Source organism: Mirounga leonina, unplaced genomic scaffold, assembly GCF_011800145.1.
Source record: "Mirounga leonina isolate KUSES-001 unplaced genomic scaffold, KU_Mleo_1.0 Mir_94, whole genome shotgun sequence".
Taxonomy (NCBI): domain Eukaryota; kingdom Metazoa; phylum Chordata; class Mammalia; order Carnivora; family Phocidae; genus Mirounga; species Mirounga leonina.
In genome coordinates, this window is record NW_023270855.1 from 53,289,724 (window position 1) to 53,402,316 (window position 112,593).

General features: G+C 53.3%; 3 protein-coding genes, 1 non-coding gene and 1 pseudogene across 5 annotated transcripts in view; 3 read left to right on the plus strand and 2 right to left on the minus strand.

Moving 5' to 3' along the window:
* Window positions 1–7,800: 7,800 nt before the first annotated feature.
* ELAVL1 (ELAV like RNA binding protein 1) lies at window positions 7,801–47,775 on the minus strand. Of its 2 annotated transcripts, XM_034998336.1 has the most exons (6): window positions 47,687–47,775; window positions 35,744–35,932; window positions 25,509–25,612; window positions 19,706–19,859; window positions 14,720–14,945; window positions 7,801–11,971 (listed from the first exon to the last, which is right to left on the minus strand). In XM_034998336.1, the coding sequence occupies exons 2-6, from the start codon at window positions 35,913–35,915 to the stop codon at window positions 11,647–11,649; spliced, it is 981 nt and encodes a 326-aa protein (XP_034854227.1). In that variant the 5' UTR covers window positions 35,916–35,932; window positions 47,687–47,775; the 3' UTR covers window positions 7,801–11,646. The 2 variants fall into 2 exon arrangements, with proteins under 2 accessions (XP_034854227.1, XP_034854228.1); XM_034998337.1 differs by lacking the exons at window positions 19,706–19,859; window positions 25,509–25,612; window positions 35,744–35,932; window positions 47,687–47,775 and adding an exon at window positions 15,558–19,671.
* A 205-nt stretch (window positions 47,776–47,980) lies between these two features.
* On the plus strand, window positions 47,981–84,217 carry CCL25 (C-C motif chemokine ligand 25). Its single transcript, XM_034996628.1, has 7 exons — window positions 47,981–48,161; window positions 51,061–51,230; window positions 80,817–80,915; window positions 82,746–82,863; window positions 82,972–83,096; window positions 83,427–83,544; window positions 83,832–84,217. Exons 1-6 carry the CDS (start codon window positions 48,022–48,024, stop codon window positions 83,537–83,539), a joined length of 765 nt encoding a protein of 254 aa, XP_034852519.1. The 5' UTR covers window positions 47,981–48,021; the 3' UTR covers window positions 83,540–83,544; window positions 83,832–84,217.
* LOC118006108 lies at window positions 51,767–51,873 on the plus strand. The gene has a single exon (XR_004677944.1). It is a non-coding gene; the product is annotated as a U6 spliceosomal RNA (small nuclear RNA).
* On the plus strand, window positions 63,740–66,957 carry LOC118005427 (annotated as a pseudogene).
* A 2,034-nt stretch (window positions 84,218–86,251) lies between the features above and the next one.
* The window catches only part of FBN3 (fibrillin 3), a 53,678-nt gene continuing 27,336 nt past the window's right edge, over window positions 86,252–112,593 (minus strand). Inside the window, exons 37-62 of the mRNA XM_034997579.1 lie at window positions 108,548–108,673; window positions 108,014–108,163; window positions 105,738–105,809; window positions 103,069–103,194; window positions 102,668–102,793; window positions 102,219–102,344; window positions 101,718–101,834; window positions 100,096–100,224; window positions 99,455–99,574; window positions 98,593–98,718; window positions 97,623–97,775; window positions 97,413–97,478; window positions 97,085–97,210; window positions 96,631–96,750; window positions 96,385–96,507; window positions 95,549–95,683; window positions 95,271–95,396; window positions 94,424–94,630; window positions 93,383–93,508; window positions 92,771–92,893; window positions 92,476–92,592; window positions 89,968–90,096; window positions 89,759–89,878; window positions 88,159–88,393; window positions 87,443–87,593; window positions 86,252–86,647 (exon numbers count right to left, since the gene is read on the minus strand). Coding sequence (XP_034853470.1) covers window positions 86,309–86,647; window positions 87,443–87,593; window positions 88,159–88,393; window positions 89,759–89,878; window positions 89,968–90,096; window positions 92,476–92,592; window positions 92,771–92,893; window positions 93,383–93,508; window positions 94,424–94,630; window positions 95,271–95,396; window positions 95,549–95,683; window positions 96,385–96,507; window positions 96,631–96,750; window positions 97,085–97,210; window positions 97,413–97,478; window positions 97,623–97,775; window positions 98,593–98,718; window positions 99,455–99,574; window positions 100,096–100,224; window positions 101,718–101,834; window positions 102,219–102,344; window positions 102,668–102,793; window positions 103,069–103,194; window positions 105,738–105,809; window positions 108,014–108,163; window positions 108,548–108,673 — 3,614 coding nt within the window. The 3' untranslated portion in view covers window positions 86,252–86,308. The remainder of the gene's footprint in view (window positions 86,648–87,442; window positions 87,594–88,158; window positions 88,394–89,758; window positions 89,879–89,967; window positions 90,097–92,475; window positions 92,593–92,770; window positions 92,894–93,382; window positions 93,509–94,423; window positions 94,631–95,270; window positions 95,397–95,548; window positions 95,684–96,384; window positions 96,508–96,630; window positions 96,751–97,084; window positions 97,211–97,412; window positions 97,479–97,622; window positions 97,776–98,592; window positions 98,719–99,454; window positions 99,575–100,095; window positions 100,225–101,717; window positions 101,835–102,218; window positions 102,345–102,667; window positions 102,794–103,068; window positions 103,195–105,737; window positions 105,810–108,013; window positions 108,164–108,547; window positions 108,674–112,593) is intronic.

The following is a 112,593-nucleotide window of genomic DNA, read 5'->3' on the forward strand; positions in this document are numbered from 1 at the left end:
GCTCAGGTCATGATCCCAGGGTCCTGGGATCGAGCCCCGCATCGGGCTCCCTGCTCCGTGGGAAGCCTGCTTCTCCCTCTCCCGCTCCCCCTGCTTGTGTTCCCTCTCTCGCTGTGTCTCTCTCTGTCAAATAAATAAATAAATAAAAATCTTAAAAAAAAAAAATTTCCAATCCGGGGGCGCAGTCAGTTGAGCGTCCAACTCTTGGGTTTCAGCTCAGGTTGTGATCTCAGGGTTGTGAGATCAAACCTCACGTTGGGCTCCATGCTCAGTACGGAGTCTGCTTGGGGATCCTCTCTCTCAAATAAGTAAATCTTTATAATTTCCAATCTGTTGTGAAGCAATACGTGGTTCCCCACCAATTCGTATGTTGCAGTCCTAACCCTCAGCACACCTCTGAATGTGACCTGATCGGGAAACAGGTTCATTGCCAGTATGATTAGTGAAGATGACGTCATCCTGGAGGAGGGTGGCCCCATGTCCAATACGACTTCGTCCCTTTAAAAGGGAAATTTGGACACAGGTACGCACACAGGGAGACCCGTGTGAAGAAGAAGGCAGAGATCCTGGTGAGGCTACCTACCAGAAGCCAGGGAACACCAGAGATGGCCAGCAAGCACCAGACGCCAGAGAGAGGCCTGGAATGGAGTCTCCCTCACCCTCAGAAGAAACCAACCTGCTCGCACATCCATCTCTGACTTCTGGCCTCCTGAACTGTGATATGATAAGTTCTGGTTTTTTAAGCCACCCTTGCAAACGAATACCTACATCTCCTGACTCCGTTTCCATGGGAACGGACCCATTTGGAGACTTAAAGGTTGACACCATCTGGGCTGAGCACCCATGGTGAGTCAGCTGGTCTCACTCATTCGCGTCAAATTCTTGGCAGTTGAAACACCGAAGATGATTTTTGTCTTTTGATTGAGGTGAAATACACATAACAAAATTCACCCTTTTAAAGTGAGCTGAATCAGTGGCATTTAGTGCATAAATGTTGTGCAACCACCATACTCTGTAGTTCTAGAACATTTCCATCACCCTAAAAGGGAATCCTGTCCCCATGAAGCAGCTGCTCCTAGTCCCTCCTCCCTCAGTCCCTGACAATGACTAATTTACTTTCTATGGATTTACCTGTTCTGGACATTTCTTTTTTTTTTTTTTTTTAAAGATTTTATTTATTTATTTGACAGAGACAGCGAGAGCAGGAACACAAGCAGGGGGAGTGGGAGAGGGAGAAGCAGGCCTCCCGCCGAGCAGGGAGCATGATGTGGGACTCGATCCCAGGACCCCGGGATCATGACCTGAGCCGAAGGCAGTCGCTTAACCAACTGAGCCACCCAGGCGCCCCTGGACATTTCTTATCAATGGAATCAGACAACATGTGACTTTTTTTTTTTTTTAAGATTTTATTTATTTGAGAGACAGAGAGAGAGAAAACACAAGATGGGGGGAGGGGAGAGGCAGAGGGAGAAGCCGACTCCCTGCTGAGCAGGAAGCCCGGTGCTGGGCTGGATCCCAGGACCCCGGGATCATGACATGAACCGAAAGCAGACGCTTAACCGACTGAGCCACCCAGGCGCCCCAATATTCGACCTTTTGTGTCTTGGCTTCTTTCACTCAGCACGTTTTCTAGGTTCATCCGAGTAGGAGCATGTCAGAGCTTCACTCCTTTTTATGGCTGAGTCCTATGCTGCTGTATGGATGGGCCACCATTTGCTTATCCGCTCACCCACGGACCAGCCTCTCTCAGGTGTTTTACACAGTGAGGATGCGCGGATTGAATGCAAGAGTGGCTGGAAGGTCAGAGGCCGTAGGGGAAGAGGCACAGTGGCCCATGCTGGCGGGGCCAGGAGCCAGTGGGGAGCGTGGGTGAGGAGGGACGTGGGTGGTGATGGGGGGAGGGAAGCAAGCTTCCACCGGAGGGGGCGAGCACATGCGGAGGAGAGCGCAGCTTGGGCTGCTGGTAGGGGAGGGGACAGACCCACGAAGCTGGGAGCAATCCCAGACATACCGCTCAGAAGGAACTGGCTCCTTCACCAGCAGAAGGAGCTGTGCTGGCTGTGGGCTTCCCGCCTCCGGGGGCTCAGGGCCAGGGCTGACCTGCTCCCCGACTTCAGGCGGCCTGCGGAGCCAGAGGCCCTCAGGGTGGGCTGGGAGCCCAGGAGGGGCAGTCCACCAGACCAACACCCAGACCACGGGAGGTCCTTGGATCCCATCAATGCCCACCTTGCTTCTTTTGGCACTGAGTACTGTCCACCAGCAAACCCACTGTGGATTTTCACAGGCACTGGCCGGGACTGGGTACATCCAGCTGCGGTCAACACCAGCGGGGGGTGGGGGGAGCGGGTTCCTCCCCACGTGGGCACCAAGGGCAAGGGAGTGTTGGCCGCACGGGGAGGCCTGTGGGCTGCATGCGGCAGGTGGTGCGAGACGCAGCTGAGCGGGCGGCTTTGGGGAGCGAGTGACCCTCGGCAGACCCACACAGCCCCGTGCTCGGTGTCATGCTCTGCTGTTGCCATTTTAACGTTCTCAGTACATTTTTAAAACTTTATTTTTAATTGTGGTAAAATACGTATGACATAAGATTTACCATTGTAACCACTGTTAAGCGTCCAGTTAGGTGACATTAAGCGCATTCACACTGTCGTGCAGCCACCCCACCCTCCATCTCCAGAACTTTCCATCTCCCCACACGGAGACTCTGTCCCAATGAAGCACAGACTCCGCACCCGCTGCCCAGCCCCGGCTCCCACCCTGTCCTCTCTGTCTCTGTGGACGGGACTCCTCTGGGGACCTCCTGGGAGTGGGGTCCTATGGGACTGTGTCCTTCTATGTCTGGCTCCTCTCACTGAGCAGTGTCCTCAGGGTCCGTCCACGTCATGGCAGGTGTCAGGATGTCCTTTCTTTTTAAGGCTGAATATATTCCAATGTACGGACATTTTTATCTGAAATATTTTCTTCTAAGTAAACTCTGCACCCAACGTGGGGCTTGAACTCATGACCCCGAGAGATCAAGAGTCGCATGCTCCATTGACTGAGCCAGCCAGGCGCCCCTTATCTGAAATTTTTGAACAAAGCGCATTTTCATTCTGCACCAGGCTTCACAAATTATGTAGCCTGTCCTGCTGGCCACCGTCACATGAAATCCAGCAGAAGAAATCCTTCTAGGCAGCAGCTTGTTTAGTCTCCTCCCCGAAACTCACAAAGGGGAACTCAGCGCCGGGGCACACGATGAAACCCCAATGCACTGCTTTGGGGGCGCACAGAGAAGACCTGGTGACAAACCTTTGAGGGGGCCAGGTATGGGTTGAATTGTGTCCCCTGAAAAATACATGTTGGTGTGCTAACCTGGAGGACCTCAGCATGTGACCTTAGAGACAGGGTCTTCACGGAGGTGATCAAGTTGAAAGTTAAGGTCAATAGGGTGGGTCCTGACCCAATGGACTGAGGTCATAGAAAGGGGCAGTTTGGACAGATGGACACACACAGAGGGGAGAGGATGTGAAGGCACAGGGAGATGGCCATGTGACTGGGGTGACACGTCTATAAGCCCCGTAATGTTCCCCTTCCTTTGAGACTCACGCCAGACTGCAGGATGTCACCAGGGGTGGCTGGGAGGGCCCTGACCTCTCCTTCCCTCTGCCCCATGCCTCCACCGTCCTCACCAACAAGCTGCCACACCTTTCAGTCTGATTCCTGGCTTTTTAGGGATATAACCTGCGTTGGGCAGGGGGGATTAAATGGGCCCAAACAGGAGGGAAGGAGAGGGAAGAAAAGGGGGTGCTTTACACACAATCTCTTTAAAATCAAAACATTTAAGACTGCATCTTCATGTGGTTGAAGGGTTTAAAAATAACTTGCCAAACACTGACATTTTTTTTTTCTGGGGTCACAAAAGCAGATAAGTGGAATGTTTTAAGATTTTTAAAAAATTACCAGGGGGGAAAAAAAAAATCAAAGCCTTCTGACAAAGCAGATTTAAGGTTTGTGCTTCTGTGCTTCTGTTGGCTTGGGCCCCTGATGCCTCCACGGCTGGCGTCTTCCACCTCTGATCAGGTCTCTCCGGACGGCCTCATCTTCCACCAGTGGTCCACGCAGGACTCCGATCCCTCCACCTTGGACACATCCCTTTCTAAGAGTCCCTTTATTTGGTCACTTCTGCTTTTCACCTGGAACTGCTGCGGTGCGATCCATTTGTCCCTGTGAGTGCACATGCCACGGATGCCCTGTGAAAACCCTTGCGATGGACCTGCCCGCTCCCAGCCCTCGGCGGAGAGGCGGACGCGCTCAGCAGGGGAGGGACGGAGGCACCAGTCGCCCCTTCACTGCGGGGGTGGCCTCGGCCCTTGAGGCCTCCACCGCCTGCCTCAGCCCAGCTTGCTGAGGAGGCCTGTGAACCTCGAAGAGACAGACACACCGCGCTGCAGCGCCCCCCTCCCCCCTGGGGAAAGGCAGCGTGCACACCTACACCTGCCTTCGGAGCGTCTGCCCCAGAGCCTCTAGTTCGAGCATGTGCGACTCTCCTCGGGAGTCCCGTGGGCCTGGGTTAGGCACCCTGGCCTTCTGAGGGGCCCCTGTGGGAAGTTTCCAGTTGCCACGAGTTGTGTGTGTCAAAATGGACCAAGACTGTCCCCACCACGCCGTCCACATCTGGTGACGATCCACACAGCGGTTTCCTCGGGACGCGGCAATTTTATTTACGTGGATGAAGGAGAATGCTTGCATTCACTCGTAGAGAAAAACTGGCTTTAGCTGAGACAGCGTGTCCTCCCACCCTGGATTCCAGAGTCTTTCCTGTGAGGCCCCTGGTGGTTTCCGGAGCTCCAGGCCCTGCACAGACTGTTTCTGGGACCTCATTCTCACAAAACTAAGGAGCCGGCCAAACCTAGGATGCTCTATACCAAATTGGTTTAAAAAAAAACAAACAAACACTGGAAGACATCTCTTCTCTAACCGGCCGGCTAAGCTTTGGTCATATCATCTGTAAAATGGGTACATGAACAACACTCAAGAGTAACACCTCCCTCACAGGGATGTGCCCATAAAGGGCAGTAAGTACTCTGTAAAGTGAATAGCAAGACTCGTGACCAACAGGAGCTACAACTGCCCGCCCGCCACCACCTTCTAGCAACAAAACCGGTCCCTGCTCAGCCAGCTCCCACTCAGATGCCACTCCCCCAAGGGCCCTCCCCTGCGGCCGCACCCGCCCGGCTCTCGGATCACCCGCACCGGCTGGGGGTCTTCTGGCTGCTTCTTTCTGACCTCTGCCAGGCCCTAGCACGTGGAGGAAAGCAAGGTGTGCACTTGGGATAAATGCTCCCAGGCCAGCTTTACCTGTGCTGCAGGACTGCCCTATGGTTTCCCAAAGCTGGTGGGGTGGAAAGCCTGGGGCTCTGCCACTGGTCAGGGGCTCAAAGCCCCGGGCCACCAGCAGCTGTCCTGCTCTGAGTGGGCTCCAGGCCAACGGCAGAGGTAAGGGGTCAGTTCACGGTGCCCCCATAGCCCCCACCCTCATGTCGCAACTCGGATCTTATTATTAAACACAAACCGCAGTTTCCCAGACAACAGTGGTGTCTGTGATTTTCTCCCTTCTCTTCTGGAAATCCTTTCAAATTGTGCCAAGATATTACTGAGGTTAAACAAAAAAACCACAAAATCCAAAGACAAAGGGATGCAGGCATTAGGCCCTTGCAAACGTAACCTTGAACGGAAGAACGAAAGCAGCTCAAGAGGAGACCATCTGGTGGCAAGAGAATCCCGCCCCCCCTTGCACACGGGGCTCAGCCTCTCGGGGCTCCACGGTCTGGGGTGAGGGGGAATGTGGGGCGAAGGGGGCTGGGAGGCTCCGCTGAGGCACACTTCCGGCATCACTGGGGGCGCTCATGAGAAACGCAGACTCTCTGGTCCCCCAGACCTGCTGACGCCGAGAGTCTGCTTCTAAACGAGGCTCCTGGAGGAGGTGGACCCACGCTCTGGTCCAGGAAGCCCTGCTGTCCAACACATGGAGGAGGACTGACACCCAGATCCCTTTTCTCCTTGGTGCCTGGGACTGCTGGCACACAAGAGGCTGCCCAGGGCCCCCGGCTGGAGGTCCCGAGCCTGCCCCTGGGTCAGAGCACCCGAGGGACACCCGAGGAGCCCCCCCTTGCTGGAGTGCCACCCTGCTTCCCCAGCTGGTACCAGACCGTACTTCTACAAGGGAACCCGTGGGGCGTTTAGCCACATCTGGCAAAGAGGGAGATGGGTGGCTGTTATGGACCCCCATTTCACAGAGGGGAAACTGAGGCCCAGAGAGTCACTGGTTTGCCTGCACTGCACACTGGGGAGTGGGCGGAACCAGGACTCGAACCGAAGACTCTGACCCTAAGACCCCTGTGCTCCATTGTGCCCCCAGTGAGTCAGAACTCACTCTCATCACCGAAGGAGATTAGCATCAGAAGATACTCAGAACGGCCACAGGGCTCAGGTGTGGGGAGCAGATGGCGAGGCAACACCCAGGGACAACGCAGGAAGCCCACAAACCTCTGAGAGAAGAGAAGCGAGGCCTCTGGGTCTCCCTGGGGAGGGGGCTGGCTTGTGAGGACGTCCAGATGAGGGGTGCATCTGGGCAGAGGCAGTGGGTCACAGAGCATGTCCTGGTGCCTTCCCCTCTCCACTCTGGGGTTGGGCTGTCCCAGGGCTCTGTGGCCTGGCACACAGGGGACAGCTTGGCAGAAGGCAGCTGCTTACCTAGGCAGGAGAAAGTCACCTGCAGTCCTGGCCGGCGCTGTACTCTCAGCTTGGCTGCTTACAATTACACACCATCACCCCTACACCACCACATCTCAATGAGCCCACTTCATTTATTACCAAAATATCACAGAATTCCAGTCATAGTTAACATACAGCATTTAACACAAACCTGATCCCTGTGGAAAGATCTAAGTATTTGGACAATCGAGTCATTTGGAACCGTAAGTAACACCCCAAACCGATATCACTTCGTACTCCAAAAATACGCTTTGAGAGCTTTGGAAACTGAATTAAAATGTCTACACAGCTATGAACAATTGTTTAATAAAACTTTTTCATGTTTCCATTACATGTAAATATATCAATTTGGCATCTCTATAAAAACTCTGAAAATGGTGCAAAAGTTTCATTCTCTTTGAGAAAGCCATTGACAAAAAATATTCACACTTCACTAAAATTTTGAAAAATGGTCTTCTTTCAAAGCTTCTTTATTAATCTGAAATCTTCTGGATTATCAAAATCTAGGTTTGCTTTTTCCTCCTAAAACACTAAAGAACATTTATTCACAAGGATAAAAAGGCAAATGGGGAGATGGAAAACTGAGAAGGGCTTTTTTTTTTTCCCTGAAAATAATAAAAAAGAGCTAGTTACATAAGCATCCTCAAAAGAACACAATGGGATTCATTTTATTGTTGACTTTTGGACAGCAGTGTCATACTTTATTGAAAACAAACCCATGTAAAAACAAAGTTAAAATGAAAAATGGTACCTGAAAAATAAATTATTTTATATAAAACAAATCAATAACTTAAAACACACTAATATACAAAACGTCTACCCATCTACTGTACAGCACGGGAACCAGCTGGTCAAGCGCCCCGCCCCCCAGAGCAAGTCACTGGAAACGGAACAGTACATGGTAAAGAGGTGGCCCCAACCAACGGACAAGCCTTCTCTCCTGGTGGAATGCAAGAGTCCTCTCAAAGCCGCTGCTCAAGCCGTCGGTTAACCTAAACTTAGGTCCCTGCGGTGATGTACAAATAATTTTTTTCTTTTTTTTTTAACGACCAAGCGGAAATCTGAAAACTAGGTCACCAAAAGGCTGTGGGAAAATGTACGATACAATCATTAGAAGTCAGAGGCAAATCAAAAGGTTTGGAAGTGTGAACCCTGCTGGAGGTCTGGGATTCAGGTTCTACCGCTATCGTCAGCAGGGGTCAATCATCAATGCCACTCAACAGAAAGCACTTGGGACTTCAGTTGGGGGCCGGGCCTGGGAATCTGATGGACAGCGGGAGGTGCTTCCTGAGGAGCTGCCTCAGGTCCCAGAGGTGCCATAGGTCCTGGGAAGGTGGCAGGGATTTCAAGGGGAGGGCTTGGGGAGGGGGGTGGCTGGGGAACACAGACCTTTGGCAGCTTATTCTTACTCTCTCTTACCCAACCCAGGAAGGCTGCAAAAAGCACAGAGAAATAAAATCAGGCTGAATCAGATGTGAAATGGAACAGCTGGGTGACGTTAACTTTGATTTTCAAGGCCGACAGCAGACTTGGGGTCGGTCAACGGCCCTAGTTTGGAGGCAAACCAGGGCGAGTTATTGCCAGTAACCTTCGGATTCACCTACTTGTCTGATCCAGCAGGGCCGCCGCCCCCCCCCCCGCCCCCCTGCCAGCTGCCAGCTCAGAAAGCACCAGCTCCCTCCAGCAGCACAGGTCAGACCCTGGACGCTGGGTCTCCAACACGAACACCAAGTGCAGACTCTCAGAGGTTAAGGCAGCTGCCCTTGGCAAGGGAAGGACTCACCTTCAGGGAACAAAGAAGGTGGAGCCCACCCAGCACCATCTGCCTACAGGCCAGGAAAGCCCGTCTCGCAGCTACTCTGGCAAGATGGTGGCGGGCTGGGGTGGGGGTGGGGATCCCAGTCACAGGACGTGCGACTAGAGGCACAGCCAGCGCAGAAAACCACAGCTTGGCATAGTACAATGAAAAACTAAAGAAGGGCAGAGCCAAGGCGTGAAAAGTGAATAATAATTCAACTGGAACCAGGTTCACAAATTTGGAGTTTCTTAGCAAACAACTATCAGGGGATGTTAGGCAGGCCAAGAGAAAATCCAGTCAAAGCCTCTTTGGTATTTATGTACCAAACCAAACTTTTGATAAATTAACATTATCTACTCTTTAATTCTTTTTTTTCATCAAAATTCCCAAATAAAAAGGAGAGCACTCATTTTGTGAAATACAAATATGATCGACCTATGTAAAAAACTTTTATAAAACAGTTTTCTTTTGGATTGTGACTTTTAAAAAATGGGATCTTCCTTTTTGCGAACAAGCCTGGAGAAGAGATAATGAACTTGTTGGACACAGGACCAGCACCTGGTACATCCCTGGGAGCGCCAGTTGCTTTTCAGGGTTAAGTAACACGTCAAAAGCGAAAGCCTTCCACACACTTGCAAATTCACACTCCCAAAGCAACGCGCTGGGGTTTTAGCCAGAAAGGCTGTTCAGAGTGGAGCCCGTGTAAAAGGAGGATTTTACTGAACTGAGAAACCTCAGGCAACTCTCGAAGGCTCATCTCCTCCTCTGTGCCAGCATCAGTGATCAATGTGGTTCGGATAACCGGGCGGGGAGGGAAGGAGCGGCGGTGCTGGCTCCCAGCCCGTCATTTCACGGTTTTTGCTTCCGACAGAATTCAAGTAAGACATGGAACGCTAGTGAGGGCAGGCAGGAATGTGTGTCAAGGAAGAGACCTAATGGGAATCCATCTTCACTGAGGAGACACCGGCCCAAGGCTAGCACAACCTGAAAGGCATATTCTTCCAGGGGAACGTCCTGGTCTGCGGTGAAGAGCGCTCTGGGGCAGACAGAGCAGGGGGGCCCCTCTCCTGTGTCAAATCCAGGCTGACGGGCCTTGGCTCTGGGCTCCAGGAGGAGGCACGCAAGCGGGCTTTGACTTAGGATCTGGAAACTTCCGCTGGAGGAGGGGGTGGGGGTTCCTCCATGGCATGTGGCCAACTCACGAGAAGGCCTCAAGGTATGAACTTGGCCCCTTCGGTGGGAAAACAACATGACAACATCTCAAGTTGGGGAGGATAATGCAAGCAGTTGGCAGCCCCTCGACTGCCAGAGGGAAACGGGGCTGGGACAGGCAGCCTCAGACGGTCCGGGGGGCGTCTCAGAACACTGACCTGCTCTGGAGAAGGCTGTGCCCAATTTTTTTTCCACTTAAATAAATAAATAAATAGGTAGGTAGATAAATAGATAAATAATACCACAATTCCATGATATCGATCAACTAAAACTGCCTATTGTTATGTGTTTTAGTCTTATGTCAAGGCGTAAAAACTGCTGGTACTAAGTTCTCCTATTTTTGATTCTCTCTAAACGCTAGATATTTATAAAAGTCAGATCACACTCCTGAGGAGTTGCCCGGAGGTCTGGCCCTGCTACTTCTCAAGCTCTCTCTCTCTCTCTCAGACTCTCCCTACTGGCTCCCCCGTTTTAAAAACGCCATCTGTGACTGCACACTCCTACGTCACAGACCTGTAAATGCTTTGTCTCGAGGCAAGTCTTTGTTTCTTAAGATCTTTTATAAATCCTCCCTGAATGCTGGCCGTCTGGACCTTACCTAGCCAAAAAGAAAGAAAAGGTAAAATAAAAAACAAAACAAAATTTGAGCAAAACAAAATCAAATTTAATGGTCTTAAATGCAAAAGTAAAAACAAACAAAAAACACAAAAAAGCAAAAGAAAATTAACAGAACAGAACAACCCAGAATGTCAAGGCAGTTATGAAGAGAACTTGGGAGGGTTAATCTTTAAAACTACAAATCAAAGGTTTTTTTTTTTGTTTTTTTTTTTTGTTTTTTTTTTTTGTTGTTGTTAATAGATAACTGGCAAGAAGTAAGTACTTTTCTGCTGAGTGTTCATACGAAAGCAAAGTTTCAAAACAAAATCCGACTAAAATAGGAACAAGTCTAGCGCTCACGAGAAGGGATGCGAGAAATACAATGCTCAAATGTTTCCGTGTTCTTAAAATATAGAGCGATCTTAGGCATTCGAGCTGTGTGAACTGCTCTGGGAAAAGTGGAGAAATGATTGGGAACACCAGCGCCCGGTGTGCGGGGCACCGTGCATGCAACGTGTGCACAGAAATTCGGGATGTCAGAGGATCAGCAGCACGTCTTCAGGCGCGCCTGGAGTTAGGTCTGACTCTGGAATCTACTGGAGTTTCCCTGAAACTCTTTGGTCCGTTCCCACTGGCGCCTGGGCTTGCGAAACCTGTGCGTGTCCTTCTCTGGAGGGCCCGGCGCGGCCCGGCGTGCGGCCCCCCTCCCCGGTGGCGGCCCCCCCCCATCGGATGGCACCGCTGCAGAGCCCCGGGGCTGAGTGAGCAGGAGTGGCAATGGCACCTGCTGGGGAAAGCAATTTCCTGTCAACCAAAGCAGAAATCGCTTAAAATGTTGAAGCGGTTGAGAAAACGCACACTCAGCATCTGTCTAACATCTTTAGTTTGAAAACTAAAACTAAAAAGTTTTTTTTTTTTTTTTTTTTATATCCAGTTTGTGGAGACACCGAATGAAACGAGTGTTAGACAGTCTTAGAAGTTAAAGCATGCTTCAGGTTCACCACCGTCCCGAGGGACTGGTTAGTCAATGCAGTCTACTTAGATTTCTGTTTAATATATATTTTAAAGGAAATAACTTAAGAAACTTAAATTGGTCTAACATTGTGGGATTTCAAACATTTGAACATGTCGGTTGCATCCCAGAGTATAAAAACCTTTTCACTTCTCATTTAGACTAAGACAAACACTTGTGAAAATTGGCGCAAAATGAGTTGTACACTAACAAAAAAGTTTCAACTTCTTCACTCTTAATTATCTATTCCGTACAAAAAAAAAAAAGCATGAGCGAGTTATTTGTGGGACTTATTGGTTTTGAAGGAAACCTGTAAGATTTTGTCCCCCAGGCGGTAGCCGTTCAGACTTGCTATGGCCATGGCGGCTTCTTCATAGTTTGTCATGGTCACAAAGCCAAAGCCTTTGCACTTGTTGGTGTTGAAGTCGCGAATCACTTTCACATTGGTGACTGCCCCAAAGGGGCCAAACATCTGCCAGAGGATCCCCTCATCGGCGTCCTGCCCGAGGTTGTAGATGAAGATGCACCAGCCCGAAGACGCGTTGCCCGGGACATTGACACCAGAAAGCCCACTCATGTGATCTACACCCATAGGGGAGAACCTAGCAAACAGAGAGCACAGCATGCAGGTCAAGGTCATGCAGGCTGGTGTGCCGATGCAGGGGTGGGGGCATGGCTCGGGCAAGGCTGGCACACCCCCATCGGTCACAAACAGGAATTCAATGGGGGGGGGGGCGGCTGCTCCCTGCTCTGCAGAGAGTTGACCCTGAGGAGAGACACTTGTCGCCTGCAGAGGGGCAGAGCTTCAACCAACTTCCCTCGGAGTGATGGCCTGTTGGTGACCAGCTGCTCCCTTCAGCCCTTCTATCGCTGGGGGGAGGGGGGTCCTGTTTAGTCATTCCTGGGCTTCCCACATTTAAAGGATGGAAGCTTCTCCACGTCCTCCTAGGTGTTGTTACACCCTCAGATCTCCCTAGAGGAAACTCACTCTTCACACCCTATGTCTCTGTATGTGTGTACGTGTTTGGCCGGTGGCGGGGGGGGGGGGGGGGGGGGTTTTTTTTTTTTTCTCCCCCCCCCCCCCAAACATCGTACCCTCCCCTCATCTTGATTGCCCCTGTCAGAGGGGTCCCAGGTGAGCACACCCCTGCGAAGGGCCAATGCAGGGCACCGGGAATTCCTTCCCATGGCTCCAGGCCACCTTCCGCTGCCGGCTCACAGCATGCCAGAAGGGCCGGGGGCCGAAGTGATGGCCGTGAACTGCAAGTCCACCAAGCCTACCAAAAATGTGGGACCCTTTCCAAAACAATGCTTTCAGTTGCATAAAAAATAAGCCTTCTACAAACGTGTGGCCATTGCAACAGAATTAAGGGAGATGACAAAGTTGTTGCTGAAGGCACATGGCCCTCTAAAGGTTTCAGAAAAATGGATTTGGGTCAGTTTAAGAATATCTGAGTGTGATACAGCATCCGTGGGGCCAAGAAGCATGACCTGCTCTAAAATAAAATCGGGCTTTGAGCTGTGGTGCTGACCCAGGGGTGAGCAGGTGCCTTCAAGAGCCATTCAACAGATTCATTCTTTTGACAGACATGAGACAAGAGTGACCAGTTCCCCAGGTGCAGCCTGCTTATCCAGAGATTCTTTTCAATGAGGGTTTGGAAGAATCAAGACATGACTGGCTGTGGCTTTGAATGTACAAAAGTCTTGTAAACAGCCTGCACCGGGATGCCTGAGTTGGTTAAATGACTCAGCTGGCTTGTTAGTGGACTTGACTCTGTCTGGAACAGTGATCACAATGTCACTGAAGTGGGGGTGAGAAAAAGCACCCTTGTATCTTTGTGACAGTAAGCCAAGCTAGTTTTCAATTAAAACTGGAAAGAGGACCTCGTCCCCTGCCCCAGTTTTGTGGGAAATCAAACATGAGCCCGAGTTATGACAGTTAACCTGAATCTTCATGTACCTGTTGTACTGAAAGTAACCTGACGCCTCATTCCTATTAATTAGCATTAGTTGGTTTTTCTCCAGCTCATTGGAGTTGGTTTCTTTCATCCTGACCACCATGAAACCCACCTTCCCATTCTTTTCTCTGATGGTACAAAGGAGAGCTGAACCTTCCTTTATTTGGGAGGCTTCCTGCTGTGAGAAGACCTGGCTGCAAACTCTCTCCCCGGCTGGGCCTCTCTTCCTCTTACTGAGTCCGCCTTCTGGTTGCAGGTCTTCCCTCCCACCTCCCCGGCCACCCATGCTGCCCTCCGGCTCTTCTCACTGTGAACCACTCTGGTTGTCGAGACCCCTTTTCCTGCCCGGCCAGCATTTCTGGCTGCTCTAGTCCTCTTTCTTTGCTGTTCCTTGTTCCTGTGACCAAAGCCCCTCCCCGCCCTTCCCTGGCTGGCTGGTTACTGGGAACCCGCTGCATGCGGCTGTCCATGCATCCCACCTGATCAGCAGTGACACAGACTGTGTTCGCTGACCTTCAAAAATGGATTGAGCTCACTTCCGCCCCAAGACACTGCCCCTCCCTTTGTCCTTAAACCAGAAAAGCCAACGAGGGAAGGCCAGCTTTGGAACCTGAGCCGAGTTGAGAACTCTGCATTACTACGTGCTGAAAATAGTGCCTCCCCAAATGGCCTCTGCGCCGACGAGCAGGGTTTTACCCAACCTCACCGCTTAAAACAAAGATGGGAAACCTGCGCAGTCATAGAGAAAAAGGCCCCTAACCTACCTGAGATAAACCCTCATGCCACTGCTATAGGTTTCGACAAAAACAAAACCAAGGGCCCGTCCATCGGGACTGCCGCTACTTATGAGACGGGACATCCCGACTTGGGAGCCCAAGCTGCGGACTCTCATTGTCTGTTCTACAAGATCCTGGCAACTGGAGTCATTTTCAGTCTGGAAAGATGAAGCAATGTCGGAAAACCGTTTGCTTCCCGGACGGGGCTTTTAATCAGAAGCCATGTGATATTTGGAGATGCAAACAAACCCATGGGGAGGTGGAGGAGCAAGGGCTCCCTGCACGCTGGGGAGCGCGACAGCTCTCACCTCTGCACGCCTGAGGCTGCGTCTTCCCGCTTTTACACTCACAGCCCCGCTCAGGTCACCAGACGCCACCAGGCGCCGTACCCTGGAGTGCTGTGCACTCTCCCCTCCCCGGGGCTGGCTGGAGACCGAACCACCTTTCTGGTTCCACTTCTGACGAGACTCGGATGGAAACAAACCATCCTTTCCCACAGATACCTTCTGATGGAGGTGGGGGCCCGGAGACACGCAGTGACTCCGACCAGCCTCACGGGCCCAGTGGGCCTCGGGGAGCAGAGCTGGGCTGGTGAGAGCGCCGCCTCCCGACCCACCTGAATCTCTGCGCCTGGTGGTGAACGGGGCCTCCGAACCGTCTGGCGGGCGAGTGGTACAGCTGGGAGAGCAGCGCCACGTTTTTGTTCTGGTTGGGGTTAGCTGCAAACTTCACTGTAATGGGCTCGGAGGAACCTGGGGGTTTATGACCATTGAAACTGGTAATTGCCTCTTCTGCCTCCGACCGTTTGTCAAACCGGATAAACGCAACCCCTCTGGACAAACCTTTTTAACAAACCAACAGAAACGGAGTTAGGGGGGGAAAGCAACGATTTTTAAAACTGAAAAGCAAAAGTCAAGTCAGTCAGTCTGCTGCGCTTCAAGTCGGATGCTCCCTTCATGAGGCAAACAAAAATTAAACCTATATACGGAAATGAATGAATGAATTTAAAAAAACACTGACCGATAAAAGATTAACGCTTCAGAATTCCTCCTGAGCTGCAGCAGCAGCTACAGTCTCTGCCGAACGATATCCTGCGGACAGATCTCCCAAAGAGACACTCAAACCTCTTTCTCAAAACCATGTGGGAAGAGACGCCACCCGCCATCGCTCCTTCCACGCCAGGTGCCCATGGAAGTGCAGGTGAGCGGCCGGGCCGAGAAGCAGGGCAGGCGGGCGACGAGGTCGGGGCTGAGGGGGCCCTCCCTGCACTCCGCGCTCCCCTGCCCCCCACCCCACCTGTCCTGCCAGCAGGTCCCGGGAGTGGCCGCTGTGGACAAGGAGTGATGGTGGGTCCTTTGCAGGCTGTCTCCTTCCCCGTCATCCCCAGAGGGCACGGAGTCCTAGTAAACAAGCCTCACCCGGCAGCCCTTTGCTCCTGCCCTCACCTCACTCACCTTTTGGGTGCTGCATTCTAAGGTCCCTGCCTCGGGCCCACTCCACAACTGTCCTGCTCCTGCATGGGAAGGCCCAGGGCCCCCTGTCCCGGCCTCCAGCTGCCTCGGGGAGGCACTGCCTCTTGCTACCTAGACCGAGCCAGCCGAAGTCAAGCCTTGGGGCCCTGATGTAACCCAATCTCTCGACAGAGCAAGAATGTGGACCGGGACCAGGCTGCCTGAGATCCAAGGCGCAACTGCTAAAGGCGGTGTCTGGTCTGGAATGAGTGTTAGACCTAGCAAACCGGGCAGAAGGGGGCTCAGCCATGCTCCACCCTGACCCGTCTACATTCTAGGCCTGGGAGGGATGAGAACTGTCCCCTGCAGAACTTGACAAACGGGGTGGGGTTGGGGTGAGGGAATGTGGAGCTGTAGAAGAGGACCGGCTCCTTCTCTGGGGAGAAGAAAAAGGGGGTCGAGTGTGAAGGTCAAAGCGCAGTGGAGAGGGGACAGCCAAGGGCCAGTCAGAGTGAGATGCCATGGCAGGAGTCATGGATGTGTACTGGGGTGGAAGTGGGGGGTGGGGGGAGGGACTGTGGTAGATAGCCCTATCCCAGACACTCATCTCGACTGCCAGTCACAGCCTGTCTGAAGTCACATTTTCTTCTCCAGACAAAGGCCTTCAGCATGCAGTGAATGACAATTATTAAAAAGCAGGACAGCCCAGGCCACCAGCTACGTGAGCACACCAGATGTCCCCCAGGCAGCTCCCACTTCCCGCACCTTTCCTCACCCCTTCCCACAGAGTCCCACCAACTGCCCCACAATGGGCACAGGGTGAGGGTCTCCCCACTGGCCCAAAGGCCACAGAGGGGCACAGAGAGACTCAGACATGCCAGGGGGATGCCGAAGTGACAAGTGTCACTGAGAGGCACAGTTGCCCACTCTGGGCTTAGAATCCCATGCCTGTCTTGGATGCACCACTTCGGCCCCATTCGAGCAACCAGACAGCAGCCAGGGACCCTCGGGCCAAGGATTCTTTGTTTACAACTGTAACATACCGTGGACCCTCCACAGGGAGTCTGAAAGCACATACCCCAGCTCTTCCAACTGGGAAACTCCCCCTCCTGGCGGCCCCCCAGCACAGCAGCCCGGGAGACCACACAGCTGCTCCTAGGGGCCTCAAGGCTGCCTCCACCTTGGCTCCATGACTGTTGAAATATAAATTTAAAATTCACACAGCCAGAAACACTGAATTAGTGAGAACAGACCCGGCAATTCACACGTGTACCAAGAAAATTCTAGAGTCTGAGCTCATTTTCCAATTTCAGTTCAGAAGGAGCACCTAAAACCACACACTCAACATACACTGTTTTTATTGGCTGAACAGCATGAACGGCAGCTTTGACAGACGGACGCCTGGATGGAGATTCACCCTGAGGCAAACGTAACCGACAGCCGTAGCTGGCTGGCTCCTGCAGAAAGCCGCCTTCAGGGAGCCGGTTCCGTTCTACAGACAAGGACCTTGCCATCAAGCAGAGAGCGAGTGTGTATGCCGTGGCGGTTTCCCTGTTCGGTTTTGTAAAATGACTTTCAAATGGAAACTGCCCAAGTGAAATGAAGAGAACCCAGGAAAGAGAGAGTTAGCGAAAGGGAAAACACGTTCACTAAATGATCTGATGAACATACACCTTTTGAAGGGGGCCCTGTGGTGGTTTTTTTCCTCTAGTGTTTTCAGAATCAAGAGCAGATATCAATGAATGGCACGATTTCCAGATGAGTAAACTATAAAGTTCACAATTAAACTGGGTAAGAAGGCAAAGAAAATTTAAAAATTAAGTTCTGTCAACAAGGAAGGTTAAGCTTTCTCAAGAGAGCTGCCCCCTGCCTTCCACGCTACAAGGCCCATCACCTGGAGGCCAACTGGACACGCAAACCTGCCAACCATGCTGGTCTCTGCTCCGGCCCCTCGGGGCTCCCTGGGTGCCGGCAGAGAAGCCCCGCTGGGTGGCCCCCTCTGGAGTAGAGGAGGGAATGGAAACCTACAGTCCTGGGGGCTCACCTTTCTAACTCTCCAATTCAACAGCCTGGGCTAGGGCAGGACTGTGCACAGGGGCTCCCTCCCCCCCACCCTTCGCAAGGACTGTGAAGACAGTCCCCTCCTCTGAAGCGGCAGAGGCTGGTGGGATGCCTGCGAGAGAGTGAAGCTCCCGTGGATGCCACACTGAATTCACAGCCGAGCCTGGAGCCCTCCAATCCTGAGGTGCCCCCCTCCAAGAGACAGCAGTCTTACAGAGGGAAAGGAGACAAAATGGCCCACAAATGGCTGAGGGGAACTGTCTGCAGAAGTGACCTCTCTCAGGGTGGCAGGAGCCCCTGGGGAAAGCCAGGTGGCCGGGGCAGGGGTGTTCTTGGAGAGAGCCAGCTCCACTCAGTCATGCTGGGCTGGACAGAGACGAGCAGAGGCAAAGCAGGACGTGTGGCATGAGGAAAAGGAGGGCCATGGAAGCAGAACGTGGGCCAGCACGGTCATGCCATCCGGGTCCCCAGGCAGCCCACACAGGTGGGCCTGGGGATAAACACGTGCACAGACCAGCCGACTGGATTGTTCTCTCTCAACTGGCACTTGAAGGTAAAAGGGGAGCTTTAGGGACCACAGGAAACTGTCCTGGTGCAGATCAGGGGGGCTTGATACCGAGTAAATGGGATCCTTACCCCACCCCATCCCACCCCTACCCCACGGCAAAGGTGCAGAATAGAGGCCGTGGTGTGGTCCTAGTTCCTCCAGCATAGCCTGGCGTCAGAGCAGGTGTCTGCACCAGGCACAGGGCTACCCAGAGCTCCTGTGAAATGCCAGCGAGCTGCACGTGTGGACCACACTCCAGAAGGCCCTCCTCCCCCTCTGGTCCTGGGACCCGAGCTGTCCACTCCTCTCCAGGACAGGCCTTAGCCTAGCACTACAGCCAGGCAGCAGGGCCAGCATATGAGGAGCTAAGCTTCCACAGAGGGGGTGGAGGAAGGGAGGGCAGGTGGCCAGGCCACCTACCCCAAAGCACAGCTCAGGGGGACACAGGAAAATGTGTGCACACCTCCACCCCCACCTGTCACAGGCCAGGAAGGCCCAGCCCACCTGCTCTCTGGGATCTCCTGGGGGTGCTGCTGGTCTCTTAGAAGGGAGGTCACCTCGGAATTAGGACTTCCTGTGACCAAACTACCCAGGGTTTGCTTTAATACCACAGCCAAGGGGGTGGTGAACACACTGTGTTGGAAGAACATGAAAATCAACCGCAGAGATTTCCAATGGCTTTGTTGAGCTCCACGAGCAAAAATCTTCCTTGCCAGTGTGTCAGCAGGTTCCCACTCGTGGTGGGAATAGAACCAAGGGTCTTAAAGCAGGTGCGGCCCAAGCTCACCGCTCCCCACACAGCGCCACGCACAGGGCTGGGCAGTGGACGGGACGTCCCGACTCCAGTCCCTAGGCCGCACGGTGAGGACCGGCACCAGTCTCCTGCACAGGGCTGCTCCCCGGGGGCGGGGGCGTCCTCAGCTCAGCTGTGCCTCACTGCTTCCAGCAAAGCCCAGAGCCCACGCTGCTAAGCTCCTGGGCTGAAACGACCTAAGAGGGGCTGGTGAAGTGGCCAGGATCGTCAGGGAGGGGAATTACTGCCTTGAGCTCTCTGAGCTTTGAATGTGCTACCCAAGGCGGGGGAGGGCGGGGGGGAATGGGCATCCAAATCATGGAGACTGGAGACCGGCTCCTCAGAAAGAGCCACCCTGTGGCTCAGTGAAAAGTGGGAACTCTGGATCGTGAGTGAAGACTGTCCCACACTGCACACCATGTGCCTGCAAGAAGAGCAGCAGTGAATGATTGACTGGTGGCCTTTCCAACCCATTCACAAGCCAGGCCGGGACATTTGGGTGCTTGAAGGAAGGGGCCAGGATCACTTGGTATTTTCACCATAACATGCTGGCCTAACACAGGGGCGGTTTTACTACCATTTTTACCTCCCCAGCCTCGTAAAACAAAAGCCAAGGTCTTCTCATTTGGATTCTGTCCTCCCCAGGGGAATAACTATGGCCCCGAAACTCAAGCAGCAGCCTGTCTTCCTGGAAACTCTGGCCCCCGCCGAGAGGAGACCCGCAGCCCGCATCCGGGCCACCCACTGTACCTGTGGTCTGATCCACAAGGACCCGGGAGTTGATGATTCGCCCAAACCGAGAGAACATGTCCTCCACATCCTTCTGGGTCATGGTCCGCGGGAGCCCACTGATGTACAGGTTCGCGTCTTTGATGACCTCTGAGCTCGGGCGAGCATACGACACCTTGAAGATAAAACCACTTTCTGGGGTTAGGGCAGGTGTGCGGCCAAAGCATCGGGTGGTGGGGTTAACTTTTCAGGCAAGAAAAAGCCACCCTTCTGGTGAGAAACCATGCCAACACTCATTACCTGTGGCGGTACGTGCGAGCAGGCTCACCTGGGCCGAGCAGCGGGCCGGATGGACACCCCCTAGCATCTTCTCGCCTAGATTTTACACTCCACGGGGAGGCAGACATATTCCAAGTTCTCAAAGCCAAGAGACTGAGGGCCCACAGCTGGCGGCAGACAGGGCCACCACTCAACCCAGCTGTCTCTCCTACCGGGGCCGCACCCTCTCTGACAGTGAGCAGCCTGGGGACAGGACCCAGTGCTGCCTGCGAGGAGCCTTCGAAGGGCAGTGGCTCTAGAGCTGGGCGCCACCGGAAGGGCGCCACCCACCTACCCGCAGGCCAACTTGCCACCGGAGCCCAGAGGCGACCCAGGGCTGCTGGGGGAGCCTGCAGTCCAACACTCGAGTGTTCGATATTAAATGACTCCATGGGTCTTCGTTTTGTAAAACTGAAGAAAGCCTGCAAGGAACTTCGGCAGCGGCTTCGATAAAGTGGTCTGTGTGTGTCCTGGAGCGGGAAGGCTTCAGGGGCCAGCGGCCAGGCAGGCCTTCATGCTTTCCCAGGTCAGGGCCACCGCCATGGCTGGCCAGGAGGAGGGATGGGACTGAGGCCACACCCCTGCTGGGAAGGAGCAGGGCCCCTCTGTCTGCAAAGGAGAGGCCTGGAGAGAAGGGCCTTGATCACACCTGAGTGTCAGGACCAAGTCTGAACGAGTTAGGAGGCTGGGAAATGAGGAAGCTGGGAAGGGGGCTCTGGAAGGGTGGGGGACTTGGACCTATGCCAAATAATGTGCTGAGTCAGGTCACAAAGCTGAGAGGACACGGAGCCTGAAACCATAACCCAGGAGCAGACACAACCTTTCAGGTGTCACTGGGCAGCACGAGGCACAGGTGTGTTCTCACCACAACGCTCAGGCCTGCCAGGAGAGGCACAGGTGTGGTTCCTCGGGCCGAGCACACACGTACCCCTTCCTTCATGTGCTGCTGACCCCGAACCCACGTCATGCCCTAAGAGGGGACGACAGACACAGCCTTTGCCAGCAGAGCAGAAAGCAGTCGAGCAGGCAATAGAGAAGGAAAGAGAAGTCGTGTGTGTGGTCAGAGCCCAGCTTCCCTGCCCAGAGGCGCCAAGGATCATGGAGGCTGGACGTCAGACGAGAATGGAACAGAAGTGGCCCTGACTAGAAGGATGCCCCAGGGCACCAGGTCCCGTCAGGGGCTGGTGGCCTCCAAGCAAGTAGTGCTGCACAAGCTGCACATTTCCTGGAAGCTTCCCTGTGCTGTGTCCAGGCCCGAGGCACCTTGGTTAGGTCTACAGTACAGGAACGCTGTGGTCACTCAGTGATGCATCCAAGGCCTGGGGCAGACGTGGCATTGTCCCCTGAGACAGAGGCCACCCTGGCCTGCAGGGACTCCCCAGCACCCTTCCCCACTGAGGCGGTGGCTGGCCAGTTCACTGGAGCTTGGTCACACTCCTCGACTTCCAAAGAATGGTGTGTCAACGCTCTCTCACACATCTGGGCCTAAACTCTCTGGGTCTGCAACAACCAGCCTGCAGAACCCACCCCCATTCAAACCCTTGCCAGATGGCTGTCCCATTTTACCAAAGGCCCCAGGCAGTGGCGTTGTTTCGGGCAGGAGGGCTAAAAGGGGAAGGCAGGCCTGCCAGGACTCTGGCTGTTCTGTGCTGGGTCCACAGGGAGCGCTTCCCAGAACTGTCTGGTCAGGCCAGAGATTTGCCTGGATGGGGCTGCATCTGGGCTCTGCCCCTGGCTTTTAATGAAGGACACAGTGGCAAAGAGCACCTCCAAACCAAGACCCTGGCCCCGGTGAAGCGGCGCAGAGGTTGGTACGGACTATGATCGTCCCCTGATGAAGTCCCAGAGGGAAGATGCCTTTGACGGCCAAACGCGCTTCGACTCCTTTCAACAACAGGTTCTTCAGGGCCCATGGCAACCACCGTAGCTTTCCTTCTCTTCAACCACTATCAAGTTCAGAGTCAGGTCAGCATCCAAGGAGACTGCACCAGAACACCTAGCACCCAGTAAGCTCCATGACACAAGGTCCAGAACCTCTTTCCTCAGCTCTCGGCATCACCGGCTCCTTCGCCCCACGCAGGTCTTTTCCTGTCACGTTCTCCAGAAACCTTCCTATGAAAGGCTGAACACATTCATATGTCGCAGTGCTAACCCCCAGCACTGCAGAATGTGACCTTATTGGGAAAGAGGGTCGTTGCAGATGTCATTCATGAAGATGAGGTCACACCAGAGCAGGGTGGGCCTCAAACCCAATAACTGCGTCCTCAGCAAAAAGGGGGAGACTGGCCAGAGACGCACACAGGCTCAATGCCATGTGAAGATGAAGGCAGACGTCCGGGTGAGGCTTCCCTGAGCCCAGAAGCGCCAGAGACGGCCAGCGACCCCCAAGCCAGGGGAGCACCCAGGATGGATTCTCCCTCACGGCCCAGGAAGGAACCAATCTGCCCACACCTTGATCTCGGACTTACGGCCTCCAGAACCGTGAGAACAAATTTCAGTTGTTTGACACTCCCCAACCACACAAACACCATTTGTGGTGCTTTGTGGTGGCAGCCCTGAGAAACTCCACTTCCCCGACCACCTGATTGGCCATGGAGCCCCTCCGCCCACAAGCAGTGCCCAGCCCCCCTCCCCTGGGGAAGTTTCTCCACTGCATGCATCTTGATCTGACATACTCTACCTCTTACTTATTTAACCGTGTAGCACACTTGATGAGGGCAAAACTTTTGTGTTTGCTGTGGTATCACCAGCACCTAGAACAGATGCAGGTGGACAGCAAGCAGGCAGCAAGCCACCGCTGAACGAGGGGACAAAAGCAGTTGCTGTTACTACTACTAATGCCTGCCTGCCTGCACCGCCGTCTCCCCGGCTCTGTTCACAGCTAGTCAAAGCATACCGTTCTGGTTCCCGGTGTTTATCTCCCACGCTGAGCCGGGGAAGCGGTGTGGCAGTGGGGTGTCAAGCGCCCAGAGCCACAGCACCTGTTTCCAACCCTGGCTTTGCCCCTCTCTACCTCTGGACCATGGGAGACCTGTCACTACTCGAAGCATCAGCTTCTTCAAGCCTAAATTGGGGATCATCTCTCCCAGGCTGTGGTGAGGAAAATGGAGACAAGGTTCGGAAGGACCTGGCCCACTGTAAGCCCTCGACAGGTGTTGGCCAGGAAATGACACAGGACTGGCGCCTATGCCCCACTCAGCCTGTCGCCTCCGCACACGCCCCCTCACCGGGGTTGCCCATGCTGTTGTTACAGGGCACAGGGACAGGGAGACTCCTCACTCCCTACTCGGATCAACGAATGACATTAGAACCAAAGGGGACAGAGCGAATGCTGGTGAGGTCCAGGCACAGCCAGGTGAGCTGTGGGGTGCGGGACCTCAGAGCCTGGGGGGCAGACGAGCCTTTGGAAAGGTCCTGCCTTCGTGGTGAGAAATGGGGCTTCAACCTTGGGGATAACCTGCAGTTGCCACAACGTGCCAGCCACTGAGTCTCCTCCAGCGTGGCCACCCTTGCCTTCTGCCCCACCACAAGAGGCATACTTTGGCCCCTGCAGACACCTCTGCCAAGGATCCCCCCGTGTCCCCACCCTGGCCCTCCCTACCCCTAACTCCTCATCCCCCAGATCTCAACTCTGACTTTCTTGAGGGAACCTCTCTGGTGCTCCCTACGTTGGGAGAAGGCCATCCCAGGTACGATCAGATAGTGGTCTCAGAATTAACATCTGTGTTAACAAGTGGGCTATCTGAGGGCAGCCGTGGGCCATGGGACCCAGCACCAGGCAGAGGACGTGGCCCCTAGAACATACTTGTTGTATAACGATGAATTTTCTGCATCTATTTGAATAACTGTCTGCTCTCCTGGCATCTGCAAACATTTTCTAAATGCAGAAGATAATTCCTAACAGACTGAGAGCTTTAGGCTGAGAATAAACAACCTGGAGCTGGTGGAGAGGAACCAGTAACCTGACATGTGGAAAGGCCGTAATATGTGGTTTCCTTCACCAGCCCCCACAGGGGAAGGCCCCTCTCGGAGTCTGAGCTAGCCACAGAGATATGTGGGCTGCGCTGCTGTCCTCAGGGAGCACACAATAGGGTCTATGTGCACACAGGCCTGGGAAGTCTGCTGAGGAGTGTTTCCGTGGGTCTGGGGATGATTAAACCACTGAGCAATCCATATCATGAACAGTTCAACAGCAGACACGGAACAGCGCCCTCAACAGCCAGACTGTAAGACTTCCCTAGCAGATGGGAATACGGGCTCCCAGGGCCACCCCGAAGTGTGACTTGGGAGGCCCAAGCTGCAACCCTGGGAACCTTTATTATACAAGCACCCCACATGGTTCTGATGCCCAGGGGAGCTTGGGAAGCCCAGCCATGGTAGAGGTCCCAAGAGGGACCTTTGTGGGCACCCACATGAATCAGAGTGATGGGAGATGGGGTGGGAGGATCTGGCAGGTCCACCAAAGGCTGAGAGAGGGCAGTCTCAGTCCAAGTGGCTTCCTGTCGAGGGAGACCATGCAGGCAGGCACGGTGCCTGCCAAGCTGCTGCAGGAAGCTAGGTCAAGGGACCAGCCTGGGGCAATGGGAGGACACGTATTCTAAAGGAGGGCTCAGTAGGGAGTAAAGGTCAGGAACACAAAAAGTTAGTCCCAGATTGGGTCTGGAGCTGCCCAGGATCACAGAAGCCTGCAAACAGACACTTGGGGATGGGGATGGGGAGGAGGCAGGGCTTGGGACTGAGAAAAGGAGGGGGTGGTAAGTGAGAGCAGGCTGAGAAGAACACGAAGCCATCCTGTGAGGCCTGGAGGACTTGCCAACTCGTCCCAGGAAGCTGCCACAGCCCTTGAATTGGGAGTGACTGTGGTGGCATTCAGCCTGAGCCACCCCCCCCCGCCCGATCCCCCCAGCCAGCTGCGCTGCCCAGCTCCTTGCTTCGCTCAAGCCACTGGTCAACATGAAGCCACCCCACAGAACGTCCCCCAGCCCTCTACCTCTGCCACGCGTGACTTTCAGATCTTTGGGTTATGATCTGAACATGTGTGTGCACGTGCATGTATACACACACAGGCCCCGCCATGAAGGCAGAGAACTCATCTATTCTCTGACACCCAGCAGGGGCTCCATAAACACCTGCCGGACGGATGAGTGACCCGGCCGTGATGGGGCAGGGAGGGCAAGGCTGCACAAACACTTGCTCGGCACGAGGATGGCACACCCTGGGCCCGGGAGGGGACTGCCCTCATGTAAGTGCCCTTCCTGGTGACCGTCCCTTTGCTCGTAGAGCTGAGGTGGCTGAGAGGAACCAGCACGGTCCAGGGCGGTCCCTGCCCAACACGCGTCTGACAGGCACTGCTTCAGCTCCATCAGATGCTCCCAAAGCACCAGGGCTCTGAGGAGTGGTCCCCTCAAGAGTGATGATGAAGTAAGGGGGAGACCCCTCAGCCGGGTGAGGTAAGGGGAGGTCACTCACCCAGGCCAGGGCCAAGGTGGCGATGGCAGCTCTTTACCTTAATGGTTTTTGACTGGAGCCGCAGGCCATTCAGGGTGTTGATCGCTCTCTCCGCATCCTTGGCAGTCACGTAGTTCACAAAGCCGTAGCCCAAGCTGTGCCCTGTGTGGGAGAACACGTGCACAATGGTCAACCGGCTGAGAGCCAGGGACGGTGAACAGGACGATGACCAACTGGGCTCAGGAGGACGAGGTCGCAAAAAGCCATGGCCTCTGGGAAGTGGGCTCAGACACCGGTGGTCAGGATCTATACTGGTTTTTTGTTACACCTTTTGGCAAACTTTTAAATTTTCTACAATGAACAAATGTTACCTTTGTTAATTTCTTTTTTTTTTTTTTAAGGGGCTGTTTTTTTTCATTTTTTTTAAAAAAGGTTTTATTTGACAGAGAGAGACATAGTGAGAAAGGGAACACAAGCAGGGGGAGTGGGAGAGGGAGAAGCAGGCTTCCTGCTGAGCAGGGAGCCCGATGTGGGACTCGATCCCAGGACCCTGGGATCATGACCTGAGCCGAAGGCAGACGCTCAACGACTGAGCCACCCAGGCGCCCCTAAAAAAAGGGGCTGTTTAAAAAGAAACACCATGTGGGGTGCTTGGATGGCTTAGTCAGTTAAGCGTCCAACTCTTGATTTCAACTCAGGTCATGATCTCGGGGTCGTGAGATTGAGCCCCACGTCAAGCCCTACTTTGGGCTCCATGCTCAGCACGGAGTCTGCGTGGGATTCTCTCCCTTTCCCTCTCGTTCCCCCTCTGCTTCTGTGCACGCACTCTCTCTCAAATAAAGAAAGTCTTTAAAAAACAAGGAAGAAACACTGTGTTGCTAATGGCACCCTGCAGACACCATCACCAAAGCAACGACGACGATCAGTCCCACCATCTGCCGGCTGAGACGGGGCTCCAAGGGCAAGGGGAGGGCAGCCACAGCTGGTCCAGACAGGCAGGCGGGAGGGCCGAACGGTGGCTGGCTGGCTGCATCCAGCTGTTTCTCCACCACTTGAGCCCCAGAGTGGGAAGGCTTGCTGGGCTCTGGTGCCACCCAGTGTTGGGTCCCTCACTTTCCCAAACCTACAACTCAACTACCAAGCAGACGACAGGGAGCTCGGGGAGAAGCTGGAGCGGAGCGAAGTCCCAGGCCAGCCAAGCGCCTGCCTTCACAGCCCCGGTCAAGCCTCTGGGGCTCCCCCTGGCAGCAGCAGCTGAAGTCTGGGGCGGGGGGGTGCGGCACAGGTTACTATAAAGACATCCAGGGTTACAGGTAGGTGTCCCCACCTCTCCTTGGTGATACATTCAAGTGATGAGAGTGACCACCAACAGCATGCCACGAGAGGGACTCAGACTAAGAGGGGAGGGGAGGTGGGTTCCCAGGAGGCCCAGAGAGAAGCAAAGGCTGAGGGGCCGAGCAGAAGGAGCTTTGTCCTTTCACTACAGGAGGGGCAGGAGGAGGCCCAGAGAAGAGAACCAACATGCCCACCCTTACCCATCCACGTGCCATGCTAGGGGGCAGCCACTGAGTGCTGGGCACTGCTCTGGGCACAGAGATAGAGCAGTGAGCTTCGCTCCATTCCTCTGGTTGCTGGAGGGTGACAACAGGCAGGTAAAAAACACCAGGCCTTCAGCCACATGAGGCAGAGGTCCCTGGGTGCCAGATGAACCCAGGCCCTCTGGTAAATAATGAGATACGGAACCCAGCAGAGTCTAACCCAGTTTTGCACTTTCTTGAAACAAAAACAAAAACAACCCCCTTTATTTTTTTAGATTTAAAGTTACAAAGATAATAGAATTCCCATAGACCCTACACCCCATTTCCCCTGTTGGTAACATCTTACACCAGAATGGGACATTTGTTACAATTCAGGAACCAGGACTGATACGTTGCTAGTTAACCACAGTCCACCCTTGATTCAGATTGCCTTAGTTTTCCCGCAAGGGCCCTTTCTGTCCCAGGAGGCCATCCAGGATCCCACAGGATATGTAGTCGTCACATCTCCTTAGGCTGCTCTTGGCTGGGACAGCTTCTCGGACTTTCCTTGTTTTTGATGACCTTGAGAGTTTCAAGGAGGACTGGTCAGGAATTTTGTAGAATCTCCTGCAGCTTGGGTTCGTCAGATGTTTTTCCATGATAAGGCTGGGGTGTTGGGTTTTGTGAGGAAGAGCCCAGAGTAAAGTGCCCTCCTGATCCTATGGGGATGTGTGTGCTGTCACCCTGACTTACACTGCTAATGCTGGCCTGGATCCCCTGGCCGAGGCCGTGGGTTTGCCAGGTTTCTCCACTGTCAGGTCACCCCTCCCCCCAAACTGTAGGCTCTGGAAGGAAGTCAGTGCACAGCCCATACCAAAGGAGTGCCTTGTGGAGATATACGCTCCCTCCTTCAGGGCAGAGTAGCTACACAAACTATCTGCAGTTCTGCATGGGCCACTTTTTTTTTTAAAGAAACAAAACCCAAACCTGACCCTCCACACCCAAATTTCTTCTTCTTCTTCTTTTTAAAGCTTTTATTTATTATTTGAAAGAAAGAGAGCAAATACATGACAGCAAGCAGGGGGCACGGAGAGGGACAAGCAGACTCCGTACTAAGCTCGGAGCCCAACGCAGGGCTCGATCTCAGGACCCTGAGATCATGACCTGAGCTGGAATCAAGAGTCGGATGCTTAACCGACTAAGCCACCCAGGCGCCCCCACACCCAAACTTCTAATGAAACTCCACAGGTCTGAGAGACTTCGCTCCTATACCGTGGGCAGTGAGGACCCCAGAGCAGCAGGGCTGGGGGGCCGGGGCCCATCTGGCAGGAGAGTCAGACTCAGAAGTTCAGAAAAGAGGGCAATGACTACAGTCGGCTCCAGGCTGGGAACTTTAGGGCCCTTGCTAACGGTCCAGACTACAAATGTTAAAGCTGAGAATGCAGAAGGTCCATGGTATGGATTCCTAACCAAACTACAGGCTTGCTGGGATTTTTACTCCCAAACACCTGCTCTCCAATCCCACTCTGCCCATCTGTCACTGTGCCCAGGCCAGGAAGCCCGTTGGCCCGGCCCCCAGAGGGACTCCTCTGCCTCTTTGGTCAACACACGCTCAGGTCTTCTTGTCTTTCTGCTCTTCCTGCAAGGCCAATCCCAGTCCTGGACCACCTGTCACCTTTGCCAGCTGCGCAGATGGCCTAAGCCCTGCCAGGGAACACCAGACGCTGATGAAGATGCGTGCCCAGGCCGCACTCCTGTGTCTCAGCTTCAGCTGGCTCCTGGCGGCATGTAAACATGGGTCCTACCCAGCCCCACTTCCTGATTCCTCACCTCCCCGGTGCTCGGTGGCCCTGGCCGGGCTCCCAGGGTGGTCGCTGCAGATTTCCAGCACTGCCCTCACCGAGGCCACAACTGTCAGGTGCTGCCCCACAGACAGGTGCCTCCTCCTCCAGGATGTGATGACAATGCCAGGTTTTCTTTCTCCCCAATGGTCCCTCCTCAAGCTCCTAGTCTTCTACCCATCCCATCGAGATGGCCCCCAAGGTTCCACCTTTGGCTCCTGTCTCAGTCATACATTCTTCCTGGGTGGCCTCCTCAACCACCATGTGCCCGCACCTGCCAATGTCACCCAGGAAGTCACATGCCCCCAGATGGCCACTGCCTCCTTTCCCAGGTTTGCTCCCCCTCCGGTTCTCATCAATGAGTCGACAAGTATTAACTGAGCACCTACCATGTGTCAGGCCCCATGCCAGGCTGACCAGGGGGTTCGATGATGATCATGAAGGACAGTCTGTGCCTCAATGAATGTCACATTCCAGTGGGCAAGTTGGATGACAAAGCAGTAAGAAACCAATGAACAAAACCGCTGCCCAGGTGCAATGAGGACAATCTCTGCTGTGGTGTGAGAGGGACTGATGGACAGGCCCATGGTCGACAGAGCGGTCAGGAGTGCCCTGTGAGGAGCTGATGACTGCAGCAAGACCTTGGGATGGCTGGGGCAAGCAGTCCAGACAGAAGAGCAAGTGCCAAGTCTGGGAGGCAGAGGAGACTTTGGTGTGTTCCAGGAAATGAAAGGTGGCCAGAGCAGCTGAATGAAACGAGCTGGGGAATGGCCCAGAAGTGGCTGCTGGGTGGAGTGGGGCCAGGCCGCCAGGCCCGGGAGGTAGGCCAGGTGTGGATGCACAGGCTGGGGCAGCTGAAGCAAGACCCACCAAGAGGACCCGCAGATAAGCCGCTGCAGGAGGGAGCTCGGAGGAGGCCAAGTTTCCCCAGGTGCCAGGGAGTAGCTCCGCACCATCGTGCCCAGGCCAGGCCTTCTGGGGCCTAGAGCTGCATGGGGTAGGATCTCTGCACACCCTGTTCTGGGGCTGTCCCTGTCCTCTCGGAGTCTATTCAACCCTCTGTGGTGGGCAACTGCATGCAGTGGGAGGGCAGGCAGCTGAGGAACAAAGGGGAGCCCCTGGTTTGCACCCACCACATGAGGCCATAGGTGAAAAGTGCCTAACACAGGGCCAAGTCCCTGCCTCCACCCAGCTGCTCGCCACAAACCAATCGTGCTCAACTCTGGCTGCTTGCTAGAATCACCAGGGTAGCTTCTAAAAACGATCACAGCCAGATCATAATCTGAACCAATGACATGGGCATGGGGGTGGGGGTGGGGTAGGAGTGGAGGTGGTTTCAGTAGTTTAAAGCTCCCCAGCGACTCCCGTGAGGAGTTGAGAGCTGCAGCTGGAAGTCAATGAGGAGAGTGGGGCTCTCCAGTCATGCAGAAACCTATTGGTCCTGCTCAGAGCAGGGGCCTGGGGGAAGGCCCTCACTTCCCAAAGCAGCCCCCAAGATAGAGTCTCTCTATAAGCCATGCAGGGTAATGACACAGCTCCCCAGGGCCCGCCTCAGCCTGAGGACCCAAGATGTCAGGCAGGCGTACTTCCAATCTCCTTACAGATGATTCTCCTGTCCCCTAGAGGTAGTGAGCCTGCTAGAATCAATGCCATGAAGGCAGATCAGGTGCGGCCCCCCTCTCATTCAGAGCAATGGAAGATGAGCCCTGCCAGAGGAAGGTCTGAGGTCTGGTGGGGGGACAGGGGTGCTCAGGGGCTGTGCTCAGGCCAGGTATGGATGCTGCACAGGCTGCTGGGCCTTAAGGAAGGCAGGGCCTGCCTCGAGTCAGTGCTGGCAGCTGAGGGCAACCAGAAGCCCAGGATGGGAGATCTGGTGGAGAGGGGAGGGGGAGGGAGATTGGGGGCGGGGGGTGGGGGTGGTGGAGAACAGCCAGGGATGAAGCATGAATAAACTCTGGGTCTAAGGCCGAGGGACGCCCTAGAGGCCAGCGCTGCCCCCAGCTCTCGCTCGGCCCCAAGCTCTTGCTGCCCCCCAGCTCACGGGGCCCCCAGATCTCGCTCCTCACCCTGCAGGTAGAGCTCTGCATCTCTGACTTGCTCCTGCACCAGCACAGTAACCTCCGGGACGGTTAAATCACAGACGTGCGGACACCCTGGACTGGCTGACTCAGGGGGCCTGGGACGTGTGTTTCTCCGGGGGGCCGGGTGCTGCTGCGCATCGGCGGCCAGCACCCCGAGAGCCGCTGCCTGGAGAATATCAAGACTGCCTTCATGCGAAGCGCCCTCTGTGTCCTGCCCAGTGCCTCACAACCACTGCTCTTCCAGTTCCAAACACTGCTCTCTCTCTAGACAAAGTCAAAACCAAGAGATGATACCCTGACATCTCCTATTACATTCACCGACCCGAGCAGCCAGACACAACGTCTCTCAATTGACCCAGGACGGGCGGCTGGGGGAGGGGAGCACCCCGTGGACGAGGCCTCCCCTGCAGCGTCAGAGGGTAGGGAGAGTCAAATTCTTCCTTTAAATGTCTGTGGGGGCTCAAGGGATGATTTCACGGGGGAGACAGGCTGGGTCTTAGGTGGGGGGTGTGTGTGAATGAATTAATGAGACAATAAATAAGACACAGCAAATGCCCCCAAAAGAAAGAAAATGGGCAAAGGACAAGAAGGGTATTTTATAAAAGAAGAGTACGAACAACCAGTAAAGATATAAAACCAGATGAACGTCATTAAAAAGTGAATGACTACCCTAATAGGATGTCATTTTTTACTTAGGTTGGGCAAGGTGAGAAACCCCCCTAGCCTAGGGGATGGCAGGGAAGGGAAGAACGAGTATAAATTGGCGATCGGGTTCAAGACGGTACACACTCTCCCATCTATTGGCTCACCTCCAGGAAGACCTCCAATAGAACTCAGTGATGAGTGAAGACTTGCACCACGATTATTTCTCTCAGTGGGGTTTGTAAATATGGAATATGGTTCCAGCCTGCTGTAAACTCAGAACCTCCATACAACAGGATCCTGTGCTAACTGTTCTGGTGAGGGAGCTATGCTCAGCAACAGAAAAACATTCACAGGTACAGGAAGCAAAGGTTCTTGCACAGCTTGGGTGGTGCGAGCCCATTTTTCTAAAAGCACATGGTTGCTTATGACCACAAATATGGAAAGAAACAAGTATGGAAGGACATGAACCACAAAGCCAACATGATTTTGGGTAATTTAAACTCTCCTTCCTTCTTGCTTCATGTTGTTGTTGTTTTTCTAGAAGGAACCAAGGTGATTCAAGTTAAGAAAAAAGTGGTCAGGCTGGCTTGGTGTGGAAGGGCTTTCCCGCAGAGGGAACAGTATTTGCAAAATCACAAGACTCTAAGAGCCAGGGCATGTCTGGGAAATGATAAGCAGCTCAGTTGGGCCCGAGAGGAGGGTGAGTGGAGAGCACAGTGGCTGGGGAGGAGGAGGACAGGTCCCCAGGAGACTTGGGAGCTGCAGGCAGGGTTGTGGGCTTTATCCTGACCAGAGGTGCATGGCAATGAGCCAGAAGCCGAGTGAATGGGCTGGAGGCTGGCTGCTGGGCCATATGGCATCTGCAGAGGACCGGACACCAGGCCAGAAAGCAGGGCAGGGCTGTACAGTAGGGCTAGCTAGGAATTGTGGCCAGAACAGGCAGCAACAAATGCATATCCCCAACCCAGGGGCTGGGGCCTGACAGCCAGAAACACTCTGAATCTTGAGGCCAGCACGTCAAATATTCCCGGCATACTAGCCACCATCCATTCCTCATTCTTCCTGTCACCTGTGCCTGGCCAATGAGTGACAGGGTCACATGTAGAATGTTTAGATTCCTTTGCCACAGTGAAGAGAACCGTCTGGAGGAAACATGGGTGGCTGTTTAAGAGGCCAGAATGCCAGTGCAGACAGAAGACAATGCGGCCTCATCTAGATCTGTGGCAGGGAGTGGGGCGGCAGGGGGATTGGAGGAAAAGGGACGGAAGCATCCAGAAGGATGAGTGCCAGGGACACACATCAAAGGTCATGCTTAGATTTCTGATAGGAGTCACTGAGTGAACACTGGTGTCACCTGTTAAGATGCAGATGATGGGAAAAGGTCAGTTTGGAAAACGCAAAAGTTGAGGGGCTGAGGGGTGGAGGGGCCTGAAGCTCAGGAGAGCTTTCTCGTTGAAACACAGGCAGTAGACTGAGGGTATAGTGAAGCTGTGGAGGGGCATCCGCTCTCCCCAGGGCAGGCTTAGGAAGAAGCAGCTTGGGAATAACCCTAAGGACCGTCTAAGGTACTGGCCGGGAAGGAGCTGTAAGAGGCAAAGCAAGGCCTGAGGTGGAAGAAAGCCAGGTAGGTGGTTCATGGAAGCCAAGGGGGAGGGGAAGCTTCCAGAAGGAAGAGAAGACAGTCAGTTGACGGCTCTGTGAATGGGAGGGGAGGGAGGACGACAGCTAGAGCAGCGGTTCTCACGGGGGAGGATACTGGGGACACCTGGCAACATCTAGGGACATTTTTTTAGTTGTTACGACTTGGAAGATGCCACCGGCATATAGCAAGTGGAAGGGATGCCGCTCCACATTCCACCACGCACAAGATGCACCCCCTCCAAGAATTATCCAGTTCTAAATGTCAAGGGGGTTCAAGGAGAGACACTCTGAACTAGAGGAAGTCAGGAAACATTAGCAAGGATTCTTTTAGAGAACAGCCACTGTAGCATGTCTGAATGCTGGCAAGGCGATCCCGAAGAGACCTGGGCAAGCAGGCACTTGCCTAGACTGAGGTTCCCAGGATGCAGAGAAGGGCAGGGATGGAGCAGAGGGGGAGATGGCTGTTATTTTCACTGCGAGGTGGGAGGCAATCACCGGCCGAGAGTGAAGGGTGCAGACGGGGTTGCTGTGGGGGCCGGGGATGCCTGCGTTGTGGGCTGAGCTCGGCTGGGAACTGGCTTCAACAGGGCACCTGTCTGCCTGGAGGCAAGACTCTCTCCAGGGTGGGCATCCTCAGCCCAGCCAGGAGGAAGCAGCTGGGCAAACGTATCCATGCCTGGGGTTTCACCAGAGCAGCCTAACAGAGGACAGAGGAGCAGTGCAGCCGGTGAGGTTTTTGCACACCAGTGGCAGGAGGAGAGAGGTAGGAATGCAGTCAGCTTCTTGTGAAGGTACGTTCTTTCAATTTAAGGAGCTACTAGCAAGACACGGAGCTCAGATCTGAGCCTGGGAGCACATCCTCCACAACTCTTGGTACGCTATACTTATCTCACCGAAAGAGGAGGAAAAGTTTATCTCTGAACTGAAATAATTTCCAAATTACACTTTCCTGCTTTTACCTCATTCCCGAAACCAGTTCTCTCTGGACTGATCTCACCAAATCTAGGTGTTCCTATTATCATAGCTCACATTCCTTTGAAAACCACAACAAATGAATAGACAAAGAAGTCAGGTACCATGAGAATGCTGGCAAAATCGGACTGCAATGCTCAGGAATATCCACAGGGCTAAAAATTCCCTTCCATGAGAACATAAAAGGAGAAAGGCAAGATTTGTTAGTAGCATAGAAGAATTTTAAAATGCTTCTGAACAAGGACTCTCTTATGCAGATGGTCTTCTGAAACAGGAGAAAGATAATAGCTTCTAAAACATTGTAACACTGTTCAATTTGTGTATTATCTATAATCCCTATTTAGAGGTTTATTAAATCACAGACTCAGAATTGGAAGAGTCCTTAAAAGACTTTTGAAGTCCGTGCCCCCTCTGATGAACTAATTCCCTATAAAGCAGTCAGCCAGCCTCGACAGGACCCATCCCAGAGACAGGCATCTTCAGGTTCCTGGCAAAAGCTGAGAGTTGATGAAGTAAGACGATGGGTACATGGGGTTCAATATATTACTCTACTTTTATGTAGATCAGAATACAAGATAGCTTATTTCCATAATAAAGTTTTTTTTTTTTTTTTCCCAACTTTTAAGTTAGTTTTCAGTGTAGAGAATCATAGTCTCACAACCCAGGGTGGCAGCCAGAGCCCTCCTGGGGGGGGGGGGGGTTCCAGCCCATTCCTCAGCTCACCAGAGTAGAGCAGAGAGGAAGAAGGATGAAGGAAAAGGATGGGGGTGGGGAGAAGAAGGGAAGAAAGAAAGGGAGGAAGAGGTGGAAGGAGGCGGCGGAGGAGGATGAGGGCAGCTCCCTAAAACAATGTTCCTCCCTGGGGAGAAAAGGAAGGAAGTGCTTCATAGCACCTGATCTTTCCATGTTTTCCTCCTTAAAACCATGTTCTCGGGTTGGAGGCTGCTCGGTAAGGACGGCCTTCCCAGGTGTCTGCAAATCCTTATGAGGTTGTAGGATATAGGAGCCACCATCCCCACTTATGTCTGGGGTCGCATGTGGAGGCAGTGGGGGAACAGGGCTCTCAGCCAGCATCCAACCCTACAGCCTGCCTGTTGATCCGTGGCCCTGCTCTAGCCCCCCAAGAGTGCAAACTCAGTGTGTTTCAGATGTTCCAGCTGATGGCGTGATAGCAAACAGCACAGCTCAGAGCCAATGAAGGGCTGCCCGCGGGGATACTCCGTGTTCTGCCATAGGCCTGACCCGGCACGGGGACCCGGGAAGGCAGGGAAGGGCCTGCCTGGGCCAGAGTCCCCTCCACTCATGGGACCGAGCCAGGCCAGGCTGTCATTCATGTTCTATGGTCTCTTCCAGCTCTCAGCGCCATTCCCATTTCCGGTGTCCCATCTTCCCTCCCCTCTCACCATCTCACTCTGTACATGCTCTTACGACGAGCTTTTCCTTTTTTGGGAACCAAAGTCCAATCTGCCACCAGGGCAGTGGCAAAATACAGTCTGAGATAACAACGAAACTTGACAACCATCACTGCGGGCAAAGAAGCCAGTGCTCAGTGGGACGGCCCCAAGTCCCCCTTACAAACCCTCTCGCTTTCTTTACCTGCTACTTTATCCCGAATGAGTTTTGCAGATTCGACTTCACCGATACTGCTGAACAGACTCCGCAACTCATCCTGGGTCATGTTCTGAGGGAGGTAGTTGACAATTAAATTCGTTCTCCCGATATCATCCCTGCAGTCTTCGGCCATGTGGTCTTCATAACCATTAGACATCGTATTTTTTAAAAAATCTGCGGGGGAGGGGGGAGAAAAATCAAGTAAATTCCAAATGTCCATATTGCAGAATATTAAGGCAAAACGCATTACTGGCACTTGGGGTTTTTTCTTTTCAACACTACAATTTCAACTTCCGTACACATAAAAACCTGCTCATGAATGTTTATGGCGACTTTATTCATAACTGCTCTGAGACCGGAAGCAACCAGCATGCCCTTCAGTCGGTGAATGAAGAAACAAATTCCAATTGTCTGCGGCCTTCACACAACAGAGTGTTATTCCGTGACAGGAAGAGATGAGCTATGAAGCCGGAGACTTGGGGAGGCCTTAAATGCACACTACTAAGTCTGAAAGGCCACCCAATTATAGGACATCGTGGAAAAGACGAAACTCTAGAGCCAGTAAGAAGACCAGTGGTTGTCAGGGCTAGGAAGGGAGGGAGGGAGGGAGGGGCAAGAGGAGCACAGAGAGGGCGCCTGGGTGGCTCAGTTGGTTGAGCAGCTGCCTTCGGCTCAGGTCGTGATCCTGGAGTCCCAGGATCGATTAAAAAAAAAAAAAAAAAGAAAGAAAAAAAAAAAAGAGGAGCACAGAGGATTTTTAGGGCGGTGAAACTATCTGCGTGATCCTGGCACGGTGGACGCAGGTTATTACACATTTGGGCAAACCCACGGAATGTACAACACAAAGACTGAACCCGAAGGCCAACTATGCGCTTGAGCTGATACTATCAATATTGCCTCATGGATTCTAGCAAAATACCACACCGACACAAGATGTCACTAGGAGGGAAGACTTCGTGTTGGGAGGAGGCGGACATTTGGAAACCCGCTCTGTACTTTCTTTGCAGCCTTTCTGCAAACCTAAAACTGCTCTAAAACACACCCATGTCTACTTACTGGGGGGCTTCAAAAACCCTACAAACAGGGGCGCCTGGTTGGCTCAGTCAGCGGAGCGTGCAACTCTTGAGTTCAGGTAGGCCCCCTGCTGGGTGTGGAGCTTACCTGAAAAAACAAACACAACACCTACAAACAATTCCAGCACCACAATTCAAGCTCCCATGGAAAGTGTGCGGGTGGGCTCAAGAGCTTTCCGAAGATTCCTGATCACCTTCTCCCATCTCTGCGTGCACTCCTGGTGCAGCTGGGTACTGCGGAGCATGTGATGTGCACCTGAGCACCCCGACTCAGGCGCCCCGCCTCTGTTCTCAAGCAGGGAGACAACGGTTCCCTGCATCCCTTTATTCCAAAGGCCACAGCACTGAGCTGGTAAAGAGGTTAGGGTTTCTCTACCAGCTGGAGGAACATGCTCTTCAAAGCTTGCAAGCTTTGGAATGCCCTCAGCCGCCTGCAGAAGTCTTCGCTCTCAGTGACAAACATCATGGTACAGCGATAGCTTCAGAGAAGAATCCGGATCAACGCGGCCGAGAGCATCAGGACGGCTCTCCTGAAAGCACAACTCGCGCGGGGCTTGCTCACAAGTAATGTCGCGCGCGGCTGCCTCATCTAAGATGTCCCATGTCCCTGCCTCTAAATATGCAGGCACTCACCCCCATGGGGCTGAAGTGTCATTACCAGAAAGAGGCCCTGTGGCCCACCAGCCAGGAGGTCTCGGGGGTAGCCCACCCCTTTCTCCGCATCCCTTCTGCCCAGCCCTGCCTTTATCCTTGAAGACCCAGTGCCCACTGTCAGGAGCACTCAGCCTTCTTTAAAAATAGCCTTGCCAGAGGTTATATAAAAACCTGAACACCGCTCCCACCTCCCCCCTGAGTCAGCACTGAGAGAGGACTTAGGTGTGGGTTTTTTTTCTCCCCCCCTTGCTGGAAACAGGTGGGACTTCTCTATCTTTCCACCTCCTGATTTGCTTCAGACCATACACAACATGCAAAGTTATTGTACTCTCCCAGCATTTCTTTTATTTATTTGAAAATGTTCTATGCTCCCTGTTCTTTATAAAATAGGTCAGCATAGCCATAAAAGAAAAGACTGGAAAGTCAGACTTCCTAAGATTAAGAAGTTCTGTATGGCGAAAGGCACTATACACAGACAAGCAGCAGACTTGGGAGAAAATGCTCGCTACCTATTACATTATTTAAGCCAGTAGTTCTCAACGTGGGTGACTCGGCCCTCCAGGGGACACTGGGCCGTGTCTGGAGACATTTCTGGTTACCACAACTGTGGGTGGTGGTGTGCCACTGGAACCTAGTAGGTAGAGGCCAGCGGAGCTGTGAAACATCCCACAAGGCCCAGGCTGGCCCCCACAACCAAGAATTGTCCAGCCCCAAATGTCAACACTCCCAATGCTTGGACCACGTGATTCAGTGTCTACAAACTCATCAGAAAGAAGACACATCCCTGGGGGCGCCTGGGTGGCTCAGTCGTTAAGCATCTGCCTTCGGCTCAGGTCATGATCCCAGGGTCCTGGGATCAAGCCCCGCATCGGGCTCTCTGCTCAGCGGGAAGCCTGCTTCTCCCTCTCCCACTCCCCCTGCTTGTGCTCTCTCTCTTGCTGTGTCTCTCTCTGTCAAATAAATAAATAAAATCTTTAAAAAAAAAAAAAAAAAGACACATCCTTTAACAGAAAAATGGACAAAGGATATGAGCCTCACCTAATAGATGTCAGCAATTCAAATGCTAATAAACCAGGACGAGCTCAAATTCCCAAATAATGAGGAAAATGTGAAGTCAAAAGAGATGCCACCTTCTGTCAGTCAGATACAAGACTGCCCAGGATGGGTAAAATCTAGCATCGTAAAGAAGGATAAGGCGGACAAACACCCTGGTACACCGTTGAAATGGTACAACCCTTTTGGAGGATAACCTGCCCTTTAATATGATTGCTACCCTCGGATTCAGAACTGTAGGAATCTGTTCTTCAGAAATAATCACATGCGTGCAGGGAAGTATGTGTGAGGACCACACGACCCCACAGCGGGTACAAGTAAAATGCTGGATGTAATCTAAATACAAATTAAACAAACACCAACTCCACAAATCTGTTAAAGCATCTGCAGCCATGAGGCTTTTAGATAGATTAGCTCAAAAACAAACACACATTTGCTGAAGCCTGAACCAAAGTGCAAGGGTTAACTCTGAAAAATTAAAATGCATAATGAAGTTTGCTCGAAATGTGATTCAAACATTTCTCTTCTCCCTTCCTTTGTTTTTCTTCATCCCTCCCTCTCCTCACCTTTGTTCTGAGTTAGGGACCTACTCTTGTGCCTTCTCCCCCCTCCCCCCAATGCTTTCAAGGATGATTGAACTGGGCAGTAATTACCCCATTCTCATTATTCAGAGAGGGGTGTCTTCTATGCCTGGTAAAAAGATGACTTTCTTAAACAGTGGTTGGCAAACCATGGCCTGTGGACTGTGGACCAAATCTGGCCCACCACCTGTTTTTATAAATAAAGTTTTATTGGCACACACTTGATTCTCATTTGTTTATGTATTGTCTGTGGCTGCTTTTGCACTACAGTGACAGAGTTGAGTAGTTGTGACAGAGACCATATGGCCCAAAAAGCTGAAACTATTTACCATCTGGCTCTTTACAGAAAAAGTGTGCCGACCTCTGTTCTAAAATGTAAAAACAGAAATTTTCTAAGAGAAAATCTTTGTGACACTGGGTGAGGCAAAGATTTCTGAGACACCACACCAAAAGCACAATCCATTTTCAAAAAATCGATAAACTGGATATCATCAAAATGTAAAACTTTCGCTCTGCAAAACTTACAGTCCACAGAGAAGAAAATATTTACAAATTACATATCTGAAAAAGGACCTGCATCCCGAACATATTTTAACTCTCAAAACTTAATGAGAAAACAACCTAATTTTAAAGACGACGAAAGCTGTGAACAAACAATGCACCAAGAAAGATATATGGATGACAAACAGACATATGAAAAGACACCCGACATTATTAGTTATTACGGAAATGCAGACTAAAACTACATTGAGATACCATTACCCATCTGGAAGAGAATCAAGATAACTCCACCCATTCAGAATGGCTAAACCAAAATAAAACAAAAGCAGGCAAACAACAACAAAACAATATCAAGTTCTAGTGAGGATGTGGAGAAACCAGAATTTCCATGCATTGCTGGTAGAAATGGAAAAATATTAAAGCCGCTTTAGAAAACGTATGGGCAGTTTCTTAGAGTTAAACATACACTTTCCAAAAGACCCAGCAATCCCATATTAGCAGTCATACAAGAGAAGTGCAAACCTATGTTCATACAAAAACCCACACACGAGTGTTTATAGCAGCTTTATTCAGTAACACCCCAAACTGGAGCAGCCCAAATGCCCTTCAATCCATCAGTGGCTAGACTAGGGAAGGCTACACAATGGAGTTCTGCTTGCCAATAAGAAAAGTGCTACTATCCACGCAACTTGAATCAATCTTGAATCAATCTCAAATACATTTCACAGAGTGAAAGAAACCTGACTCCTAGGCTGCGTACTACAAGAGTCCCTTCTAGAAAAGGCAGAACCGTAGGGATGGATCTGCGGTGGCCAGGGGCAGGGAGCAAGGGGAGCGCTGAGTACACTGGGGGAGAAAAGAGAGTGTTTTTGTTTCTTGGGGAGTGTAACTTCCCATGTCTTGATGGTGGAGGTAATAACACGACTCTATGCATTTGTCAAAACTCGAAGAACTCTACACCAGAATTTCAAGTGAACTTGAAAATAAATTTTAAAAGATCTACAAAGTGAACCTGATTCCACAGCAGGCAGGCTCCTCGTGACGCCCCTGGGTGAAGCTGAGCAGCCTCTGCGGGCCCAGTTCTTGGGTCAACTGGCAACGATGGAGAAATCCAAACCCCCAAAGCACGGTTTCTCAACTCTTCAGGGCCGCTCCACCCTGCTTTCCCGTGTTCCTCCCCCTGACCTTTCCAAATCCACGTCGCTAATCCGGGGCCAGGCCAGCTTCTGTCGAGCACCAACCACAGCTGGGCCTTTGTCTCTGCCTGACAATCAGTGACTTCCAAGTTGTAGCCAATTCTGGCAGCCCCTTGGCTGGCCAGGCTGTCACCTCCCACTCCCTCCAGGTCAACACAATCGGAGTCCCCTGTCCGTGGTGGTCTCACCCACTAAGGCTCAAAGGCTTCATCACTTTGCTCAGGGTCAGCCATGGTGTGGTCCATGGTGGCAGCGCCAGGCCTCCAACTGTTGCTACAGAGCAGTCGCCCTGCTTCAGGATGTGGCCCCCCACTCTAGCTTCTTCCCTGGCGTGCGGCAAACCTTCGCATTTCCATGCCTCTGCTCGGCTGCTCCCTTTGCAGACACTGTCTGCCCTCTCCATTACCTCCTCACTTATCTGTGAAACGTCCCCCCAGAAATAGGTTGCTCTAGTTCCCTGGGCCCGTACACCATTTAGCCCAAAACTTTACGGATGCACAAATCACTCTAATTCCTAATTATGTGCTTTTCACCCACCTCGTTGGTGAGAGCCTGGAGGGCCAGTGGGGTGGGGGATGAACAGACACCAGGTCTCAGAGTCACCTGGGAATCATGTGTATTTGCCACTTTACGTTAAAGGGCAGTTGGAAATTATACTAACGGTCTTAATATGTTCAGGACTTTTCTTTGTTTTTTTTTTAAAGACTTATTTATTTTAGAGAGAGAGTGAGAGTGCAAGAGCAAACGGGGGGAGGGGCAGAAGGGGAGGGAGAGGGAAAAGCAGACTCCATGCTGAGCATGGAGCCCAACAGTGGGCTCGACCCCACAACCCCGAGATCACAACCTGAGCTGAAACCAAGAGTCAGACGCTCAACAGACGGAGCCACCCAGGCGCCCCAGTACCTTACTTTTCTAGGATTGTCCTGTGCCATCCCACAGAATCAAACTCAATTGTAGGGAGCAAAAAGGGAAACTTAGTTTAGCAAAGCAATTCCTGCTGAGTTGGAAACGTTTCCAGTAACTCCATGTATCATGGAGAAGTCCTGTTTGGATGATCTCTGAGGGTTTTCAGCCTCATTGCACTATTTTCAACAATCCTGGTTGTCCTTGTGACTTCAACAATGCTGTTCACATCAGCAGTATAAGCACTATGTACGTAGGAAAGAGATATGTCCATAAACGACATAAAAACTTACACAGGTAATACACATGTAAAGCAGCAAGACTAGTCCCATTAGGCACCCATGAGAATCTGTCTCATTTGATAGTCACAGAGCAGCCTTGCTAAACTACTCAAGCTAGAGCAAAACTAGAACAGTCAAATATATCCTCAGGCTCAACCTTGACACTTCACACATCACATGATGGGGCTTGGACTCAATTATTTCTAAGGTCCCTTCCAGATGTAAAAGTCTGAGTTCTCCAAGGTAAAAAAGCCTCAGGAATGTTAGGTCACCCAGGAAACACTCTGGGTCCCAGAGAAAAATCGAACGTACCACCTGACCCAGTTATAACTGCTACGCGAGGCGAAGGCTTAAGTGAACACTACGTATTTCCTTACTCGCCCCTTCCCACAGCCCACGTTGGGGAGAGCCACCTGACTGGGCCAGCCACGGCTACGTCACAGCAATTCAATATCCACCAGGCTGAAAAGCTCAGGGTAGAAGCAGATCAGGTGCAGCCAGTGTCTGGTCCAGTCCAAGTGCTCCACGGGCCTGCGGGGACACGATTGGCTCCACAGCCCTGTTAGAGTTCTGGCTCCTTCCTGGCTGGTCAAGGCCACCCCAGGGCTCTTGCACAGAACTGCAGAGCAACATGACAGGGCAGGGAAAACTCCTGGGCTGCGGAGTCTGATAGACCCGTGCTCCAATACTCACCCTACTGCTGATCAGCTGAACGACTGTGGGTGTGGCACTTCCTTTCCTGGAGCCTCAGCCTCCTTGTCCGTGAAATGGGCATGGTACCACCTGCTTCGCAGCGCCCAGCACAGTTCCTGACACTTGGCAAGTGGCCATCGCACCCGCCTCCAGGTCCACTAAGGAACATATTGACTCTTTGCCCCTGGGACCCTGGAAATGATCCAAACCGCTGATGCCATTTCTAATGGGCCTGGGCTCCACAGAAGTCACAGGGAGTCACACCAGTTAGGGCTCACGACCGAAGCCCCACATATATGGAAGACCTTGTTGCTAGTCTATGTTCACTCACCATCAACGGCACACACCAGCCTAGATGGGTCAGTGGGCCTCTCAATCTGCCCACCAAAGATACGAACCTTATTCCAGCCCTGCCCCCTTCCTCCTACTTCACTTACAAAACCGAGGGGAACGTGTGCCTCCCTGACCTCCCAGTCTCCAACTGCAGGCACCTTCAGGTCCTCTCCGCCTGTCCCTGACTCCTCTTCAAGCCTCTTCCTCCCCCTGAATTACTTCCTCTGGTGGCAGGACACATTTGTCCCCCAAACCTAACCAGGCACCGAATTCTGCCAGTTGCACATTGGTGATATATCTCCTTCTCCCCCATGTCTCTGCCATTATCCTGGTTCAGGTCCCTGTTATCTCTTGCCTAGACAGACTCCCAAATGGTCTCCCTGCCACATGATTATTTCAAACCCAGTCTCTCCAAACCCAACCAGGCCTTTTCCCTTCAAATCACTCCTCTGCCTTCTGTTTCCTCTTCTCTGAATCTTCCCTCCAGTAGAGATGTCTCTTTGATGGGTGGCTGGATCTAGTCACTCGAGCCCCCTTCTGGCCCACCCTCCCTCCCCCAAGTAAACATGGAGTGCCAACCATGTGCCAGGCACAGAGCAAGGTACTGGGTGTATGAAATAAAAGAATAGTCCCAGTCCCGGCCCTCATGTTCAGGCCATTACCAGGCCACCTCATACCACAAAAGCGTCTTGACCAGTCCATCCATCCTTAAATCTCCCCCAGAAAAACAAACTTCCAAGATCACCTCTTGACTGTATCCAGAAACCCTCTACCACCTGACCCTGACATACTTTTCTAGACTTATCTCCAAGTTCACCTTCTCATCTCTCTCTGCCTGCCCAAACCAGTCCACTCAGGCTTCCAGACCTCTTTGTCTCTCCTCTCTAATTCACCCGGGCCACTGGCAGCACCTGAAAATTTCTGCCCATGCCTCTTTGATCACAACAACTGGTACAGACACCAGCTCTTTTTTTTTTTGGTAAAGATTTTATTTATTTATTTGACAGTGAGAGACACAGCGAGAGAGGGAACACAAGCAGGGGGAGTGGGAGAGGGAGAAGCAGGCTTCCCAACAAGCAGGGAGCCCACTGAGGGGCTTGATCCCAGGACCCCAGGATCATGACCTGAGCCGAAGGCAGACGCCCAACGACTGAGCCACCCAGGCGCCCCCAGACACCAGCTCTTTCATCAAACACAAAAACCGAGCACTGGACAATCCTTGCTTTCAACACTCGCAATGCTGTCATGACCCACTGCTTCACCCTTTTGCTACTTCATCTCATACATCTACATAGATCTCTTCTCCCCTCCTCAGGTTGGAAGTTCCTCAAGGAGGCAGTTTTTTCCCCTTCTTCCTGTTTCCCAACAAGCAGTCACGTTTCATGTTTTCAACCTATGAAAGTGTGACCATCGACTTGGCCAAAGCACACGGAGGCCCTGGGTCAAGTGGGACCGACAGTGATCATAAAAGTGAGTGCCCCCAACACGTACGGACATGGAAAATGCCTTCTGTCCCCTCCCTGCTTCACAGTATATCCACTGCATGCTTTCCTGTCTGTGTCCACATTTCAAACTGCTCCTTCTCTTGCCTTCCCTGTTTCTCTTACTGACCTATCCTTCTACTGGTCACTCAGGCAGACCCAGAATCATCCACTGCTGTCCTTTCTTGCTCGCTCACATCCCACATCTAAATACCCACAGAGTCCTGCGTCTCTTACCCCCCAACCATGTCTCAAACCCATCCCCCCTCTTTCTCTACCACTACAGCTCTGGGTCGCATCTGCAGCTTTTCCTACATAGAGCAAAGCAATCACCTTCTAACTGGTTTGCTGGCCTTCAGCACTGTCTCCCTCCAACTCTGCCTCCTTCACTGCATGGACTAAAATTATCCCTGGCCTGGCCTACAGGAAAACACCCTCTGCACACCAGCCGCAGCAGTCCTCTTGCCACTACCTGCCCCTGAAGGACCAGACCCCAAGTGGTTTCCAGAACAAACCAAGATGTTCCCACTTCCATGCTTTTGCAGATGCTGTTCCTGCATCCTGCAAAGCTGTTCCCTGTGGTCTGTACCTGGCTAACTCCAGCTGCCCCCCCATGCTTGGCCTCCTCCAGGAAGCATTCTGTGATCTCCTTTGCCCAGCAAGCCTAGGTGAACAATCTTCTTTTCTGTGCTTCCACATCAGTCAGTGCATAACTCTCACCACACTTGTGGCTAAAACAGTCTGCCCACACTGTAATCACCACTGCCTCTAAGAGCCTAGCAGCGGGGCAGGGAGAGTTGGTTAAAGGAGGGAAGCCAGACTCACTTCCCTTCTGTAGGCTGCTTTCCTCTGGTCTTCCCCTGACTTACACACTTGGGTCAGCCTCGCTGCTTCATTATTGCCACCTAGGGGCAAAAGGCGGCAACCGCACTTTCCTCACCATTCAGCATTTAATTTGACTCTATTGAAAGGGATGGGAACACAAGCTAGGGAACAGTTAGTTGATTCCAGGGCGGGTAAAGGGAGAGTGGCAATCAGAGGCGGCTTCGAATGGGGAGTGAGCTCTGAGCTGGGCCTCGCAGCATGAGGAAAGGATCTCTAGGTGGAGGAGAACTGGGAGGCAGTGGGACAACAGGCAGAGAAAGGGCGGGAGTTTTAGGTCCAGGTGCGGGTGAAATGCAAACGGGAGGGAGGGTCAGGAGGTGCAAGACCTGGCATCCCAAGCTTTAACTTTTAAGTCACCTAAAGAGGTGAAAAAAATTAAAATTCTTTCCACTCAGAAAACTTTTAATCAGGAGTGATGATCAGATCTGCATTTTAAAAAAGACAACTTTTGCTGGAGTATGAAAGCACAGAGATGGGAAGCAGGGAGTGAAAGAAGCAATAAAGCAAACAGCAAAAAGAGTTATTTTCATAATTCTCTCATTTTCCACTTGCTGCAGCATGACCTCAGACTCAACACATCCAAACCGAAACTCTGCCTCCTCCAAAACCAGTGCTTCAACATAAACATTATTTATTTCCACATTTTGAGATGTTCATATTCCCAGCCTCTTTGTGGACCCTGAAGTGACAAAATTTTATAACAGATCCCAGCACAAAGCTTTGCACACAGAAGACGTTCAATGACAACTGAATGGAATTCCTCTTGGGATCCCCTGGACACCTGTGATCATAAGAGCAGTAAAATCTCATGGTTAAGAGTAAGGATTTTGAGTCAGAGGGCCTGAGTTCACAACCCGCCTCAGCCACCTTACGGTGCGAGACCGGTCGTAACAAGTGACCCATCTAAGCCTTGGTTTGTTTGTCCTGAAGATGGAAATTACAACAGCACCTATGTCAAGGGCTGGAGATAAAGATCAGATCTGTAAAGGGACAAGCCCATAGTAAATCCTCACTAAACACTGGTGATTATCTGTAACATTATCTATTCAGTGCTTACCACGCTCAGGCCATCGCTAGGGCTTCCCACATCCTTAAATCTGCACAGCAATTTTTCCATTCCATTTTACAGATAAGAAAACTAAGGCTGCCACAGGTGAATTTGTACAAGTTCTTGGGAGCCTTGGATCCCGACGCATCAGAGATGTGGCTGGAGGAACTTTTAGTAAAAGATCATTTAGTCCAGTGGTGGTTCTCATGTGTGTGATACTTTTGGCAATATCTGAAGACATTTTTGATCTTCACAACTGGGGGCGGGGGGGGGTTGGAAAGGGAAGAGATGCTGCTGGCATCTAGTGGGATGCTACTCGACATCCTACAATACACAGGCCATCCTCCCCACACCCACCCCAACCAAGCGTGATCAGACCCAAAATGTCAGTAGTGACCAGGTTGTGAAATCCTTCTCCAGTAGGACCATCCTTCCCATTTTCCCACTTCTGGAGCCCTGACCATACAGATCCCACATACTTTTGGTAAGGGGGGGGGGGCCTCTGTCCCTCCAGGGGCAGAGCATTCAAAAGTTCTCCACCTGCCCTGCACACAGTAGGTATCAGAACCCATTTTAATAAGCCTAGCAGCAGAGGAGACCGGAAAAGGAAAAGCATCCATCCCCCATTGTTCAATTGCGTGCAGGTTGTGTTTTCAACACACACACACACACACACACACATTTTACAAATCCCAACGTCCCACGCCCCAAAAACAGCTTTGTTAGAGATGGCGTTCAAATAATCTATATTTTTCTAGGACTCCCATACATACCGAAAGGTATGCACACTTCTAAAAGGACCTCAGATCGGCCGCGGTCTTCTGACAACGACTACAAAAGAATCTGTAGGATTTCCCCGGGGAACGAGCCCGTGGGCCGTGACCTCTGCGCGCCGAAGGCGCTCACCCCACTCCCTCGCCTCTGGCTTCGCTCTCCCGCCCCCGGCTCCTCGGCTCCCAGTACTGCTGGGGCGCCGGCCGCGAAGCCCGGCCGCCAGGCGCGTGCCCACGCCGTGTCCCCCTCGCCCGCCCCTCGCGGCGGCTGAGGAATCCGGCCCGGGGCCTGACGCCGGCGCCCACACCGGCCGGCCCCCGCCCGCCCGCCACGGCCCGCGCGCGTCCCCTCCCGGCCCGGTGCGGCCTGGGCCTCGGCCGGTGCAGGCCCGCGGGCGCCCGCGGCCGGGCCAGGCGAGCTCAGGCCTGCCGCGGCCTACCCCGTCGGGTGCCGCCGAAGGCCCCCGCCTCACCTGAACGCGAGCGGGCGGGCCCGGGGCTGCTCCGGGGCGGGCGGGCGGCGGCGGCGCGGCGCTAACGGCTCCGCTCGGCCTCGGTAGCGGCGGCGGCGGCAGCGGCGACGGCGACGGCGGCGGCGGCTCCTCCTCAGCGCGCACGACCCGCTCCGGCCCGCGGCCCGGACACGCCCCCCCGGCGCGCGCGCCCATTGGCCGGCGTCCGCCACGGTGCGCTTCTCATTGGCCGACGTGCCTGTCTCGGCGCCCCAGGGCGCGCGGCGGAGGCGGGACTTCCGGCCGGCGCCGCCTGCGAAGGGCTCGGCGGTCGGCGGAGACGCGGGTGGCCGGCGATGGCCGCGGAGGGGGCCAGCTATGGCCCGGCCCACGGAGGCCGACGGAAGGCGGTGGCCGAAGAGCCGCGCCCCTTGCCGAGCGCATGCTGTGTGCCTCGCGCCTGTCTTTCCCGCCGCCGCCGCCGCCTCCCTGCCAGGTAGGAATGGTCAGCGCGCCAGGGCTGTGGGGACAGGACCCGGGTTCGAATCCCGACCCCGACGTTTCCGCACTACGTGCCGTTAGGAAGTGGCTGACGTCACCTCGTGGGGCCTCAGTTTCCTTATCTGGTGTGGTGAGGAGGTGGAGCATGGGACGTGGTCTGCCTTCTATCAGTGTTGACTGTTGGAGCTAGCGGGTTCCCGGAGGCGCAGCCTAGCAGTCATTAAAATTTTATTGAGCGTCTACTATATGCCAGTCACTTGTATTGGGCAGCGAATGGACAAAAATGATAGTCACAAGTGTTAGGTGCATATTAAATTTTCTAGGAGCTGTGTTAAAGGAAAGGAAAGTTAAAAAAACAAAAACAAAAACAAACAGGTGATGTTACTATTAATGATGTGTTTCATTTAACAACGTGTCCAAAATGTTATTTCTACGTGTAATCAGTATAAGAGGTTATGAGATTTTTTATATCCTCTGCCCCCACCCCCCACTCCTCTGAAATCTGGTATGTCTTACGCGGGGCCGTCTCAAAGTGGACTGGCTACATTTCAAGAGCTCAGCAACCGCGCGGCTACTGCTTTGGACCTGCAGGGCTAGGTGGGGAGGCAGAAGAGACATCCAGTGGATTTCCCATCAAGTGGCGGAAAGGGGTAAGAAGAAAAGTAAATGGGAGAAGGGGTATGGGGAATGTGGGGGGATGGCAGTTTGAAAGAGGGAGGTAGGGAAGGTTGAGAAGATGGCATTTGCAGAAGGAATTGAGCAAGTAATTATGCCATTCGTTGTTTAATGCCGTGTTTGTCTGGTCGGACTTCCTGCAGTGATGGGCATGTTCTTTATCATCACTGTCTAATTTAGTAGGCACTCGCTCCACGTGGCTTTTGGGCACTTGACATGTGGCTGGTGCCACAGAAGAACTGAATTTTTAATGTCCTTAATTTTTACTTAATTTAAATTTAGTCACCTAGAGCTTGTGGCTCCCATAGTGGATGGCATAGATTTAGTAGAATGGTGGGCAGTGCTCTGAATCCAGTGTGTACTTCATGCTAAATACTTTATGTGTAATCCTCACAGTAGCTCTGTGAGAGAGGAGCTATAATCGTCATGGTGAAGAATGAGGTCCTTCATGTATTCATCTATACTTTGTTTTTGTTCTCGTTAATAGACTTTGTCTTCTGGAGCAGTTTGAGATTTACAGAAATATTTGAAAGAAAGTACAGAGTTACCGTTTTCCCCACGCCCAGTTTCTCCTATTAGTAACATCTTTCATTAGCATGATACATTTGTAATAATTAATGAATCAAAATTGATACATTATGAACCAAAGTTCATAGTTTATTTAGATTTCCTTTGTTTTTACTTAATGTCCTTCTTCCCTTCCAGAATCCCATGCAGGATGCCACATTACTTTTAGTTGTCCTGGTTCTCTCTCTCTGTCTCTCTCTTTTTTTTTCTTTTTTTTGAGATATAATTGACATGTAACACATGCTAGTTTTCGATGTACAGCATAATGATTTAATATGTGTATATGTTGTAAGATAATTAGTGCAATAAGTTTAGTTAACACCTATCAGCACCCATAATTATAAATATTTTGTTGTTGTTGTGTTGAGAATTTTTAAGATCCACTCATTTAGTTGTCCTATTTCTTTAGGTGCCTCTCGGCTGTGGTGGGTTCTCAGACTTTTCTTGTTTTTGATGACCTTAATGGTTTTGAGAAGAAATGATCAGGTATTTTGTAGAGTACCCCTCTTTTGGAATCTGTCTGGTGTTTTTCTTTTTTTTTCTTTTCTTTTTTTTAAAGATTTTATTTATTTATCTGAGAGAATGGGAGACAGAGAGCATGAGAGGGAGGAGGGTCAGAGGGAGAAGCAGACCCCCCGCCGAGCAGGGAGCCCGATGCGGGACTCGATCCCGGGACTCCAGGATCATGACCTGAGCCGAAGGCAGTCGCTTAACCAACTGAGCCACCCAGGCGCCCCTTTTCTTTTCTTTTTTAAATTTATTTGACAGAGCGAGACACAGTGAGAGAGGGAACACAGCAGGGGGAGGGGGAGAGGGAGAAGCAATGCTTCCCGCAGAGCAGGGAGCCCGATGCGGGGCTCCATCCCAGGACCCTGGGATCATGACCTGAGCCGAAGGCAGACACTTAACGACTGAGCCACCCAGGCGCCCCAAGTCTGGTGTTTTTCTTGTGATAAGACTGGGATGATGGGTCTGGGGGGAGGAAGAACCCCAGAGGTAAAGTGTGACTCTCATCACCTCCTGTCAAGGGTACATACTGCCAACATTATCTATACCTGTTGATGTTGACCTTGATTGCAGGCTGAGGTAGCATTTGTCAGCTTTCTCCACTATAAAGTTACTTGCCCCCCCTCCCTTTCTATATTGTATACTTTGGAAGGAAATCATTATGTGCAGCACGCACCTAAAGAATGAGATATGTTCCTTACATGAGATGTCTGTGTAAATTATGTGGAATTCTTCTGCATGGGAGATTTCTGTCCTCTTCCTAATTTATTGGTTTACCCATCATTTAATTATAACAGTGTGGCTGCTGGATATTTATTTCATCCTCTGCTTTATAATCCAATACGACTTTATTTTGTTGTTCGAATTGTTCCAGCTTTGGCCATTGGGAGCTCTTTCAGTTGGCTCCTGCCACCCTTTGACACACTCCCATCAGTGTGTTTGGTTTGGGGGTTTTTGGTTTTCTTGGGGATACTTCCTTACTTCTGGTACTACAAGATGCTCTGGGCTCATCTCATATATTTCCTGCCCCAGTCCTAGAATCAGCCATTTCTCCCCACCTGGTTTCTTTTATTAGAGAGTGGTGTTAGAAACCAAGATCTGGGCACTCGGAGTGCTTGTTGCTACTGGGGTGTTGTTTCTTTTAGGTCATCAATACTTTTTAATCAGCCCCAGTGTGCCCGATGCAGGGGCTCCGCCCTGGGGATACAACAGCGACTGTGCCAGAGGGGGAATCTGCCCTCACAGAAGTCACAGTCAACCTGTGGGAACAGGCTTAAGAGAGCAACTCCAATATTGACGAGGTGTGCAACCTTGGGTAAGTTTTTTTAATCTCTCTAAACTTCAGCCTCCCCATCCGCGAAATGGGGGTGATTATAGTACTTCATGAGGGCACTGGGAAAATTAAATGAACTCAAGTACTCTTAGAACCTTTGGAACAGTGTGGCGTGAAGTGCTTATTAAATCTGATTCTTGTTCATAGTGATCAGAAATCACACAATTACGATCATTATAAAATAATTAAAATTTGCAGAGGTTCAGAGTGCCAGAAAAGCATGTAGCAGGAGAACCTCATTTTGAGGTGGCCAGGAAGGCTTCCCAAGTCAGTGGGGTTGCAGCTGAGGCAGGAAGGGTAAGTCACTAGGCAAGGGGGAGGGGCAGAATGTTTCAGGCAGAAAGAACAGGAAGTGCAAAGACCCTGAGGCAGGCAGGAGCCTGGCACACTTAGGGACTGAGAAAAGGCCAGTGGTGGAGACGGGCAGGAGAGAAAACTCATGGGATTGGAAGGGGCAAATCACACAGGGCCTGGGGGGCCATGGCGAATTGAGACTCGGTCTTAAGAGCAAGAGAGGTGTGCTCGTTTCGGCAGCACATATACTAAAATTGGAACAATACAGAGAAGATTACCATGGCCCCTATGCAAGGATGACACGCAAATTTGTGAAGCGTTCCATATTAAAAAAAAAAAGAGCAAGGGAGGGGACTTGTCCAAGGGCACAGGTCTAGTAAGGACAATCAGGATCGGAACCCAGGTCCGTTTAGTCTCAGAGATCTTTATTTTCTTGGTCTGAATTGGAGAGAGGAAGTTCTTGATTGGGGGCGGGGGATTGTTTTGTTTTTGTTTTTGGTAAGAAGCATAGTTTTAGTTCTTAGGGGTCAGAATCTGAGTACACGCCAGCCACCGAAATTCTACGTTGTTCTTGCCGTCCCTCTAAGTACCATCTCTGAGGGCCTGTGAGGTCAGGAGACACAAAGCTGGCTTAGCCTGCATTCCTGCCCTTGAGCACATCACTGCCCGAGGGAGAGGAGGATGCATATACACGTAAATCCAGCGGGGGTGACAAGGGATAGGCACAGAGCACCGCTTCTCATGGAGCACAGTGTCTAAGCCGAAATATAGTGGGAGCAGGTGCGAGGTGGGGCTTCTGGATGGAGGAGCCCGGAGGAGTGCAGGCACGGATTTGTCCCAGGGGATCTGGTAGGAAACAGGAACCATCAGGAGCACTGGATGCAGATTGTGAGGTGGGACTGGGGAGTCTGTCTCCAGCCTCAAAGGGCCCTGGAAAGTCAGGCAGAGAAGTTGGGATTTTATCCCGTTGACCAGGAGCCGGCAAATTACAGCTTGATTCAGCCCACACTTGTATTTGGACAGCCTGTGAGTAACAGTGAGGTTTACTCTTTTTTTTTTTTTTTTTTTTTTCTTGAAGCGAAAGAGAGCATGAGTGCACAAGGGGGTGGGGAAGGGTGAGGGAGAGGGAGAGAGAGTCCCAAACAGGCTCCATGTCCAGTGCGGTGCCCGTCACGGGGCACGATCTCCCGTCCCTGAGATCTTGACCTGAGCCGAAACCAAGAGTCAGAAGCTTAACCGACTGAGCCATCCGGGCACCCTGGATGTTTACATTTTTAAGTAGTTGAAAAAATAACAAAAGAGGAGCGCCTGGCTGGCTCAGTAGGTGGAGCACGTGACTCTTGATCTCAGGGTCCTGAGTTCAAACCCCACGTTGGGCGTGGAGCTTCCTTAAAACAAAAACAAAAGCAAAAGCAGAATAGCGTCTTGTGACCTGCGAAAGTTATAGTTTAGGTGTCCCGCCAAGTTTGCTAGTGACACAGCGTCACCTGTCGTCTGCATATGGTCCTTTGGTGGCTTTCCAAGCCATGGCAGCAGCAGCAGACGGCTCCCAGGCAGGGCCCGCTTCCTGGCCGTGCATGCTGTGGTCTCACCGGGCCCTGCTCTTTTGTCACCATTTTGAAATTCTCAATAATCTGTGAATGAGGGGCCCCTCATTTTTATCTTGCATCAGGGTCCTGAAAATTACATAGCCAGGCCTGGTGACAGAGACCATATGGCCCACAAAGCCTACAGTATTTACTATCAGGCCCTTTTCAGAGAAAGTATGTGAATCCTGTTACGGTGGACCGAACAGCAGCCCCTCCAAGATGTCCATGACCTTGTCTCCTGGTACCTCCAGCTGCATGACCTTACCTGGCGGAGGGGATTCTACAGATGGTATTAAGTTAAGGATCCAGAGAGGGGGAGATGATCACGGATGATCCGAATGGGACGCGTAATCACAAGGTTCTTATAGAAGGAGGGCAGGAGGATCAGAGGCAGAGGAGATGTGATGACGGAGCAGAGGCCGGTGATCCTGTTGCTGGCTGTGCAGGTGGAGGAGGGGCCATGAGCCACAGGATGCAGGCAGCTTCTAGAAGCTGGAAAAGGCCCAGAAACAGATTTCCTCCTAGCACTCCCAGAAGGGCTGCAGCCCAGCTGACACCTTAATTTTAGCCTCGTAAGACTGCTTTCACATTTCTGACCTCCGGGGCTCTAAAAGAATAAATGTATGTTGTTTTAGGCCACCGAGGGGGCAGTCACTTGTCACAATGGCCGCAGGGAATTGATACACCTGTCCTAGGCAATGAGCATGTAAAAGAATTTGTTTTGTAGCCAAAGAGAATTTTAGATGAGAGACTGACTTTGCTTGCTTGCTTGCTTGCTTATTTATTTATTTATTTATTTATTTATTTATTTGAGGGAAAGGAACCAGAGGCAAGGGTGGACAGCCTGGGGCAGGGGCTGGGGGACTGGGTCTGGAGAGGAGGATTCCAGAAATTGATGAGGTGGGATCAGTAAACTGGTCGGTGACCAGTCAGATGTGGAAAGGAGGTGCCCTGATTCATTAGACCCAGTGACGTGGAGGGGGAAGCTGTGACGTCTGAACCATTTCCAGGGCTCCGAATACAGGTGGGGGCTATTTTGGGGCCACAAGAAACGGGTTTCACTGTCAGGTGTTCACCGCCTCCCAAACAGAGCTGAGGCATCAAAGCAGATGCTCGTTGGGAGGACGGAAGCCAGGCGGGCCTGGACAAGCCCAAAGAGTGTTCTGGCACTCAACACGCTCTACAGCTGCAATCTGATTCCATCTCAAGTGCCCAATAGGTCAGTGTCAAGAACAGGAAGCTTTATTTATTTTTCCTTAGGCAGCAGCATGTATTTTCAGGTTAGCCACAGTTTGGAGGTCATGTCCATGTGCCAAGGGGACTGGCCCCTTCCAGGTGTGGGTCACCTTGGTTCCTATGTGTGCACATTTCTGCCCCAAAGAACCCGGCCCCGGAGGAGGCACAGAAATGCAGGGCTTTCTTTTAGGCACCGCTCTGCTCATCACGTCCCTGCGCCTCCGTTTGCTTATTTGTGAAAGCAGGTGGCACCACCACCTCAGGGACACACAGAAAGCAGGCGCCGAGCAGAGCGTCTAATATGGTTAACACCCAGAGAGCAGGAAGGGCTCCGCTTTTTTTTTTTTTTTTTTTAAGTCGGCTCCATGCCCAGCGTGGAGCCCAACTCGGGGCCTCTAACTCACAACCCTGAGATCGAGACCTGAGCTGAGATCAAGAGTCCGTCGCTTCACCTACTGAGCCACCCAGGCGCCCAGTCCGCTTCTTGTCTTAAAACCTCGGCTCCTGGAATACCACCACCTGAGATAACGTGGGTCACTGACCTGGACAAGTGTGGCAAATTTTGCTTTCCAGAATGATCTTTCTGCAACTGACCCATAACCATTCCACTGCACTATCTTCCTGGCAAGAACAGCACTGGGTGTTTTATCTCTCCTGAGATCAAAGGTTAGGAAAGGCCCTGCAGCTCTGGTTCCTGGGGTCATGGCGTGGCCTGGCTTTCCCTGCTGTCCTGGAGGGTTATCCATAGCAATCACTTTTTTTTTTTTTTTTAAGATTTTATTTATTTATTTGACAGAGAAAGACACAGCGAGAGAGGGAACACAAGCAGGGGGAGTGGGAGACGGAGAAGCAGGCTTCCCGCCAAGTAGGGAGCCTGATGTGGGGCTCGATCCCAGGACCCCGGGATCATGACCTGAGCCGAAGGCAGATGCTTAACGACGGAGTCACCCAGGCGCCCCGATAGCAATCGCTTTCACTTCCAGGTGTTCTCACTCGGTCACCGTCAGTCCAACGCTGACTCTGTAGCAGCCTCTATCACTTTTAGTTTTCGTTTTTAAGATTTCTGATGTTTCCTTTTCATGGTGTACAAGTTCTCTTTCTTGCTTGGCTCGTATGTTTCCCATGTATTTGCGGGGCTTTCTGCAGTGCTGTTTTTTAAAAGTTTTTTTTTTTTTAAGTGAAAATTCAGGGGTTTCTAATATGTTCACAGAGTTGTGCAAACATCACCACTGTCTCATTCCAGAACATTTCTTTACCCCAAAATGAAAGAAACCCATGCCTGTTAGCAGTCACTCCCCAGCCTCTGGTGACCACGAATCTATTTCCTGACCCCATGGATTTGCCTGTTCTGGTCACTTCATGTAAATGGAATCATGTCACATATGGCCTTTAGTGTTTGAGCATCCTGTCATCGAGGTCCATCCACGCTGGAGTATGAATTGGTACTTCATGGCTGAGTAATATTCCACCGTGCGGCAACACCACATTTTCTTTATCCATTCATCACGTGATGGACATGGGGGCTTTTCCCACTTCTTGGCAATTGTGAATAAGGCTGCTGTGAACATTCACGGACAAGTTTTTATATGAACGTATGTTTTCCTTTCTCTTGGGTCAATACCTAGGAGTGGGATAGCTGGGTCCTATGGTAACTCTACGTTTAATGTTTTGAGAAACCACCGAACTGTTTTCCAATCTTTTCTTTATAAATGAGGTGGAGGCTTCATGCTTGTCGGTCATTAGCAGGTAGTCAACTTGTGGCAACACGTCTCTAGCCTGGTTCTTCATCCGGCGACTCACAGGAAGCAGGCCCGGGACTCACGTGTATGCCGTGGCCTGCGTGCAAGGTGCCTCCCACCAGCCCCTGATGTGCTGGGGCAGGAGCTCCGAGGACGTGTGTTTCCATTACTGGGTCCTAACCCCCACCCCCACAATACCCACACTCCCATATCACAAAATCTTCAAACCTCCCAGACCCCCAGACAACATATCCAAAAGCACACATTTCTCACAGCGCTGCATGCCCATGTGCAGTCGAGAGCAGGTTGTGTGATAGGAACAAGCCAGGTGTTATCAGTCTGTTAAGAGCTCATGCAAATTGGTAAGAACCAAAGGAGCAAAGGTAAGAAGCAGTTCGGGGGGCAGTCAGCAAACCTCAGACCGGGTCTGCCAAGGGGCCCAAGGGTAAGGACCCAAGGTGTCGATCATTCTGGCCCTGCCAGGACCCCCAGCACCGGCTTTCCCCGGGGGCAGCAGCCAAGTGAAGCTGGAAAGACACCCATTGGAAGCTACCTGCCCAGCGTAGGAAAAGGTTCATGTTCTGCCCCTGTGGTCGTAGCACTGACAGTCATCCTGAGCCACCAAGGAAGGGCTGTTGGCCGGAGGACGTTTCTTCTGGTCTCCAGTGGGTTACCTTTGGCTTGGCACTGATCCAAATGCCCAGAGATGACACTGGCTTAATGAATTGCACTTCTGCTAGAAAAGACGGGTAGAGGCCCGCAACCATGTGGAGTAAGAGTGGCTCCCAGCCTCCAGGCTGACCACTGTGTGGATGCAGTTCCTTTTTTAAAAATTTTTAATTTGGGGCGCCTGGGTGGCTCAGTTGTTAAGCGGCTGCCTTTGGCTCAGGTCATGATCCCAGGGTCCTGGGATCGAGCCCCACGTCGGGCTCCCTGCTCAGTGGAGAGTCTGCTTCTCCCTCTCCCTCTGCCTGCCACTCTGCCTACTTGTGCTCTCTATCTCTCTGTCAAAGAAATAAATAAAATCTTTTAAAAATAAAATAAAAAATAATAATAAAAATTTTTCATTTTTATTATTATTTTTTAAGTCGGCTCCCCTCCCAGCATGGAGCCCAACGCAGGGTTCAAACTCACGACCCTGAGATCACGACCTGAGCTGAGGTCAAGAGTTGGACACACAACCGACGGAGCCACCCAGGCGCTCCATGTGTGGATGCAGTTCAGTCCTCACGGTAAGCCTCTGAGTTGGGGCCTATTAGCCCTGTTTTACAGAAGGATCAAGTGAGCCCAAGGTCACACGCTCCCAGAGGATGGCAGAGAGGGGACAGGGGTTGGGACCACAGGGCCAAACAGGCCCATGATGTGATGAGGGAACAGGACACACAGTGCTCCCCCCGAGGCTGGAAGAATGTGGGGGAGAGTGGAGAAAGGGGAAGGTGCAGGTCAGCACCAAGAGAGGCCCCAGCCTCAACCCCAAGGGGATGGACAGGAGGAAAGAATGAGTAGGATGCAGATAAGCAGTGTGTGTGTGGAGGGGGGGTCTAGGAGAGAGGAGGGGCCCGAGGAGAAGGTTTGCATAGACCACTCGGAGAAAGGAGAGCCCAGCGGGGTGGGGGTCATGGGTTCACAGTGGCATCTCTGGGGTGTTATTACACTCCCCCATTCAGCCAGGGCCCAGTAGCCTGAGATGGTTGAGTTTGGAGGGAAGGGGATGTCCTCAGGATGCAGTTAAAGCACTTGGTCCACATGGGAGAGGGGAGAAACCAAGGCCATAGAGAAAGGGTCTGTCTTGCTCTTCATTCCCTCCCCACATCCCTAGCACCCAATATGCTGCTGTCTTACTCAGGTCCGTCCTGGGCAGATCGGTATGCTCTGGCTGCAGAGCCGTAACAAGGCAGCCCAGTCTGGGTGGGTCAGGGACAGCAGAAATCTGTTTCCTCACATTGAGAGCATCAGATAAATGTTTTTTGTTTATTTTTAAGTAATCTCTCCACCCAGCATGGGGCTTGAACCCACAACTCCGAGATCTCAAGAGTTGCACATTCCACCGACTGAGCCAGCCAGGCGCCTCTAAATAAATGTTTGATGTTGTTATATGTATATGAAGGTACATCTTAAGTAAAATTGTTTTATTATTAAAAAAACTATTTCTTCCTGGTTCGTTCTGGAGGCAAGGAGCCCAAGATCAAGGTGTTGGCAGGGCTGGTTCTTTCTGAGGCGTCCCTCGTTGACTTGCAGATGGCCACCTTCTCCCTGTGTCCTCACACGTCTTCCTTCTGTGTGCATCTGTGTCCTATTTTCTCCTTTTTATAAGGACACGAGTCATTGGATTAGGGCCCACCCTAATGGCCTCATTTTAACTCGATCACCTCTTCAGAGGCCCTCCCTCCAAATACAGTCACAGCCCGAGGCCCTGCGGGTTAGGGCTGCAACACATGAATTTTGGAGGGGGCACGCAGTTTGGTCCATCCCCCTAGGTAAGCCCACTGGGTCTCAGCAAGGTGGGCAGAGGAGCTCAGGAGGCCCTCGTCACCCATGGGCATGGCCCAGCCTTCCGCAGTTAAGGAGGCAGGATTCTCTGGTGGATGGGGCTGGCCTGGAGCTCCGGTGGGAGGATGGGGAGCCGTACATCAGGGGCTCAGGCCCAGCGAGGGGCCCCATGGATGTCCACAGAGGCTGGCCAGATGAGCTACAGCCAGCATAGGATCAGGAGAGGAGATCCAGGAACAGCTGGGGGGACTGGCCATCTCAGAGCAGCCTTCCTATCCCCAGGAGCAAGGGTTTTGCTGGGCTCACACCGAGGGGAGGCCCCACTGGACACATGCTCTCCTTCCTCCTCCTCTCTTTGCCGCCGCACCGGGCCTTGCTCTGCCCAGACCCCTGCCTCCCTCCTTTCCCCTAGCCAGCATCCCCAGTCCCTTCCCCCAGTAGCGCAGCCCGCCTGTTCCCACAGATGAGCATGGTGCCGAAATGAGAACGGTGGTGAGACCCCCCATCTCCCACTGCCCCCACCGGCACAGGGTCCTGTTCAGTTAAGCAGCTGCCAACGTGAGCCCTGCTCTCCCTAGTCTCTGTGGCTCCCTGAGAGACTGGCTGAGTCTTGTCACTGCCAGTGCCCAGCACAGGGCCTGGCAGCCAGCAGGCATCAAAGATTTGCTGGCCAAAGGAGCAAGAAGCAGGCCCTTCCTGGGAGGACCAGCAGCACTAAGACCCCAGCCCGGGTTTGTCCCATTCTGGTAGGGCCTGCCCCTGTCGCCCCCGCCAGTGAATCAGGCCACCCACTTTGGGGTCCCTTCCACGGCTGGTGAGCAAGAAGGGCACCCCTCCTCCTGTCACGGGTCCTGTCCCTTGCTGCCCCATGCTTTGTGAGTGAGCTAGCTTAGTCCCCACCCAGTGACCAGTGTCCTTAGCACACCATCTGCCTCACCTTCCCCATGTGTGCGGGGACCCAGAGGCCAGAGTGGTCAGCCTGGGGTGGGGTGGGGTGGGGCGAAAGCATGGCCGCTCTTCCAGCCATCTTCTTGGGCCTTCGCATTCCCCAGTGAGGAGTGTTCAACCTACCCAAGTGTACCCAGGGCAGGCCAAGGGTCAGGAGGAACTAACTGAAAGCTGCTTTTCCCAAGAAAGGCAGGACTGGTGTGAAAGGCCAAAGGTCACTGAGCAGACACCCTCCAAGAGGGTGAGGGGGAGCCCCTCCGGGTTTGGAGAAACAGGGCCAGGAAGCAGCTGTTAGTAGCTATGCTGTGAGCGGGGCTTCTCATTCTCGGGGCCACTGACCTTTGGGCCGGAGGATTCTTCGTGGGGGGCGGGGCAGGACGTTTAGTAGCATCTCTGGCCATCTCTTGACAACCAGTTATCTCTCCAGGCAGTGCCAGGTGTCTCCTGGGGGCAAAATCGGCCCACTTGTCAGAACCAAGCCTGGAGAGAGGATTCCCTTGCTTAGGTTCTTAGGCTGATGTTAAGGGCCTTCAGATCACATCCGGGTCAGGTATTCAGGGGGCCTGCTGTTTGATGTGCCCTGTTCCAGGGGCCTGAATTCTCCCCCACCCCCATCCCCACCCACCGTTTTCCAGAACTGGGTCCATATATCACTTCCGCCAAGAAGTGTTCTGTGGGTGCTGTGGTAGGCAAAAAAATGCCCCCCCCCCCAGATGTCCACGTCCTCATCCCCAAAACCTGAGAATATGTCACCTTCCGTAGCGGAAGGGACTTGGCAGATGTAGTTAAGTTAAGGCTCTGGGGATGGAAGATGATCCTGGGTTATCCCGGTGGCCCAACATCATCACAAGGGTCCTTAGGACAGGGAGGCAGGAGGGTCAGAGCAGAGGAGAGTGACAACAGAAGCGGGGTGCAGAGAGAGCCTGGAAGGTGCTCCGCTGCTGGCTTTGCAGGGAGAGGAAGGCCGCATGCCAGGGGGCACGGGCCACTCTGGAAGCTGGAGGGGTGAAGACACAGATGGCCCACAGAGCCTCCAGGAGGCTCTTGGCCCAGCCAATAGCTTGATTTTAGGAGTTCTGCCCTCCACAACCGAAAGATCAGAAACTCGTATTGTTTTAAGCCACCGTGCTTGAGGTAATTTGTTACCTCGGCCGCAGGGAACTCAGGACAGGCATGCGTTCACTCTGGAGCCCGAGTTGGGGAGGGGGGCGTGGGGGGCGGCCCCTGGGCAGTCGGGCTGGCCTCTGCCTCTCTTGGGGCACGAGCTATGCTGTACCCCAGGCCTGCTGTCTCTCCCACTAGATGCTGAGGACTCAGTGTATGCAGGTTGAGGGTCAGGCCTTGGGTGGACCAGACATTCTCAGGCTGAGAACAACGAGATGAAGCAGACAGGGACCACTTTTCTCCCCACTCCACCCCCCAAAAGTCACACATAAAAAGACCAAAAAGCCCCAGTCTTCGTTTCACATTGCTGACTTGGAAAGGCTTCTCAGGTTCTTTAAGGTGTCCTGGGCCCAGTTCTTTTCACCCCCACCCCCAGGAAGAGACATCTCTGATTTTTTTAGCCAACAGGGCTAAAGGGAAAGTGAATTTTGCATTCAAAAGTTCACAATTGGACACGTAGCCCAGGAGGCACCTCCAGTCCCTTTATCAGCAGCAAAAATACCAAGTGGGGGCGGTTGTGTGGCCTCAGCCTGACCCCAGAGAAAGGGACCAGGGACAGAACCGTGAGAAAATGCTCTTGTCTCAGAGATGACTGGAAAGGAGAGAAGAATCCAGAGCAGGTGTGTCTCTGAAGCTGAGGCAGGCAGGAGCCCTCGGGAAGCCACCAGGGGCCCTCAGGCCACACGGGCTGCTGTCAGGCTTCCATGGAGCCTGTGCAGGAGGTGACGGGGACAGTCAGCAGGAGGGGTCAGGGATGCCGGGTTTCTTGGAGTGGAGGAGACTGGAGAGGCATCCTTGGCATTTATCCCCTGCCAAACGGGGTGGCTGCAGAAACAGGCAAGAAGGGAGAATGGGTGGTGAGAGCAGAGAGGTGAGGAATGTGTCCGTTGTGGTTTTTATTTGCTATACTCTGATGCTTTGCGCTCTTAGGGCCTTGCTGCTGTGGGAGGGACTGCCCCTCCCAGGGCTAGCTGATCCCTAGGGATGGCACACACCTCGCCTGCCACCGCTCCTCCTCTGACCACCTCCTTAGCAGGCTGCCACACTCCAGGAGGCAATGTCCCCTTGCCCTAATGTCCCCAGGGCCCCGGGGCCAGACAACCAGGCCTGCCCCTATCCCCCAGAGCCCACAGAGATTATTCAAACCAGCCAGTCCTGAGACTGTTGACCCTGCCTTTCCGTCCTGTAGAAACCACAATAAAGGCTCCTGCTCAAGTCTCTGCCTTGCTCCCTCTGTCTCCTGAGTGACCCTGGTGCTTCCTCGTGTAGCCCCACATGGTGTGCGGTGCCCCCTCCTCCTGGGATCTGTGAGTAACAGACTGTCTCCTCCTGTGTTAGCCTCACCATACCTGAATAATAATAAAACCTACACTTTATTTTTTTATTTATTTTTTTAAAGATTTTATTTATTTATTTGAGACAGAGAGAATGAGAGACAGAGAGCATGAGAGGGAGGAGGGTCAGAGGGAGAAGCAGACTCCCCGCCGAGCAGGGAGCCCGATGCGGGACTCGATCCCAGGACTCCAGGATCATGACCTGAGCCGAAGGCAGTTGCTCAACCAACTGAGCTACCCAGGCGCCCCTAAAACCTACACTTTAAAACCCTGAGGGGCAGATCTGTCACTGGGGATGGACAGAAAGGGGAAAATGGGGTACAAAGGAGGTAGAGGGAGTGGACGCATGGGCCTCCTTGTCTGAGTGATACTGGAGAAGGGGGGAACTGCTCACTCAGCTAGAAGCCCACAGGAGCTCACATGTACTGGAGGTGACCCCCCCGCCCCCACTCCAGGTCCCGTCATCTGGATTCGACAGTCACAGGACTCCGCATCGGCTGTGGACCTGAGCCAGCACACTTTATTTTATTTTTTTAGATTTTTTAATTTATTTGACAGAGAGACACTGCAAGAGAGGGAACACAAGCAGGGGGAGTGGGAGAGGGAGAAGCAGGCTTCCCGCAGAGCAGGGAGACCCATGTGGGGCTCGATCCCAGGACCCTGGGATCATGACCTGAGCCAAAGGCAGACGCTTAACGACTGAGTCACCCAGGCGCCCCTAAAATATTTTTATTTACTTATTTGACAGAGACACAGCGAGAGAGGGAACACAAGCAGGGGGAGTGGGAGAGGGAGAAGCAGGCTTCCCACGGAGCAGGGAGCCCGATGCGGGGCCCGATCCCAGGACCCTGGGATCATGACCTGAGGCGAAGGCAGTCGCTTAACGACTGAGCCACCCAGGCGTCCCTGAGCCAGCACACTTTAAACCCTCTGCAGGTCCCACCCCATGAGCCCCAGGAGGTAGCTGGCCTTGCCAGCCCCCATGCTGACTGGCACTGGCTGGCACCAGCAGCCCAGGAGGAAGCCGACACTCGCCTCCAGATACAGCCCCGCCCCGCAGCACCCAAACACGCGCCTGGTGACCAGCCCCCACCATGACTCTGGCATCCAGTCAGCTGGGGGAGAGACCCACAGCAGCTTCGGGCCGAGCACCATGCCCCCCAACCCCCCAGCCCCTATGCCCTGCTGCTGTCAACTTGGGTACAGCTTGGGGCACCGAAAGCCTGGGCTTTCGGACTCCTCAGCTTACCCGTCCCTTCCTTTTTAACAGAAGCACCGCATAGCCCAGCAGTTAGGGGTGCCTGGCCTAGCAGCTCAGCCCTGACTCCTCGGGCACAGGACTGACCGGCCGGAGCCTCAGTTGTCACATCAGTGGATATAAAATTCCTCGGTACAGGACCTGGCATGTTGCAAGCCGACGACGGTGGTTGCATCCTTTGATACTACAGCTCCTAAGGGATCGGGGTCAAACAGGGTCAGGAGTGTAAACATACACGCATACAGCAACACAGCCTGTGAGACAGGGCAGAAACTTGGATACCCTCAGTTTCTCAGTGGATCAGTGGTTCCCAGCGGGGGTGGAGGAGCCAGGGAGTTTTGTCTGGGGACAGTTTGGGGTGTCACAACCAGGGACCAATGCCAGCGGCATCTAGTGGGTGGAGGCCAGGGATGTTGCTCGACATCCTATGATGCCCAGCATGGCCCTCAACAACACAGAAGTATCCAGCTCCTAGTGTGAACAGTGCCAAGACTGAGAGGCCCTACCCTAGAATGTGAGCCATGAGAGGCCAGGGGGTTCAGTTTCTATCGTTCACCATGTAGCCTCACATTCTGGAACACAGCCTGGCAGAGAACAGGCTCTCAAAGGCGTTCGTGGTACTCACGCTGTCCCAGTCCAAGAGTGCCAACACCTGCTCACAGCGCCCTTGGACCCATTCCAAGGCACCGGCTGCCCAGTCGCCACCCTCCGAAGCCACCTGCCACGACAACCCTGTCCCCCTTGCAGGTGGGCTCGGACCACCTCCAGGATCTGGAGGCCACCATCAACCACTGGATCCACTTGGAACTCTGTGCCTCCTGCATCTACCTGTCCACATCTTTCCATTTTGACCACGATGAACTGGCTTTGAGGAATGTTGCCACCGATTTTCCTCATCAAGCTCACGAGGAGAGGGACCGTGCTGAGAAACTGATGGTGCTGTAGGACCCACATGGTGGCCGAGTTTCCCCTCAGGATAGCAAGAAAGCAGACTGTGGTACCTGGGAGAGCAGGCTGGATACAGTGTGGCAGAAGTCACGTTTGGTGCAAAATGTGAATCAGTCACAACCAGAACTTGTACAAAGCGGCCATTGACAAAGATGGCCAAGTCATTCATGTAACTACATTGAATGAGAGGATGAAATCTATCAAAGAACTGGGCAATCACATAACCAGCTTGCACAAGATGGGACCCCAGAATCCCTGCATGGCAGAGTATCTTTTTGACGAGGACAGTGATGACCGCTGAGCCTTCGGTGGGCTTCCCTGCAGCCACGAGGGATGTCCATGCCAGGTAGTGCACACGCGCTGCGTGTACCATTCCCTCTTCTCTCAGTTGTGTTAGAATGTCCACTTGACTTTGTTCACTTGTACCATTCCTTCAAATAGAGTGATTTGTTACCTCCTCCCCCAAAAATTCCTCGTTCCTGAGGAATCGTGTGCACCTGTTCTGACCTGTCCGGGGGTTCCTTGGAGGAAAGATGCAAGGCACTGGCTTCTCTTTTGCCCACTTTGTAACTCTCTCAAAGCAGGAAGGGACTATGCAGAGGGCATTCCTTGAGTACAGCTGAAAGGCAAACGAACAAGGTGCTGCCACACGGGGGCGGGGGAAAGATTACAGTTGGGACAAACAATAGACATGGTGAAAGCCTGAGAGGAGAAGCTGGGGGAGGAGCTACTTGGAGGAGGAGCTACTCAGGGGAGGAGCTACTTGGGGAATAATGGCTTTGAAAAACCTCCCATGCCTGGGGCAGGATGCATGCTCAGAAAAGATTTTAGAAGCCCCTAAGTGTTCACCTCTGGCTGATCTTTAGACTCACCCCAAGCAGGAAGTGAAGCCTAAGACCAAGTTGTAAGCAACCCGGCTTGGAGTTACAGGAGTGCCCCAACACAGAGTCAGTCTGCAAACACCAGGAAGTACTTTGTCTCCTCTCCTCTTGCCTTCCTTCCACGCTGCCCTCTTCCTCTTTCTCTCCTCTTTCACCTTTCTCCTCCACCGCCTACTCTTTGTCTCCTTCTTCCTTCAGGCATTTAAGAAATGTCCAGCAAGGGCGCCTGGGTGGCTCAGTCGTTAAGTGTCTGCCTTCGGCTCAGGTCATGATCTCAGGGTCCTGGGATCGAGCCCCACGTCGGGCTCCCTGCTCCACGGGAAGCCTGCTTCTCCCTCTCCCCCTCCCCCTGCTTGTGTTCCCTCTCTCGCTGTGTCTCCCTCTGTCAAATAAATAAATAAAATCTTAAAAAAAAAAAAAAAAAGAAATGTCCAGCAAATGCTGACCAGAAGCTAAAGGAACTGACACTTCAGAGACCACACACAATAAGAAATACAGTTTTAAAAATATTCTAGAAAAGTCATTCAGACAACTGCAACCCACAGCAAACAACAACAAAGCCAGAGGGGGACAAATCTGATTCACAGACTTACCACATTGTAATATTCAAATTGCCTAATTTTCAACAACAACAAAAATGAAGCATGCCAAGCAACAAGAGTATGGCCCATTTGCAGGAAGATAAGAAACTAACAAGTGACCCCTGAGGACACACATACATTAGACTTGAAGAAGACTTTAAATCAACTGTGTTAAATATACCTAAAAAGCTAAGGGGAACCATAGACAAAGAACTAGGGGAAATATGGAGAATGATGTCTCATCAGATAGAGACTATCAAAAAGAAAGAGAAATTGTATGAAAGAAACAAATAGAGGTCGCCAATGTACCATCTCCAGGCGGCCCCGGGAACCTGTTTTTCCCGGGAGCAGCTGTGAGCAAGTGGAACCAGGTTTCATACGTGTGGCCATCCGAACCAGCGTTACTGGCTCGCTTCAAGGAACAGGTCGGCTACAGGGAAGGGCCTACCATGGAAACCAAGAGAATCCAGTCTCAGCTCCCAAATGAAGATGGTGATCACAGTGACAAAGAAGATGAATAGCCCCAAGTGGTGGTTTTAAAAAAGGGAGACCTGTCAGTTGAAGAAGTCATGAAAAGTAAAGCAGAAATAAAGGCTGCCAAAGCAGATGAAGAACCGGCTATAGTTGATGGAAGAATCATGTATCAAAAACCAGTCAAATATTCCTCGGATGAAAAATACTCAGGTTTAACAGCAAGCTCAAAAAAGAGGAAGGCAAATGAAGATGAAATAAATAAGCAGGACTCAGTTAAAAAGAACTCACAAAAGCAAATCAAAAACAGTTGCCTCCTTTCTTTTGACAATGAAGATGAAACTGAGTAAGTGTAAATATTTTGGACTTAGTCGTCCTTAAGAATATATGGGGTGTTTTTTAAAGTGACACTTTTTTTTTCTATTTAAAGATAATACAAGTTCATTATAGAAAATTCAGAAAAAATTTAGTATGATAAAAATTTTGTCTGTCAATACCCCTTTGACATGAGGCTAACTCTGTAGATATTAACTACTATTAACATTTTGGAACTCCCACATGTGGAGTATGTATTTTTTAAACAAAATTGAGATTATATTGCATATGTTTTCTGTCCTGCTTTTCACATGACATTATATTCTGAGCATTTTTGCAGATCAGTAAAATTCAAAAATTTAACATAATTGCTACAGAGGATTTTGTCATTAAACAGATCGCCTATTGCATCTTCTTCATTTGCAGAAGCCCACTTTGGAGGAAGATGATAATGTGCCTATTTAAGAATACTTCCCCATGGGGCGCCTGGGTGGCTCAGTTGGTTAAGCGACTGCCTTTGGCTCAGGTCATGATCCTGGAGTCCCGGGATCGAGTCCCGCATCGGGCTCCCTGCTCGGCAGGGAGTTTGCTTCTCCCTCTGACCCTCCTCCCTCTCATGCTCTCTGTCTCTCATTCTCTCTGTCTCAAATAAAATAAATATAATCTTTAAAAAAAAAAAAAAGAATACTTCCCCAGCTCCTGCTAAAGGTAGCCATATAACAGCTCTGGCAATTTTAGAGATAAAAGTGGATCTTGTACAAGTGAGCTTCTAATAGAAGGGATCTTGATAGAAGAGAGGACTTTGTCTCCTCTCCTAATGTATAACATGGAGACTGTAGTTAATAACACTATAAAAAAGACAGATACAGGTAGAAGTCTGCTTAATAAAGCTACCAGGTGTTTGATACAAGAAAGCAGATCTGGCAAGCATGAACCTTTGTCCTTCTCACTACATCCTGCTACATCCAGGAACACATACATGAAACCTAAGAGTATTGGCGCCATTTTTTGGCCTAAGGGAGGCAGATCCTTTCTCTGGGTGGTACAGTGGAAAGATTCAAGGCACTTGGATCCTGATAGCATGCCTCGAGGAGCTTCTGCACCAGCCACGGACTGCCAACCTCTGGACTTCTTGTTACATGAAAAGAATAAACCAAAAGTTGTTGGTCAGTAGTACCACTTGCTGACACCTGAGAATTCAATGTCTCCTGCCCTCCTTTTCCCTTAAGAGGCCCCCTCTAGAGTTGAGCTCTAGAATTTGTCAACCTTAAAAATAAAAGCCAATTATTTTACCAGCAAAACAAAACAAAACAAATAAACAAACAAAAAAACAAATAGAAATCCTGGAGCTGGAAAGTAAGACAAGATGAAAATTTCCCTGGAGAGTTTCAACAGAAGATTTTAGTGGGCAAAAGAAAGAACCACTGAAAGAATGAAGAAAAATGAACAGGACCTGAGACACCTTTGGGACACCATCAAGTATATAAGTGAGCGTATAATGGGCATCCCAGAGGCAGAAGAGAAAAGAGAAAAACTGTTCAAAGAAACAGTGAGTGAACACTTACCAAATTTAGTAACAATCATAAATCTGTACATGCAAGAAGCTCAGCAAATTCCAAGCAGAAAAAATCAAAGAGATCCACACCAAGACATTATAATTGAATTCTTGGAAAATAAAGACAAAGAGGGGCACCTGGGTGGCACAGTCGGTGAAGCGTCTGACTCTTAGTTTCAGCTCAGTTGTGATCTCAGGGTCATGAGATCGGGTTCCACGCTCAGAGCAGAGTGTGCTTGAGTTTCTCCCTCCCTCTGCCCCTTCCCCTTCTAAAATGAATAAATAAATCTTTATTAAAAAAAAGGAAAAAGACCAGAGAACCTTTAAAGCAGCAAGAGAGAAGTGACTCATTACATACAAGGGATGTCCAATGAGAATAACAGTTGATTTCTGATCAGATACCACAGAGGCCAGAAAACAGTGAAAGGCATCTAAAGTAATGGAAGGAAAAAACCTGTCAACCAAGCATTCTGTATCTGGTAAAACTATCCTTCAGAAATGAAAGAGAATCTACAATACTCCCAGATAAACAAAAGTTAAGAGACTTTGTAGCTAATAAACCTGCCCTACAAAAAAATACTAAATAGGAGTCCTTCTGACTGAAATGAACACTCAATAGCAACTCGAAGTCACAGGAAGAAATAACATTGGAAAGGTAACCACATAAGTGAATATAAAAGCGAGTGTTATTGTATTATTGGTTTGCAACTCCTTTTTCCCCCTCTATATGATTTAAGAAACAAGTGCATAAAGCAAGAATTATAAGGGTATGTTAATGGGAATACAATGTATCAAGATGCAATTTGTGACAGTAACAATATAAAGGGGAAGGGATGCAGCTGCATAAGAGCAAAGTTTTGTATACTGTTGAAGATAAGCTGTATTAATTTGAACTGGGTTGTCACAAGTTGAAGACACTAACTGTAACCCTACGTAAATAGTAAGAAAATAACAGAACATATACAGAAAATGAAATAAGGAATCAAAGTGGTACACTATAAAAAAAAAATCAATGAAACACAAGAGGAAATTATAAGAACAAATTAAGGAACAAATAGGTATAAGACACACCTTTTTTTTTTTAATTTTATTTATTTATTTGAGAGAGAGAGTACATGAGAGGGGGAGGGTCAGAGGGAGAAGCAGACTCCCTGCTGAGCAGGGAGCCCAATGCAGGACTCGATCCTGGGACTCCAGGATCATGACCTGAGCCGAAGGCAGTCACTTAACCAACTGAGCCACCCAGGCACCCTAAGACACACCTTTAAAACAAATAATAAAATAGAAGTAAGTCCTTTCTTATCAGTAATTATTTTTTTTTAAAGATTTTATTTATTTATTTGACAGAGAGAGACACAGCAAGAGAGGAAACACAAGCATGGGGAGTGGGAGAGGGAGAAGCAGGCTTCCCGCCGAGCAGGGAGCCCGATGCAGGGCTTGATCCCAGGACCCTGGGATCCCAGGATCCCAGGACGACTGAGCCACCCAGGCGCCCTTTATGTTGGGTTTTTGTTTTCATTCATCTCAAAATATGTTTTAATTTCCCTTGTGATTTCTTCTTTGGCTCACTGGTGTTTAAGAGTGCATTGTTTAAGGCATTCAGATGGCCAACAGACACATGAAAAGATGCTCAACATCACTCATCATCAGGGAAATGCAAATCAAAACCACAAGGAGATATCACCTCACACCTGTCAGAATGGCTAGAATCAAAAACACAAGAAACAACAGGGGTTGGCAAGGATGTAGAGAAAAAGGAACCCTTATGCTCTGCTGATAGGAATGCAAACTGGTGCAGCCACCGTAGAAAACAGTATGGAGGATCCTCAAAAAATTAAAAATAGAATTACCACTTGATCCAGTAATTCTACGACTGGGTATTTACCCAAAGAATACAAAAACACTAATTTGAAAAGATATATGTACCCCTATGTTTACTGCAGCATTACTTAAAATAGCTAAATCATGGAAAGGGTCCAAGTGTCCATCGATAGATGAATGGATAAAGACAACGTGGTACATATGCAATGGAATATTACTCAGCCATAAAAGAAAATGAAACCTTGCCATTTGCGACAATGTGGATAGAGCTGGAGAATATAATGCTAAGTGAAATAAGTCAGTCAGAGAAAGACAAATACCATATGATTTCACTCATATGTGGCACTTAAGCACCAAAATAAATGAACAAAGGAAAAGAAGAGACAAAGCAAGAAACAGACTGTTAACTAAAGAGAACAAAGAGATGGTTACCAGAGGGGAGAGGGGTAAGGGACGGGTGGAATAGATGAAGGGGACTAAGACCACACTTACAATGAGAACTGAGTAATGTATAGAAGTGTTCAATCACTATAATGCACACCTGAAACCAATAGAACACTGTATGTTAACTGGAATTAAAAAAAAAAAGTGGTGTTTAAATTCCATATACCTGAGAGTTTTCTAGTTTTCCTTCTGTCACTCATTTCTAGCTTCATCCCAGTGTGGTCAGAGAGGTTAGTTTGATAGTTTGTATGATTTCGACCTTTTAAAACACATTGCGACTTGTTTTGTGGCCTGACCACAAAACATACTGGCAGTCTATACTGGCGGATGTATTACTTGGATTTGAGAAGAATGTGTGTTCTGCTGTTGTTTGCTGGAGTATTCCCAATATATCGAGTAGGTCTGGTTACAACTATTGCTGAAAATGGAGTATTGAAGTCACCATCTACTACTGTAAAAGGGTCTATTTCTTCCTTCAATTCCACCAATGTTTGATTCATATTTTCTGGGGCTCTGTAGTTTGGTACATATATGTTTATACTTAAAAAAAAAATTTTAGGGGCACCTGGGTGGCTCAGTCCTTAAGCGTCTGCCTTTGGCTCCGGTCATGATCCCATGGTGCTGGGATTGAGCCCCACATTGGGCTCCCTGCTCAGCGAAGAGCCTGCTTCTCCCTCTCCCTCTGCCTGCAGCTCTGCCTACTTGTGCTCTCACTCTCTGTGTCAAATAAGTAAATAAAATCTTTAAAAAAAATGAACACAACATACCAAAACCTATGAGATGCAGCAAAAACTGCTCAGAGAAGTATATGGCTATAAGTGCCTTCGATCTTGGGATGCCAGGGTGGCTCAGTCAGTTAAGCATCTGCCTTCAGCTCAGGTTATGATCTCAGGGTCCTGGGATTGAGTCCTGAATTGGGCTCCTTGTTCAGCGAGGAGCCTGCTTCTCCTTCTGCCTGCCACTCCCCCTGCTTGTGCTCTCTCTCTCTCTGTCAAATAAATAAATAAAATCTTTAAAAAAAAAAAGGAAGAAAGATCTTAATAACTTCACTTTATATCTTAAGGAACTAGACAAAGAAGAGTAAACTAACCCCAAAGCTAGGAGGAAGAAGGAAATAATAAAGATTATAGTGAAGATAAGTGGAATAGAGAATACCAAAACAACAGAGAAAGTCAACAAAACCAACAGTTGGTTTTATGATAAAATTGACAGACTACCTAGACTAAGGAAAAAAGAGGAAATAATTAAAATCAGAAATGAAAGTGGGGACAAAACTCTGGACCTCACAGAAGTAAAAGTTTGTAAGACAATACTATGAACAATTAAATGTCAACAAATTAGCCTAAGTGCAATGAACAAATTCATAGAAACAAACAAGCTACTAAAACTGACTCAAGAAGAAATAGAAAATGTGATCAGTTCTATGTACTACCCTAAGGACTTGACTTTCCCCTGCTAAGCCAGTGGTTTTTCAAACTCTTTTCAGAGGCCCAAGGGTTCCCACATATCTGGGGTGAATGGGAATGGGCCTCCCCAACCCCTGGTTGAACCACAAAGCTCTATTTATTTTCATCTGTTTTCTCTTGGTGGGTGAGGGGTTCTGCACAGCATTTCTTAGAGTCAGGCCCTGTGGATTTGACCTAGCGAACCTGGTGAAGAAGAAATCTGGCCAGGTGGAGGTGTCAGGACTCAGGAGCCGAGCAAGGCCAGTGCCAGGCTGGGTCTGCTCGGAGGGAGGACGTGCATAGCTGTAGCAGCCAGAGGAAGCTGTGAGTTCTGACAAGTCCTGCCTGGCTGGCCCCGCTCCCATCATGGTGGCCCTTGGTTTCTGTTTGATTGGTTGTTCAGTGTCCCCCTGCAGTTCCATATGAACTTTAGAGTCTGTTCTTCCACTTCTGCAAAAATGGTCATTGGTATTCTGATAGGGATTGCACTGAATCTATAGACTACACTGGGGAGTACTGCCATCTTAACTATGTCTTAGTTAAGGAAGGAGATGTCTTTCCATTTACTTAGGTTTTCTTTAATTTCTTTAAGCATGTTTTGCAATTTTCAGTCATAAGTCTTGTACTTCCTTAGTTAAATTTATTCTTATGTATTTTATTCTTTTTGATGCTATTGTAAACGGAATTGTTTTTTAAATTTAAATTTAAATTGCTATTGTATAGAAATGCAACTGATTTTTTATGTGTCAAGCTTGTATTCTGCAACTCTGCTGGCTTTATTAGCTCTAATTGTGTATGTGTGTGTGTTCTTTAGGGTTTTCTCTCTACATATGATCATGTCATTGGTGAATATAGTTTATTCCTTTCCAGTTTGATTGCCTTTTTTATTTCCTGTTCTTGCCTAATTGTTCCAACTCCAGCATTGAGCACAATGTTGAATGGAAGTGATGAAAGTGGGCATCTTTTTCTTGTTTCTGATCTTAGGGGGACAGCTTTCAGTCTCTCAACCGCTGAGTATAATGTTCACGGCAGGTCTTTCATAAATGCCCTTTATCATTTGAGGTTGAGGAAGTTTCTTTCCATTCCTAGTTTATTGAGTACTTTTATCATGAAAAGGTGTTGGGTTCTTTCAAATGCTTTTCCCTGTATCAGTTGAAATGATTGTGTAGTTTTTCCTTCATTTTATTAATGTGCTATATTAAATTGATTTTCAAATGTTGAACTATCCTTGCATTCCCAAGATAAATCTACTTGCTCATCATTCGTGATCCTTTTATTTTTTTTAATTTTTAAAAAAGATTTTATTTATTTTTTTGACAGAGAGAGATGAAGCGAGGGAAGGAACACAAGCAGGGGGAGTGGGAGAGGGAGAAGCAGGCTTCCCGCAGAGCAGGGAGCCCAGTGTGGGACTCGATCCCAGGACCCTGGGATCATGACCTGAGCTGAAGGCAGACGCTTAATGACTGAGCCACCCAGGCACCCCTCTTGATCCTTTTAATATGCTCCTGGATTTAGTCTGCCACTCTGGTGTTGAGGATTTTCTTTAAAAGATTTTATTTATTTATTTGAGAGAGAGAACAAGAGAGAGCATGAGCATGAGCAGGGGGAGTTGCAGAAGGAGAGGGAGAAGCAGGCTCCCTGCTGAGCAAGGGAGCCCAACACGGGGCTCGGTCCCAGGACCCTGGGATCATGACTTAAGCCGGAGGCCGACACTTAACCGGCTGAGCCACCCAGGTGCCCCTGGTGTTGGGGATTTTTTTAAAAAATTTTATTTAAACTCAATTTAATTAACATATAGTGTATTATTAGTTTCAGGGATATGTGTTGAGGATTTTTGCATCTATATTCATCAGGGACATTGGTCTGTAGTTCTCTTGCAATGTCTTTGCTTGGCTTTGGTATCAGTGTAATGCTGATGTCATAGAATAAAATAAGGTAGGATGTGTTCCTTCCTCTTCTGTTTTTTGAGAAGAGTTTGAGAAGGATTGGTGTTAATTCTTCTTTTGATGTTTGGTAGAATTCAATGAAGCCATCTGGTCCTGGATTTTCTTTTTTGGGTGGTTTTTGATTGCTGATGGAATCTCCCTACCTGTAATAGCCCTTTCCAGATTTTCTGTTTCTTCCCGAGTCAGTTTGGGTAGTTTGTTTCTAGCAATTTGCTAGTTTCACTTAGATTATCTGATTAGTTGGTGTGCAATTGTTCATAATATTCTCTTCTAATCCTTTTTTAAAATTTCTGTAAGGGCAGTAGTTATGTCCTGCATTTTTTAAAAAAATATTTATTTATTTATTTATTTAGTAATCTCTAGTCCAATGTGGGACTTGAACTCATGACGCTGAGATCAAGAGTTGCATGCTCTACCAACTGAGCCAGCGAGGTGCCCCTACCCCATTTTCATTTCTGATTTTAGTAATTTTTTTCTCTTTTCTAGGTCCCTGTTTTATGTGATGTCAGCATTCCTCAGATGTTATTGTAAGCCCATTGTCAGAAAAATAAAACTAAAATATCTTCATGACAGTAGGGACTAAATCTGTCTTGTCACTGTGTTGTAACTACTGAATCCGGCACATAGTAGATCTCGGTAAACATTTCCTGAATTATTTCTTGCTGGTGTAGAGCACAAAAGGGACCAGAAAGGGCCTTCCTCACAGCCCTCATGGGAAGACAAGCTGCTATTCTTGAGTCTTCTCTTGCCTGGGCTGATGTCCCCGCACCGCATCTTCTGCATGACCTTGGCAGAGCTCAGACACAGGGCTGACCACAGCCCTCCCCCGGCTAATCCCTCGGCAGCTCCCCAGTGCCCTTTCAGTGAAGGTCACCCTTCTTGGCTAGGTATATGAGGCCCTGAATAGACTGTCTCCTCCCACCTCATCTTCCGCTACCCACCCCATCTCCCGCCCCAGCCATCCTGTGCTTGGCAGGTCCCTCTGGCGTCCTGCTCTGTCTGACCTCTGACTAACACCTGCTTGCCCTGTAGGTCTCCATTCAGTAGCTGTTCTCTCTGGAGACCTGGTGGGGTGCCCTCTGCATTCCCACAGCCTGCGTGTGGATGTTCATCTAGAGGGTGGACTATGATCTCCCCACCGGCTGTGAGCCTCACGTGGGGAGTGGTACATCTATTATTTGCCCTCTATCTCCAGATCTCTGCATATCACTTGGTACCTGCTTTAAAATGTAGGTTTTATTCTTTTTCAGATATGGTGAGGCCAACAGATCAGGAGATGATGGCCATTAAAAAGATAGATTGCTGGGGCCCCTGGGTGGCTCAGTCATTAAGCGTCTGCCTTCGGCTCAGGTCATGATCCCAGGGTCCTGGGATCGAGTCCCACATCAGGCTCCCTGCTCGGCGGGAAGCCTGCTTCTCGCTCTCCCACTCCCCCTGCTTGTGTTCCCTCTCTCGCTGTCTCTCTCTGTCAAATAAATAAATAAAATCTTTAAAATAAATAAATAAATAAATAAATAAATAAATAAAATAAAATAAAATCTTAAAAAAAGAGAGTTGCTACTCAGAGATCTCAAGAGGCTGGGGCACACCATGCCACAGAGGGCCACATGGGGAATCACCACAGTTGGTCAGGAGGCAGAGGGAGTGAGGGGAAAATGTGGGTAAGAGCCTGTTCTCTGGTTTCCGTGGGAGGGAATTGCTGAGGCAGCGCCTGAGGCTCAGCCCTGGCTGGTTTGCATGATTTCAGCTCTGGGGCACAGGGGCTGTGCCTTTGCTGTCCAGCACCTGGCTCTGGGGTGATCAGGGCAGGGGACGGTGGCCCTGAGAGTGAGACCCAGAAAGGAAGGGGCTCAGGTGTGGGCTCTGGATTGGCTGGTTTGCATATGGAAGGTTCGCTCACGAGGCATTTACCATCTCTAGGAATCTGCTAACCCCGCGACGGGCAGTCCTTCCATGATCAGGGAGGTCCCGGCTATCAGAACATCATCATAAAAGAGACGTGCTTGGAGCATAGAGGATTTTTAGGGCAGTGAAACACCCTGATACCATAAAGATGGATGCGTGTCATTATACATATGTACCAATGCTTAGAACGTACAGCACCGGGAGTGGACCCTGACGTAAACTATGGACTTTGGATGATAGCAATGTGCCGTCCGGGCTCCAGGGCAGGCTGTTGATAATGCAGGAGACTATCCATGTGTAGGGCAAAGGGTATGTGGGAAGTCTCTGTACCTTCCCCGCAGTATCACTGCGAAAATTTAAATTGCTCTTTTAAAAAAAGTCTTAATAAAGAACAAAAATAAAAACGAATCAGTATGAAATTATGAACTGACAATTATCTGTGGCTAGAGTTGCTCTGCCCACTGAGGTAGCCACTAGCCACCACCACATGTGGCTATTTGGCACTTGAAACATGCTGCAGATGTACAATCAAGATTTACTATGCCAAAAAAGGGGGAATGTCTCATTAGTTGTTCTTATTTGATTACATGTAGAAATGATAATATTTTTACAGATAGGGTTAAATAAAATACAGTATTAAAATTTTTTTAAAGACATGCTTTTCTTAAAAAAAAAAAGATTTGGGGTGCCTGGGTGGCTCAGTCATTAAGCGTCTGCCTTCGGCTAGGTCATGATTCCAGGGTCCTGGGATCGAGCCCCACATCAGGCTCCCTGCTCAGCGGGAAGCCTGCTTCTCCCTCTCCCACTCCCCCTGCTTGAGGTTCCCTCCCTCGCTGTGTCTCTCTCTGTCAAATAAATAAATAAAATCTTAAAAAAAAAGATTTTATTTATCAGAGAGCACGAGCAGGGCAGGGTGTGGCAGAGGGAGAGGGAAAAGGGCTCCAAGGTGAGCAGGGATCCCAATTCGGAACTCGATCCCAGGACCCGGGGATCATGACCTGAGCTGAAGGCAGACGCTTAACCAACTGAGCCACCTAGGCGCCCCAAGATATGTTTAATACAGCCCCCAATCAGTACACGTGGAATGAAGGGCTCAGAGCTGAGCTAGGAATCCAGCCCTGCTTACTTGGGCAGACAACTTAACCTCTCCGAGCTTTAGTTGATTGCGTTTTCCCTGTAAAATGGGGATGAATATTAATCCTACAGGGTTGTTATCATCTCGGGCCACTCTCTTTGGAGGAGCCCAGTCCGTCCCCAGTGTCTTCCTGTCACACCAGGATTTATAGCCACGATCCTAATCTCGAAGTATCTTGCTTCATATTTGCTGCTTGTCTTGTCTGCTCTACCCTGGGACCATCTGTCTCCTTCACTGCTCTCCCCTGGCACCCAGCCCAGTGCCTGGCATACAGTAGGCATTTGCTAACTGTTTGCTGAACGAACAAGATAACAAATGGCCCCCAACAGATGTTCAGTGAGGATCGGTGACACCACTGTCATCTTTCATGGCTGGGACACATCTGCTTACTCACTGCCATCACCCCGGGGCCTAGCAAAAAGCTGGTATGGAAGAGGCGCCCAGAAAACCTGTGTGGAAGGGGTGAATGGAGCTCAGCAGCTTCACAGAGGGTCTCGTAGAGGGCCCCATGGCCCCTCTCCTCAGAGCCCACCGCCCTTCCTCCCCATGCCACGCCTGCCTCAGCCCCAGCCTGGCAGGCCCTGCAGAAGGCCCCCTTCCTAGCTGGGGCAGTCCAGCTGGCCTGTCCCGCACACGTCCTGTGAGAGCAGGGGAAGCACCAGGACTGAGGCCAAGGCTGCATACAACCAGGGCCAGTGGCCCAAGTCCCTCTGGGTGGCCTGGCGCCCACCCAGACAATCAGTGCGGCTACCCCATGGAACACAGAGACCACTGGTCAGCCTGGGGAGGGAAGCCCCTCAAAGCCGGCTTTCCAGGAGGCAGCAAGGTCAACCACATCAGGAACACAGTGAAAGGGGTCACACAGGGACAGTCTATAAATTAAGTCCCTGAAAGTCAGGCCAGAGGCTTGCAAGGCATCCTGGAAAAACCCCCTTTCCTCCCTTTCTCCAGTTGCCTGGTAACCACTGTGCATCTGGGCCAGAGCAGGAGGCAGCTAGGCACAACAGGAGTCCAGGCCCAGCAGACGGGTTGGTATGCTCCTCCTGACATGCACAACGAGGCGTGGGGGGAGGGCCCCTAGCTGCTGCTTTCCGAGGCCACCTGAGCAGGGACCCGGAGGCACCAGAGGTTCAGGAGAGCTGTAGGCAGCACAGGGAAGGGGAGATCTAATATGCAGCGGCAACTGCAGGGGGACCCCCTCTTCAGCTGGTGGTGCTTCCCCAGGGCCCCTGTGCCTTTCTGATGACTCTCAGAGCCTCCCTGACCCTCGGTCTCCTCTGTAAAGTGGGCCAACACTGAACACCTGGGACTGTTCTCCAGCAGAGAAATGAGAGTGAGCCCGCCCCCAGAGGAACTCACTCCAAAGGGAGGGTTCCCCATCACAGAGCCCATCCTCCCCCACCCCATTCTGCAGTGGACCATCTGTGTGCACTCACTAGCGGTTCCCTCCAGGAGCTGAGCTGGGCTCATGGAAGGAAGGCTTTTTACCCGCCCTTCCAACCTGCAGGCCCTGGGATGTGGTCAGTCCCTCAGCTTGGCTCAGCTTCAGGCTGGAGACCACCCCCCAACGGCCCCCATCGTCAGGGCTGGTGACCAGAGGCAGGAAAAGGCTTCTGTCCACCCCACCCCCCACCCCCCAGCTGCGCTCATTTCACACATGCAGGAGAAGAGGGTCTCCTACTGCAAGCAGTCCACCCTTACCGCCTCCAGCAGCTGTAGGAACAGAAGAGGTCTCCCCTTTCCCAGCTCAGCCTTGGCCCTGAGCATCTGGCCCTCACACTCAGCAGCTCCGGTCCTCAGAACTCCAGGGTTTTCATTCAGGGTCTGAGCATCCCGTCCGCCTCCCTGACACCTGTGCGGGGCCCAAGGTGACGCAAATCCCTGTCTGCCCTGCGCCCAGGTGCCTCAGACACCCTCCTCCCCCTTAAGGCTGTGGGTGGGACAAACCGTGAGGGGCGGGGAGGGGAGGTGGACTCGCTCGCGGGGGACTTCAGCCAAGTCTGGGTCACGCCTCGTCTTGGCGGCTGCCCGCGGCAGGACAGGCAGGGGCAGGGGACCGGAGCGGAGAGGCTGGCCGGGCCCGCCACGCCGCGTCCCCACGCCCCCAGCCACGCGGAGCCGCGTCCCGCCCCCCTCCCCCGCCCGCAGCAAGCGGTCGAGGAACTGCAGTCGCGCGCGCGGGCCCCGGGGGACGGTCACAGCCACTGCTCGGGGACCGCTAGGCGCGGGGCCCCGGGGCTGCTCAGCCGCCGGAGCGGGGCGGGGCAGGGCTCGTAGGCTCCGCCCCGGCCTAGGCCCCGCCCCGCTCCAAAGCCCCGCCCCCAAAGCCACAAGCTTCCGCCCAGGGGATCGGGGTCCGCCCCAGGGGCTCCTGTTGAGGCGGGGAGATGAGAAAGGGGTACGAGGGTGATTACTACCTGGGGTGATCTATAGCTAAGGATGCGGGCGATAAGAAGTTAAAGTTCAAAGCGATCGGCTGTGAGGTCTCGGCAGAGGCCCCTTCCCGCTACAACCGCCCACGCCCACCGTGGCGCCTTTGACCCGGTGAGCCACGTCGGCCCAGGGAAGGAAAAAAATGCCTTCTGGATGGGTTTTGCTTTTCTTCTTGCCGCCGTGGTACCCCAGGTAATACGGGCATTTCTTCCAAAACTGGAGCATTTCTTTGTTCTGGTGGTTGTTCATAACATTTTCCCCAGCTAATATTTGAGAAAATTCACATACCTTACACTGCACCCACTGGAAGTGTAAGGTTCCAGGGGCGCCTGGCTGGCTCAGTCGGTGGTGCCTGCGTGTGACTCTTGATCTCAGGGCTGCGGATTCAAGCTCCACGCCGGGTGGAGAAATCACTTAAAAACAAAGTCTTTAGGGGCACCTGGCTGGCTCAGTCAGTTAAGTGTCTGACTCTTGATTTCGGCTCAGGTCATGATCTCAGGGTCTTGGAATCAGCCCCACTTGGGGCCCTGGGTTCAGGGGGTCGTTGGCTTGAGGATTCTCTCTTTCCCTCTCCCTCTGCCCCTCTCCCCGCTGTGCGCACAAGCTCTGTCTCTCTCTCTCAAATAAATGTTTAAAAAAAGATAAAATAAAATCTTTTAAAAAAAAAGTGTAAGTTTCATGGGTTTACTATATTCACAGAGTTACGAACCCCCCGTTCTCCCCTCCCAGCCCATGGCAATGACTGATTTTATTTTCTGCTTCTGTGGATTTGCCTGTTCTCAAAACCAGGGCATTTCTGCAGAACTGTAAGGCTCCCCATTGTGGGGAAGGAGAGAAAAGTGGGGTGAAGTCAGGGCCCCACGGGAACAGGTGGCTTCGGGGCAGGGAGCAAGGCAGGGGCTCTAGGCCGCCTGAGGCCCGTCTGCGGGAAGCCGGTGCGCGCCCTAGGGTGCCGCAGGAGAGGGAATGCGGGGAGGAGAGAGGGTCCTTTGGGGGAGAAAGCAGGGGCGCTGACTGAGAGGACTGGATGGGGGAGGCAGTCAAGGGAGGGGTCCCCAGGCAGCCAGCCCTCAGATGGCCTGGGCACGCTGCATCTGTCCATCTGTGTGGTTCGGCCTCCAGTCACCAAGGGAGCCAAACTTTGTCTCACATCCCCGTAGTTGAGAAAGTCGGTGTTTCCTGCCAGCTCTTTGAAGTAGGTCCTCTTGTCCCCGGGTGCCTACCACTAACTCCCTCCAGGTGCACCTTGACATGGGAGAGAGGAGCTAGAAAGAGAAACTGGGAGAAGCCCAAGGCAGAGGGGAAGTGGGGGGGAGGGGGGAGGAGAGCAGGCCGCAGGGTGGGGCTCCATCTATAAAGGCTGTGAGGCTTGCTGGCCTGCCTGGCAGGAGAGCGAGGAGTCACCCCAGCAGGTACCGGCTCCTGGGACCCCGCAGGCGTTGGTGAGTCCTGCCCCTCTCCGCGCTCCCCCCGCCCCGGTCTCCGATCTTGGCAGAGACCAGCCGCAGGCCGCACCAGCACCACCTGTCCCGTGCAGAGGGCCCTGGGTGTCGGACTTGAGATGGGGGTGTTCCCAGTGCCCGCTGCTGTCCATTTTGGGGCCTCATCACCTCCACCTCTCCCATTATTCCTCAAGACACCCGAGGAGGAAGAGCAGCCTGCACTATGAACCCGTGGCTCGTGCTCTGCCTGGTGGCCAGCTTGGTGGGCGCCTGGTCTACTATCCATGCTCAAGGTAATGTCTTGGGCCATACCTCCCCTGCCTCCCGGGAGCCCTCCCCCCCCCCTCCTTCCTGCCCTCCCCCATTCGCCCCTCCCCTCTTCCAGAAGCCTTCCCCATTCCCTCTCCACCACCGAATTCTGACAGACAGCTCCCGCCCCAGGGCTGTAGAAACTCCTGGCATTTGTGCAGCTTCCTGGGGGTGCAGGCCCCCCAGCTCCTCCTTCCAGAGCCCCTGTGGTGCCTCCTCCACGGTCCGAGACCCAAGGCCTCCCTGCCAGGACTCTAGCCAGCCCAGGGACTGTGGGGAGCAAGGGTGGCTCCCAGTGGTGGCAGATCTAGGGACACACTGCAGTGATGTGACCCAACAGGAGTGAGTCGTCCCCCCACCCACAGGCTACCTGTGTGCTGAGAGTTACTACTCAGTCTTCATGAGCCTCAGTTTCCTCATCTGCAAAGTGGGGCTCTGAAATCCCCCTGTGGAGATAGGACATGAGAATCCAATGGGCTGATATTTGCAAAACTCTTGGCCCAGTGCCTGGGCAACAACAGTGATAACCATTACTGTTATTAATGGGGAGTCCCTTCCCACTTCTCCCTCCATTAGGCAGCTGAGGATTTGGTGCATACAGTATCCACCAAGAGCCCGGCCACTATGTCTTGCAACCCCAGGATATAGGACAGGGCTCCAGGGGAGGAGGCTGAGCCCCAGCAGCTGGCTGAGCAGGGTCCCTGGCTTGGTCAAAGCCCCAGAGCCCCCTTCCCCGCCACCTGCCCTACCTGCCCCACCTGCCCGTCACTAGGTCTGAGAGGCCCTAGCTTCCAGCAGACCTTACCTTTGCCCAGGATCGGGCTGGGCTTCATTCCCATTGTCCTACTATCAGAGGCCCATTCCAGGAGCCAGGCCCAGCTTGGGGCCCTTTGATCCTGGGAGCAGAGTGGCCCCCGGCCTGCCTCGTACTGCAACCGAGGGTCCATCCAGCACCCCTGCCCCTTGCCCTCTGGGGCCAAGGTTTGGAGATGCGGGGGAGCACTAAAGTCCTCCCCCATCCTTCCTACTGCACTTGGCCAGAACTCAGGTGTGGTGCCTGGAGGCAGGGGTCAGCTGAGGGATGGATCCCTCAGGGCCTTGAAGGCCTCTCACTGTCTGTCTCATCAATTCCACCTGCTCATGCTCCCAGGCCCTGCCGGCACACCTCTTCTTCCAAGCCCACCCCGCTCCAGGTCCCTGCTCTTCCCCCCTCCCAGCACAGACCGACCCCTGGGTCTCCCCACCAAGCTGAGAGAGCCCCATGTCCAATCCCCCTCTGTGTTTGTCTACACATCTGGCACCTAGTAGGAACTCGAAATGCTTTTTTCAAGCAATCAGTAAATGAACAGAGACCTCCTGGTTTCTGGCCCGCTGACTGAGTGGTCACTCTGCTGGGGACAGAAGGGCAGAGGCCCTTGAGATGGCCCTAGGTGGGGGAGGGCCAGGCTGAGCAGGACTTGGGGCGTCAGGAGCGGCCAGCCAGACCGTTCATTTTAGGAGGGCCTGGGCTGAGCGTGGTGGCCCCCAGCGCCTCCTCGGGGCGCTCCATCTGCGCCCCTTGCCCTCCGCCCCAGAGCAGAAGTGGCTTTGGTCCCTCATTCATTGTGTGGTCCTGGGCCCTTCCCAGCCCGGGACTGTGGACCCCCTCCAACTCCTGCCAGCCGTCCCCATATCAGGAGCCAAAGGGGAGCCGCGTTGGCCTCCTTCTCACCTGGGCTGGGAGGGCTGTGGTCTGTTTTGGGGTGCCTGCGTCTGGGGCAGCCCGTGCAGAGCGCATGTGCACACAGAGACGTGAGCTCCGGCCGTGCTTGCAGGTGTCTCTGAGGACTGCTGCCTGGCCTACCACTCCCGTGTTCGGCCTGGCTTCCTCCGGTACGCCCGGAGTTACCGGCGCCAAGAAGTGAGCGGCAGCTGCAATCTGCCTGCTGTGATGTGAGTGGGACTGTGGGAGGCTGGCGTGGGCAGGGGGAGTCTCCTGCACAGCTTTGCTCCCCGCTCACACCCTAACCTGGGGACCCGCTCCCCCACCCCATCCCCCAGATTCTTCTTCCCGAAAAACAAGACCCTGTGTGCGAACCCACGGGACAGCTGGGTGCCGAAGATGGTAGACTTCCTGGATGCTGGGAACAAGACCCTCTCAAAGCGCCACTGGAGACACTTGCAAGGTGGGTGAGACCCACGCCCAGCCTCCAGGGGGCCTCCGCCTCCCTGCTGTAGGCCCCTGGGCTCCTCAACCCCCAAAGGAGGGGATCGAAGTCCAGCATGCTGACAGCTGCCGCCGCCCCAAAGAGGACCCGCCGATTGCTGGTGAGTGGAAACTGAGTGAATGAACAACTCTTTTAGCCAAGACTTTTTCCACTGTTAGAAATGGCAAACGCAAGCAAATGGGAAACTCGTCGGCTCAAGTAACTAGCCAACGGCTTCAGGCTTGGCTGGATCCAGGTGCTCAGAGAGTATTGGTGGAGTTCTTATCTATTTCTTTCTCTCTTGTACAGTCATCCTCTTTGGAGCTAGGAAGTCGAGCATTGGAATCTCCAAGCTGCCGCTGCCCAAGGTTAGCAGGTTCACCAGAAGCGACAAGGAAAACTACCCTCCTGACAAAAGCTAATCCAGGTAAGGACTCTGATCATGTGACCATCCCCCACCCATCACCACTGCTGAGGGATGAAGGCTCATGATCAGCACAGACTGGGTGAGGGGACTCCCTTCCAGGACCAAGGAGGCTGGTTCTGTGGTCAGCCCTGTAGGCTGACACTCGGGGCTGTTTACTGCCCTAACCCAGCCTAGGGGGCTTCAGCAAGTGCTGCAATGAAATGTCAGGTGTGCGGACCAACAGCTGCAGGGCCCCCAGCTCCACTCCAGTCCCCATCACCTGCCGGCCTCTCCAATCCCCCCTGCAGGACCGTGAGCCAACACATCTCCAGGATTAGCCCAGTGCAAGATGGGCTGGACCTTCCTCCACTGCAACAGTCCCCTGCGGCTCCGGGTGCCCCAGCCTCCCTGTCATTCGGGCCAAATTCAGTCCTGTGCCTGAGCCTGCGGTTGGCTCCCTCCCATCACCCCTGCCCCATCCCGCTCCTCAGGCAGCTGGAAGGAGAGAGCTGACCTTACTTCAAGCCCTCTTGCCTGCTCCAGGAGCCAGAGTCTGCGCTAAGCTATGGGTCTTGTAGAGGATCACCGGAATACATTGCCCGCCTGCAGCCTCTTGCCACCCACCCTGGGCCACTCCTGCCGGGTCCCTCTGGGTCCTTGCAAAGCACCAGTCCATCCCAGGACACTTCTCCCAGGCTGCTTTTCTATAGTTTTTTAAATAAACCTTTGATGAGATGCCATGCCTGTCGCGTTTCAGTTTGGGGTGTGAGTTGCTGCCCCTGCCTGTGTTGAATCCCACGTGACCATCCCATCCCCAGATCTGTGCTGGCAATCCTCACAGCTGATGGCTCCCAGGGGACATGCTGGCTGCAGGCCCGGGTTCGAGTCCAGTTGGTGACCTTGAGCAAACCCCTTGCTCTCTTGGCGCCTCTTTCCTTGCCTCTAAAACGGGGCTCACTGTGCTTGTTCTGCTCAGCTCCCTGGGCTGTAGTGAGGCTGGCTAATGCGGAGGAGCCCTCTGCAAGCTCTGACAGGGGTCCAGAGAAGCTCCGGTTGGGTCAGGGGGACCAGAACTAGGCCAGGAACAGAGCCCTGGGACCAGGCACCAGTGACCATCCTGCAGGGAGAGGCAGGGCCACATTCAGGTCACTCAGCCAGACTCAAGTCATCCAACTGTCCTCTCCCCGGGCGGTCTGTTTCCACCACGAGAGAGAACATTCCAGATGAAAACCAAATGCTCCCTCTCTAGAGGACAAGAGGCGGTTTGGGAGCTGATGGGTCACACCCAGGCCCCGCTAGGCTGTGGAGGCGATTCGGGCAGATTCTACAAACTCTCTAAGCCTTGGTTCCGCCCCCTGTAAAATGGGTGATATCGCCGATTTTCTCAGACAGGTCAGCGGGGACCAAATGCTCTACTGTCTGGGGTGCCTGGCTGGCTCAGTCAGGAGCGCGTGTGACTCTGGACCTCGGGGTCGTGAGCTCCAGCCCCACACTGGGTGTAGCGATTACTAAAAAAATAAGTAAGCAAACTTAAAAAAAATAAACGTGCCGTCTGACAGGCACAGCGTCCGCACACGCTGACTGCACAGCCACGCTCTCCCGGGACGGACGCGGGCTCTGCTGCCTGCCGCCGGGGGTCACCTTCACCTCCGTAAGCCTGCTTTCCAATCGGTGAAATGGGGATGAGCACAACAGCCTCTATTCCAGGGGGTTGCAAGGACTAGTAAATGGGTTGACAATGGGAAAATACTTGGAACGGCGCCTGGCACATCATACGTGGTCAGGAAGCATGAGCCGTTGTCGTCAGGATCGGTGAACCCGCAAGGGCTTCCAGGGGTGGCCACCATCAGCCTGGCCTTGTGCCACTCACGGGTCTGAAGTTCACAGAACCTGCCTGCACCCTGGGACCGTGTCCCCCACCCCCAGGTGGACAGTGGCCTTCCCGTGTCTCACCTGCATGGTTTCTCCTCCGAGCCCCAGGCTGAAGTCCATCCTACCCTCCAGGGCCTCCTGCTCCCCGACCTGTGAGCCCGGCCTGGCCCTCCTGAGGGCAGCATCTCCTGACTTCCAGAACATGCCAAAGGGGCAGACTCAACCCAAAATAACTTTATTGTTGTCTCTGCTTCTGATATAAAAGCAGGCTGGAACCCTAGCCCACCCCACCGGGGGCTCGAGCACGGCTGCGTGTCACCAACTCTGGCTGGGGCCCCAGAGGCTCTTTGGCTCGGAGGGCCAAGGCCCAGGCCCACCCCAGCTGTCCGTTCCCATGTCCCACCGCGCCCCGGGGTGAGCCCTGGGGCAGTGCAGCAGTGTAAGCCTGAGACTGACCAGCTACGGTGAATCACAGGCCCCTCCTTGACCCTGGTTGGTGGAGGAGGACGGTGCATGCCATGGCTTCCAGCTGTCTCCAGACAAGGCGGAATGTTGGGGTCCCCCTGGGCAGAGGCTGGGTTCGCCTGAGGTCGCAGAATCACATTTTACTCTTCCTGAGTTTTGGGGTTCCACCTGGTCAGTGATCCCATTGCTGGTGGGATTGGTAGCCCCCCAACTCCAGAATCTGCCGTTCAGGAGAAGAGGATGAATGGGGGGCCCTGGGGCGCACCCGAGGCCAAGGCTTCACCAGGGTCACCAGGGTCTCTCTGCGGTGTGCAGTGAGCTGAGTGACATCAGTTTCCCCCAAATCCTGCCGGAAGAGGCAAGGATGGGGCAGTGCGCATGCAGGGAGTCCAGAGAGGGGGCTGCGGGAGGGGCCTGAGGTCAGGCAGGAGGTACGGGCTTCTTCCAGCTACAGCAGCCGCAGATGCACCTTCAGCCGCAAGGCCCCGCCCCCTGGTGTCAGCTGCCCCTTCGGCCAGGTGCCCCAGGGCCCTGCCACGCTCACCACCTCCAGCTGGTAGGTTCCAGGCCCTGGCCTCCGTCGCCCCAGCTGCAGGGAGCTGAGGCCCCGGAAGTGATGCATGTGGAAGAAACCTGGCCCATTGCCACGGGCAATGACATAGCGGACCCGTCCCCGCAGGCTCTCCAGGGCGGGCCGCAGCTCCAGAATGTGCTCAGCCCCACCCAGGCGTGAGAGGTTCAGGCCCAAGGTCAGTGGGGCCTCCGAGTCAAGGCTGGCCAGGCTCACCTGTGGACAAAGACCAGGCAGGTGCCGGTCAGAGGCGGGGAGAATGGGAATGCAGTGGATAGGGGCCACAAGAGAGGAGCTGCCCAATAGCCTTCCGGTTCCCGGGGTGGGGGGGTTTGCGACGCTTCCTGCATCTGGGCTCTTTGAGAGCGCCCTGTGTGCAGATGACAAACCCCTCTTTATGTGAACTGCTCTGAGTGCGCTCCTGGTCCTGGCAGCCGGACAGGGCCCTGAATGAGCCAGTGGCCTCAATGGCAGGCTAACCGGGACCGGGTGACGTAGCCAGTCCTACAGGAGGTGATCTGTGTTTTCTTCTCCTTGGCTCTGGGCACTGCTATTTGTTCCGCCTCATTTACATGTTGGGGGGGGGTGTGCTTTGTGGTTGTGTTAATGTGAAAGCTAGTCCTGTTTCCCTGCCCCTCCGGTCTGGAGACTTCAGCCCTCCCCCACTACCCGGCAGTGTTGCTCAGACATGTGCTCTTGCTGACACCTGCTGGCAGTCTTGGGTATTGCAGGCAAAGCCGGGGAGGGTGCAGGGGAATGGGGGGAAGGGGGCAGCCCCCCTCCACCCAGATCCACGGGCGCCCAGCCCAGGAGCCCCGACAACCACTGCACTCACTCTTACAGACACAGGGCCCTACCTTTGAGAAGCTTACAGAAAACAATGGCAACAACAGGAAAGGGGAGAAAAAGGGGGGATAGGACAAAGTAATACACTCATATTCAGTTAAATCCAATACTGAAAGCCCCTCAGACCCAGCATTCCTGTCTCACTTCTGCCTTCCTTCTCCCCACCTGGTGGCCCCCGTAGGCGCTGCGCTGTGGCCGGTCACGAGGGGCGAGGCCATTGATCTTGCATTCATAGCAGGCTTCGGATGAGAGCAGCTCCTCCTCGTCTAGGGCCTCCTGGGGTCCAGGGCTGAAGCCCAGGCCAGAGACACAGTGCCTGGGCCAGGACAAGGGGGTGGTGGGTCTTCAGGGGCAGGCTGGTGGGATCTCCCCCGCACCCCCTCCAGCCCCCACTCTCCATTCAGAGCCACACTGCCCATGGGGACGGGTGCTGGTGTGTAAATGTGCAGGTGAGCCTTTGCGTGCGCATGCACAAAGGACGTGTGCGTGTGTGCACGCATCCCTTAGCTCACCCGGGCAGAGATGTGAACCTGCAGGCACCCCGGCTGCTGGTGTGTATTATGTGCACACATGTGGACACTGAGACATACGGATGCATAAGGTACCCAGGCGTGTTGGTGTAGGTGTGAGTCGTGCAGAGGCTCGAGGGTATCACAGAGAGTGTGCACCTACCGTTGTGCACGTGCAAATATATAGGAGCACCATGCAGGCAATTACACCAAAATAGGGTGTGAGCTCGTGTGTGCACTCACGTGTGTGCCGTGGGTACCCAAGTCTCTGTGCACACGTGTGCAAATGGCCTGCGTGCGTGGACACGTGTGTGTGCGTGTGCGCGCTCTCATGGGGTTGGGGACTCGGCCTGCCCCGCTCCAGCCCCTCACCCTTGCCCGGCCCGGAAGTAGCCTTGGGGACAGCCACACAGGAAGCCACCAGGGGTGTTGGTGCAGCTGTAGCTACAGGGGCCTCCCCGGGCGGCACACTCGTCTAGGTCCTGGCAGCCCCCCAGGGCCTGGTCAAAGTCAAAGCCAGAGGGGCAGACGCAGCGGAAGCCGCCCAGCGTGTTGTGGCAGGAGGCGCTGCCACAGGCCGCAGGGGACAGCGCACACTCGTTTTCGTCTGTGAGTGGGGACAGCAAGAGAGAGAGAACGTGGGGGGGTGGCTTTTGCACCCCCAAAGCCCCTGCCCACAGCACTCCCGGTGCCCACGCAGTTAACTCCGGCTCCTCCTTCAGAGCCCTGGGTCAGTGTCACCCTCCATCGGGCTCTCCATCAGCCCTGGCATAGGTCTGCCCCACCCCTACACTCTTCAACTGCCCCAGCCCTGTCATCCTCCCTCGAAGCATTTCTCAAAATTTCCCAGGAATCCTAAATTGCAGGACCATCTAGAATGAGGTTTCGTACTTGGCACGACACGGGACTGGATCATTCTCTGCGGTGGGGGCTGCCCCGTGCACCATACGATATTGAGCGGTGCCCGTGGCCTCCACGCACGAGGTGCCAGGAGCATCCACCTCCCAGTTGTGAGGAGCAGAAGGTCTCCAAGACCCTTCAAAATGTCCCCAAGGGGGCAGAACCATGCCCAGTTGAGAACCACTGGCCTAATCAATCCCGGTCCCCACCACTAGAGGAGAACCCCGGTGAGCAGGGATGGAGTCTGCTACTTGGCCCACTTCTGCATCCCAGGGCCTGACACAAGGTAGGTCCGGGGCAAGCTGCAGCTGGAGGAGTGAGGGCGTGAGTGTGCAGAGGGGGAGGCAGGCCGACCAGGAGGAACCGGCAGCGGGGCCGAAGGTGTGTGCCGTCCCCAAGGGCCAACTGCTGCAGGGCAGGGCAAAGATGGAGAACGTAGCCGAGCACCCACCATCGGGGGCGGGAGGAGGAACCAGGGAGAAAGGAGTGTCAGAGAGGCGGTGGGAGGGCAGGGGCAGCCGCGTCACAGAGGCGGAGGGAGGAGAGTGTCCAGGAGGAGCAAGTAGTGGTGCCCAGAACAGGGGAGGTGGAGGGGTCTCCAAAGAGTAGGCCCAACAAGGGTAGAGAGTGAAAGCCAGACTGTAGGGGAGGAGCAGAGAGACGTGGCAAGGATGAGGCTGCCGTGAGGAGGGCTGGAGCACAAAGAGAAGCATGTGATGGAGAAGTTCGGGGTGCAGAAGGCTCGTCCCCCAGACTGAGGGCCTCTGCAACGGCTATGGCAAAGACGCAGCATGCACGCCCCTGGTCCCCACTGCCACACCCGGAGCAGGCATCACTAATCAATCCCAGCACTTTCCCAGTGATCACAGGTACTAACTCAGAATCCTTCTCAGCTGAGCCCCCCAGGCCACCACTCCCTAAAAAGTGGACTTGAGCTTTGCCAAGCTTGCCCTGCGCCTCCCCAGCAGTGGAGGTGGGGGGTGCACGACCCAGATGGGGGTGGTTCCTAGTTGCCTGCTTTGGACAGATTCTGATGGGGGGCCCCAGCTTCCTCCCAGCCCTGGACACTCACCCACACACTGGCTCCACTGGGAGTGCGGGGTGAAGCCCTGGGGACAGCCACAGCGGTAGCCCCCCAGCTCGTTCTGACAGCCGTGCTGGCAGCGATGGGGCCCGTCACACTCATCCACGTCTGCGAGACACGGACAGGGCCAGACGGCTTGCCTGGCGGCCCCCTGGACCACATCCCAGGCCCGGACCCCACCCAAAGCCCAGCTCTACCTTCACAGCCTCGGCCTGAGCTGTCCGGGGCGAAGCCTTGGTGGCACTCACAGCGGAAGCTGCCGGGCGTGTTGTGACAGCGCCCATGGGTGCCACACGGGCCAGGCTGAGCCAAGCACTCGTCATTGTCTGCAGGGGACAGGGAACGGGCAGGACGGCCTAACGGTTAGGGGATTCGGGTCGGGCACCACCGTGCCGGGCCCACCGCCTGATCAACGGTTTGGCTTCGGGCAAGTCACTGTCCCTCTCTGTGCCTCAGTTTCTCCTTCTGTGAAATGAGATCTGTAACCGTCCCCACCTCCCAGAACTGTCCCGAACATTCAAGACCATGCACGTATAGGACTTCATTCGACTCTCATCGGCATTGCCTCCAAAGCTGTGTGACCTGGGGTGGCCGACTTACCCTCTGTGGGCTCAGGAGGGGGTGACTTGTAAGAAGAGACACCCAAGACCTTGCTCTCTCTCTCTCTCCCTTGTGAGCCACAGAGAGGAGGCAGCTGGTAAGAGTCCTTACCAGAAACCGACTGTCCCGGCACCCTGACCTTGGACTTCCAGGCTCTAGAACCGTGAGCAGTAAGTGTCTACCGTTTAAGCCCTGCCCCCCACGCCGGTCTAGGGTGTTTTGTGACAACAGGGCAAGCCAAGACATGGCTGGTTATGGTGGTAATGGCCCACACTGGTGGTTTATTTCTGGCGGGCAACCCTAGTTTTGGCTTCCTAGAGTATGAAGATTCTTGACCCTAGACACTTCCCATTAGGGACTTGGACTCTCTCTTGGGTGCAAGAGACACTGGGGACATGGGGCTTCTAAGCCAGGGTGGCTCCTGTATCTGCTTGTGGGCTCATCCCTCATGTCCGAGCTGTCCCTTGAGGGGCCGCAGAGACCAGCCCGGGATTCCTGCCAGGATCCCACCAGAGAGAAGCATCAGGCGCTACGGCGGTTTCTCTCCCTTGCATCCAGCAAAGCAAACCAAGGGTCGGGGGCCCTACTGTGGTCATGTAAGTTTGATCTTCTACTTCGGGCATCAGCAAACAGAGGCCCTGAGACCCAAATCTGGCCCGCTGCCTGTTTTTTTGTAAATGCATTTCATTGGCACACGGCTTTGCCCATTCGTTTATGATGCACCGTCTGTGGCTGCTTTTGATCTACAAGGGCAGGGCTGAGCGTTTTCCACAAAGGCCGTATGGACCACAAAGCTGAAAAGATCTACTGTTGGACATTTGATAGAAAAACATTGGCGACCCCGGATCCAGTCAGCCTAAGCCCACCCACAAGGAGTATAGTCTATGCGGGTGTGAGTGAGGAATAACCCGGAGCCCTCGATCTGTGGGAGAGGAGTCTCACGTGAGCTTGCCCGGTGCATGGCACACATGGCACGCATGGGCCGTGTGCAGAGCCCGCACGTGTACGCGCATCGAACTGCCCTCGTTAGGTGTGCGCATCTTCAGGGACAGAGAAAATAACTGTGCAGAGAATGAGAAATGCAGCTTGTTTCAAGGCTCACAGGCTCTTCCCAGATGGGCGCACAACTCGCTCCAGCACCTCCTTCTGCCCTTTGTACAAATGTCCCTTTCGACGAGGCTTCTCCTGACGCCTACGCGAAATACTGCAGCCTTCCCGATCTCGTTACTCTGCTTTATGTTTTCTTTCTTTCGCGCCACGCATCGCCTTCCAACACACTCTGGTGTTAACTTACTGTCTGCTTCTGCCTGGATGCCCTGCTAGTGGGGACCATCTGCGGCACGGCAAGCTTGCCCTTGTGTGCACTGCTGAGCCCTCGGGGTTTAGAACAGGCCTAGGCAAATCGCTTCTGCAAAGGGACAGCTGGGAAAAATACGTGTGACTTTGTTGCAGCTACTTGGCTCTGGCTCTGCTCTTGTAGCTCAAAAACAGCCACAGACCGTATGTAAATGAATGGGCGTGACTGCGTGCCAATAAAACTTTATTAACAAAAGCAAGTAGGGGGCTGGGCCTGACCTAGGCGATTGGCGTGGGCAGCCCTCTGGCCTAGAGCACTGCCTGGTGGTACATAGGAGGTCTCAGTAGGTGTGGGCTGAGGGGGTTAGTGGGAGCCTGAATGGGGCCACCCATGGCTGGGCTTGGCCCTCAGCGGGAATCTGATTCTTTCACACTAAAAAGTGATGGGAGCGGCAGATGCCCCTGCAGCTTTGGCTTCTGAACCAACTTCCCCTCTGGACCCTGTGAGCCCCCGGGCTTTCCGGAGCACCCTGGGGAGACCCTAGGAGAGAGACCCAGCAGGGAGTAGCCAGGGGCAAAAGTGGGTCTCCTGGGCCAAGGTCAGAGGGACTCTTCAGGGCGGGCCTCCCACGTCCCCAGGGTGAGGAAGGAGACTGCCACCGGGATATGAGCACCCACAGAGCACGGGCTTTGCTCCAATCACCCTCTGTCCCTGATGTCTGGCACACACTCGGCGCTTGCTACGTATCTGGGAAATGAGTGAAGGCCGGCGCCACGCATCAGCTGCAGGGAGGGGTGGGAGGACTCACCAAGGCAGGCCTGGTGGTGCTGCGTGAAGCCGGGGGGACAGCGGCAGGCGAAGGAGCCGATGGTGTTGGCGCAGAAAAACTGGCAGTTGTGTTGCCTAGAGGAGCACTCGTCCAGGTCTGCAGCACAGAGGGTCCCTGCAGGCTCAGGGCAGGGCCCCCCCGGAGCTGGGGGCTTCCCAGGGGCAAGACCCCAAGGTTGGCGTCCAACGCCACGCAGTGGGGTGGAGGGGACGAGCCCGGGGCATCCCTGGGGGGCCAGGGATGGAGCCCCACAGGGCCTGGGGGGGGCCCTCACCTCTGCAGGTCTTGCCGTCCTCCTCCAGCAGGTAGCCTCGGGGGCAGGCACACAGGAAGCCGCCCTCAGTGTTTTTGCAGAGGAAGGCGCATGGCGTGGGGGCCTGGCCACACTCATCTACATCTAGAGGGTCAGCAGCATGCAGGGGGATCAGACAGATGTTCCCAGAGGCTCAGAGCCTGGGGCCTCCACTCAGGCCCTAACCAAGCAGACTCTATGGGCTTACACAAGGAATTGGCCCGTTTTCCATAAAAAGCCAGAGAATAAACATGTTTGGCTCCGCGGGCCACGTGGTTTCAGTTCCAACTACTCAACTCTGCCTTTGTGGCGTGGGAAAGCAGCCATAGCGGGAAGGGAAACAAATAGGCATGGCTGTGCGCCAATAAAACTTTATTAACAAAAACAAGTGGAGGGCCGGACTAGTCCCGAGCTGGAGTTTGCTGATCCCTGACTTAGGTGAACATCTGCTACACGGTGTAACTGAAAATCTCAGGATGCACACAATACCAGGAGGGAAGTGGCCCAGATGGGGTTGGGGCAGGGGGCAGGACCAGGGATGCTCTGGTGCTGTGCAAAGGGGCAGGGCCAGGGGACGGGGGTGGGGAGGCTCACCCAGACAGGCTGTGGCAGCAGCATCTGACGTATACCCCAACTGGCAGCGACAGCGGAAGGAGCCAAGGCTGTTGATGCATTCACCATGGGGGCACAGGTGAGCAAGCATGTGGCACTCGTCCACATCTGGGGGGACAGGCAGGGCTCAGCTGCGCTGGCCGCCTTGGGGCACTGGGGCGCGCCTCCACCCTTGTGTCCACCAGCCCTCCCCCTGGGGCAAGGCCAGCCTCTACTGACCCTGGAGACCCCACCCTTTGGCTGTGAGTCACACCTCTGCCAGCAGGAAACACTAACGGAGCTCCTTCCACCACACACTGAGGACACCTGGCGGCGGGGGGACGCACCCTCCCCACAGCCTCACCAGGGCACCCACACAAACGTGGAAGCACAGAGATTGCACATGCACCGCACACCAGTCACACGCTGACGCTCCTGCAGAATCTCAGCGACACACACTCAGGGGTTCCTCGGTCCCCCCCCAGACACACCCTCGCAAAGGCACTTCCTCCTCAGCCCTCGGTGTCACAGCTGCTCCCTAGGGATGACCTGTGTCACCCTCACTGACACGCCGGAGGAGACTCGTGCAGAGAAACACTCACACTCACTCACACACGCACCCACCCTCACAGACCCTTGCTAGACTCCAAAACGCACGGATGGGCTCAGTCCCTCTCAGCCACCTTTTGGTACGTCCTCCTCCTGCAGCCAGCGTGCACGAAACGCACACCAGCTCCTCCCCTCACCGGCACACACGCATGCTCACTAACACGCTCACACGCTCAAGAACACACGGAAACACCCTCATGACCGAGCTTGCTCACAAAGGGAAGGCACACCAGCTCACACGCTTCCGCAGGCTCATCCACGAGCCCGCAGAGAACAAAGAACACATTGTCTCACACACCTGCTCACACCCCTGCTCACCCCGTCACCCCAGTTCACGCACACACACAGCAACGAATGGGCCCCGGTTCCCACTGGCTCGCACGCCCTAGCACCCTCCGGGCCACAGACACGACCATGAACAAACTCGCCACCCACCTTGGCCTTCAGCGGTGTAGCCCGGGCCGTGGGGGCACAGGGTCCTGTGGGCAGAGGTGCCAGGCAGGGGACAGAGCTCACAGCGGGGCCCCCAGCCCCGGCCGCCCCCACAGCAGCACTGGGCCCTCGTGACGGCCTCACCGCTGCTCGACTGAGCCTGGCACACGGCCTGCAGCACCTCGGAGAAGCAGGGCCCCTGCCGGACGTCTGTGGGGAGCGGGCGGGGGCAGTGGGCGGGATAAACGGGCCGTCGGGGGGGTCCCCTTCCCTGGGGCATCCGGCGGCCCCGAGAATCTACCAAGGGCTCCCGGATGTCTCTGACACGCTACGCGTGGGCACGGGGTGAAACCCTCCCGACCACCGTCCCCTGGCTCTGTTAGATGCCCTCTGTGGGCGGGGGCTGGGACCGCCGCAAACCCAAAGGGTCAGAGAGATGCCCTGTGGCTGCAGAGCTGGGCGGCTTCCTGAGGGCAAAGGGCAGCATCTCCCGGCCGCAGAGACCATGCACGGTCAAGGGCAGCATGGAGGCCAGGGAACACTGGGGAGGAGGCACGTGGAGGTATGCTGGACACACAGTGGGGACCGAGCAGATGGATGACATCCAGGGACCGGACGTGGAGGGGACAGGCTGGAGACTGGAGTGGGTGAGGAAGAGGGGGCTGTCGGTGACTCCAGGGGGCTGGCCTGCGTCCCCAGCCCGGCGCTGGGGCATCGCCGAGACGGGGCTCGGGAGGCAAGGGGCTGAACTGGCTCTGGGGTGACCCTGTCGGGGGTGCTGGCTTGAGGCGCTCCCAGGCGGCAGCGCCACGTGGGGGTGGCTGTGCCCGCCGTGCCCGGCCACACTCACCATGACACTCGGTGCCGGCGGGGCTGAGCCGGAAACCCTTGTCGCAGTCACACTGGAAGCTGCCCGCGGTGTTGATACAGTGGCCGTTAGTACACAGGCTGGGCTGGGCACGACATTCATCCTCATCTGCGGTGGGAGGGATGAGGCAGGCCGCCGGGGAGGCCAGAGCCCCCCAGGCCAGCCTCCCCTCGCCCTGGAGCGTCCCCTCCCGCCGCATTCTCTTGCTTTGACTTCTCTCCCCCTGGGGGTGTCCCCGCACCCCCAAAGCACCCCCATACCTGTGCAGCCCTCCCCGGAGCTGGGCTGAGGCCGCAGGCCTGGGGGGCAGACGCAGGCAAAGGTGCCGATAAGGTTCTTACACAGCATGCCCCGCTCGTGGCAGTCCTGCTGACCGTCCGCACACTCGTCCACATCTGCAGGTAACCAGGGAGAGAGGGCGGCCAAGGTCAGGCGCCCCGTGGCCTGGCCCCAGGCTGTGGGGGCCTGGATCCCACCTCTCTCTGGGGGCCCCAGCCAGGGCCAGAGTGAGGTTGGCACAGCACTGCCACGTGCCCAGGCCCCTGGAGAAGCCGAGGGGTCCAGGAGCACCCCCACGTCCACATGCCCTGCCCACATCAGGGTCTTCACCATGGTCCCCAGAGCACTGAAGGAGCCCTGGAGGCCCCAAATCCCAGCCCAGAGCTGCTCGGCTCTGACACGAAGGACACTGGGGACCAGAGAACCCCTGTGGTGGACAGCCGTTCTGAGCTCTGCGGTCTATTGAGCAGCGTCCCCGGCCACTCGATGCCTGTCCCACCCCCCACACCCGACTGTGACAACAGAAACTGTGTCCAGACATTGCCACACCTACCCTGGGGGGGCACAGCTGCTGTCCTCACTGTCCTACCCAGCTCTGGAGAGGCCACCAGAGCCAGTGACCTGTGAGCCTCGGGACCCCTTTTCCCGACGACAGAGGGCCACTCACAGCAGAGCGCCCGCTGCCCCCCACGTGCCTCGGGGCTCCGCTCAGCCTCGGGCGGCCCGGGCTCTCACCAGCCTGTCTTCTCCAGGACCACGGCGCGGAGGACCCGGGGAGCCCGGCCCCGCCCAGCGCGCCCCAGCGCGTCCGTCCTACCTCGGCACATGGCGCCGTCCTCCCGCAGGGCGTAGCCCGCCGGGCAGGTGCACACGTAGGAGCCCTCGGTGTTGCGGCAGCGGAAGGCGCAGAGCAGGGGGTTCAGGGAGCACTCGTCCACGTCTGCGGAGGCCAGAGCAGGTGCCTGCTGGGCAGGGTCGGCCTGCGGGCGCCACGCCCCCGCCCCCAGGCCGGCCCCCGGGCGCCCCCCACCCCGCAGCCCAGCTCCTGGCCGGCAGGGTCTACCCTCGCAGGTCATCGTGGGGCCAGGCTCGAAGCCGTCGGCGCAGGCACATTCGAAGCCTCCGATGACGTTGGTGCAGGTGCCTTGGCCGCAGGGGTGCCCGACGGAGCACTCGTCCGTGTCTGGGGGCGGGGGAAGGGGGCAGTCAGGGCCTGCAGGGGGCCTCCTGTCCTCGACGTTTCGAGAGTGTCCTGTCCGCCCCCACCGACCGCCGCAGCGACACAGGGCCAGGCCCGGGGCCCCTCTGGGCCGGATGCAGGGCAGGCAGGTGCAGGGTGTCGGCCTGAGTGAGCGGATGGCCTGAGTGCGCGAGTGAGTGAGTGAGTGAGTGAACCACGCAAAGGGTCGAGCGGGTGGGGAGAGTGACAGCGGCCGAGGAACAGGATCCTGCCTCGGGTGGCACCTGCTCTGCCCACCCCACTCCTTCCTTCCAGGGGACATGGGCTGGTCACGCACCCACACAGCGGATGCCTGTGAAGTCCAGGCTGTAGCCAAAGGGACACTCGCAGCGGAATGAGCCGTCGGTGTTGACGCACAGGCCGTTGGTGCAGACGCCGGGGCTCTCCGCACACTCGTTCACGTCTGTGGGCGGCAGGGGTGGCCGGCACGGCGCCTGTCACGCCCCAGCCACACTCAGGCGCTCTTCCTTCCCGCCGGGGCCCCTGCGGTCCAGGGCCACCCACTGGTCGAGGAGGGAGTCTGAGACTTGGGAAGGGGGAGGGGCAGAGCCCAGCCAGAGTGGGCGGCGGAGGAGGGGCCCTTAGCGCGTGGGCGAGGGGCTCACCTTCCCGAGAGTCATCGGGGCCTGGGACGGCCCCGTGGCCAAAGGGGCAGAGCTCCTGAAAGGCGGCTGGACACCAAGAGGGGAAGGGGGTGAGCGTCGGGGGCCGGTGCAGCCCCCAGGAACCCCCTGAGCGGGTGCAGGCAACCAAACCGATGCAGGCAGGCAGGCAGGCAGAACCCAAGGGGAGACTAGACAGGGCGGGGCGCTCACCGCTGCCCTCCTGAGGACACAGCTCACAGGGGTCGTCCCAGCCCTCGCCAGGCCTCTGGCTGCAGCAGCACTGGGCCTTGGTGGTGTTGAAAGCTTTGGGCACAGAGCACCTCCCGGCCTCAAAACGGGTGAAGCAGAAACTCTGCCGCGTGTCTGTGGGGTGAGCCCCAGGGAAACATTTGAAGGGTCATCGGCGGTGCCCTGCTCGGATCCCGGGTCCCCAAGAACGGGAGGGGCCCCAGCCCTACCAATGGCCAATCAGAACCCTCCAGGCCCCTGACCGTGGTGATTGGCTCTGAGACGGACATGTGACCCGCCCTGGGCCAATGAGACATCAGCCCCTGGACCACGGGGGATCCCTTCCAGGAACACCCCACATCCACAGCTGTGGGGGTGCCCCCTTGCCAGGGACAGCAAACTCAGCCACACTATTCTTGGCTCAGAAGCCCCTTCCCGGAGAGCCAGAGCCAGAGGACATGGGACTTCGGACCCCAAATCCTTGTCGTGGAGCCCCTCAGTCCTCAGCCCTGGACTCCCATCCGCCCGAGAAGTCCTCCAGGGCAGGCTGGGATCTGAACGACCAACACTGGTTGAGTTGCCCAGCCCACGCCGTTGTTGCCTCTAACCTGGGAGAGAAGAGGCTGGCTCGGATTGGTGGAGGCTAGCCCCCACTGGACAAGGCTAGCCTAGCTGAGATGAAGCCAACCCAGGTAGGGCACCTGAAGCCATTACAGGACGACCAAAGCCCCGACTGGACTGGGATAGCCCTTCGCAGAAGTGACTTGCCTGGCCAACATGTTGTCTGGACTCGAATAACCCCACTCAGGCAGGGAACACCTCTGCCAGGCGGCGCTCCTGGAGATCCACACAGGAAACGGCAGCAGCCCCCTTTGCTGGGGGACCCAACTCTTCTCTCCCTCCCTTCCACCTCTCCTCTAAACCCTGTATGCTTTTTGGGCCACAGACTCACCAAAGCAACGGTGCCCGTTGTCGGAGAGGACGAAACCAGGCGGGCAGAGGCACTGGAAGCTCCCAGGGCTGTTGTTACAGGTGCCAAAGAGGCAGAGGTTGGGCTCCTCCAAGCACTCGTCGGTGTCTGGAGGGGTAGGGACACGAGCTGGGTGGGGGGCAGGCAGGACCTCCGCCAGAGTGGGACAGCCTCGGCTGCCAGGAGGGGCAGACAGAGTGGGGGCCCAACCCCGGGCGGGTCCAGGGACCGATGCAGGGCAGGGGCCCTGCGGACTCAGCATGAGCTGGAGCACCAGGTGGGCTGTGCTGGGTGGGGGTGGGGGTCTCTCCTAGAAGGTATCTCCAAGATAGGGGTCATGGTCAGGAAAAGTTCGTCTTTAGAGACTAACTTTGTACAAAGCTAACCAAGACTGGATAAACTTAGCTTACACTGGAGAAAGTTAGCTCAGGATAACTGCTAGGGTAGCCCGATCCAGGTTAGCCCACCCTGTAACCAGGCTAGCCCATCTGCTGAGGTCAGACCGGTCCAGATTAGCCAACGCGGTACAAAGTCACCCAGCTGGGCAATTACACCAGTGGAGCTCAGGCCAGACTGGTCCTTGACCTTGACCATCACTCATCGAGTAAGGGATGACCCCACGACCATGCCTGTTTCATAGGATTCATGAGGAAGCCTGTGGGCCCCAGACAGAGAACCTGGGCCAAGCAGCCAAAATGATCCTAGTACCAGTAATTGTGTATGGAGCTGTGCTGGGTGCTGTGCTAAGTACATCCCAGGTGGCATTCCCATTTTACAGTTGGGGAAACAGAGGCCCGGAGATGCCTCCTTGGCCCCAGAGCAGGAGGTGGGGCTGGACACTCACCAACACAGCGGTCATTCTGCACCTGGAAGCCAGGGGGACAGACGCAGCGGAAGGAGCCCTCAAGGTTCTGGCAAGTGCCTGGCAGGCAGGTTCCCGTGAAGCTGAAACACTCGTTGGTGTCTGTGGAGAGGAAGAGGAGGGGTCCCAGCAGCAGCCTGTGACAGGGGCTCGCTTGGGACTGGGACCAGCACGTATGGTCACTGCATGATGGCCAAGGGCCCCAGGACAAGTTCTCCTAGATCCAGGGGAAGGGCTAAGACTCAGGAAAACAGGGACGGCTGGGGAAAGGTCCTCTGGGTCCTCAAGTGGGGGTTATGGGTGAAGCCACAGGGCGTCCAGGGGAAGAAGGAGCAAGGTTCCTAATCTTAAGCCACACACAGACCCCCTTCAGGATTCTGTGGCATCCATCTAGCACCTTGATTATTCTTTACTTCAGAAAACTTAGGTTTTTAAGACAGCCTTACCCTAAACCACAAATCCCATGAAAACACAGGTGGGATGCGCTAGTTTTTTCTTTTTATACCTTAAGATAAATGCATGATTATGAAATGGAACCGTGATCGCTTGGAAGTACCAACCGCAGGTAAGCTGGGAGCAGGGGGCTGGCAGAGATGGCTTCCCCACCCCCAGGCGGGACTCACCCACACAGTCCTTCCCGTCGGCTGTGAGCTCGAAGCCATCCTGGCAGATGCAGTGGAAGGAGCCAGCTGTGTTAAGGCACTGGCCAAATTGGCACACCTGCCCCACCAGAGTGGTGCACTCATCCACGTCTGCAGAAGGGGTATGGGCAGCAGGGGTCACCCACAGTCCGGGGGCTCTGAGCCTCCCTTGCACTTCTGTCCGCAACAGAAGTTAAGTTGGGGGTGGTGACTTTAGTTTATCATGTACTCATGTGCTAGGCTCTGTATATGAACCTCCCACTCTCTGATGAGGCAGACACCAATATTGTAGCACTTAATGCTATGAATTTGCCTCTGGGTACTCCATTAGGCAAACCCCACACATTTTGTTTCCAATTTCACTTAATTCAAAATATTTTCTGATTTCCCTTATGCTTTCTTCCTTGATTTCAGGATTCTTTAGCAGAATGTTGTTTAGTTTCCAAATATTTGGGGATTTTTCTGGATGCCTTTCTGTGACTGATTTCTACTTTAATTCCCGTACATTCTGAGAACCTACTTTGTATGACTCCAATTCTTTTCAATTTGTTTCTCTTTTTAAAGATTTATTTATTTATTTTGAGAGAGAGAGAGAGAGGGAAAACACAAGCTTGGGGGGGGGGGGCGCAGAGGGAGAGAAGCAGACTCCCTGTTGAGCAGGGAGACTGACGTGGGCTCGATCTCAAAACTGAGATCATGACCTGAGCCGAAACCAAGAGTCTGACGCTTCACCAACTGAGCCACCCAGGCATCCCAATTCTTTTAAGTTTGTTAAGGTTTGTTTTATGGCCCAGAATATGGGCTTTCCTGGTCAATGTCCTTGTGCACTTGAGAAGGATGTATGTTCTGGAATGTTCTATAAATACTGACCAGGTCTAGGTGATTGACAGTGTTGTTCAGGTCTTCCCTAGCCTTACTGATTTTCTCCTTGTCCCCTCTCTTCCTGAGGGAGGAGTGTTGAAGTCTACAGCTATAACTGTGGGCTTATTTCTTTTTCAGTTCTGTCCATTTTTACTTCATATGTTTTGAAGCTCTACTGTTAGATGCATATGAATTTATGATTATGTCTTCTCAGAGAATTGCCCCCTGAATATCTGAGGTCTCTCTTCATCTCTGGTAATATTCCTTGTAATTACAGTCTATTTGGTCTATGATTAATATAGGTAGGTACTACAATTAATCTCCTTTTTTGCAGAGGAGGAAACTGAGGCCCAGAGAGGTAGATGACTTGTCTGGGGTCACACAGCAGGCAGGTGGCAAAGCTGGGGTTAGATTCATGCTGCCTGACTTTGGAATGCATGCTTTTAACCACTGCACTCAACTGTAAGCATCACCCAGGTCTTCGCTGTCCTCCCTGTACCTGCCGCCATCAAGCTGAGCATAAGCTCTAGCAAGAGACACCCCCCCCGGGACCTGACGATTGAAGAGGTGTGGGAAATTTTGTGGTTGACTCATTTTTAGAAGGAACACCAACCGCTGAGGGTTGTTTTTCTGAAGGGATCCCTGGGGCCAGAGCCTTTATTTCAGAGGGGGACCCTGAAGCCAAGGACCCACTTTTCGGCAGGGGGAGCAATGAGGCCTGCCCGCCATCCCAGGTGGCTCACCCACGCAATCTCCACTGGGTGCTGCCACGAAGCCGGGGAAGCAGAGGCAGTTGTAGGAGCCGACAATGTTCTTACAGGTCCCATTTCCACACGGCTGCTGGTCACACTCGTCGACGTCTGCCAGAGCAAAGCCCCCAAGCCCCATCCGGGTCACCCAGGGCATCGGGCAGTGCAGGGAGGGAGCGGGAGGGCCTGGCCTGACCCAGCCCACCTCCCCTGCACCCAGCCCTGTCCAGGTGGATGGGCAGGGCCACCTGGGGGATGATGGCTGAAAAGTGCCCCTGGAACAATTTATCACTCCCATTTTGCAAACCGAGGCCCAAGGAGTTCAGTAAGTCATTTACCCAAGGTCTTAAGTGCCGGGACTCAAAGCTGGGTCTGTCTGTGGACCACGTGGTTGAAAGCACTGTCCTCACCTCAGGGGAGGTGCAGACTTGGGCCGCCACCCCAGCCTCGCTTGGCAGCCTGGCTCTCCAGGAGGAAGCGGGAAGGGACTCTCACCCAAGCACAGGGTCTGGTCCGCCGAGGCGCGGAAGCCACGGTGACAAAGGCATGTGTAGCTGCCCTCTGTGTCCACGCAGTCGCCATGACTACAGACGTTTGGGATCTCCCGACACTCGTTCCGTCCTGGGGGAGGGCCGGCAGTGTGGCGTCCCCAGAACCCCACCTCCACACACACGCACACACACAGTGTTTGCTGAGCCCTCATGCACTGTGAAGGGGGAGCCAGGACCTGCCTGGAGGCCCCGCATTCAAGCTGCTGCCAGCACCATGCTCCCGTTCCGCCCCCCCACCCCATTAACAGGTGCTCTGTATCCCCACCACCCCATGCATGGCACAGCCCAGACAGAGCCATGCCCGACTCAAGTCACAGGGGACGGAGCCTAGCTTTGTCCCATACCCCACACCCTCAGCCCCCACCCTGCGCCCTGCTGGGGCCCCCCGCTCACCCACACAGGCCCCGCCGGGCGACAGCCTGTACCCTCGGGCGCATGTGCAGCGGTAGCTGCCGGGGACATTGACGCAGTCGGCATTCCGCTGGCAGGGGTTCTCCCCACTGGCACACTCGTTCATGTCTGCGGAACACAGCCGACGGGCGGGAGTGCAGGAGGAGGCCTCCCCGCCGGAGTCCAGCCCACAGCCTGCCCCAGGCTTCCGAGCGGGGAATCTCTCCGGGAGTAGCCGGAACCCGAGGGCAGCGGTGATGTGGGCTGGAGGCCCCTGGACAGGCATTAGCCCCATTGTACAGAAAGGGAACCCGAGGCTGATGGAGCTTAAATGACATGCCCAGAGCGCACGGGGTGGGGGAGCAGCCTCCCACCCAGGGCTGGGGAGGCCGGGCAGGTGGCACCTTCGCAGACCAGCAGCCCGCCGTTGTAGTGGAAGCCCGTGGGGCACTCGCATCGGAAGCTCCCGATCTGGTTGATGCAGATCCCACTGGTGCAGATGGCGGGGATCTCCCCACACTCGTCGATGTCTGGGGAGGGCGTCAGCCGTCAGGGCCAGCCCAGCCCCAGGCAGCAGCCGGGGGCCCTGAGCCAAGGGGCCCCGCGGTCCGGCCACAGGGGAGCAGCTCTGCGGTGGCCAAAATCTTTCTGACACCACAGAGAGATCAGGATGTGGGACCAAGAGCTGGGGGAGCGCACGTCTCTCGGCGGAAAACCCACTGGCCGAGGCCCAGCGAGGCCGCCTCTGCCTCCTGGGGTCACAACACGGGCAAGCTGCTCGGTGAGGGAAGCCAGATGCGAGAACACAGAGCGTACAATCCCAGTGACGTGAAACGCCCAGAAGAGCGAATCCCCAGGAACAGAGAGGAGAACCGCGGTCGCCAGGGGCTGGGGGAGGACAGAACGGGGAGTGACCGTTCACGGGGACCGGGTTTCTTTTTGCGGGACGAAGAAGTCCTAACTTAGGTCGTGGTGGGTGCACCACTCCGTGAAGACCCGGGGAACCACGGAATTGTACTTGAGCTGGGCCAAGTGTGTGGTGTGTGAGTTAGATCTCGGGGAAGCTGTTATGTATACAGTTGTCGCTTAAACAGCACAGGTTCAAACCGCAAGGGGCCCCTGAGGCATGAGTGTTTATTTTTTTATAGAAATACAGTCCTTTCCTTAAGGGTACTTTCCTTATGATTTTTTCTTTTTTTTTTTTTTTTTAAAGATTTTATTTATTTGAGACAGAGAGAATGAGAGAGAGAGAGAGCATGAGACGGGGGAGGGTCAGAGGGAGAAGCAGACTCCCTGCCGAGCAGGGAGCCCAATGCGGGACTCGATCCAGGGACTCCAGGATCATGACCTGAGCCGAAGGCAGTCGCTTAACCAACTGAGCCACCCAGGCGCCCTCCTTATGATTTTCTTAATAACGTTTTCTTGACTCTAGCTTACTGTATTGTAAGAATGCAATATATTATACATGTAATGTGCAAAATGGTGTTAATCTACTGTTTACCCCATCAGTAAGGCTTCTGGTCGCCAGTAGACTATTAGTTAAGTTTGGGGGGGGGGCGCCTGGGTGGCTCAGTCGTTAAGCATCTGCCTTCGGCTCAGGTCATGATCCCAGGGTCCTGGGATCGAGTCCCACATCGGGCTCCCTGCTCCGCGGGAAGCCTGCTTCTCCCTCTCCCACTCCCCCTGCTTGTGTTCCTGCTCTCGCTGTGTCTCTGTCAAATAAATAAAATATTAAAAAAAAAAAAGTCTGGGGGGAGTCAAGAGTTATATGCGGAGTTTTGGCTGCACGGGGTTTGGCGCCCCTAACCCTCACGCTGCTCAAGGCTCAACTGTACAGAAAGGGAACCCAGTGCCCACCCGGGGGGGACGGGCTCATGACGCAGCATGGGTCCACCCGTGGAATGCCACGAAGCCGGTCAAGAGGAGTGGCACTGCATGCAGGAACCTGCCCAGGGCTCCACAACTCGTGGCTGGCTGCAAAAAAGGTGAGTTGCCGACCACTATGTAGGGGATTCTAGAATTATAAAATCTCCAACTCCCCGGAAAACATTGCCACACATTTTCAGTGGGGACCTCTATGTATACTGAAATGCATGAAGAAGGATCTAGAAATCCCCGGGGCATGTGGCATGGGAATCGTGGGAGTGTAAAGGGGACTTTGGTTTGACATGGTCACCGCGTCTGCCACATTCTGATTACTTCAAATAAGGAGGACAGCTGGAGATGGGGTCATCAATTCAACGCGACGCAGCTGAAATGTGGCATGCAGGGGTTAGGTTGTACAGAACCTTGTGTAGCTTAGCACGGAAGTGTTCTGACCCCTGCTGCATCTTGGATGAACCTCGGAATCGTCATGCCCAGTGAGAAGAGCCAGACCCAGAAGGACACATCCCGCAGGACCCCAGTCCCAGGAGGTCCCCAGAGGAGTCCCGTCCACAGAGACAGAGAGGAGAGGGTGGGAGCCGGGGCTGGGCAGGGGGTGGGGAGTCTGTGCTTCATGGGGACAGAGTCTCCGTGTGGGGAGATGGAAAGTTCTGGAGACGGAGGGTGGGGGTGCTGCAGGACCGAGTGAGTGCGCTTCATGCCGCTGAGCTGTGCGCTTAACAATGGCTAAGATGGTAAATTTCATGTTATGTGTGTTTTATCAGAATTTTAAAAAATGGGGGCGCCTGGGTGGCTCAGATGGTTAAGCGTCTGCCTTCAGCTCGGGTCATGATCCCAGGATCCTGGGATCGAGCCCCACATGGGGCTCCTGGCTCAGCCGGGAGTCTGCTTCTCCCTCTCCCTCTGCCTCTCCCACTGCTCATGCTCTCTCTCTCTCTCTGTATCTCTGTGTCTCAAATGAATAAATAAAATCTTTAAAAAAAAAAAAAAAGAATTTTAAAAAATGAATAACAACTTCATAAAAATACTTTTTTTTTAAATGAAGGGCAGTGTTTGGTGACAGGACTCCTGGCCTGGTCTGGGGAGTTGGAAGTGCGGGAGCATGGGGTGGGGGTGCATGGAAGGGAGAGGTCAGGGGTCTGGGGACAGAGGGACCTGGGGCTACGGGCGGGGGCACATGGTCACTCACCGAGGGGCTTCCCTGTGTGGATGTCAATGACGAAGCCAGGGGCCTGGTGTCCGCACAGGATCTGGTAGTCCACTGGGCAAAGGAGAACAGGGCAGAGGGTGCTGGGGCTGCAGGCTCCTGGGGAGGACACCTCCTCCTCTTCCTGATCCCCCACCCACCGCCTCCTCCAACCCTTGCAGTGCAGCCCACATCTGGCCTCCCGATAACTAGTCCCTCTCCCCCCCACCCGCCCACGCCCGCTTTGAGCAGCAGGGGAAGGGCGACAGGCAACCACCCACCTGTGCAGCGTGATCTTCCAACACAGAGACGCAGAGATGCGACCTGGCTCATCTCTTCGCCGCATGAGTGCCACCACCCGCGCCCCACTGCGCTCCACAGAATAGGTAGACTCTTCAGTTTGGACCTCAAGACCTTCACCCCCGGGCCCTACGTCTCCAGCAGTAACTCCTGCCCTCCCATCACCCTGATGTCATTACAAGTCCGGAGATGCCCTGCTCTGCCATGCCACCACTTTGCACATGCTGGTCCCTTTGCTGTTCCCTAGCAAAGCCCACTTCAGCCTCAAGGACTCGGGGCCGCCCACGGGTGGCTCCCTGGGGCTCCCCGCTGACCCGCACCAGACACCACCTTTGGGCTCCCCCCCACACCCCCACCGGGGCAGGGCAGTGCCCCCTTGCCACCTTTCCCCAGGGGCCTGCCCTGGCCCGCACTCGCTCTTCTGTCTGCATCGTGATGAGAATGGACCCTTGGCTGGCGTGGACTCCTGCCTCATCAGAGTCTACCTGCACCTCAGTTTCAGGTGCACGAGGTCCAGGCCGGTACCTAAGTCCCAGCATCTGACCTGAGGGATGACATTTGATCTGTCAACACTCTCCTGGCCAGAGTTGGCGGTCTGCAGCTTCCTCCCAGCCTGCACAAGCTTGGGTCTGCCCCATCTTGTTTCCTAGAACCCAGAACCCTAGGAACAGCATCTGTCTCCCGGAAGTGCCCAGTAACCACCCCGTCTCCATCGCCTTGCACTGGATGGACACTCACCGCCCCCCAAGGTCGTGTCCACCCAGAACCTCCGAGTGTGACCGTTTGGGGAAATAGGGTCTTTGCAGGTGGAATCAAGATAAGATGAGGTCATCCTGGATGAGGGTGGGCCCTGAATGCAATGCCTGGTGTCCTTATAAGAAAAGGAGAGACACACAGAGCCTCGGGGATAAGATGCCACGTGAAGATGAAGGCAGAGATTGGCGACAGACACAAAGGATGCCCAGGGCCACCAGAAGCTGGAAGAAGCAAAGATGGATTCTAACCTAGGGCCTCTGGAGGGGGCATGGCCCCCTCTAACACCTGACTTCTGACTTCTAGTCTTCAGAACTGGGAGAAAATTAATTTCTGGGTTTTTTAAGCCATCGAGTTTGTGGTCATTTGTTACTGCAGCCCTAGGAAGCAAATTGTCTTAGCCAGCTTGGGCTGCTATACCAAGCACCACAGACTGGGGGGCTGAAGCAACAGACATGTATTCCTCACAGTTCCAGAGGCTGGGAGCCCAAGACCAAGGCATCGGCAGATTCGCTGTCTGGTGAGAGCCACCTCCTGGTTCACAGACGGCTGTTTTCCCGCTCTGTCCTCACGTGGGGGAGATCATCTCCCTCAGGTGTCCGCTCATCCCATTCAGGGGGGCTCCCCCCGCAGGACCTAATCCCCTCCCCCAGGCTTCACCTCCTAACCCCGCCACACTGGAGATCAGGGCTTTAACATGTGAATTTGGGGGGACACATTCAGCCCTAATACTGTAACCCCCTCATGGCCCACTCTCAGTCACTGCCCTACGCTTTCAGCGCTTTCTGATACCTGGGCTGGCTGCTACATCATTCCATTAGCTCTCATTCCAGCTGCTAGCACGGTCTGGGGCTCAGTGCTACCTCCAGGCCTTTGCTCATGCTGTTCCCTGCCTGGAACCCCTTTTCATCCCAACCAACATTTTAGCAGTCCTCCCCAGAGCTTCCCCGAGTGTGCCCCTTCCCCCACTCAAGGATCTTCACCACAAATATAGGCTTCACTGACCCCTTCTGAATTCCCCAAATCTGCAAAATAGAAAAAGGATGCTTTGCCCACCTTAAGAGTGATGATTTCCGTACCTCAACTAGGACATAACTTCAACTCCTCAGCCCTCATCGGAACAATGTAGGATGAGAGCTAATCTGGGTGCCCTAAGCAAGGTGTGCCTCCTTAAATATTGCACTAGGAAGGAGCAAGCTGGAAAGAAGGTGGGGGAGGGCACTCACAGCTGGCAGGGGTGGGGCAGGCCTCACAGGGTCTGTTCCAGGCCTGGCCAATGTTGTACGAGCAACAGCACATCTTCCGGGTCACGTTAAACGCCAGCTCATTTCCACATGTACCATTATAGTGCCGGAAGCAGATGCTCTTCCTCATGTCTGCAGTTGGGTTAGGAAGAGGAGTGTGGATAAAAGATAACCGAGCCAGAGGAAGAGAGAGCCAGATGGAATGGGAACCCATTCATGGATCCATTTGAAAATGACTGGCTTGATGTCTCTGCCCCAAGACACAGGGGGTGCCATTTAATTCTAGTTTTTTTTGGACAGTGTGCAACCTGAACAACCATACATGACAGCCCTGGGCCCCCAAATCTCACATCTTGTTCTCTGCTGCTGACCAGCAACTCATACACTCCCCCTCCCTCTCTCTACCCCCCTAAACACACCTCGCCACACTCTTCCAAAGCATGGAGACTCTGAGAAGTCCCTCCCACACCCGAGTGCTTTTCCCACAACTGTCTCCCCAATCATCACACTTTGTACCCATGCAGTTGTTGCCACCGTTGATTTGCAGGTACTCCGCGGGGCAGACACAGGTGTAGTTCCCCAGGGTGTTGTAGCAGGTACCAGGGCCGCAGATGCCCGAGTGTGCAGAGCATTCGTCGATGTCTGCAGGGGAGGGAGGGGCAGCTTCCAGGAGCTGTCTGGGTAACTCCCCACCCCGGATCTGGATCTGGTGGAGCCACTTCATTATGGGCTTGAGCTTGGTTTCAAAATTAGCTTAAAAAGTGCAGGCATCTTAGTGACATGGAAAGATCTAACATGGCATTAAGTGGGGGGGAAAAAAGTTTACTGTGATCTCACCTCTATTAAGCTATTAAGAAAAAAATATGACCTGAGCCCATGAGTCAATTACATTATCACCAAGAGTTGGACAGCCGTGGGCTACCTAATGTGAGGTGACAGAAGCAGGCGCCCCATGCATCAAGTATTTTTGGAAAAAAAGGAGACTCTCAGTCTAATCAGTTTTCTAGTCCAGGAGCAACAAACTTTTTCTATAAAGGTCAGATAGTATACTTTTTTGTTTTGCAAGCTAAACAGTGGTCTCTGACACCTATTCACTCTGCCCCTGTGGTGTGAGAGAAGCCACAGACAATAGGTAAAGAAATCAGCACCTCACGCCTGGGTGGCTCAGTCGGTTAAGCGTCTGTCTTTGGCTCAGGTCCTGATCCAGGGTCCTGGGATCGAGCCCTGCATTGGGCTCTCTGCTCACCAGGGAGCCTGCTTCTCCCCCTCCCTCTGCTCTGCCCCCTGCCCCTCCATGCACTCTCTCTCTCAAATAAAGAAATAAAATCTTAAAAAAAAAAAAAAAAGAAATCAGCATGCCTATGCTCCAATAACACTTGATTTATGGAACCTGAAATGTGAATTTCATGTCTTTTTCACATATCGGAAAATATTCTTCTTCTTTTGAATTTTTTCAACCACTTAAAAAATGTAAAAAGCATTCGTAGCTAGTGGGCCAGGCAAAAGCGGGCAGCAGAATATTAGCATGCTGGGAGTGGCATCCCCAAAGAGGGCAGAGTAAGGATGGCCAGCCTCCATTCCTACAAAAACTAATCAGTTGGCAAAAACTGACAAAATCTACCCCTGAAACAAATAATACATTATATGTGAATAAAAAATTAAAAAAAAAAAACTGACAAAATCAACTTTTGCAGAACTCTGGAATCCAGGCAAAAACTTACAACAACCATGCGACCTGATGTGTAACATATCCTAAAGAACACACAACACAAAGGGGAACCTGGCTGGCTTAGTTGGTGGAGCATGCAACTCTTGATCTCAGGGTTGTGAGTTCAAGCCCCACGTGAGTGTAGAGATCACTTAAAAATAGTATCTTAAAAAAAAAAAAGGAATCCACAAAACAAAAACTATTAGAGCTAATTAATAAGTGAGATCAATATAATTGCAGAATATAAGACCAACCCAAAAATATATCAGCTGTATTCCTGTATCCTGTCAGTGAGCAAGCGGAAAGGAAACTTTAAAAAATTCTGCTTATAATAGCGTCCAAAAAAGTAAATGCTTAGGAATAAGTTTAACCAAAGAGGTGCAAGAGTTGAATACTGAAAACTACAAAGCATCACTGCAAAAAAATTAAAGAAGACGTACAGCAATGGAAAGACCCTCTGTGTACATGGGTCAGAAGATTTAACAGTTAGAATGGCAGTAGTCGCCAAAGCAATTTCCAGTTTCAATGCAACCCCCATCAAAATCCCAATGACTTCATTTTGCTGAAATGGAAAAGCTGATCCTAAATTCATATGGAATTGCAGGGGACCCCGCCTACCCAAAGCCACCTTGGAAAAGGAAAAACAAAGTTGGAGGGCTCATCCTCCCCAATTTTGAAACTTGCAATGCTCCAGTAATCAGGACAGTGGGGTGCTAACAGAAGGCTAGACATATAAATCAATGGAATAGAATCGAGAGTCTAGAAAGAAACTGTATGTCATGAGGTTTTCAACAGGGGAGCCAAGACCATTCAATGGGGGAAAGAGTCTCTTCAACAAGTGGTGCGGGGACAATTGGATATCCACATGCAAAAGAATGAATTTTGATCCCTCCCTGACAACATATAAAAAAGTTAGCTCACAATAAGTAGGAAACCTAAATGTAAGAGCTAACATGGTAAAACGCCTAGAAAAGACATTTCCTGTATTTGGCGATGGATTCTACATGACACCAAAGCCACAGCTATGGAAGAAAAAAAAAAAACAGATAAATTGGGCTTCATCAGAATTAAAGCCTGTTGTGCATCCAAGGAGACCATCAAGAAAGTGAAAAGACAACCACAACTACAACTACAAAATGGGAGAAACTATTTGCAAATCATAGGTCTGATAAGGGTCTTTTATCCAGAATATATAAAGAGCTCTCACAACTCAACAACAAAAAGACAAACAACCCCATTTAAAAACGGGCACAAGATATGAACAGACACTACTCCAAAGATATATGAATGACTAACAAGCACATGGAAAGATGCTCATTAGTCATTAGTCGTCAGGGAAATGCAGAGCAAAACCACAATGAGATGCCACCTCACACCCACTAGACAGTAGAACTTTGAGCAATGGAAAATAGCAGTGTTGATGAGGATCTGGAGAAACTGGGGCCCTTGCACATTGCGGGTGAGCACGTAAAACAGAAAACAGCTTGGCAGTTCCTCACACAAAACAGAATAATCCATAGAATCACCATATAACCCAGCGATTCCAGGAGGGAGACCTACCATTCGACAAGCTACAGCTACAGAACTCGCCCAGTGCAAAATGAAGACTGGGGCTTCCTTGTCCAAGATACATGAAGAATTTCAAGATGGCGACAGCAAAGGATTAAGCCAAGTGTGGGCCCTTTGGAGAACAGGGTCCTGTGCTACTGTACAAGTCCCATCCCTTGAGTCTGACTGCTGGGAAGGGCTGAAAGGACTGCATCCCTCAAGCACACTGCTGGTCCTGCAAGGCTGCACATCCAAGGTCAACATTCAGGTTCAAGTCTGCCGGCCCTGTGACCTTTATTTGTTGATGGGACCTTTTTTTTTTTTAAAGATTTTATTTCTTTATTTGAGAGAGAGAGAGAGAGAGACAGAGCAGGAGTAGGGGGGAGGGGCAGAGGAAAAGGGAGAGGGAGAAGCAGACTCCCCGCTGAGAGCTCAATGCGGGGCTCGATCCCAGGACCCTGAGATCATGATCCGAGCCGAAGGCAGATGCTTAACTGACTGAGCCACCCAGGTGGTGTCCCAGTAGGGCCTTTCTCTTTCTCCCTTGATATCCTAAGGGACGGGGAGGTAGAGAGTAATGAAGTATATTTCAAGTATTTGGGTTCTGATTCTTGAAGGTATGACAGCTTCCAACTCCATGTACAATGGCAATCAGTGTCTTGATCTTAGATCTGTCCCTTCCTTCCCCATTTCCTTGCGTTTCTAAACAGCACTGCTCTGAGAAAAAGACACATATCCCATCCTCGTGTGCTAGTGTCGGTGTCTGGCTGCATGTAGACATTCAATTAATATTGTTGAAAGGGGGAGAAAGAATGAATTGGTGGATGGATGGATGGATGGATGGATGGATGGAAGGGATGGATGAATGGATGACTAGGTGGACGGATGGATAGAGGGATGGATGGATGAATAGAGGGAGGGAGGGAGGGAGGGATGAATGGATGGATGGATACACAGAGGGCAGTATGGATGAATAAGTAGATGGGTGGATGGATGGATGGATGGATAGATGGATGGAAGGGATGGATGGATGGATGGATGACTAGGTGGATGGATGGATAGAGGGATGGATGGATGAATAGAGGGAGGGAGGGAAGGATGGATGGATGGATGGATGGATGGATGGATGGATGGATGGATACACAGAGGGAAGTATGGATGAATAAGTAGATGGGTGGATGGATGGATGGATGGAAGGGATGGATGGATGGATGACTAGGTGGATGGATGGATAGATAAGAGGGATGGATGGAAAGATGGATGGATGGATGGATGGATGGATGGATGGATGGATGGATGGATGGAT

Excerpts from the sequence above, each read along its gene's own strand:
- ELAVL1 (XM_034998336.1), bottom strand. The coding sequence starts at position 35,915 with ATGTCTAATGGTTATGAAGACCACATGGCCGAAGACTGCAGGGATGAT. Across the intron at positions 25,613-35,743 it reads CATTCGGGATAAAGTAGCAG|GGCACAGCTTGGGCTACGGC; the intron begins GTAAAGAAAGCG and ends TCTCCCACACAG. Across the intron at positions 19,860-25,508 it reads TCCAGTCAAAAACCATTAAG|GTGTCGTATGCTCGCCCGAG; the intron begins GTAAAGAGCTGC and ends TTTATCTTCAAG.
- CCL25 (XM_034996628.1), top strand. The coding sequence starts at position 48,022 with ATGGCCGCGGAGGGGGCCAGCTATGGCCCGGCCCACGGAGGCCGACGG. Across the intron at positions 82,864-82,971 it reads TGCAATCTGCCTGCTGTGAT|ATTCTTCTTCCCGAAAAACA; the intron begins GTGAGTGGGACT and ends CCCATCCCCCAG. Across the intron at positions 83,097-83,426 it reads CCACTGGAGACACTTGCAAG|TCATCCTCTTTGGAGCTAGG; the intron begins GTGGGTGAGACC and ends TCTCTTGTACAG.